Source organism: Gavia stellata, chromosome 24 (genome assembly GCF_030936135.1).
Source record: "Gavia stellata isolate bGavSte3 chromosome 24, bGavSte3.hap2, whole genome shotgun sequence".
In the NCBI taxonomy this organism is placed as follows: domain Eukaryota; kingdom Metazoa; phylum Chordata; class Aves; order Gaviiformes; family Gaviidae; genus Gavia; species Gavia stellata.
The window spans coordinates 9,532,953-9,672,359 of NC_082617.1; the positions used below are offsets into that span (position 1 = coordinate 9,532,953).

Sequence of the window (139,407 nt, forward strand, 5' to 3'; positions counted from 1 at the left end):
TGTATATGTATGTGAATGGAGGGAGATTTATACAACAATCATCAGTAATAAATGCCTATGATAAAGCATATTATCTTCACACTTCATTTGCAAAGTGTTTTGTATGCAGGGACTAGGAGAAGGCTAGCAGAGAAGGCTCTGGGAGGTGACTGGGTCACACCCTTGAGCCCTGGTGTAAATTAGATGGATTCTCTGCCGTGAGGCTGACCAGCAGCCGTTGAGGCACAAACCCCTTACAGCCTCTACCCGGGGGAGCAGTGCAGGATGAGCTTCAGCCGGTGCCTGGGCACTGACCTGGTCAGTGTGCTGCTGGTTCGCACAGGTGAGGATTTGGCTTGTGCCCCACTCGCTGGATGGGTGATGCTCCATGTGCTTTCCCCAAAGAGCTGTAAACCTCACAGGCCATGTCCTGTGTTTTGTCTTCCATCTGTTAATGCTTTTTTTGCTGGCTTCTGTGGCAGCCAAGCCTTGGCCTGGGTGATGAGATGAAATAAAGAGATCTCTAGGTGTTATAAAAGGCAGAACTAGACTTTCCATTTACAAAGCCTTTTTGCAAAGCAGTTAATTAAACTACTGTCCCCGCAAACCAGGTGAGACATGCTAAACCCAATCCACCAGCAAAGCACAAGAGAGGAAGAAACCTCCCCCAGGATTATTCAAGCTAGATCCAGACAAGAGCCCATGTGCCCTGAGACCTCTTCCCCAAACCTGTTTTAACTGCTTGAGCACTTTATTAGGACTCGCTCCATATGCAGAGACAGACAAGAACAAATGCAACTTTATGGCTTGGAAGTTAGGAAGTCTCTAATAAGCATTTAATGTCCAGTTCTGAAGCAGCTGAAAGTGCAGCACAGTACTTCTGACTGTGCAATACATTATTTTATCTGAGCAGCCTCCAAAAGAGGGGAGAATGCAGTGTCTCTGCCTGTCCTTGGCGTGGGAATGCGGCTCTCAGCTCCAGCAGATCAAATAAATCATGTGCATTTCACTTCATAAACAAACATCATCAGCCTGTTAAATGCTGCTGGGAAAAAAAACCAAAGCAATTTGAATCTCCAGCACTTAGAGAAATGTCTTGTCCTTTAGAGTTTTTGCTGGTTTGCGTGTGGAGGAGTGGGGACCCACCCTCTGCAGCCATTTGGGATTGCAAGGATGGTTCGGATGTGTCTGACAGATGCTGAGAGGTCCTGGCAAGGCTCTGCTGACTTGTGTGCTCGGGGACTACCTCCGCTTTCAGGGTCCCTGTGTGATGCCATGGCCTCTGACCTGTCTCCCAAAGTCCTGCCGTCTCTCTCAGCTGCAAGGGAGCCTGGCTGATAGAGGGAAGAAAAGCAGCGTGTGAGCTCCTCTTGCCCCTGAGAGCAAGAGGTAGGTCCTGTCCTGAAGACCTACAGTCCAGATACCCCAGGCAGAAAGTTCCACAGTGCATGGACATTTCAGCAACCTGTAAGTCTCCTGGGGGAGACGGGTAATACCGATCCTGGTCCTACAGCACCCAAAGGGTTCAAGGTCCCGGAATTGGCAGTGACTTTACGGGGAGCAGGTTGCTGGAGTTGAGGACGAGCCTGGGAAAGTCCCACAAAGTGTGTGTGAGTGGAAGGTAACTTTCTCCGTCTGCACTTGGTTTTCAGCTCACATATGCAACCAGATTGCCCGAGTCGCACGCAGCCTTCTCGGAGAGGGACTCTGTGGCCGTGAGCCCCAGGCCAGCGGCTACAGCAACCCTTGCCCCTACATCAGGGTGGCTCTGGCCACCCGTCACAGCCTTGCCCCTAGTCATGCTGGAGGAGATGGAGCCCAGACATGGCCTGTGAACTTCTCCTGTTCTTTCTCACTCAGCCTTTGTATTTATTCTTTCTTTAATCTGTGATAAAATGCAGCCAGGGAGGGAAACAGACGTTTTTTCCTAGCTGTGCAGGAGGGCATGAAACAGTAGGTGAAGCGCAGCAGGTTTTGCTTTTGTCCCATCAGATAATTCTGGATTATGGACAAGATAAGATGGAATCACTTAGAAAAAACAAAAGCTCTGATTTCCAAATCCCCTTACCGGGCCCAGGTGTGCAGTTCTGAATGCAGTCTCAGGTCTCAGCCCCCCCAAAGTAACTCAGTGCCCACCTCCTGCTGATGCCCACACGCACGTAGAATCCTTTGCCCCGAGTGTCTTGAGTACACGTGGAGGCAACAGAGTGGGAGTGTGAGGATGGAGGAAGAAGTCTTTGCCTACCTGACTCTGACCTGTGAATGAGCATAGTGTCTCTCTCTTTGTCAAATTCGGCCGGAATTGAGTGACAGGATGGAACGGTGTTCAAACGAGGACAGGCAGACCCCAGATCATCCCATCACATCAGCCTGCCTTCCTTAGGATCCCAGGCTAAAGGGTATTTGCATTACCCGAGGGCAGAGAGAACAAGAGCCACGCAGAGTTTCACAAGACAGCTCTCCCACACAGTGTAGGACCTTCAAGCGTCCCTGCATCAAGCAGATGCAGAAGCCAATGACCTGCAAAAATTATCTTAACATCCCCCCATCACCCCCCATGATGATTTAAGTCCTTAGCTAGGAAGTGCAAAGCTGAAGTTGCGCACGGCATTAGGCAGCCTGGTAGAGCTTATTAAATTAATAGTGCATTAAAGAATTGAGGGGAGGCGGGTGGGGGGGGAAAGGGAAAGAGAAGGTTTGTAACATCACAGAAATATCCTTGCTACCTTCTGGCATCTTCAAGAGACTGGAAATGTGGGACTGCATCCAGCTGTCTTCTCTGGGGCAAAATTCCTTTGGCTTCTGTGGGAGGTTTTACCCAAATAAGGACTGCAGGATCAGACCTGTTATTGTCACTGCAATTAACATTTAGATCCACATCTAACATGAACTGTTACAGGCTGGTTAGGGAGAAATTTAATTTGCTCTAAACAGCTTGATGGGAGAGGAGCGTGAAATGTCCTAGTTGTGGTAATTTCATGTGTTAGAGTCTACAAAGGTGGATTTTTCAGCTGTGGGTCTAATAACCCTGATATCTGCTGCAGCCATCAACCTAAGCGTGCTTTGGGATCCTGAGGTTTGGGGCCGGGTCCCCACCTGCGCTCAGTGACTCAGTGACGGGGTAAGCCATTTACACCGGCTGGCAGGCTATCTGGTCACCATGGACGTGCTCAAAGCCGTAAAGGACCACGCTCACCTCAGGCTGTTAGGGCACCGGTGACTCAAATGGCATTTGTGCGGTACAGGCAGGCGAGAGCCTGGATCTGCCCCGGTGAGGCACGGGGGAGCATTGCCCCCAGGTGTGTTTCCTCTTATCAGAGACAAGGATGAGCTTTAGTTTGTGTATCAGGAAACTGATTTCTACCTTTTTTTTTCCTGTTGGGGTTTGTACACAGGTATCCACGAGACCTACGTTTTTTGCCCCTGCGACCCACTCTTAGAGGCTTTGGACCTGCTTTTTCTAACAACCCCCAACTTTCTTCCATACCCTTATGTATTTTATTTTTTCCCTTTTCTCCCAGGAGTTAACGTAACTCAGCCGTAAAAACTGACTTGGAGATGAAACTTGGCATTTAAGGTCCCAGCCCGGGAGCAAATGAAGTTACCAGTTATAAACACACACCAAAATCTGTTTGGACATGCTGAAATTACAGGAGCAGAGGATAAAAAGGATCCAAGATGTTTTATTTTGCTTTAACTTCTGCAGCTCTGTGTGAGTGTCAGTTTGCAGCCGCTTGCCTGACGCAAGATGGGTCCTCTTGGTGTTTTTCTTCTTCTTGTTATAATTAAAGCCGATGAATTGCAATGCGTCTCTCGCTGTGCTGGGGAAGGGGCAGGGGGTCCTGAGCTGGTCCGCACCAGGACCCCGGGGGGTTGCCAGCTGCATGCCCCTCGTCTAACCACTGGCATGTGGGTCTGCCCGGAAGGAAAGGCAGGGTCTGTCCCTGGCAGACACGCACAGAAGAGCAGGCAAGAGTTGTAAGAGAAATCGGGTATTAGGGCCTTTCCAGGGCCTCTCCTGTGCGGCTTTAGATACTACAGTGATAGGTATGAGAGAGACCGATAAGTGCAGGCAGGTGATAGACAGGGATATGGCAATGAAAGGTAGATAAGAAGCTTCGTTTTTGTAGGAGGAGGTGCTAGACTGCTAATATTTATGACATGAGATGCTTTGCCAATTAAAGAATAAATCACGGCAAGATAAGAGGCTCAGAAGCGTTCCACGGCCGGATCTGCCACACAGTGAGATGACGGCTAGCGGCGGCAGCGCACCCACGTGCGCGTGCTGTGAACCAGGATGGCGAGGGGTGCCCTGGCTCTCCCTGCTACCCCCTGACTTCCCCCAACCCCACTTTCTGCAGGCGAGCTGGGCTCTGCGTTGGGAGTTCCCTGTGCCAGCAGAACCTCCCCAGCAGTTGTCCCTGCTGTCGTTTCGGGCTTCCTACATGACCCTGTCGCTCCGCACTCCACATGAGAAGCTGCAGCCATGGACTGAGCCTGTTTGTTATGCATGTTATGGCCATCAAGAGTGAGGGTCGATATGATGTTTAATATGCTTCATGCATAGTAGAGTCGCTTTGGTCCATCAAGTCACTAATACCCATTCTTACAAGGCTGAGTATCATTTATTAAACCCAGAGGCGTGCTGGGGAGGGTGGGGGCCAGGGCCCCGGCTGCGCTGGGAGGCAGCCAGGGGTGCTGGTGGGGTGGCACCCGCAGTGCTGGGGAGGTGAGAGTTTGCAGGCGAACCGCCCAGGCACAGAGAGTTGTTTGTCGTGCCTCATTTATGGGAAATGAAATAAATGGCGCCTTGAGCGCCGGCCGCCCTGTGACACCCCCCGGGGACAGGGAAGAGGGCTGAGGGGCCGGCTGGCTGCTCTGGGGCTGGGGTCGGCTGCGATTGCTCAGCATCACTCGAAGAGCCATCCCTCCCCCGCGGCTGCCACCGCAGCGCTCCGCACCCCGTTTCTTTCCCCCCCCCCCCTTTTTTTTTTTCCCCCCTTTCCCCCATGGCTTTAAAAATCCCAGCCCAACACTCATGACTGCTCGTGTCTCCCCCGGCCCCGCGGGGCCGGGCGCGGGGCGGCGCTGCGCGGCGGGGCGGGCGGTCGCTGCGGGGCGGTCGCGGCGCTCGCTCCCCCCTGCGCGGGCCCCGCGCGGAGCCGATCGCGCCCAGCGGAGCCGAGCGGCGGAGTTACATTGTTGGGAGTTTGCAACAACTCCGCGGCCTCGTCTGCGCGCCCGGCGCTGCGCGGGGCCGCCGGTGCGGGGCTGCAGCCTTCCCCGCCTCCTCCTCCTCCTCCTCCTCCTCCTCCGCCCCTTGGGCTTTTTTTTTTTTTTCCCTTCCCCCCTCCCTCTCCCCCTTTCGCTTTGATTTCGCTCTCCTCCCCTCCGCGCGCCCTGCGTGTGTGTGTGTGTGTGTTTTTCGCCGCCGAGCTTCACCAAGCCTCTTGGCATGAGTTAAGCACCAGCTATGGACACCAAACACTTCCTGCCACTGGGTGAGTTTTGTTCCGAAAAAGATTCTCCCTTCCTACGGCCGGGCGGGGGGGGTGGTGGTGGTTAAATAAAATAAAATAAGCGCCCGACGTGCCCCCTCCTCCGCCTCGCCGTCCAGCTGCCCGCACCCGGGGGGCAGCGGGCGGGGGATGCGCTGCGCCCCTTCCCCGGGGAGGGCGGGCGGCTCCGGCGGGGAGAGTTGGTGTCAGCTCCGGGGCAGCGCCGAGGAAAGTGCCGGGCGGGCCTGCCCCGTGGCCCCCGCTCCGGCCGCCTGATTTTAGTTATTATTTTGAGGTTGGTTTTTGCCTTTTTTTTTTTTCTTTTTTTTGTGGTGAGGCGCAGGCGGGGGGCGGCGGGCCGCGGGCGGGGAGCCGGGCCGAGCCGGGCCGAGCCGAGCCGAGCCGAGCCGGGCGAGCAGCCGGCGGCGGCGGGAGGGCAGCGGCGGCGGCGCAAGCGGTATTTTCAAACGGGGCAGCGGGCACCCGGGCTCGGCCGGGAGAGCCCCCTCCCCGCCGGGGGCTGCTTCTGCAGGAGGGCTTGGCAGCTCGCAGCCTTTGCTCCCCCCCCCACCCCGCTCTTCTCTCTCGGTGTCTTTTTTTTTTTTTTTTTGGTATTATTTTTGCTTGCCGTTCTCCCCGCCGGCATCTGGGGCGCGCAGCCGGGCAGGGGGAGGCGGAGCGCCCGCGGGGACCCCCGTGCTGCGCCCGCACCGGCCCCTCCGCTCGCATCGTCGCTCGCTGGCAGCTCCCACAAGCTTGGGACTCTCCTGCCTTTTTTTTGTTTGTTTTGTTTTTCCTCCTCTTCTTCTGTTGAGTTACATTTTCAAACCTCTTTCCAGCTGGAGTTCGCCATCGTTTCGGTGACTGAGTCAAGTCCTGGCTTGTAAGGGCGAATGCCGCCTCGCGTCTCGGTTTCAGGCGAAGTGATATTGCAGAGCTCGGTGTTCAGGGTGGGGGGAAGAAAAGTTTTAGCGAAGTAGCCTGGCGCCAAGGCCAGGCGAGGGGGAAGAGGGACGAATCCTGCCATCTCCGCCACCGCTCAGCGCGGCAGCGCGTGGGCTCCCAGCCTCCGGCCGAGCGAGCCCACGGCCGGCGAGAACATCCACTGCGGCTTCCCTGGGCTTTAAATCAGTGCTCAACCTCTGCTAGCCGGTGGTGGTGTGTTTTATTTCTTTCTTTTTCTTTATTTTTTTGTTTTTCTTTAAGAATTGCAATTGCAGTTGTTCCTTTCTAAGAGCAGAATAAGTACAAACACCATCACAAGGTCCCCAGCTAGTCCTGCCCCCCGGGAGTGTTTCCAGGACTGCCGTGGTCTGGGGGCTTCGGCAGGGAGACCCTGGCCCCCCAGGCTGGCAGGTCGTCAGCCGGCATCTGTTTGCCCCCCAGAATCATGGTTTTACAGTGCCCCTCGTTGATTGGGCTGCGAGGTGGGAAATGCTGCTGGGGTGACTTGCCCAGAGTTGCTGTTTGGGCTAAAAACATCTCACCTGCGGTGTCCCCCCCCGGGAGGGGGTCCTGCTTTCAAAGTCAAACCCACTCCCTGCGGGTGGGTCAGATGCAGGTGTGGGGGATCATCGCGAACACACCCACCCGAGCAGAAAGTGCCTGTCTCTCGCCACACAGAAGTGCTTTAATCTTAGGGGCGGCTGTTGCGAGATTTACGTTTCCTTTGATGCTCTTGCGGAAGAGAGTCCAAACCTCTGTTGATACGGGCAGGATCAGGCCCCTACGTATATACTTGCATTTTCTTTCAGACCCGAACTCTCCTGTTACGCTGTAGATGCTAAATAATACGGTGTGTTATTAGTCATGTTGACTTTGACGGGGGAAGAGAGGGGGAGCGTGTGTCACCTTGCTGCTGGCTCGGGTAAGGATTTTCACACTGGTGCCAATGAAAAACAACTGATTTATCTGCTCATTTATGAACGTATGTGTGCGTATGGCGGGGAGAGGGTGGGTCTTTGCAGCATGCTCTTCAGCGCACCGGCAGCATCCAGAGGGAAAACAAGGCAGCCGGCCCAGGACTGCGGTGCTGGGTGGGGGTTATAACGTCTCATCGCTGGTTGGGAGAACATTCAGCTGCCTGCGGGAGCTGTTTAGGGTGCGTGGTCTGGGTTTGTGTCTGCTGCGGAAGCGACTCCTAAACTTTATCCACTGGCCGTTGGTCACCGATTACTGGAAAAATCAGCTTTGGTTCCTAAACTTTATCCGATTACTGGAAAAATCAGCTTTGGTTGTAAGGGTGGAGGGTTCTGCAGGTTTTGGAGGGGGGGATCTTGGTCCCGCTCTGAGCACGGGAGGCGGGTTGAGCTTGAAAGCGTGTGAGCAGTTTGTAGGAGCGAGGGGAGCCTCGAGGAGCACGAGCAGAGACCTTCCCAGTGCAACCAGTGCAGAGCTGGTGGGGCCACGGGGCCTCAGTGCATTTTGGAGGTGGGATGGTCCAAAACCCGCCGGGTCCTGGCTTTGCAGAGCGCCAGGGTGTTTGCCAGCCCTGGCATGGCTGGGAGCTGGCATTTGCAAGCCGAGGAGGGGGGAAAAAATAGCCAAGCTTGTGGAGTTTGTTTCCCTGCACACCAGTACGAGCCTGAGATGGAGAACTGGAGCAACTGGGGGCCAAAATCAGGCTCCGTTACTGTGTGGCCCCATCAAAATCTCAGCTCAGTTTGGCCTAAAAAGGGTAACCCGGTGGAGGTTCCTGGCCAAGTCCTGCCCGTGGTTAGACTCAGATAACCCGCTGATGTCATGGGTGGAAGCGTGGCCAGCGCCGGGCACTTTTAATAGTAGTATCTCATTTTCCTGCTCGTCTCGGGAGCTGCTGGCAGATGCCAGGCAGAGGCTCCCCGCGAGAACGGCACGTCCCCGGGCATCTCCCGGGCTGGACGCCGTCGCCCTATGGATCTGTCTGCTGTCCCGCTCTCGGGACAACCTGCACCCGGATCGTGGGGTCTGCGGGCAGCGGGGCTGCCTGCCCCGTGTCTGCCGGTGCGCAGCCTTCTGCACGGCGCAGGTCCCACCAGAGCCCTGCGTGAGGCTCATAAACACCTCGGGGTCCTGCAGATGCTGCTTCAGAAGCTGTCTGGGGCGACAGATCTCCCTTTACTAGGTTTTGAATGATCAGGGATGACTTGCTTTTGTTCCTCTGGGGCGGGACTGTGCTGTGCCGAGTCTCCAGGAGGAGGAAAATCGAGAAAAAGGCCGTCACGCAAGTGCTTGTGAGGCTGGGGGATGCGCATCTCCAGCCTGGCAGGGTGCACGTGCCGAGGTCAGGCTTTGCACGGGACCAGGTTGGGGACTGATGTGCAAACCAAGGGACTCGGTTCTTCGGGAGGCTGCTTGTTCCCAAGGCTCTGACCATTGCAATCCTTTTATTACTTAATTTTCTTCTTTGCCTGTTGCCCTAAGAAGGTGGTAGCTCCTGGGGAGCAAAAGGAGGTTGGTGAGCTTGGGGAGCCCTCCTTCGAGGCTCAGCCTCACGGCGGGGGGGAAGAAACAGTTAATGGGTGTCCGAGGCGGGTGCTTCCCTCCCGGGGAGGTCAGTTCACCAGGTTGCAACCTCTGCGAGTCCCTCTTCCCACCCGCGCGGCCGTGCCGGGGACGGCTACAGCTGCTCAGGATGTGGGGTGAGAACTGGCCGTGCACGGCCCCGCCGGAGCGGGAACGCCTCCGAGGAAAACGGGAAAACAAGCCCCCGTGTCCGGCTTGGGGGGGAGCAACCCGGAGCGTGGGGGCTGCTTTGGGTGGAAGAGAGCGTGGGAGTGTGAGCATCCATGAGACCTCTTCATCCCGCGTCCCCTGGCCTTGTCGTCGGGCACGTGGCCAGGATGAGCCTGGATGCTGTGCAGAACCCAGGGCAGATCGGTGGGAGCCCGCGTCTGGGCTGAGACCTCAGCGCGGTCCTCAATTCTGCTTCTTTCAGCTTCAAAAACCTACAGCTGCTGGGAAAATCCATAGGGAGGAAAAATTCTGAAAGATGTAGAAAGTGTCGCGGCTCGGCTGAGCATCCCCGGGAGGAAGGAGGAATCCTCTGCCCCACATCTGGAAGATGCTGGCCGGCTCCGTGGAGTGGCCGGTGCCACCCAAGAGAGGGGCCTCGTAAGAGCACCAGATAAAGCGTAGTCATGTCCTGGTCCCTCTTGCTGAAGCACAGTGCAGGGCTCGACCTCTCCCAGTTGACATATGCAAAACAAGCTGGGAAGGAATTTTTGCCTATTTCAGAATCTGGGCTGTGACTGTTAAATAAATCCTCTGAGGGTCCCCGAGTTTCCTCCACGTCGTCCTGCTGTGTTGGAGAGAGCGTTTGTGTTTCTCGTATTTAGGGCATTTTATTTATTTAAAAGAGAGCGGGGGAGAAAGCCACAGAATTTTAGTTATTCATTGCAAATATTATTATTGGCATTTTGCTCCTGTTGAAAAAAAAAAAAAAAAAATCAAGGGGGAATCAAAACATTTCACTGGAAAATACACCCTGGCTTCGTCCCACCCACGTCTTGAAGGCGAAAATAAATATTTATTAAGAAACGGGTTAAAAACCTTTTTGTTGGAGTATTGTTTTCGGGGAGCAGGGGTGGATTCCCATATGCCGGAGCCCTGCCACCCAGCTGCATTTTTTTATTTTTTTTATTTTTATTTTTTTGCGGGATGATTAAGAAAACAAACAGCGGAGCTGCGGGCGCCGCGGGGCAGGGGCTCGGGCTTTGGGACGTTCTTTGGTGCTGCCTCTTGCACAGGGTGCTTGTTCCTCTGAGGGTCCTGGCGCCTTTTGGGGGGGACTGTGTGTGAGCAGGGTATTCCCCCGAGGCTCTGGGCTGCCCGAAATCCCCGAATCATTCTTGCTATAGATGTCCCGTGCCCCCGCCGCGGGAGGCGGCGAGGCAGCGCGGGGCGTTGGCACATGGCACGGGGCTTGGCCGAGGGCGCTGGTGATGGAGCGGGGATGCCGAGGGGGTCCCTGGGCTCCCCTCCGCCGAGCCGGGCTGCGGCGGTAACCAAAGCCGGGGTCACCTCAAATCACCGCCGGCGAAGCGCTGGGTATTGCCGGGACCTTCCCTGGGAGCTCGGTAACCTAATTGGGCTCTAATTAATCCTGTTCTCTGGCTGCCATCCCCAGCGCGTCTCCCCATCATCACCTCCCCTCGCGGGCGAGGGAACTGGGTCTCTCCTCCCTCCGACCCGTGGCGCGAAGGGGTGCTGGGCAGGATGGGTGCGCTGCTGGTGCAGGATCCGACCCGGCAGTTCCGTAATTGCTTCCGAAAAGGCCCAGGTGGGCTCTGGAAGTCGGTGCGGCTGCAGAGCAATAGGGGAGGCAGGCTGGGTGGTTTTATTTTAATTGATTTTGTCAGGAGTTGCTGTATTTTATTACATTTAAAGACTAGACTCTGGAATAACTTTGAACGTTTGACACGCACACAAAAAGCGGCTTTCTGACATTTTCCTCTTTGCTTGTCTTTTATTTTATTTCTCCCCTCTCCTCCTCCTCAAAGGAAAGCGGGTGCCTGCGGGGAGGGCAGAGGAGGAGGGAGGAGTGGTTCTGTCTCTCCAAAGGCTGCTGGAACATCAAGGCAGCGCGAAGCAGACGAAATAATATTGCAAATAAGGATTTTTAAAAAAAAAAACCCTACAGAAGGATCCCCGCACACGCCAGCCAGCTCAAAGTGCTAGAAGATTTTCAGACAGAAGCAATTTAGCCTGGGAAAATGCTCTATTGTTGAGATGGAAACTGGCTGTGAGAAGTTGCCTTTTCCGACAGCGTTTTGCTTAGGAAAAGCAAAGAAAAGTCAGGGAAACAACCTGAGTTTTTATTTAGAGAGGACGGAGCATTTCAAAATGGAGGGTGTTTTCCGAGATAAACGGGAACAATTCCCTTGCGAGAAAGGGAAGAAAGGGTTCAAATTAAGCCCAAACGCAGCTCCCCTCCTTTGAAATTTTGTTTGACATGGAGTTAAAAAATAATCCTGTTCAAACAGACCACTTGTAAGCGTAAAACAGTTGTTAGTTTGGGGTTGGTTTTTTTTTTTTTTCTTTTATTGTGATCTACAATAAAAGTTTCAAGGTTGCACCTTGGGGCTGTAATTCTGATCGCAGCCCTCTTTGTGCCAGCTCCTGCCTCTGCGCATCAGGAGGGGACGGATCTTGCCTTGAAAACTCACGGTCTGCCCAGCTGAGACGGGCACGGGGTGGGAAACTGAGGCAGGCGGGTGCGTCTGAGCGCCGGCGAAGCTGGGAACGGGGCCCGGAGCCAGGGTGTGGGGCGGTTGTGAAACTTCGGCTGGGACGGCGGCTTCCAGCCCCGCAGAGCAGATCCGTCTGGGATCTGAGCTCCCCAGGGCTCCCGTGGGCTGTTGAGGGTCCCAGCTCCTGGTAGCCAAAAAAAAACCAACCCCCCAAGCTGCTCTTTGGCCTGGGAGCAAAGAAAAGCTGGGAGATGGGGTTTGGGTGTAAGGCAGGTGCTCCCAAACCAGAGGGCAGGGAAGAAACACCCTAAATATTGTTTTATTAAGCATCAGGAGCAGGGCTCGCATCCCTCTCTAGTGGAAGATGGTTCCATGGATTTTTTTTTGGGGGGGGGGCGTTATCTCTTCGTTTCGGTGGGCCCTGGGTGGAGGTTGGTGGTGTATTTGCGTTTGGGTCTTGTCTGAGCCGTAACCCTTCCACCGGATTGCATCGGATGTGAGATCACTGCGGAGCGAAGAGATAAAAGGTGCAATACTGGTATTTGTGACCAATAAAATGGTAATGGGATTCCCATCTGGTCGTTACTTTTCATGGTCTCCTCTTTTGTGGAGTTTTGGCTTTCTTCAGCTTTTACAGACTTTAAAAAAAAAGATAAAATAAGGGGAGGGGGAGCTGAGGGCAGCCCTGGAGCCCCCCGAGGTTTACAGCCCCCTCAAATCCTTTGTGCTGGGGCTGCCAGGAGCGCGTTAGGGAGGGATGCCCCGTCTAGTTTCAGCTGGCTGGGCGCAAAGGCAGAAACATTTGATTATTGTTTTTCTGTTTTTGGCCGACGAGTGAGCGCTGGAAAGTGTGGTTTTTTGTTTTTTGGTGTTTTGTATTTTTTTTTTTTGCTGTGAACTCTGTGGGCTGCTGCGAGACAATTTCGTTGTGGGCTGCGTGTCTCCTACATACCCATTACGGAGTCGAAATGAGGCAATGGCAGTGGTGAAGCAAGAGTGGAAGGAGAAACGCGGGAGAGGGGGTGCGCTTCCAGTCGAGATCCGCCCGGAGATGCGGAGGTGACGAAGCGGGGAGACGGGGTTAGGCTTTGCTGGGTTGGCACGGGATGCGACGGAGGAGGCTTGCCCCGAGCGGGTGAGGTGGTGAGCGATGGCAGAGGCACGAAGGGGCGTAGGGAGGAGCGGGGTCAGGGAGAGGCAGGAGTGGACCTGGGGGCATTGCGTGGAGCTGGGGAAGCTGTTTTGGCTGCCCCCGGGGGGGGAGAGGGATGGGTGAGAGTGGCTTGCCAGCGCTGCTGTGGCTTCCCTGCCCGGCACCCAGGGGAGCAGCAGCCTCTCCCTGAGGACCCATGTGCAGGTGGGGGCTCTTGCAAAAGACGGAAAGAAGAAAGAGACTCTCTTTCCCCAGCGGTCATCTTTCCAGATCATGCTGGGCTCTCCTTCTGCCCCCACCTCCTCTTTTTGCTGCCCCATTTTTGCAAGATGAGTGACTTTATCAGGCCCGGGAAGCTGTGGGCTCTGCCCCGTGCGGAGGAGCTGCGGCCACTAACGCCAGCGAGCAGGGTCCGGCGGCGGCAGATAACGGCGTATCAGCGGCGGGTTGTGCCGGAGATGCTCGCCCATGCCATGACGGGGAGATGCGCGGCCCCGGGTGTCTTCGCATCAGTGTCGGGGCTGCTTCTGGAGACCCCCTTACACCCCACCACTGCCCCGACCCACACCCGTGAGGCTGCTGCAGCCTGGGGGGAGGCTTAGCGGGGGGGCCAGGGATGTGGGGTGAAAGCAGGGGTCCCTACGAGGGCACCCGAACCCTGCGAAGGGACCAGGCAACTTTAGCAAGTTGAAAACCTCTGTCTCGGAGCTCTGCACCTGCATGGCCAGCCCTCCCTTTTGACCTGCACTTGTTCAAGTGTGACTTTCAATTGATCATAAAAATCCAGCGTGATTCACAGCGCTTCTGCCCTCCAGCCTGCCGGGCTCCGTCTCTCCGCATTCACTTAGCGTGAGAGAGCAAATTGCCCTCCAGTTCATCCTCCTCATTCGTAATGGGGAGCCGTTGCTTTCTGGGTCTGCTCCCCCCCATGCACTCCTTGAATTATAATATATTAGAGGTGGTGGCTTAGCATTTTAATATAATTTTCTCTCCTTTTTTTTTTTTATTTATTTATTAAGAAAACCCATTTCAATGCAAGCTCCCAAATGTCAGGGCGGGGAGGGAGGGAGGTGCAGCCTCCCTGCTCCATCCCAGCGCAGACCCCGTGTGCGTGCGTGTGGCTCACAGACAGTGAAATTGCACCCTAGAGTTATAAAGCAATTGTCTAGCTCAGCAGCAGAATGAGCATGAAATGGTGCAGAAAGCAACTAAATAAAATTGGGTAAGGCAGATGCATGAAAATAATGACATCTCTATACCGTAGTCAGGCGCGCTCGCTCTTTCTCGCACAGGCAGATAAACTTTTATAACAGACTTTGCATTTATTTTCCCAGGAAGCTCTTCTGAAACGGAGATGTGTGTTGGCGCGGTGTGAGCCCCCACACCACCTCTCCCGTGTTCCTGGGGCCGTCGTGCCTCGCTGCCCCCCTCCTCCCCTGCCGCTCTCCCCATCCCGCTTGTCCCTTTTTTTCTTTTCAGAGCAGGATTTTTATGCTCAGTCAAACACCAAAACGATAACCTTTGCAACTTCATTTCCCTTCGGCTGTGCCGGCCGTGCCGGGCTGGGGGAGCGCTGCGAGCGGGTGGCTCTCGGGGTGACCTGCCACGTCCCGTGCAAATTGGATGGCGAGACGCTTTCCTGGCTCGCTCTCGCTTTGGGGTTTTCTCTTCTTTTCCTCCCTGGACGGTGGCAGCTGTAAGGACAGGACCATGCGGACTGTGGCGTGGAGCTTTAGGACATGAGATTCCTCCCCAAAGACCTGCCCCAGTGCTTCCCATGGGCTCTGTGCTGCTGTCCCTGCTCCAACTTCTGCCCCGGAGCCTTTGGCCTCAGCAGAGGTACGTTTCCCCGTCTGCTCCTGGGAAGCCGATAACGTTTCCCGGCGCGGTCTGATGTTTCGCTCCTCTTGCGCCGGGATCCCCGCGAGGCTGGGAACAAGCCGCTAATCTTCCCACCCGAGAGGCCCTTTAGGTGACGTTAAGGCTGTGTCCCCGCCATCCTTGTGCCCGCTTGCCTCCGAAGGCATCACCGGGCACCGCTGCACGTGCATGCGGTGCTGGGGATGCCCTTTCTGGATGGGCTGGCTTATCCCGGGGATGGGGAGCGGGTGGCAGCAGTCGGGCTCCCCCAGCCTCCCCAGTCCGCCTCTCCCCTGTTCGGAGGGCTCAGGACTGAGCTGGTCGTGGATCCTTTCCCTCTCTGCAATGAAAATTAAGTCCATCCTTTGCGCTGCTGGGCTTGCTGCACCGGAGCTTGGGGCTCACCGCCCAGCGCCTTGGCAGCAAAACCTCCATCTCTGATTTTCCTTTGCTGGGACGTGTCCCTGGGGTCCCAGATTAGCCGCTCCAGTGCTTTGCCCGCTGCCTCCCCATCACACGCAGACCAGCGCGGATCCCACAGGTGGCTGGGAGCTGTGTGTTGGCTGCGCAGCCCCGAAGCACAGCACCGAGCCCGGCAGCGCGGGACATGTGCGCGTTCCCCTTCTCGCTGCCTGCAAAAACCTGGCTCCTCTGGAGAGAGGCAGAGGAGGCGGCTTCCTTGCAGGGATTGCTCCGACTCTGGGCAGACGGATGCCGAGGCCCAGAGTTTTTGCTGGTGTGGAGCCACAGCACCGGAGCGGAGAGCAGGGAAGTGCACGCATGCAAAAATCAGTGTGAAGGCATAAATCAGGCCGAGAGTGAAAGGTTAAAGAAATCCAGAGGAAGCGGAGTGATGCGCGTGATAGAAAGGGGTTTCCTGTACCTACGCAGGCCACCCAGGCTCCCTTCCTGTCAGGATAAACCTGCTAAAGCCAAAACTTTCTGCACCCCTAAGCAAATTGTGGTCTGTTGGATGGGCACGTTGTGAGCAAGCCGTGCCAGCCGCGGCGTTAATACTTAGTACTTTACCGTATGCTCTCCCCAAGCCTCTGCGGTGGCGTTTATAGGATGCTCGGGGGGGAACACCGCAGCCGTTGGACCCCGTGGTGCGGAGCGGGAGCGGAGCTGCGGGAGGGCAGGGTGCGATGACCTGGGCTGGAAGCTGTGCTGCTGCGGTGCAGCCCTAAATCCCCGTCCTCTCCACCGCCATCCTCGCTGGGCTGGTTTTCTGCAGGTGAGCTGTGCCGCCTGCGTCAGGGATCAGGGACCGGACATCAGAGGTGGCTCCCGGAGGAGTTAAGACTCCTGGGACAATTACCTGCAGGCCCCCTTTTAAGCACTTAGGAAGGCTTAGCTCTGATCCCTGCCGGAGATAGCCTGGCCCCAGGCCAGCTGATACCTATTGTTTGCAAATGTCGTAGACTTTATCTGAACAGCGGTTCAGAGCTGGGGCTTGCTGGGAGCGGGCATCCCGGATGGGCTGGGGGGGCTCTGCTGCCCCACTGGTGGGGGCTGATGCTGTGCAGGGTCTCGATGCTGAGATACATGGCAAGGCAGCACCCCAAATTACACCCTGCCAGGAGGTTTCTTTGCGGCTTATAGGGTTGGGAGACACAGATTTAGTTCGTTCGGGTTTTTGCCTGTGTTTTGAGTTGTATTTTGGTAGCAGTGCTTCCATGTCCCGCAGCTCCGGGGCTTTGCCTTGGAGCTCCGGTACAGCTCTGCCTCGGGGTTTCGCCCTCCTCTGGGAGGAAAAAGCCAGCAGTTCCCTTACGGCAAGTCGCTCCCTCTTCGTGCCTCACCTGTGGGGCAGGTTTAGGCTGTGGAAATCGGAGGCCATCGGTCACCACGGGGTTTGTTTAGCTTAGGCGCTCGGTTTTCTCATCTTTGTTGTTTTTCCGCCTGCGCTGCTATCGCCGAGGGGTGTTCGGCACCGCTCCCCGCGGGCACCCAGGCGCTCTGGTCGGCCGGGTCTTATGCCGTGGGAGCCGAGGCTGGGCAGGCACGGAAAACCACGTCTGGCTTCTCCAGCAAGGTTTCCCGGCCTCTAGGTGTGTGCAGGAAATGTTGCAGGGCAGGGATTTCTTGCAGCAAAGCCTGGGTGGCAGATTACAGTCCGGTGCCCATCTAAAGCCCCCACCTACACAAATGGGGAGGCTCTACCTCTCCCTGCACCTTTCCAAAACCCCGCGGTAGCGCAGGGGATGTGGGGCTGATCCAGGCATCTTCCCAGGTCTCTTTCTTGGGGCAGTGGCGTTTGCCCCTGGACACTGCCCTGGCTGCCATAAGGCGCAGCCCACCCTGGGGCCGCAGCCTGGTGTAGCTCAGCAGCACCCCGGGAACGGCAGCCGGTGTTGGGGCAGCCCAAAAGCTCTTCTCGGGGATTCAGGATACGGCCTGGGCAGCAGTGGCATGGAGGGCAAAGCTCATCCCTGAGAGCAGAGGGATGCTCCCAGTCCTGCCTGAAATGTGGGGACCCCAAAATGGTCCTTTGGAGGGGGGAGAGCACGTGTCGGGGTGGAAAAGTGCCTGCGCTGGGTCAGGGTGCGGGTTGGGGTCCTCGCCACCCGTGCTGGGTGGGAAGGGGGCGAGCGTGGGGCTGGCGGTGCGTGCCGGGCATGGGGAGGTGCCCGTGGGGCGGGAGCAGCCGGTCCTGCCAGTTCTCCCCCGCGCAGGGCTGGGCGCTGGGAAGTCCCCCGAGCCGCCGTTGAGGCCGGGGTGAGGGCTGATCCCGGGTCCCTCTCTGCCACCGGTTCCCTGAGTGGCCTTGTGCAAGTCACCCAGTCTGGGCGTCCCTCGGCTCCCAGCTGGGTGACGGAGTAACGCTCCTCCTTGGCTGGTCCTGATGGCTCGGTTGCAAATCTTTTCCCCGCTGTGCTGGGGAGAGCACCCAAACAGCCTGGCCCTGGCTGGGAGTACAAGCTTGTGTTGCATGGGAAGGGAAGGCGAAGCCAGCGTGCTCCCTAATTGAATGCATCTTTACGAATTAATAAGGTAGAAGTGACTCTACAGAAAAAAACCCAACCCAGTGCATTGGTCTGTTCCTGTAATTGTCGGTGTGGAAATCATGGGCGCATGAGGACTTGCAAGTGAATTATTAAATCCGCAGCCTTAGATCAAAAGCAGAGGAAATGAGCCTCCCAATGCTGTCCGGCCCCCCCGCGCTGAGGATGGGGGTCATGGGCGACCCTTCGGCAGAGGAGCCTTTGCCAGGGTGGTTCGGCTGGCGTGGACCCCACGAGCGCCGGCAGGATCAGCAGCTCGGCATTGATTTCATCGAACGGGTTCAAGATCGTGTCAGCTTAACTAAGGGCTGAGATTGACCCACGGTGATTTGCTGACTTTATTATTAAGACGATGATGTGGCTGGGCTGGGGGAGAGGGAGCTTGTCGTTCCTGTCTCTGCGTGGTGGCATGGCTTGGAGCAGGACTGACACCTTTGCCAAATTTTCACTGTATCTCTTGCTGTGAAGCGGTAAAATCCTGAATGTACCTTGAAGGAGCTTTTAGGAGATGGGCTTTCCATCCCAGCTCTTGGCCCTGTCAGTAGCTGCAGAAGAGGAATGTAATAAGGAGCTATTCATCATTGCAATTATTTTATTAAGAGTACACAGTGTGCTTGGGAGCTGGAGCTTTGGGATGTTTTCAGCATTATAAATACTGGTTGGTTACATCACCCAGCCTTTAAAAAATGGTATGTGTAGTCCTGGTGAAAGAGAATTTGCAGACAACCTTGGAGAGGAGAGCTGCGTGTCTGTTCCCAGCTGGGAGAGCAGTGCGGCTTCTGCCCTTGCATTTCCCTCGGGACCAACGGGGAGAGAAGTCTCTGGGCTCTGCCCCTGCGCAAAATTCCTGGGGGGAATTTGTACATGGATGCCTGTTACGGGCTGGAGATGGGCGAGACGGGCTCCTCGGGGGCAGCCAAATCATTATCCCAGGAGGTGGGTCAGCTCCCACGTGGAGACACGGAGCCCCGTAGCACACCGCTGCTCGCCACTCTGCAGGTGCTCCGTATAACCTCACGCTACTGAAAACCAAAATGCTGCTGCAGGGCCTGTTTTTGGCGCTTTCTGTCCTGCGTGGAGCCCCGTGTGCTTTGCAGGGGCTGCCCACCTCGGCGGCACCCCATCCTGCTGCTGCGCCGGCGGAGCAGCCGGTGGCGGGTCCCGCGGCGAGTTGGCACCTCCGCCTGCGTTATCGCAGCCGCGCTCCGGGGCTAAAGTCCACGATGGGAAAATGCCCAGTGGACTTTTAACTGGAGTCCTCGGGAGAGCCCAGCTTAGAAACCTTTAACTGTTTCGTAGCGATCTCCGCTGGAAAGGGAAGAGAGAACTGGGGAGAGGGTGAGCTGCCTGCCCGGGGTCAGGTCCCTGCGGTGGGGGCTGGCTTGCAGCCGTGCCGGGGAGGTGATGGGGACCGTGCTGGGGTCACTGCATGTGTCCGCCCCTCCACTGGCTTTGCTGTCAAACCCTTGGCTCCCAGCATAGCTGTGCCATGTAGTATGGGCCCCCCAAAATCCAGCTCTGGCCGTGTAGGGGCTGCACCAGGGTCACCGGACTGTCCTCCTTGGGGCACATCTCAGCGTCCGTCCCTGCCCTCCTCCCTTTGCCTCCCTCCCGCTGCGTGGCCTGAAAAGATGAACCCTCTTTGCTGGGGAGGGGGTGGGCATTGCTCTGCAGCATCCATATCAATGGGGAGCTGCATCGGAAGGTTGAAAGGAGACTTGGCTGCTGCTTTTTTTGCTGTCCCATATGCCGGCTTTGCCACCTGTGTGCCCAGGGCGGGGTTTATTCCAGCATCATCATCCTTATTCTTCTTGCCCTTTCCCTTGCTTTTGTTTTGCATATTATTATTTTTCTTTTCCCCCCTGCAAGTTTTGAGGCTTGTTTGCTCTGGGTGGGTCTGCGGGCCCCGAGCGTGTCCCCGTTGCCGGCCCAGGGCTTGAGCGGTGCCTGTGCGGGGGAAGAGCGGGACTTCCCCGTGACTCCAGCAAAACCAAACAGCCACCCTCTCCGCGTCACGGGGGGATCGATCCGTCTGCAGCGGGGACGGGGACAGGGCGTGCTCCCCCAAAGGGCCAGGGCTTTGCAGGGGGGACAGTCGTGCAAGCAGGGACAATGCAGGACTTGTGCCCCTTGAGACCAGCTCAGCGTGGGACGGCATCGCTGGCAGTCCCTGGAGGCACAGCTTTGCCGGGGAGCGGGAAAGCTCCCGGTGTGCCGCGAGCCGTGCCCTCGGTGGAAGTGATTCCCGGGTGAGAAATTCCCACTGTGGAAGCCTTTATTACCGGGCAGAGCTAGGTTTGTTTTGTTTATCATCCATTTACTTGGCTTTGGAGGCATGCCCAGATTTCTCCAATTTTGCGTGTGTGGATGTGTGATTTATTAGGATTCGGGGGTTTTTTTTCTGGTTTAATTTCACTTCCTCAAACTGACAGGCCGTTTGAACAAACTTCTTTTGGATGATTTCCTCTATAGTTTTAAAGGGACACCTAAAAATAAAGAGAAAATGTTGCAGCATGGTTGACAATTAAAAAAACACCCGGTCTGCCGCCGTGACAAAGCTCAGCCCTGATTTCGGTAATGGAGAGAGCTCAGAGGGTGAAAAAACAACATGATTTCACTTCTGGGTACTTAGAGCTTTTGACAGCACTTCAGGGATCACTGGCTTTACTTGTTTCGCTGTAGAGCCGATCGTGCCGCGATCCCGCGCACACTTAGGCGTGTTCTTAGCTTTCTGCATGCGAGCGGTCCATTAAAATAGCTGTGCGTGTCTAAAGCTTTGCCAGCTCTGAGCTTTGGTTTCCTCTCTTTGGCTTGATCTGTTCCGCAGAAGTCAGGAAGAGGGGAAAAAAAAAAAATCCATTTAAGAAACACTGGAAAATGTAATTGCAACCTCCAGAGAATGGGGAGCAGGTAGGCAAGGGCAGAGCACCTGTAGCTGCCTTGAGCTGGGTTTGCTGCTTTTATTCTGCCGGGGTTTTTACAAGCTGGGATTTCGCAACGGCGACGTGGCTTTCGAAATAACTAAGACAGGGTTTTGCCTGGGCGTTCTCCGGGGCTCGGCGCCGGGCGCGTTGCTGGCGATGCAGCCCGCGGCGCCGGGAGGTGGTGGGGAGCCCCGGCGGTGTCGGGGCGATGCTCGGGTGCTGCCTGGGTGCAGGCAGGGACTTAGGGAGCTGCTCTGTCCATCGCGCTCCTGGTGCCTGTCAGCGGAGAGATTGAGATGAAGGAAAACTTCTTTCCTGCTGTCCAAGCTATAAAAGCATGAGAGAGAGAGAGAGAAAGATTTCCCCCAGGGATCAGCAGTGATAAAAAGCCTCTCTTTTGAAAAGCAATGAGAGAAAAGAAGTGTGTCTAATCCTCCCGGAGAAGAAAGGGAGAACATCCCTCTTCCGTGAGCCGTGCGGGGGCCGGAGGGACTCCGGTGTGGATGCAGCAACCCGGTGTTCCTGCCTGGCCGGATCCTGTCTGGTGCTGGCTGATGCAGAGGAAGGGCCAGATCCTCTGTGCAGGAGCAGAGATGCTTTTTATTGCATGGGATCTGGGTGGGTGGGCTTGCAGGAGCTCCTGGGAGCCAGCCTGCGGGTCCCTGCAGGGCTGGGGGGCTGGCTGTGCTGCGATGTGGGGTGCAGGCAGCAGCGTGGGGCTCGTGGGGGCTGGGGAGATGCTGCTGGCTCTGTTGCCCTCCCTGCGTTGCTCAATCTTTGCAAAGAGCCTCGCTGGCACCCGGCGTGGGAGAGACACGCACAGATTTTCTTCCCCCTTTTACCCTTGGCCCCGGGGCTGGAGAGAAGGGTGGAAAGGGGAGATGCAGCCCTGAGCAAGGAGGGATGCTCGTCCCCCCTGAGCAAGGAGGGATGCTTGTCCCCGGGGCAAGTATCCGAGTGACTACCACAGCCCTTGATCGCTTTTCCTGGTGGTATGGGGGTGTGCAGCTGGCCTGGCCGGCTGTGTCTGCAGCCGTCTTTCCTCTCCCAGTACAACCATGTCACCATTTCCTTGGTGGCAACCGGCAGTGTCCCCGCACGGCACAAGAACTGCTCCGTCACCCCGTCGGCGATGGGGCGGTGGCAGCTCGGCCGCGGGTCCTGTGCTTGCAAAGTCCGAGCTGAGGCCGCCCGGTTGTCTTTATTGCTGTTGTGGTTGATGATTTATTTGGAGCGGGATCCGCCCTGTCTCGTGACTTGATTAAAAAATAAAGCAAACAGCAGTGCAGCGTGGCTGCTGTGAGCTGGGGGGTCCCTCCCCTGAGCCCCCACGGGGTTCCCAGCCCGTGCCTGAGCCGTGTGGACCGGGGACAGGCTGCTCCGGAGGGATTTAGCAGAAAAACACACTGGGGATGGTAGGGTAAAGGCAAATGGCAGTGTTGCAGTGGAACGACCTGTCCAGCCGGGAGAGCGGCTCGGCTGGGGATGGAGAGGTGGGCGTTGGGGCGGGAGCCCTCCGCACGCCGGGTCGCACGCACCCGAGCGAGGCGAGGGGTGACAGCCCCGCTCCTGGGGACCCACTGCGTCTCCCACCAGTGGGGTTCAGGATCCTTTCATAGACTGTAGAGATTCATCTGCTTGTGAACAATTATCTCCTTGAACTGAATGGTGGTAATCCACAGCCAGTAAAGTCACACAGAATCACAGAATCACTAAGGTTGGAAAAGACCTGTAAGATCATCAAGTCCAACCTAAAAAAAAAAAAAAACCAAAACAAAAAACCACAAAAACAAAAAAACCACCAAAAAACCCTCAAAAAAGTCCTTGTTATGCTGAAATTAATGAGTTTATGTTTAACAAAACAACAACCAAAACCCCAAAATTACGACCCTACGAAGTAAACCCCTTCAGGAAGAAACGGGTGATGGGGTGGTGGTGTGATGGAGCTCTTGCCACAGCCCCGCTGCTGCTTCGGCGGCCGGAGAGGAAAATAAAGCTGACATAGGGCGTATTTGCTAACTGCATAGCCTGGTACGCAGCGGTGCGGTCCGCATCCCAGGGATGCGTGCCAGGCTCCCCTAGCAGCCTTGCCTTGGGATGTGCTCGCTGTGCTTCTGGGTAAGGATTTTGGAGAGATTGTCAGTGTTTTGCTGTCGGAGAAGCGTGCCGAGCTGGTGGGCGAGCACAGAGCATCCTTGTGTGCTGGGAGCCTTTGAGGCATTGGATGGTGCCTGTCATGTCGCGGTGTCACCTACTGCCCGTCCGCTCTTCCTGGTAACAGGGGGAAACCAGGGCTGCGATTTCGAAGGTCATCCTGGGATCTTGCAGCCGACAGCTTCGTGTGCCTGGATTTTATGCCCTGGCCCTTGGGGAGGGCTTTGGCAGAGCCCACCGCCCTCCGCTTGTGTATGAAGGGAGCGCGTGAGTCATGAACCCCTCGCAGAGAAAGGGGAGCAGGAAATTAGCTCATGGCTCTTGTGAAAGAGAGAAGCCGACTTGATACCTATAATTAAAGCGGGTGTCAAGGAATGGAGTGCAAATTCCTCAGTGGGCATCTCACCGGGAGGGAAAGCAGCGCCTGCCGGCTGACCCGAAAGTGCCGGCTCCTCCCCGGTGAGGGGCTGCGGAGGTGCTGGTGCCGAGTCCGCGGGGGCCAGGCGTGAGCCCCCTGCTCCCGTCCCTCCCCACGGTTACAAGCTGATGCGGATGGCACGCCACGTGTCCTCTCGCCGTCCTGTCCCCGTCCTGCTGCTCCAGCCAGCGTGAAGGAACTGGCGGCGGGGAGCTGCGGGAATGTGCTCGGTGCCCAGCGGGGACGGTGGATCTGCCCCGGGCAAAAAAGCTCCTGGGGAGCACGTGGGGCTTGTCGGGGAGGCGAGGGGTCCCTGGGCGCAGAGCTGGGGAGAGGCAACGGTAGAGAGTGAGGGGAGGAGGGATTTGGGGTGCTTGCTTTGGGAATTGCAGGTGAGCGAGGGCAGAAGCAGGTTGTGGAGGCAGTGCCCGTGATGGTGGGGTGGGGTGGGATGGCCTCGGGGGGAGACCTGGGTCCTCACTGGGGTTGGAGGAGGCACTTGGGGACCCATCCTGCTGGGGTGCCTGCAGTGCTGTCTCTGTGTCACCTCGATGGCCTTGTTCCCCTGAAGTGCTTGTGTTGCCCCCCGGCACGCCTCTGTGGGGAAGGGAAACTGAGGCACGGGGCTGACGCTGTGTATTTGTTTCGCGTGAGCGCCGAGCGCTTGTGCGGTGGCTCCAGGCTCTTGCACCAGTCCCTTCTTTTCCAGCCGCTCCTACCTGCAATCCCTGGGCTGGTGCCAGGGGCACGCAGCGAGCGGCGGGGTCCCTCCGGCCGTCCCCTGGGGCAGCACCCCAGCTCGGTCCCCGCGGCTGCGAGTGCCTTCCCAGCAAATGTCAAATCTGCTGAGCAGACGGAAAAAAGAGAGAAAGAAAAAAAAAAAACACACCCAACCCAATAACACAAGGAAGAAATGCTGGTGTGTCCTGGGTGGATTAGTCGAGACTCCTTGCTGGATTCCTCCGAAGGGAGGTGCTCGTGCTGGAAGCCGGCCACCAGCCGGGCCTGCCGCATTTTTCCTGGATTCTCTTACCATTTGGGGACTGAACTTTTGTCTGAAAAATATGTATTTTTAACTCGGTTGCGTCTGAAGCTTGTCTCGGCTTCGGGCTGCTCAGCTTTCTCCTGGCCCAGCATGTGCCAAGGTGGATGCGCTGGGAGGGGAGGGCCAGATCCTCCATCCCGGCCCGGCCTGGGAGGAGGAAGCGAGAGAAGGAAGGGTTCATTCTGATGCAAAAAAAATAATTTGAGAGGTTGCCTCCTGCTTGTCCCCATTGCCTGAGATACACAGCAGGAGCATGGAGCAAAGGCACTGGTATGTCCAAGGACAAAAGCAGGAGCGATGGAGACATCAGCGAGAAAATCTGGTATTAAGATAGTTAGGGGAAAAAAAGAAAAGGGGATAAATATCTCAGAAAGGCTTGTAGCCCCCAACACACAGGACTGACGGACCCAGATACGCGATTGCCTTGGAAACAGCCATTGAAGTGTGCGATATTTCTGTCTCCAGGTGCTTGTTTGCCTCCCAGCCGCGGAGCTGTCGCGGGGCACCGGCACCTCTGGCCGCGGCGTGCTGCCTGGGCTGGCTGCCCGCCGGCGCGGTGCTCGGCTCCCGAAGAGCCCGAGCTGCTCCTGCACCGAAGCCTGGCTCAGCCTGGTAGAGCGATAGCGTGGCCGCTGAGGACTGCGCTGAGCTCACAGCTCCGCAGGGCAGGGATGAGGCCGGCGAGGTGCAGCGGGTCCTTTGTTTATTGTAGGGTTGCCAGACACGGTGCAGCTCTGCGGGGCTGCTAGCTCGCTTCCCCTGCTCGGAGACAGAGCTCGCCCAAGCCAGCAGGACAATCCGGGCTATGTTTTCATAATTAAAACAAATAAAACAAACCCATACGCGGCCTTATTTACAATACGCGCTCGGGAAGAGTCAAGCTGAATATTGTTTCCTCGCCGAGTTTTTCCCTTTGTCGCTCACACACGAGTTTGTTGTTGTTGGCTGCTCCGGAGGCCGCGGTCTCGCGTGCCGGGCTGCTGCCGGCCCGCAGCGGGCTGCCCGGGGAGCCGGCGTAGGGTGGCCGGCGCTGGGCTCTGCCTGCTGTGCTAGCGCGGGTTTTGCTTCGTGGCATGTGGGGGTTTGTGCCTGGAAAGCCGGCTGAGAAGGGCGGCTGTGCAGGCTGGCGACCGGGGTGCTTTTGCGAAGCGAAGAGATGCCGCTGCTCGGGGGACTTGCCGCTGGCACGGCAGGGATCTGTTTGGGGTGAAATAAAACGCTGGGGTTTCCTGCGGAGGGCTTAGCAGGGCATGGCGGGTGACTTCCCAGCAGAGACCAGCATCGCTCGCTGGTCGTTGCCTGCAGCATCATCCATCCCCGAGGGGCTGCACCGCGGTCCAGCAGCATCACTGCTGCATGGCGTCCGAGACCTTGAAGTGCCGCCGCGTCTGGCGGCACGGGCAGGGGTTGTGGTTTCTGGGGGGGAGTAGCTCTGGCTCCCACCCAGTGCTTTGAGCAAGCATCGCCCTGAGGATGGAGAGGGGAGATCTGGCCCTGGGCCGCGGCGCTGGCCGCAGGCATGCGGCTGCAGCGGGTGCTGCGGCAACCAGGCAGAGTTGGCGTGGTCTCCGGTGGTGCTGGCTGCTCCCCTGGCGAAGGACATCACCGGGGAGGGGAGATGGCCGCGGGTGTCTGCAGCCGGGGAGAGGGCATGGATGTCTGCGCTCACCGTGTTGGCAGGTTTTCACCCCGCCGCTTTCTCGCGGGCAGCAGCCCGGCTGGGGACGCTGCGGGGAGGGATACGTGCTGGGCGCGGGACGTCACGGGGCGCAGGGGGAAGGTGCGCTCCTCCCCTCGCGCCGAGCTGCAGGCAGACACGTTCGTATGGGAAGCATATGGCAGGTAATCCAGTGCCAGATGGGTATTTGCTTCCATTTCCCAGGCCCCCGGTGAGCCTGTGCAGCTCCCGCACACGCAGCCGGGCAGCGCTCAGCAGTGTGGCCGGACCCCCATGGGGGACAGCCCCGAAGCCTCCCCTGGGAGCACGGTGTGGGGAGGGCTGGGCGGGGTGCCGGTGGCATGGCTCGCCGGCCTTGTGTAGCCGTGCAGAAATGCCCTGCGGAGCGCAGGCAGCGCCGCTCAGGCACCAGTGCAGCGAGCTGTGTATGGGCTCTGCGCGCATAGAGCCAGCTGAGTATGCCCGCCCCTGCGTAGTGGAGCATGGCTTAAAGCTGGGCTTAGGAAGTCAAAATCTAGCTAATGAGTTAATGGCAATTAATTAACTCCGGGGCACTTTACAAATATTAACTAACTCTTTTGCTGTGAGCAAGGTCCGTACGATTACCCCACCTTATAGACTGAGGCACTGAGGTGTGGAGGAGCCGTGCACCCACAGTCGAGGTGCGTTAGCGTCAGGGCTGTGACTAAAGCTGGGGGCTAATTCTGCTCCTGTTGACGTGGTGAGCAGTCACACGGGGTTTCGGGCATGGCAGGGTCAGATCCCAACGTAGGCTCCTCTCCGCTTTTCTGGGGAAGCAGACTGCACCCCGTGGACTTTGGAGGCTGAGCATCTCTCTGCCTGCTCAATCTGCGCCTGCATTTCGCGGGGAGGCAGCGGTAGCTGTGGTGCTCTGGGTAACCACCGCCCACGCCGGCAGTCTTGTGCCTGTTGGCTCTTTATTGTGGTCCCCAGAAGCGGCAGCATCTGAGCAGCGCCTGCGGTACGCGCAGCACGGCGGAGGTTTTGCAGGGGGAGAGGGGCCCTGCGAGGGCTCGGGCTCCTCGCTGGGGGCGAGTAGGTGGGTGGCAGGGTTTGTGCAGGTACAGATATTTTTAGATCCCTCTGGAGAGAATGGTTTGGCCCTCACGTGCTTACTGTTTGTTTACTTACTTATTTTGGTGGCCTGAGAAGTTTGTAGAAATGCTGGAAATGGCAACTTATTTTGTTGGCTGTTTGGGAAGGGATTAAATCTCAGAGACCCATTGTGTGAGCGGGGCTAATTTTAGGCCTCCGATCTTAAAATAGAAGAAAGGAAAGAAAAAAAAAATAATAGGTGTTTTCCCCTAGGCCAAGGGAAAACAGTTTTCCGGCGTCGGCTGACCACCTGCGAGGTGGCCCCAAGGAAGAGACGCGGCTGTCGCCGGCCAAAGTCAACACGGGAGGTGGCCAAGGCTGCTCCTGGCCGGCGGCGGCCGCCACGGGAAAGGGCACGGCGGAGAGCGGCGTGGGGACGAGGCGAGGATTAACGCCCTGGGCTGACGGCACCCGGCGGTGCTGCGGGGACGGGGCGGGGAGGTTGCGGTGCTTGGCCATGCTGGGGACCCGCGGCTGTGCTGAGCGAGCGGCTGGTTGCAACAACCCACCCGCATGGTCAGGGCTGGTCCAGCTCCCGCTGGGGAACGGTTCCCGGCCGGGCCGGGTGGGTGTCGTGTCCACAGACCCCCCATGGCTGTGACACCCTGTGCAGGAGGTGACCCATGCTCCATCTCGGCATCCTTCCCCCATGACGTTAAAAAGGCAGTGGAGAAGTGTCCCCGTGATGGGCCGGCTCCGCGGAGGCTGGATCCTGTTTGGTGGCGGGGCTAGTCGTCCTGCGAGCAAATATTCTGGCTATATTAAAATGCTTGGGATTTTCTAGCGAATTGAAGCTCTCTGAGCAGTGCCAAGAACAATTCAGCAGCCTCCAAAAACAGCTTTCCCCGAGGATTATTTGTTCCTCTTGCCAGAAGGATTGATGAGAACTGGTAGATTCAGGTGACTCAGCCCAGCGTGACCTGACGGTCTCATCCCGGGCGGGCTGGCCGCTCGCTCCCGCTGCTGAGCGGGGACTGTGCCGTGCCGTGGGGTCCCCGCTCTCCGTGCAGCCCCGGGAAGAAGCTCAGCGGAGGCTGACAGCTTGCAGGGCATCTCGAAAACATCCCGTCAGCTTGTCAGCGCTTTGTAATCTCCTTTCTCCCTTCTCCCCAGGAAACCTCTTGCAAAGGTGTTGACAAAGTCAGAGGATGCTGCGGCCGAGCTGGTGTGTGAGGTCACGACCAGCCGCGGCGCAGGAGCAGCGCGCGGTCGGCTCGGTCCCCCCCCGAGCGCCCACCAAACCCTCCTGCGGCTGCCAGAGCCTCTCCTCGCCTGCGGGAGCCTGGCTGGCTCGGAGGGTGGACACCTGCTCCCGGGGACGGAGCAGGAATAATTCTGGCCGTTACCTTAATAACAACACCGGCAAACACCGCGAGCTGCCTTTTACGCCGCCAAGAAGTAGCAAAAATGCGAGGCATGTTTTTAGGCAGAGCTTCAGTCTCTGGGTGTTTCTGGAGGAAAAAAAAAATACACACCAGGCTGTTTTCTTTTGGTTAAAACCTCTTTTGTGATTTTCCCCCCCCCCTTTTTGGATAGCTCTCTAACTTTCAACAGCTCACGCAGTAGGTGGATGTTTGTGCTTGGAGATGTTTTTCCATATGCTTCCCATAGCTCTGCTCGCAGGTTTTGGACATGGGATGGAAAAGAGAGGTAGGCTGCTTTAATATCATATGATGATATGGAATTAGCTCCACTTTATATAAATTGAAGACACCCAAGCACTCTTAGGCCTGGGTAGAGCTCGCTGGGGGTTTCTGTCCTCCTTCCCCTCTGCCACGGAGCCAGGCGGGAGCAGGAGCCTGCGTCTCTCCGTGCATGCGCGGCCGCTTTCTCCTGTAATCCTTTGCCTGCAGAGGGTGAATTCCAACCCGCGGTGGGAATTTAGGTCAAAGGTGCTTTTAGTTCAGAGGAATATGATCAAATTAGGGCCTTTTGTGTTTCTTCTGTGTTGTGTTTTTTTTTTTTTTAAAGGGACTTGCGTAGGCAGGGCTGCGAGAAGAGCTTGGCAGAGAGATGGTCAGATCCTGACCGTCCTTACATCAGGGCAGCGCTGCCTTTGCCCGCAGCAGGGCTGGGATTTCAGTTGGAAAGGTCAGAATTGGTCCAGAATTGGTCTTTAGCTGGGGATGTATTTCTGGCCCTGCCTGGAAGGGAGAGGCGTGGGCACGGCTGGCAGAGCCCCCCGAGCCCGCAGCGTCCTCTGCCCGTCTGCCCCGGGGGGGTTGGCTCCGGGACTTCCCTGGCCTGGGAGTTGGAGGGATTAAAATCTTATCCCTTGGGAAAAGAGACGGCAATTGTGAACCAGGAGGTTTCCACCGATGTCCCTGCGGTCCTGGGAAAGGGGGGAGTTTGTTCCCGCTCCTGCTTTGCCCCAGGTCCTTTGGGAGGACCTGGTGGGGAGCTCCCCCGCCTGCTGTCACCCGCACTCCGGGTGGGATCCCATGGGAGCGTCCTCTGGTCCCGCTCGTGCTGTGGCTGTCCTTTGGGTCGGGGTGGGCTTGGCGAGGCGCCGGGCTCTGCAGAGGGTGCTGAGCCCTTTGCAGGACGGATGCGCCAGCCCAAAGGTGTGTGCTCCCAGAGCAGGAGGCAGCGGCTGGGAAGCGGAGGGAGGGATGGATGTGTGATTTGAAAACGAGCTGCTGTGCCCTGCTCCGCGCCTCTCCCAGCGGGGCCTGTTTCCTGACACCCCCCTTGCTTTTACGCTGACCCGATGAACCAGCCTTTACCGTAATTCCCAGCCAGTGTGGGCTTCTGGTCCCCTCTGCAGCCGCTCCATCGCCGCACTCGAGGCAGCATCGCGCTGGCCGCGCTCTCGGCCGGCAGAAGCAGCCGCGAGCGGAGAGGAGGCGCAGGGAAATCCGGCCTTCTGCTAGTGGCAGGCTTGAGGAGCGGGGAGGAGGACAGTAATTAGGTCTGTGGTTAAGTGCCTCATCCACAGGGACCTCTTCGCTGGGAGGAGATCACTGTACTTGTGCCAAAAATCAGCTATCAGGATGCTGGGGAGTTAATGCGCTCCGGTCCGTCTCTGTGGGATGGGAGCGTCCCCGCAGCCGTGGTCCTTCCCGCAGCGTAGGGGGGATGCGGGGAATGCTTGGGGTGCGCCAGAGCGCCCGGTGCTGCAGTGGCTCTGCTTGAAAGCATCGGAGCTGAGCTGACCGAGTGGAGAGGAAAACATCTCTCTGCTGCTCAGACCTCCGGGCTGGCTAATAATAACCTTCCCCTGGGCTGCCGGGAGCGTTCATTCATGAGTGTCTGCAAAGTGCCTTCAGGTCGCAGAGGCGGGCGCCGCACGCGTGGGCTCGCTCCCCGGCAGCCCGGCCATCACCCGCTCGGGGAGCCCGGCCCGTGGGGATGGCACCCGCTGAGTCGCGGGGGGCCGAGCCCCGTGGGGCTGCAGCGGCCGTGGGGCTGAGCCTGTCCGCTGCAGGGGCTGCGCTGGATCCCGTTGGCATCCTGCCCCGACCACGCGCAGAGCTCGCTTGTGGGCGAGAGTGGGGGAAGAACGGGCAGGTGCTTGGCGGGTTCTCACTGTAAATAGCCTAAAAAAGCAGCTTTTATGGAGAAATACATCAGTTGTCATCTGCTATCTTAGCCAAGCTACTGCAGCCTCTTAAAAACTGTTTGTTTTCATCCCTGACATTAGTGCAAGGTCTAAAATAAGAGCTGCAATTTCCAGACACTTTTGCTATTAGTGATAGGCAGGAGTTAACCATTCAAGCTTAAATTAATTGTGCTGTGGTGTGGTGGTTTTTTTTTTTTATTGATGCATAATGTATGATGAGAAAAAGTGAAAAAATAATTAAAGTCTGAAGAGCACTGCATGGATTCATTCATTATGAAATCTGGGTCAGCAGCCGGAGAAGGAAAACAAGGAGGGGGGGCTGCTGGAGTGGAAAAACAGGACTTCAGAAGCGCTGCAGGCATCGGAGGAATTCGCGAAAGGCCCTTTTCAGGCAGCCTGGGAAATCCGAAGTTGCATCGGGGCTGCCCCCCGAGGAGGAGCGTGCCTCGTGGGGACGTGGTGGGGCGAGCGGGGCTCCGCACCTCGCTTGCGAGGGGATTCCCTCTCCCGTCTCCGCTCACGGCTTCTCATTCAGATGTGGGGTGGGGGCAGGCACTGCCGTGCTGAGCCAGCAGATCTGCGCAGAGGAGACAGAGGGGAGAGCCCGGAGAGGCGGAAAGGGCTGTGTTGGGTGTTTGCAAAGCCGGGGCTCAACGGCAGCGTGTTTCCAAAAGCATCCCCCGTGCCGCCAGCATCCCCCGTGCCGCCAGCATCCCCGTGCCGCAAACTGGTGCACCTGGGAGCTTTCTGCTCCTGGTGCATTGAGTGCCTGGCGGAGGGCTCAGCGCAGGGCTCGCGCGCGGGCAGCCGGGCTTTGTGGACAGGCAGAAAGGAGACCACGGCCATGCCCGGCTCGGTGCCCGCTGTGCTCACTGGACCGTGCCAAGGGACAGGCAGCTTGCGGCCACCCTGCCTGCGCTAACAAGCCGTGCACGCACCCAGAAAACCCCGTTTTTATGTAGCAGCGTGCAAGTCTCCAAGCAGTAGAGTTTGGAGAGCTGCAGTGATGGGTTTGCAAACAGTGGCAGGGATCAGAGCTTGGATGCCGTGGAGGTGGCAGGGAGGCACGGGCTCCGCTCGCCCTTCTGTGTGGCCACGGGCAAGTCACTCGGTTTTTCGGTCCTTGTCTAGGACACAGCTAATTGAATTGCAAAGAGTGCGGTTGAAACTTGGAGTCTTCCCCGTTGGCAGGAAGCGCAGAGGTTTCAAACCCTGCTTTTGCCCTGATTTAGGACAAAAATATAGCGCTTTTGGAATTTAATCGCAAAATGGAAATTCCGCTCCTTCCTCTTGCTCCGTCCACAGGAAATACAGTCCAAATTGATCGGACTTTGCAAACAGTCAGCATTCATCCTTGGGAAATACTTTCATCATAGGAGCATTCATCCTTGAGAAATAATTTTCTGACCCAGTCGGATTAAGTGCTCTTCAGAGCAAGGGCTCTCCATCCCAGTCCCGAGCAGAATGGAGACGTGATCCCAGTGGGAGCTCTTGGGCTTTCCCTTCAACCAAATATTAATTCTAGCAGTGACAGGAGAACCTTCCTCTTGTTTTACCCCACTAAATAGCCACATAAGCGTAGAGGCGTGCACCACAAGCCCAGATCCGGGCACACACGCAGCTACTCCCGGGGAAGCCCTCTGGTCTCACTCGTTCGCGGGCACACGCACATTTTTATCTTTCTCCAAAGACACATTTCCTGCTCTCTCGCAGATCTACTTGTATCATGTGGAGACCATAAATAAATTGATGTTGAATTTAGATGCGTGTGTTGCAGCAGCGAAGATGATATAATCTTGCGCGCAGCAGACATGGCAGAATGGGATGGGTTTAAGGATGGATATAAATGTGTGTTGGTTGCCCGGCTGCTGCGGTGCATACGGATCTGCCTTTCCCTCCCAATGAACTTCCCGGGGCAGATCCAGCTTCGTGCGAGGGTTGTGGCGGTTGCACGGGTGGGAAGAGCTGTCCCGGTGGAGAAGAGCAGCAGGTTGGAGCTGGGGGAGTTCCCTCCAAGGGTCCGGATCAGTGGGGCTGCCTGCGGCATGCGTTGGTGTGTCCAGGGATGCACCGTGCCGGGCGCTGCCGCCGTTTGCCTTTGCAGTCCTCCTTCCCCGGGTAGCGGCATCCCTGGCTGTCGCGGTTTCGCTTGAGGTATCTGGTTTCTCTCCCGCTCCCCTCCTGCAAAGGCTGGCCTGATTTATTTCCAGGCTATGCAAAAGGGATGCTTTGGGGTGGGGAGTGCTGGGAAGAAACGGTTAAACCGGAGACGCCGGGATGTTTTCCCACACGGTGAATGGTGGGGGAACACAGAACGCGTATTGAATCGGAGGGAAGTAATAACGCTTCTAATTTTCCTGTGTGATTTAATAAAAATGTAAATTGACTTCGGGTGGATGACTCACTATGGAGGGTGGTGTTGATCAAGATTAATTGGTGGCTGCGCGAAACCAGTTGGGCTTTGTTCCGTCTCCTCAAAGGCAACTGGAATGGCTCCGTGGTGATGGCGAGGCGGTGGCCCAGCCCCGGGGCTGCCAGATATACCTGCTGGGCCCCCCAGCCTGTTTGGCCCCAGCGTTTTGGGGCAGGGCACAGGGGGATGTGGGGCAGGCAATGCCTTGTGGCTTTATCCAGTGCCGGTGAGTGTCTTCCATTGGGACCCCAAGCCCCAGGAGTGGGTCCCGATGGGGATGCAGGTCTCTGCCCAGGACTTGCTGCTGCGGGAGCTTGGGGCAGGATTTGGCCCCGTAGCAGGAGGGTCTTCCATCCGCCCGCTCCTGCCGGGGCGAGCGAAAGCGTGCCGGGATGCTGCACTCTGACCTGGGTTCAGCTCTGGACACTAATGGATTACAAATAACAATAATAAATTACAGGAGATGGGATAATCTACCTACTGTAATGTTGCATTACCATGACTGTTAGTTATATATTAATGTATAATTGTATTACATTAGCTTCATATGCATAAACCTCATGCTTCAGGGCTTCAACCAGCCTTTAACTCTCTGTGGTTCACAAAGAAACTTCAGCAAGGGCTGGTTATCCCACGCACCGCTGCAGGCATCTACGGTACCCTCTGCTGAGGCATCTCCTGTGTTTTTGCAGCCCGGTGCTGCTGACGAGTCAAAAGCATCGCTGCCGCCCAGCCCTCCCGGGGCGGGTACCTACATCCCCATCTCCCCGAAACACGGATGGAGAGATGCGGTCCTGTGGGCAGGAGCGAAGGGTGCTGGGTGTGAGGGATCTGTACGTTTTGCAATGGCAGGTCAGGGGGAAGGGGAAAATAGAGCCCACTGCAGCCCCCTTTCATCCCTGGCCCCATTTAGCTTCGGCGTCACACCTGAGCGGCGCAGGGAGGGCTGTGGCGTGCGGTGCCGTGATTGCTCCCCAGCAGATACTCGGCGTGACCAAGACCCAGTTCTGTCGAAAGTAATGAAGTGCGAGCCCTTCCCTTCAGTTATTTTTAATGCGCTGAACCCTGCGACGGTTCTGCTCAGGCTCTGGTAAATCTGAACGAGCTGCCTTTTGTTTGCAGAGCCCCCCCGCTCCGTTGCTTGTTGCGGGGTAAATTACTTGTTAGGCTGTGAGGCTGGACAGACTCTGCTGCGTTTGTTTTTGGGCTCTCCCTGGTCTGATTAGCATGGGTGCAGATGCTTTCCCCTGTACTGTGAATGGGATCGAGGGTCTGGGGATGCGGATCGGTGCCTGCGCTGGGGCTGATGCATGGGGCAGCCAGGGACAAGGGACTTCACCCCACTGGGATGGGTTTGCAGCTGAGGATGATGGTCTGGTGGCTCGTCCCTGCCTTGCCAGGGGACAACCTGGCTTTTAACAGCTCCAGCCCCACTTGCTCTGCTTTTCCTGGGGACATTCACATGCTCTTCACTGGCCCCATCCTTTGCCGAGCGATGCCTGCGGGCTGCCAGCCTGTGGGATGGGCAGGGTGGCATCGGGAAGGATGGGAGATGGGAATTTCTGCCCTGCTCCCCTTCCCATCCCGGCACGGCCCTCCCTGCCATCCTGCCTTCAATTTTTGATCCCTTTCTCCCCTCTTCTCCTGAAAGCGCAAGAAGCAGAGGCAGGAAACGCAGCCTGCTGCCAGATGGCTAGAAATGTAGCATCTGTAATACTTTATCAGAAGAAATTACAGCCGAATCGCTCTCCCTGATTAAACAGCCTGTCCAGATCCTCTACGAGCCAGCTGGACAGTCTCACCCTCTCACGACAGGAGGGGAAGCGACGGGAGCTGGGGACACGGGGCGGAAGGTGGCAGAGGGATGCTTGGATGGGGAAGGGGTTGGCCCGAACCCTCCTGCAGCGGGGTGTGCATCCCTTGGGCATGCTGCCACCTCCCTGGGTACGTCCTGCGTGGTGGCAGCTCGTGCTCTTTGCTTTCCCATGGGTATCCATGGGGTATGGAGGTGAGCATCCCTCCCTGGGAGAGCAAGGGAGAAGGAGGAGCGGAGGAGTTGACGTTTCCCCTCTCTTGTTGGTTTTCTGAATCTTTTCCCCTTTAAAACACTAACAGAGTGATGCCAAGCTACCCCGCGGGCTGATGACATTTTGCTTTTGGAAGTTGTTGTTGGGAAAAGGCAGTATGTGAGGGACACAGCCGACGCCGGCGGCTGGGCGTAGCATCGCCCCCGGCTGCCCAGCTCACCTTGACCCATGGTGATGCTGTAAAAGCGCCTGCAAAAAGGAGACAAGCAGCGATGTTTGGCAAGGAGGGAGTCTGAGGCAGGGTGCTGGGCTGTCTCTAAGATCTGAAAGGTCATCTGAAAAGCTAGCGAGAGGCAGATCCAGAATTTAAGCCTCTGAGCAACCTGTCCTCTGGCTCACCCTGCCCTCGTGCTTGTACTGAGCGCAGTGGCCAAAGCACGGTGCTACCGGTTTCAACGGTCTTGGCGTCCGGACGACTTTTCTATGAGTTCACTCTGTCTGGCTGGTGAAACGGAGGTGTGGACTAACGCCACTAATTTCCACTAATGCCGGTGGAAAAATCTCTTGCTGGCATGAGTGGGGACCGGCTCCCCAGGCTGCTGCGTGCCGGAGGCGAGCGGCCGTGCGGGGCGGGGGAGAGGGGGACACGCTGCCTTGCAGAGGAATTTGCATCCAGGCGTACAAAGCCGTTTTCTTCCCTGATGTGCTGTCCCGATACTTGAAGCGGTGACCAGATTTTTTCCTAAATGGAAAACAGGAGGAATCTGCGCTCTTAAATGCGTGGAATTAGCTGTAGGAGGTTTGTGTATGAAACACCTTAAATAGCGGGAGAGAGGTGTTGAGTGTCTGTGTGTGACAGGGAGATCCGGCGTCTGAATGTGGCCTGAGATGGGATGCTTTTGGCGGGTGCCGGAGGCATGCCGCATCCCTGTGCCACGTCCCCGTGCCTCCCCATCAAGCCTGTAGGGACCCAGCTGGCGCCGGCACCCGCTGCAGGCACGGACATGCTCAGCCCTGGTCATCGCTCTCCCCTTGGTAGGGAAGAAATGCCTGGCCCAAGAAGGCACCAAAAACCCACGTTTTTCACTCAAATCCAGTGTTTAGCCAAAAGGATGCAGGTGGAGCAGCGATTTGAGCGGGGCTTGGGGTCTCCCGGGGCTCGGTGCAGCTCGTGGGTCTCTGGAAGGGTTGCAGCCACGGGGTCTTGCACGGAGGAGGATGGTGAAGCAGCTTCCCTGGGTGGTGAAGCCTTCCTCCCGCAGCAACCTCGCGGGGGACTGGGCCGGAGGAGGGGAACCGTACACCTGGAGAAACATTATCTCTTTCCTTGCCCGTAAATATTTCACGAGCAGATTAAAAATTTAAGCCAAAATGAGCCCTGCCATCAGAAGAAACCGGCTCAGTTTCAAGTTCTGTTTAAGTATTTTTCTTTATAATGTAGCTGTGTCAATTAGAAAATGACATTGCTATTTAAAATGCTGTTCCGTAGCCCTCTTTAATTAAAGCAGCGATATAATACCAATCTGCTCTCATTAATGAATTTTTAACAATCAAAATGAGAGCTGAATGACGCACAGTTGGATTTTCAGCACGGGTGTTTTCTCCCGGTGCCTCCAACAGTGGGGTTAAAGGAGCAGCGGCTGGTGTGGGAGGAAGGCTGCTCTTCCTCCGGCGGCCTCAGCACCGGGCTGAGCGGCTGGAGAAGCATCTCAGATGCCACGTGGTGGGAATCGAGGGCCTTCAGCCCTCCACCGGCATCAGAGAGCCATCCTAGAGGGAAAAGGTCCTTCCGAGGCTGATGGGTATGGGTGGCTTTGTGTGACTTGCGTGGGAGTGCTGTGAAAAAGCAAAGACGCACGCCAAAGTCTTGCAGGAGCCTGAGCTTGATCACAGTTAACTCCTCATCCCTCCCCGCCGGGCAGTCCCGAGCAGTAATGCCGCTGAAACGAGGGATGCGAACGTGGTTGTGAGCCCAGCGGCCACCTCGAGGGTTGCATCCTGCCTGGTGCAGCGTGTCCTTGCTGCTTGGACTCGCTTGGCATCCTTGGAGCATCCCCTGGCATTATCGGAGCATCCCCTGGCATCCTTGGAGCATCCCCTGGCCCAGTTTCCCCCGGAGATCCTGCAACGCCGCCGTTCTGCTGCGGCAGCAAAGCGTGCGATGCAGTGCCAGGGTGCACGGCTTTCCGACCCAAAATAAATACCTAACGGCAGCCTTCTTTCCTGGGAAGCGTTTCTTTTTTCGTTTTGACAAGGCAGGGCAGATGAAAAGAGGCTCTCGCACCGTGGCTCGTGCTAATTGTCTCCCATTGTTTGAGCAGGAAGCCTTTTTTCCATGGCGCTTATTATCTGTGATTGCTGGAGGAGCTCTCTCCCCTCTGGTTCTTCCTTCAAGGAGGCAAAACAAAAACAGGAATTTCTTTGAATAATAAAAAAATTAGCCAGGCGTGAAAAGCTTAAGTGCAATCATTTCCGTGGCCTGTTTTGATTTGAGTTGATATGATTTGTTTGCTCTCTTATCCTTCCTCCCCCCTTTCCTCTTCGCCATCCACTCTTTGCTCTGTCCTTTCCCTGACGAACAGGTTCGGTATTTTAGGAGAAGCGCGTGCATCATGCGGCAGCATCCCTGGTGCGCCTGTTGTTGGAGCAGGCTGGAGAGCAGCGTCTATCCCGTGCTCCAGCCCTGCAGCCGAGCGGATTCAGCCCTGGCTGGGCTGGGGTGCAGGCGCAATGGGGCTTGCTGCAAGTCCCTTCCTTCTCCCGGTGTCCCCGGGCTCGCTGGGGGTCCGGTGATGCTCCTGGGGACCTCACAGCCTTGGACCCAGAGAAGCCACACGTGTGGCAAAGTTTGCTTTATGATAGTGCTAAAAGTTTTGCTTTAAAATAGTTTTGCGTCGAGCTGAAGCCACCAGCCCGGAGGGGCCAGGGCTCCCCCCACCTCCCTCGCCTGCGAGAGAGTCGGGCGAGTGGGTTGAGGTTTCCTGCCTGGGTTTTTGTTGCCATAGGGAAGAAAATCGAAGCCTGGAAACCATCTTGTGGGTGAAGGGAGGAAGTGTTAATGTCTAGGAAAACAGAGAGAAAATAGCAGCGGCAGCAGCGCGCCGTCGTCCAAGCCCCAGCGCGAGTCGGTGCAAATCCTCCCAGCAGATGGGAAAGGGCGACGGGGTCGTGTTCGCCCTTCCTGGCATACGTGTGCCCCGGCACTGCTGGCACGCCGGGCTGCCGGCCAGCCTGGGCAGCGGCCACGGCCCCGGGGAGCGGGGCAGCCGTCCCGAGAGCTCCGGCTCCATTCCCTTCTTGCAGGGCCGTGAGGGAGAAGAATGTATTCACAGCGGGGGAAAAAAAGCCAAAAAAAAAAAAAAAAGGGAATGTATTCTCTGACGATTTCAAGAGGAGGAGAGAGAAGCAAAGGCGGCTTTGAGCTTTTGCCCAGGAATAGCCAGAGATCTGCTTGGAGGCTTACATCCCACTGTCGATAATTTTGGAGCTGAATCATCTGCATTTTTGCTGCTCCTGAGACAGCATCAGGAATAAGTGTCCCCAGGGTGTCAAAGGCACATTTTTGGGTGTTGACAGGGGACCTGATAAAGAAAAGCATCCCAAATGACATCTGATGCTGACATCGTTGAAGTCTGGACTCTTGTTGCTCAACTCCAATTCAGACACTTCTTAGGGATGTGCGTGGCCGTGGTTGTTTTTGCAGACAGACGGAGAGATGGGTTCGATGAGCGTGTTCCTCCTCGCTCACCTGTGTGCAACCACGCTGTGATCTCCGTGCCCGGACGGGGCGTGCAGCGGCACTGGCAGGCTCTGGTGCGGGGACGTGTCCCTGAGCCGTGCAGAGCTGTGGGGTGGGGTCCCCCCTTTTTGTAGGGTCACCCGCTGCTCCGGCTCCCCTGGCAGGCGTAGCTGAGCTCATGCTGCTGGGCACCGCGGGGGAACCGGCTTCTCCTGGGGCCGCGTGTGCCTCGAGCCCAGGGGTTGATGTGGCATCGCCCGACGTCACTCTGAATGGCAGGACGTTTGGGTTCCACACTCCACCTTGCACCTCCTGGCACCAGGTCCCGTGGGATGCAGCAGCGGTGGGGGTGGGATGCGGGCGGAGGAGTGGTTGGAGCCAGTCCTGCGCACCCTCTGCACCGTGGGATGATTAAAGCCCATGTGCAAATTGCCGAGGAAGGGGAGGTGGAGCAGTGGGGTGGTGCAGTCTGGGGGGGCTCTGCTTCAGCGTGTGAGCGGGGGTGGCCCCGACGATGCTGGAGCTGCCGGGGGCCCGACCTGGGTTCAGCGCAGCGCAGGGAGCAGGTGGAGCCTGTGGCCGGCTGCATCGCCGTCCCCTCTGGCCACCGTCAGCCCTGCTCAGGTGTTCGGTCAGTTTGACCCCGAGCCAGCGCAGTGGGGTCAGGCGGCGGTCGCCCCAACCCTGGCCTCGCAGGGCCGGTACCCCCGCGGCCCCCCGCTGCCACCGCCGCGGCGAGGGGCAGGTGTGCCCAGACGGGGCTTTCCCCGCGGCGGCCATTTCGAAGCAGCCATCAGAGCCGGTTAACATAAGCTTGTGCACAAGCCAGCCCGGTACTCGGGGTGCCGGGGTGCAACCTGCCCAGCGGCACCCATCGCTGCCCGGCTGAGCACCTGCCTGGAGCCGGGGTAGCGCGGGGCCGGCTTAACCCGTCCTTCACCGCGCGGCGATGCTGGGCGCCGCGGCTGCTGCCTGCGTGCTTTGGGGACGACGAAGCCCTGCGAGCGCTTCGTGACTCATTGCTTGCATAAAAGACGAAGCAGGAGGAGAGGGGGGATAGCTGTGCTGCTCCTCGGGGAGCTGAGCTGGGTCAAGGCTGGCCGGCGCTGCAAAAAGCAGAGCCCTGGCTGCTTCCCAAGAGGCACGGGGGAACAGATTTCTCCGAGGAGAGAAATGCCTTTTGTCACCCAGCCCTATATCAGACGTTTGCTATAGGGCCTCCTCTGTCGCATCTGTGCTTCCGAAGCGGCTCCGCAGTCTGTTACCACTCCTGACCTGCAGCGAGGGGCTGCGTGCGGCTGCGGGGCCGGGAGCCTCTGAGCGTGTGCTGCTCCGGGATGTGGGGAAGGGAGTGAAAATTAAATCGGGGGACCCGTGAGAGTGCAAATTGCTTCTTAAGGGGACCCTGGAGGAAAGATCCCAGGGCTCTCCTGCATTGCAAGGGCTCTGCAGCGCACAACCCATCGGCAGGGAAGCAGGACTGGTGTCCCCAAGGTGCCACCGCTGCCACCAACCCTCCTGGGTGGGCAGAAAGCTCGCTGCTTTGTCACCTGTTTGTAAACCAGGCTGCCCGGTCATTTCCCGTGTCACAGGACGTGCCAGCTTGTCGCTGGGATTGTCAGTGGGTTTGCACTGGGGTGTGGGAATGTCCTAGTGCCAGGGATTTTGGGTGGCTGTGGCATTGCTGTAGGGACCAAGGCAGCACTCCCCGACCGAGCCGGCACAACACCTGCCCCATTTGCGTGCCCCACACAAATCTGTTTTCTGCTTCTCTCCCCTGTGACAGGAAGACAACTTTCCTATCTGGAAAGTCCCTTTCTTCCCTCTCACGCCTATTTACTGTCACTGCAGCTCTTGCCCTGCAAGTGGCAGTGGCACTTGGGGATCTAGGAAGGACCTTGCTTGGCTGGAGGAGCACGGAGGAGCCATGCCCCACCGCAGCCGGGCTCTCCTGCTGCTCTCCATCCTCCTCCCCTGCCTCTGAGCCGGGCGGTCAGGCTGTCCCTCGGTGCAGCCACCCCGGCGCTCGGGCTGCCATCGTCCTGCATCGACGCTCCTGCTCCCCCTCCATCCTCTTGCACCTGCTCTCTCCCAGCCAACAAGTATAATTAACGTACTAATTAGGGTGTCTGTGCCACGTCCTTGGGAAGGCGGCTTGGCTCCTCGGTGCTAATGGAGCCGCTGTCACAACAAACGCTGCGGCACACGTGCTGTCCACGCACCGAGCCCCGACGGCCACTGCAGGGCTTCAGCCGGGCAGGAGCGGTGTCCCCGGCACGATCGGTGTCCCCGGCACTCTCCCACCCACCCCATAGCATGGGAGTAGCTCCCGGCAGCATCCTCAGTCCCTGTCCCCTGCATCCCCAGGGGGATGGAGCAGGGCCAGCGCTGCCTTGCTGCATAGTTCCGAATGCAACCCACCCTCCTGCCTTCACCCCTTGTCCGTGGGTAGAGCTGAGTTAAGGCCTGGATTTTAATGTATTTTATATTGTTTAATATACTTTAATAGTAAATTTTCTGCTAAGTGTTGCTTTGGAAGGTCAGACATGGTTTGTGAAGTCTGGTTGAATTCAGTGAATAGTTTGATCTCCCAAAAGGGGACTGCAGTATTTTTAATGCTTCTTCCTTTTCTGATCAACCTTCCCCTTCAAAATACCATTTTCCTTATAAAAATAGACTCGTGCTGGCCAAACAGCCCCCAGATGAGAGACGGCGCTTGCTTTGAGCTCGGAAGAAGCATTGCAGCTGGACAACAAAAACATTTTTCCTGCTTCTTTGAGCTATTGAAAAACCTGGCGGTTTGGGGCTTTGCTTTAACCCCATCGTTTCCGTGCGCTCGCCTTTCCCAGCCCCTCTTTGCCGCCGACGGAAAGCCAGGATGCGAGGACCCACCTCCGGGCAGGCTTGCCGATGCCATACGTGACGCTGTTTGCCTGCACAGTGCTTTCTGTGTCTGAGCAGCATGTTCCTGTGTTGTCACGAAACAGAAGACAGGATAATTAAATTGCCCTTTTCCCAACAAAATGTTACCGTCTCCGCGCCGCGGCGGGCCTGGCTGTGGCCCGTTGCCAGTCGCACATGCCTCGCTGCTGATGGAAGGTGTGAAAAGCGCCGGGGAGGAGACCGGACTGGTGATTAGGGGGGTTTATATGGATATTTGTCGTCCTTCGGAAGGAGAGGCACGGCGGTTTGTGGGAGCCGGAGGCAGGGGATGCCGTGGAGGGGTCCATAATTCCCATCCTTTAAGCTGCTCGGGAGCAGGGGCTGCTCAAGGGCTCCGAGCGTGGATAATCGAGATATTCTTGTTGTTAAGCCTCTCAAGTGTTGCAGGTCCTAAAAAGGGCTCTGGCTGTCGAGTCCGTCCACCGCCGGTTGGAGGGGGCTGGGGCTGTCAGGGCATTATCGGGGCTGTCGTGACATTATCGGGGCTGGGGGCAGTGGGGCTGGCTGAACCGCGGCTTCCCCCGGCAGCAAGAAGAGGTTCAGGAGAAGATGCCCATGGGTATGTGGGATGGATGGGTGCAGCTTTGGCGGCTGCTGGCAGGGAAATGCTCCCAGCGCTGGGGATCCAGCCCAGCACGGGGACTGCGCAGCCCCTCGGGAGCAGCGGGGCCCGTCGCCTCGTCCCGTTGCTGCCTGGCTCTCCTGCCAGCCCAGGTCCCATTCTGGGATGGCGTGATGCTCCCTCCTTGGTGCAGGATAGGGCTAATTAATGAAGTGGCTGTAAGAAGCTCATGGCAACCTCATGTAAAGGCAGAATGTATTTACGCTGTTTGTCACCCTTCCTCGTCTGCTTTCTTCTTTCCTCCTCCTCCTGCCTCTGCCACCCCAGGTCCTCAGATCCATCAGTGTTATTGCTTTGCCTTCAGCTATAACCCTGCTAGTTGACTTCCAAGAGCTGGCTCTCCCTGGCCGTTGTCACCCCTTCCCTCCCCTCCCCTGAAATATTAACGCCACAAATCACAAACGACAGCCGCTCGGCTGGAGCCCCCGTCGCTCACGCGCCGGCCGGGAGGAGGTGTCGGAGGAGGGATGGGACACGCTGTGGGTTTGTGCTTCTCTTCAGGGGCTGTGTTTTGCTCCCAGGTCAGAGGGGAGAGGGTGAACCCCCATTTGAAAATGGGGAAGTGGAAGGGCAGAGCATCAAGGCTGGGGCTTATGGTGCCCAGCCTGCCCGGGATGCGGGCTCCGTCCCTCCTTGTGCCCCACCGCTGTGATATTTCCCCAGCTGTGTGGTTTTCCTCTCCCCCATCCAGCCAGGTCCTGCTTGGCCACAGCCTCTCCCTCTCTGCAAACCCCGCGGCTGCCACGCGAGCCTCGAGTCACGGAGCCGGGCTGGGAAGGAGTCGTGTGCCCCTGGGAACGTGCGTGCACCCCGACTTTCGCCGTGTGGGGACAGCAGTGGGGAACCGAGGCGGTGAATTTGCATTACTCCTTTTGCGTTCGGTAGATGCCGGGGCCGCCCATGTGAGGACGAGTTAGGAACAGCAGATGTAAAGGAGATTACGGGCGGCTTTTTTGCACGCGTGTGTGCGTGCACGCAGCCAGGCGGGCAGGGTTGTGGACGGCAAGGCATGCACGAACGCTGCACCCTCTCTTTGCAGAGTGCGAACAGAAACAAGCGGGAAAGCAGAGGAGAGATGCAGGCATGGCACTGGCCTGTCCGCAGCTGGGCAGGGGCAGCACCCAGGGGCACGGCTCTTCTCGCTGGGCTCTGCCGCGCCGGCTCATGCTGCGAAGAGGGGCGGCTGCAGCTGCCCAGGGGTGGGTTTTGCAGCGGGGGGAAAGGGCCATGCTGTAACATGGGTCGGTCTCCCGCAATCAGTGTTTAGCCCTGGTAGGGTCCCTCCATGCCTCAGTTTCCCCCAGCAGTGAAACAGGAACGGGATGGCTGCGGCTGGCTGGAAGGGTTGCTGCCCATGCTGGCTGCCCCCCCATGCACCAAATCATCCCGAATCACACCTTGCTGCGGCAAACCGCTTTTCTCTCCCGTTCCCCTGACGATGCGTTTACAAGGTTTATTTGTGCGTGGAGAGAGCTCTGCTCAAGCTGACCCCCAGGACAGACTTTGGGAAGGGATGCCCCAGCGTGGGCAGGGCTGGCGGAGCGGGCACGTGACGGTCACTGCTGCCCGCAGGGATACTGTCTCCGCTGCCAGAGACGACCTTCCTTCTCCGCTGACCTTCATGCCCATCAGCATCAGCTTTGCTGCTGTTCGACGTCTCGGGATGCTGGCGGTGGCAGCGGCTGGGGTGCGAGGCTGGGCTGGCGTTCCCGCGGGAGGCTGCTGGGGCGCGGGGGGCTTGGCTGGCGTGAGCGGTTTTATGGGCAGAGCTGGAGGGAGGTGGGGTGGGTGCGCTCGGCTGTATAATCCAAGGACTTTGGCTCGCTAACAGAGGTTAAAAGGGGAGCGGTGTGATCTGTTGGGAAAATCATTACTGGTAACCTCTGCCGGTGGCACTGCTCATTAGCCTCCCCCTCGCCCCACCACCCCTGCCCACCCACCCGCTTCCCCGGGAGAAAATCACCCGGGGGGGGAGAAGGGGAGGATGCAACGAGAGGGAGCAATCACCTGCCAGAGCCTACCGAGGAGCAGCCGTTCCCCGCGGCCTGTCCCATAAGGAAATGCAGACGTAACTGGTGTGGAAAATAGGTTGGGTTGGGTGTCCCCGGAGCAGCTGGGGAGGTCTCAGTGGTGGGTGCTGCTCACCCCGGGGAAGGGTGCTGCTGCACCTCGTGGTGATGGGGAGCAGGGTCCGTGCGCGGGGCAGGTTGTAGGTGTCGGTGGAGACGTGGGGTGGGAAGGGCAGGGGAGGCCGGCAGGAGCTGGTCCCTCTTCCCAGACTGCTTCCCCGGGAGCCTCTGGCTCGGCTCCAGCTCTCCGCCGGCTCGGCTCCAGCTCTCCAAAGGGCTCCCAGGAGATGTTTTGGTGTAACCGACTGCGGTGAAAGCCGCAGCCCTCGCATGGTCACCAAGGGGACGTTTGGGGAGACAATGGATTTACCTTCTTCAGCCTATTCCATCTTGACTTTCTGCCACGACGAGGGACGGGCTGGGCATTGCCTGGGGGAGCACTGCAGAAGCGCCCGTCCTTTCGGAGGGTGCAGGAGGCCCCTCAGCCATCACCCAGGCCTCACCCGGAGGGGTTTTGGACCATTGGGAAGGATCCCGAAGCATCCCTTGAGCTGAAGCGTGCCTCAGCCTCTTCGTGGTCCCTTGAGCCATCCCATTTCGCAGATGCCCAAGGAATATTAGCAATGCCGTAAGGAAATGGATGGCAAAACAGCAACACCGAGGTCTCCCCAGTGCTGCACCCAAGGTGTGCGGCATGTTCGCGCCTTCCTGCACGCTGCCTGAAGTGACACCCACTTTTTTTGGAAGCATTTAATACCAAGCTGCTGGACCGATGGATGCCTGAACTCCCCATCAGCTGGATTACAAATGGGAATAGCTGTCAGCCTGTTTGGGATACCCCAATTTCTGCAGGCTGCCAACGTGGAGGCATTTGCAGGGTTCTCGGTGGAACTTGTCAGCGCTTCGCCGCTGCCCCGCGTCGCCTGTGCCTGCACCAGCCCCGTTTCTGCCCCGTGTGCCAGCCGAGCTGAACCCCTGGGTGACGCTCCAAGAAAACCCTTCCGATTCCCTGCGGTTGTTCTTCTCTTGGGCCTGCTCCAAAACCCGTCGACGGCCCTGGAAGCCATTCTCAGATGGCTCCGTCTGAGAAAAGAAAAGTGTTGAAATACCACAGGAAACGCTGTTTTTCCGAGATATCTGCCTGAGCCAGAAATGGGAAAAAAAACCTGATTTTGGATGAAAGGCCAGTTTTCTCGTCCTGGGCTTCAGCTCTCTGAAGTTCGTTTCACCTCGGAACCGGCCAGAGTTTGGGCACCAAATGGGTGCAAGTGGCCCGGAGGGAGCGGCTCGGCATGGCCCCGGCTGTCACAGTGGCACAAAGAGGCACATTTTGGCTCCTGGGGACCCGGTGCGCCCTGGAGCGCCCCGGGGTGTTGTGTGCGGTGGCTGTCCTGGTGAAGACGGCAGCCAGCTCGGGGTGCACTGGGGGCCCCCACACTTGTTCGCTGAAGCCAGGCCAGGGCTTCGTTCTGCAAAACCGACTGTGATTCTGGGTTATTTTGCACGAGAGCGCTGATATCCTGGGGTATGTCTGACTTGGAGGCAAATTTCCTGACTTTGGCCTCGTCTCCGAGTTCAGGTCCTTTTTTTTGCTCACAGCAAACATCCGTTTTAACCCGCTGCAAGTCCATTATCGCCAGCTTAACTGGACTCCCGTCAGGACCGGCTGTGCAAATACGCAGGGAGCGGAGGAAGCGGCTCTGTGCTGCAGATCCCCGCCGGGAGCAGCCCTGCGCGGGTGCTTCGTGCTCCTGCCCGGCGGCTTCCCAAGTTTGCTGTGGCCGGGGCGGCTCGGTGTGTTGGGGAGCGTTACCCTCCTTGCACAGGGCACCCCAAATAGCTCCGCATTTTATTCTACCGAAGACGAATGTATGTCATGTTATGCAATGTGCATGGGTATAATACAGATATTTATATCCATTGCGTAATAGATGCAAAACGATAGACTTTACGGTGCCAGGGGAGTCGCTGGGTGGTCTGCACCCGGCTGACAGGGTGGTGGAGGACCATAAAGCCACTTGCTGGCGTGGCCCGGTGGGCTGCTGCTGGTGACCTGCCCAGTGCTGGTCCCGGCCGTGCGGTGAGGTTTGGGATGGCCGCTGCCGGGGCTGGGGCAGCCGGAGCAGTCGGGCGGGATGGGCTCACTCGAGGGGCCATGCGCGTTATCCCAGGTTGTCCCATGGATATGGGATGTCTGTCTGGAGGTTGGGGGTTTGCTGAAGCTGCGTACCCCATCGCCCTCTGCTCCCCACCCGCCCTCTCCGGGTTCCCCCTCTGGGTGACGGTGCATGGGCATTTCTGTGGCAATCCCCCGGTTGCTCCCGCCCTCCCTTGTTGAAGCAGCACCCTTTCCAAAACCTGTGCTACAGTAGCACCTGCAGCTCCTCGCTGAGCAGCCCAGGGGCTGAGAGGGAGGCGTGCAAGGGGTGCCCCCATAGTACCCTACACAGGGTGGTTCCTATAGCACCCTGGCACCGGCGTGCCTCCTATAAAGCACCCTAGCCAGGGAGCTGCAGAGGGATGGGAGCAGATGGGTGCCCATCTATGCCTGGTGTGGGGCAGGGACTTATCCCTGCTGCTTTTGGCCTTGCCTCCGCTATTACTAGGCATCTTCAGCGCTGCTCGGGGAGGAAGAGGTGGCAAAGCGAGAGAGGCGGCGCAGGCAGGGACCAGCGGCAGCGACCGCCCTGCCCACCACCCCGCTCGCCCGCCTGGTGCTGTGCAGAGTACCTGGCGAGGGGGCCCACGCCTGCCCCTTCGAGAAGGAGGCAAAAATAATAATCTCCAAGCCAAGAAACTCAGAGCTGCTGGGAGCGTATTTATCACGGTGAAGAAAAAGGCTCTGTTCCCTGCCTCTCCGCAGCGGCTGTTTATCACACACACAAGGGTATGGAGAAAATGTTCCATTTGTTGGGTACAGCCGTCAACCCACACAGCGTATAAATTAAGGGCTTTTACATGCAGAGTTCCCGAAATAAAACACACACACGCACAAAAGAGAGAGGAGTTTTGTATCGGCCCCGCTGCCTCTCCCTGGCTGTCCCTGCGTCCCGGCCCCGGCCGGCGCTGGCTCCCGTTCAGGAATTCCACATTATCTCCGACCGTTTCCAGCTTCCTCAGCAGGGAACAGCTCTGCTTCTGTCTTCCTGCAGCCACATCTGGAAAGTGTTAGGCCAGGGTGTCAGCCGTCAGAGCCGGGCGGCTGGCATGCGCTCCCCCCGGCGCGCTCGCTCCCGCCGCCCTGCCTGCTCGCCACCCTGCCTGCCGCTGCGCTCGGGCTTCGAGCTGCCTTCCCCGGAAGGCTGCAGGGCTGAGTTTTGTCTGCCTTCCCTTTTCGGGGGGTTTTGAGGGAGCTGCCGTGGGGATGGCAAGGGAAAGATGGCTCCAGGGACCCCCAAGGGTTGATCTCTGCAGGCAGGAGCTGCCTCTGGCAGGGATGCTCTGCTGCGGTCCTCAGCTCTGCTGCCTGCTGGGAGGCAGTGGGGAGAGATGCGATGTAAATCCTCCTCTTCGTGTGCTTTGCAGGGACTCCCTGCCAGCTCAGGGGAGTTTTCGGCTCCTGGCCCTGTTTCTGAGCTGGCAAAACCTGCATCCCTAGGCTGCGACGCGGTAGGGATGTGGTGCTCCGTCTGCTAAATGCTGGGGGTTAAAGAGGGGAGCTCCAGGGGCTGAAACCTGTGTGATTCCCCGGAGCTGCTGGGAGGTGTTCAGAGAGGTGCTCGCTGCACTGAGAGCCGTGACTGTGGGTTTGTCTCACTGGGATTTCTTCATACGTAAGGGGGTACCTGGGGCAAAAAGGCATTGGGCTGTCAGCATCTCGGTCCCTCAGGGGAAGTCCCTTCTGCATGTGGGGGGCACGTGGAGATGCTCAGCCAGACGATTGCAGCAGAGGAGATGAAAAAAGAGCTCCCTGGAGCACCCCAATGTTTTTGGGTTCCCTCCTTGGTGCAGCGTGTTCCTTGCGTTGCCCTCGTCCCTCGCTGCGGGGTGGGATGGTGGCACTGCGCAGAGGGAAAGGGCTTTGCAGAAAGCAAGTGGTTCGGGGACTGGTGTGCCCTTCCGAGCAAAGGACATGGAGAAAGCTGGTGTCTTGTTTTTAAAACGAGGGTAATGACAGTGACCTGGAAGCAGGCTTGCGTGCCTTAATGATCGGCGTGTGCAGTATGCACGAGGGTCTTTAGCAGGGAGGGGTGGTGGAAGTGATTAAATGTGCCCTAAGTTATCATCAACGGGAATCAGAGAGGGTTCCCTGCAGTTGACTTTTGGCTTTTTTCTTTTTTTTTTTTTTTCTCTTGCTTTATAACTGGCAGGCCTACCATTATGGGATTTTAACATTAAAGAAAAAAAAAAAAGAAAAAGAAAACAGGCCTTGGTTTTATAGACCCTACAGATGCATCCGGTACCAAACCGATCCCAGATGCAGCTCCACTGTCAATAGTGTTACACGAGGGATCAATCCCCTTCATTGTTTTATGTGGCCTCTACAGCATCATCAGCTAATTAAAGCTAATGGGTCCCAGAGCAGCACTGACTGCATCTGATCCTATCAGCCCGCGCAGCCGTTTTAGCTTGACGGGCCACTCTGGAGCCAGATCCTGCACTCTAGACCCTGGCGAAAGCCCGTATTGACTTGGGGGATCAGGCTACAGATCAATGGGAGCTGCTGTTAAACAAACATTGCCGGATTAATGTCAGCTCCGCAGGGGGAGGAGGTCGATGGCTGCTAATTCGAAAGGGGTGGGAGGGAGGAAGGGGACGCGGTGACAGCGGTGACAAGGGATGGAGGGGGAGAGGCCGGGCTGTTAAAACACTCCCTGTGTCTGCGGCAGCATCTGAGCGTTTCCCAGTCTCGGATTTATCCTCACCCTGGTCGGGAGGCTGTGCTGGAGAGGAGCCCGGCAGCGTCCCCAAGGGCATTTCAGGTGCCTAAATCCCTTTGCTTTGTGCCTCAAGGGAGGCAAAGTGGCCTTGGGCTGTCCCCAGAGGGGACAGGGACCCCCACGCCCCTTCTGCATGCTGACCTTGGCGTGAGCATCTCCCCAGTCGCATCAGAGCACTAAATCATCGGTTCCTGCTTTCCCGTTTCTTGTGGTTCCCGTTGTCCCCTGGCTGGGGCTCGGGGGTGCCGGGGATGCGGGCTGAGAAGGTTTCCGCTCCCACAGTCGAACCGCCCTGTGCTGCAGCTAGTCTGTTTTGGAGCCTCATCTCTTTTTCCCTCTCTTTTCCCCCCATTTCTGTGTTGCCAGGGAGGGTGAGATGGGATGGGGAGGGCGGCTGGCAAACCCATCGCTTGGTCCCGTACCACTACAGAGCAGGCAGGATGAGGAAACTCTTTTCAAGAGTATTTTTGAAATTTATCCCAGCATTACTCTGGGGTGAACTATCACACCAGGTGGCTTTTACTTCTGTTTGGTTGCAGAATCGGGCGGCGCATTGCTCGGCAGGCGGATGGCCCCTTCCCCATCCCCTCCGCAGAGCAGGTTGAGCTGCCGCCTGCCTGCGCGGACACGGGGCTGGCTGGCTGTGTGCTCCCAGCGACGGGGGGTGCACGGCCCCCAAGAAATTGGGCAGAAAAACCTGCTTCAGAAGCAGCAAGGGGACCCTGGAGTCCCAGCCCTCCTGCTGAATGAGGGTCCTGGTACCTACTTGGCAACTTAACGGGCAAATACAGCCCCGTTGGTTTAACCAGGGACTTTGGGCTCTGCCCAGAGGCTCGATGAAAATCAAATGCCCTAAAATTAACTTGTCTTCTCCTGTCCCGGTGAAGTAGAATCCGCCTGGGAGAATCCTCAGGGGTTTGCAACCCCGTGGTGTCTCTCTGGCTCCCTTGGCAGCCCCGACCCCAGCCAGCGGCACCGGGAGGCAATGTCTAGCCTGGTGAAGGGGAGAACCAGGGGAGAGGGGCAGGCTGCCGGCACATCCCTGCCCCATAAAGCGAGTTGATAATGAAATCCTGTAGCTTTTACATGAATTCCAGGGCATTTTCCTTGGGCTGGAGCCATCTCCGGTGTGCAGTCACAGCCCCTCACCTCTCCCTTTGGCTCTTTGCAGCTTAATACTTTCTTGCTTTGGTGTCGGGTGAACGTGGTGCTCCAGGGAGCAAAGAGCTGCAGTGCCTCGTTGCAGGGGTGCAGCTCCCCTCTGTGCAGCTCTCTCCTGGTCTCCGGGGCCTCATCCAGCACCAGCATCACCCTGCAGCCCTGCTCCAGGCTGCTTTCCCATCGCGCAGAGCCTGCGCATGCCTGGCTGGCTCTGCACCGCCCCGGCTGCTGCTGGCCCCGGCTCGTCGGCAGGAAATACCGGCTAGCCGTGCCAACCTGTGCGTCTGCTCCGGCGAGGCTCTTTTCTCCTGCAGCAGCATGGGACGAGGCCATCGGATTCCTCCTTGCCAGGGCTGCAAGCCGGCCTCTCACAGGTCACTTCTTGGGGAACCAGCACCATTTGCAGCTATTTCTGGCTTCTGTTTCCCAATTCGTACAAATTTGGAGCTGTGTTGGGGCGCAGAGCTCACCTCCGTATTTAAATGCTCTTGCAGGTCCTGGGACTTCAGGAAGGTGTTGGCTGTGCCTCCCCTTGTGCCTCTTCCTGACCCATCTTCCTCCATGTCTTCATGGGGTGCACATGAGCGCAGCAGTGGTGCCCTGGCCCGGGTCTCCTGGATGAGCTGCTCTTAGAGATGGACCCCCCCGTCTTTGCACGAGGGGCTGTGTCCCCTGGGTGTCCCCCTCATCTCCTGTGCAGCTCTGGAGTCTGCGACCTGGGGTTGCATTTCCAAAGCCAAAAAGTCCAATGTGCTGGTGGCTTGTAGATATTTCTTTAAGCCCCTGAGCTGGTGGGCGATGCTGCAGTACTGGCAGTCTTTCCCTCTAAGGAGCTTTGCCCAGGGGATGCAGAGGACACCAAGAATCTCTGGATTTGGCACAAAGGAGATGATGTTGCCTCTCAAGCTGTCCAAGACTTTACAGAGAGAAAAACCCCGAGGAAAGCTCCCTCCCACCACGGCTTTTTCATCCATCACCCCTGCATCCATTTGCTCTGAGATGTCTCTTAACCAGGCTGTTCCTGCTGAGGTTAGTGGGAAGATTTGAGAAGTTCTTTGAACGCCAGGCTCAAAGGAGGCGGCGGGAACGCTCCCGGAGCTGTTACCAGCTGACATCTGGGCGCTCAGCAGAGCTCTGGTGTCAGCGCAGCTGAAAGCAGAGTGGGAAGCCCCAGACACCTGCTATTTGGTTAATAAATATTTATTCGGAGGTGACAAATACTCTTCTGGATAAAGCCGAGTTAGCAGAAGGAGGATTGCGAGGGAGTGACAGGGTGTGCTTTTTTTGAGGGTTTACTGTGGGGATGTTGAAACGAGCAGCTGATGAAGAGAAGGATGTCGAAATCTGCATTCATTTCCCGACGCCGTGACGTCAGGGGATGCAGGCAAACACCCCCCTTGGCGAGCGACATCCCTCTTGGCGAGCGAGTGCCCGGCCCGAGGCACCCTGTCCCAGCGGTAATCCGGCTGGGGGCTGGGGTTTGGCCCCCTCTCACCGGTAAGATGCGACAGGAGGGGTTCGGAGCCAGGGAGGATGCAGCAGCTCTGTGATTGGGGTCTGGTCTGGATGGTAAAAAGGCTAAAGTTTAATTTTTCTCTTAAAAAGGAGAAATGAAGGGAGGCGAGCCCGGCTGGGGCGGGAGGTGTGCTGATGGGTGCTGTCACCTCGCCGTGTCTCGGGGCTCCGGTGGATAATTTCATGGTGCTTAGAGCGGGGACAGGGCGGATGCCCCAGGCACTAACCCTGTCCACCCCCAGCAAAGCTGGCCTGATCCTCCTGGGAAAATGGGAAAAGCTGCTTTGGCTTCTCCCCTGGTCTCTCTGTGAGTGATTTGGGGAGGGGAAACTTTCTGTACTGGGACTTCGGGGACTTTCTGGGACTTCCTCTATGTAAGACTGACATCCAGCGGGGTTTGTCTGGGCACTGGGGCTGCTGTGTGCCGTAGGCAGAGGGGACGAGCCGATCTTCTGGGGGTCTGCTAAACGCTCCCAGCTCCACGGCAGGCTCGGCTCACCCTTGGTCAGCCCCAGTGCTCAGCTCTTCCACCGCTCTCTCCTTCCCCTTAGCAAGCTGACATCTAACCGTGATACCCATCGCTGTGATTAAAGCCCACTAGAGACAAGGCACGACAGGGACTGCTGCCAGGCTGCGGGAAGCGCTGCGTTTACCCCGGGCTGGGCTGGGGGCTGGCAGCCACTGTCCCTGTCCCAAAGCTGCTGCTGTTTCTGCTGCTGCTGGGCACTGCGTTCCAAACGTGCCCGCGGTACCTCCAGCTGCAGAGAGCGAGAGGACGAGCCGGGCAGCTCTGTGCTGGTGACTCAGTATCTTCTGGCTTCGGAGGAAGCGGCTGCTGGAGATGCTGATGTGCGTGGGCAGCAGGGCAGTGCTCAGCTCTGCCCTGCCAGGCCACATCCTGCAGCGGCTCAGCGCAACACCACGCTGGAGCAGGAGCCCGGGATACGGCAGGGTGTGGGAGTCAAACCCACTCAGTTCCTGGCAAGGCACGTACTCCCAGCAGCCGGTCTGCAGCACACTGGGACACTGGGGCTGCTCCTGAGCAGCTCTAGCTTGGGCTGGACACAAGCAGCAAGAGATTTTGGTCTCAGTTTTGCTTATCCAGGGAGGTTTTTTGCGGAGACCTTCCCTGGGGCTGGCAGCCCTCGCTTAGCGGGTAACTGGTCTGCAGGCACCAGCCTTTTTGAGCTGAAGGCTTGATGTGAGCCCTCCCAGATGCTCCTGGCTCTGTGGGTCCTTGCACCCAGTGCTGCCATGGAGAGAGGCACCGCCGCTGTCCCCACTGCTGCTTGCTTATCTTCGCTGCGGCTGTACGTGGAAATGGGTTCAGCGAAATCAAACCTCAGGAAACGCCCGGCCCCAGCGTCGGAGGAGGCTTTAGCCCCCCAGGAGCCGCCGAGCCACATGCGAACAAGCACAGAGGGGCTGTCGAGCTGCTCTGCCGTCCCCTCTCCTCCCGTGGGCACAGGGGGTGGCGGTGGCAGAGGTAGCAGTGGCGGACAGGGAGGGAGCCCATGACCTGGGAGATTAATAATAGAAACGCTGGCATCCGTTTTAGATTAGCGAGAGAAAGCTCAGTACCCATCTCGCCCAGCATGTAACTTTAATGCCGAGATAATGAGCAATGATATTTATTTGTAAAAGATCTGGAGATATCGCTGCCCAGGGAGCAGCCAGGAGCTGTCAGAGCCCGCTCCATCCCCGTGGCGGCTGCTCCAAGCTGTAACCCAAGCGCTGTCCTCCGACCGGCTCACTTTTCACACTCCAGCTCCGTTAACCGAGCAGGGCACGTGGTCCGACTCAGAGCCCTGGCTAAGATTTGCTGAAGCTGTTTGTGATTTGGGCTGTTGCGGCGAGGAGATGTCTGTCTTGCAGGATGGGATAGAAAGATCCCCCGGCACCTGCAGGTCAAGCTGCCAGGATGGGGTTTAAGCCCACCTCTGAGCCTTTCCCGCTGCCGGCCCCTCTCCCAGCCATCCAGGTGTCGTGGCTGGGGTGTCGGGGTGTGCCCGGGGAGGGCTGGCAGGAAGGATGTGGGGTGCGAGGAGGAGGTGGCACGGCATCAGCCGAGCTAGCAAGGGGAGGGTGGTGCGGAGCATCTGCGAACGGGTGCTTTTCTCAGCCGAGCTACTGTGCCGGCTGAGATTTTGGGGCTGTTTCAAGTAGTTTGGGGGCAGATAGCTTTTCCTGGTGGCAGGGCTTGCCTCCTCCCAGCTGGGTCCAGGAGGATGGTTGGGGCAGTGATGGCCCCTGCTGTGGGGAAGCAGTTGGGTCTCGTGGGCATCTCGGCTCCTTCAGACCCCCCAGTTCGGGGACAGGGCTGCTGCTGCTGCTCCCCTTTCCCTGCCTGGGTTGGTCCGAGAGGGCTGAGGGACGCACACGCCGCCATGCCCAGCCTTGTGTTGTGTAACTGGACGGGAGGCAGGCTTAGGCTGTATTTGGCAGGTGGGTGTCCCTTCCTTATTAAGCCATCCCCTGGGTAATTACTGGGTTAAGGCCTGATGAGATAATGCTTCATTACTTTTGTGCTATTGAGGGATTAGGAGCAGTGGGATTTCTCAAAGGCTTTATTTCTGCTAAGGTCCTTGGGCTGCGGGGCACGTTTGCAGGCGGGTAAGAGGACCTGGGCTCTGCCAGCCCTCTGGCACCGTTTGCCTTCCCGCGGGGGTACGTGCCGGAGGCTGGGGTGGTGGGTGCAGGTGCAGCGGCTCCGGGCGAGGGGGAGCCCGGCACGGGGGGCTGCTTGCGCCCAGCCCCGGCCGAGGCTGGCGGGGCTCTGCCGTGAGGGATCTCCTTTTAATGCTGTTGCAGCCCCATTCATCACCGCGCTCCCGCGGCGGGCTGCGCGCCAGCGGGAGGGAGGAGGTGACACTTACAAATAAACAGGGAGGTGGGTGGTGCGCGCCGAGGCGGGGAGCGAAGGGCGTCCCGGGGGGCTTCTCCTGTGATTTATGGCCGAGATGATGCGGAGCTATCAGCGCAGCCTTTGGAAGCTGTTTACTAACAGTGTCGTCTCCTGGCTGTTACGGCGGCATGGGCTGCTCGCAGGGGTTGCAAGAGAAAACATCCCCTGCGCATCGCTCCTGCGACACAACCCGCTCCCAGGTGGCTTGTGCCTTCCCTGGGAGCCCGGCCAGGGACAGCCTCAGGGTGCCGATGGGACTGGCGTTCAGCCCTCTTTGAGAGTCCCAGAGACGCTCTTGTGAAGGAGTTTGGGTCGCTGGAAGCAGGAATAGAGTAAAATGTGCTTAATGAAACAGGCCTGGCCCGGCGGGGGCTCCCCTCCTCCCTGCCACCCCGGCGCAGCCAGCCTTGAGCCGGAGGGATGGAGCTGGCACCGGAGCGGGGAAGCAGGCAGGCTGGATGCGGGCCAGGCTGCGCACTTGATCCAAACACAGCTGGAGCTGATCTGATGAAGTGAGAGGTTAAGAAGAGAGCATCTGTTATCTAAAGGGGACACGCAGTGGGAAACTGTAAGCTCTTTATTCCCCCCCACCCCACCCCCTCTGTTCAGTGCATCATCCCTGACTTTATTTCCTTGATTTATTAAGGAAGCCTGCGCTTCCGGGGCTGTAATTAAGTGCCACTGTGTGAGCTTTTGATAGTGAGTGAATGATATAATGGCTTGCACATTTGCCGTCTGCTCAAGTGCTTTAGGATCTAGATAACACGAGGAGGGATTTCTTCTGCCCACCGGGGAACCGCAGCGGTGCCGGGGCTGAGCCACGGCCGGGTTTAGCCGAGCATGGCGGTGTCCGCTGGAGGAAGCGGGGAAGGATGCGGGAGCCACTTAGCGCTGCAGTGGAAGTACGGTTCAGGAGGGTATCCATAACCCAGGCTACAGTTCAGCTGAGAAGGGAGTTCACATCCTCTTGCAAAAGACCATCACGGCATCTTTATAGGCTGCTGGAGACTAAATCGGGTGTCGACCCTTGCAGATGCCCTCGTTCCCTCCCAGCCTTGCCTGGTGCTGGAGGTGGAGAGGGGACCACAGCCCCTCAGCCGAGGCTCCTGGCTGTACCACGGTGCCACCCCTGCACCGGGGTGTTTTTAGGGTAGAGAGGGCTCGAGCATCCGTAGCCTCGAAGAACAGTCAGCGTCAGCAGCCGGCAGCACCCTGCCTGACGTGCGGGTTTCCCTCCGCTGCCGGAGGAGTTTGCTGGCACTGTGTTGGTGTGGAGCCAGGGGCTGGGGAGCGCTGGCCGGCAGCATCTCCCGCTGCCTCCGCCAGCTGCTGGAAGGGGGCCAGCGCCCGCGGCCACGTGCAGCTGGAGGTGCCACGAGGATTTCGCTGGAGCTGCGTCACGCCGTGCACCCTCCTGCAATTCCTTGCACGCCACCTCCGCCCCTGCGAGAAGGTGCTGCCCTGCATCTCCCTGCACAAGCAAAGGCTCCCAGGCAGGGGTGGCATTTCTAGGCAGACATGCAGAGTGTTGTCGTAATGCCAAGGGAGAGGTCTTCTGCTGGCTCTCCGAACCAGGAGCCTTGGGCAAGTGGTCCAGTTTGCATTCCCGCTGGGCATCTCCATGTGCCACACTCCGGGCTGCCCGGCATCGGGGTCTCTGGCGCTGCTGGCAGCCCTGTCCCTGTGGTGTCCCAGGTCACACTGGGACCTGGCAGTCACTGCTGATGTCTCTGGCTTTACCCCAGAGCTCAATGCTGCCCTTGGTTCCCGGGACGGCTGCTGAGCCTCCCTCTGTGCCCCATTCACCCACGCCTGGTTTTTAGGCAGAAATAATTTTTTTTTTACTATAAGGACCATTTTTGATAGATAAACAGGATTATTTTAGCGGCTTGGCCACCGGCCACAGAAGGAGTGAGCGCAGGGTCCGGAGCAGCGTTTCGACTGTGCGCACATACACTCCTTTGCTGCCGACCGGTGCCGGCTCGACAGCGGCCGATGCTGCAGCTCGCAAGCTCGCTGCCTGTAGCCACAGGGGCGGCGGGAGGAGGAGGAGGAGAAAGGGGTAAAAAACCCCACCCCTACATGTAAACAAACTTAAAAATAAAAAGTGACAGAGATTATTTGCTGCTTAATGAACTAAAATGTCCAACCTCCCACCGAGCGGCAACATTGTTTATAAACTACAGAAAGGGCTTTATTTTAATGGGCAGTAAATCTCATTCATCCCCAGCCCTGGCAGGCAGGAGCGTGTGGGATGAATAGGCTGGCGCTGAACGCAGCCTCCGAGCTCCCGAGCTCCCTCCGGCCAGCTTCTCCGCTGGGTAGTTTTTCCCCCCTTGCCCAGATTTGCTGTTTTCCTCCCTTCCTCCTCTCCTTCCTGCTCCCCTCCGCCGTGCCGATAACGGGGTTATCTGGCCAGGAAGAGAGGAGGAATCTGTCCCTGTGCCTCGGCATGTCATATCCGCTCGGTTTTGTTTATTCACTTGAGAAATGCCCCCCGCTCTGTCTCTGGGTGGCAGCTGGAGAGTGGCCCTAGATAATCACAGCGTTATTATTTTTTTGATTCCTCTTAAATAAAGCCTCCTATAGCCTGCAGGCAGATTTTGTCCGGTTGCCCCCATGCTGCTCCTGTGCTCCCTGCTCTGCAAACAGGGTGTGAGAGTGATGATGGTCAGCGCAGAACCCTGATGCGACAGGCAGATCCCCCTGAGGATCCCTCTCGCAGGGGACACGGTGGCTCCTATGCAGGGACGGTCCCTCCGAGCCTGGCAGAGGCACGGGCAGGACCAGCAGTTGAGCGATTGCAGGTGCAAAATACCTGTCAATGTACTGTCTCGGGCAGAGAATCGTGGAAAATAAATACACAGTCTGAGCACGCGTGGAAATGAGAGCATCCGAGCTGGGGGGTGAGATGCTTGGGAGAGACTTTGCTGCTTTGGGTTGAAAGGGACAATGACAAGTTGTTCTGAGCCAAAAACAGGTTTGGGAGCTGGTCAGACCTCGCGTGACCCATGGCTGTTAGTGGGTGAGTGCGGTGCTGAGATTGAAGCTGGTGGCTCTCGAGCCGCCGGGAAGCGTTGGGAGCTGGTGCCTGCCATGGGAGAGGGACCCTGGTTGGGTCAGGTGGGAATTTTGGATGTGCCTGACTTTCCCCGGGACAAATCAGGTACCTTGAAAACTTCTGACCATAACTCATAGGGCTGCATACTCCTAAGGCAAGAAAGAAAGTAGTGAGGTACCTATTCCTGTTTGAGTTTAATATCCATAATCTGCCATTAATCAAACTGGGACTATAAGATCCTTACTCAGGCCTAATCAGTGCACAATGGATTATCTACAGGAACTAATAAAAGGTAATTATCTATGCTTTGCAAGTTCCAATTACTGTACTTATATGATCAATTAATTCTTGTAACAGTTTCACAGGTGCAGTTGGTGTGACAACATTGCGCTGAGTCCAGGCAGAGGCTCAGCACCTGCCTGGCGGTGCGGCTGCCGGTGGCACGGGGGCCGGCAGGGATGCGGGGGGCAGTGGGTGCCGGCAGCGATGCAGGGGGCAGTGGGTGCTGGCAGGGATGCAGGGAGGTGCAGGGTGCAGGCAGCAGGGCTGCAGCCCTGCCGGCACAGCTGCCCCAGCACATCCCGAGCTCTCCCAGATGCTACACCGGGAAAAACCACCTCCATGCGAGGAGCTGCTGGGCAGCAAGGCGCTAGCGTTCGCAGGCTTTCAGCCATGCACGGTGGTCCTGCCCCCAGCAAAAGCACTTCTGCCCTGTGCCGTTTCCCTCCCCGAAGCAGGAGACGGAGCGCGGGTTCGGCAGCCACTCGGCCCCGTCCATTGCTGCGCGTCCTGGGGGACATTGCCTCTGTCTCAGCATCACCTCGGGGACCCGCGCTGCTCCCTTCCCATGCCCCAGCCCGGCCAGCACAACAAGCAAAGCCCCGTGCAAAGGCAGCTGGCTCCAGTCATCTCCTTCTCCCGCCTGTCCCCACGTCCCTCTTGCTGGCTTGCAGAGTCATCGGAGGGTCTTAAAGGAGGAGGAACTATTCCAGCAATGTCTGTGCAGTTTTAGGGACGGCTTAAAATTACAATAAATTTGAGACACTTTACATGTCCACTTGGGGCCCAGCATTGTTACGGTAATTTGAAGCAGATTGAGTCAGAGCTTATGGCAAATGGCAGATCTAAGGGCTCTAGCAGGAACCCGGGGGTGGAGGAGGAGAGGTGGTGGGGAGCGAAGGAAAACACCATTTCTGCGATGCCGGTCGGAGCTATGGAGCCAGACCCTCCCAGGCTGACCCTGGGCACCTCTGTGCAGTGGTGTAGCCCTGACTCACGACTCAGCCTATGGTTTTTCCTTCTCTTTTTCGGGATTTTTTTAATCTTCTGGAGCTCAGTAATCCACCGTCACCTTCTGGTGTCCCCAAGACTGCACCATGTCAGAGCATGTTTTGGGTGAAGCTGCTCACTTAGACCTGGGGTGGCCTTGCTAGGACACGGGGATGGGTCACCTCTTCCCCACCCACAGGGTGTGGATGGTGAACCAGCCTCTTCTTACAAGGGCAAATCCACAGCCCTTGGGAGCCCAGGCACGTTTGGGGAAAGTATTCGATGCGTTAAGTTCTCTCAAGTTCTTCCTTGGCGCACTGAGGTTGGACAGAGTTTTGGTAACGGGAACCGCCGTCCTTCCCTGTGCCGTGCCTGCGAGGGCTGCGGGGCTGCAGCCCAGCGCTGCGTGCGAGCCGCGGGCTGGTTGGGTTGGTGGAGGGAGCAGAGCCATGCCTCTGGAGAGGCCGGGGCACTCAGTCACCGTCCTTGCTCTTACCTGGCTGCTTCTCGATGCAAAAAGCGGAAAGCAAAGGAAAAAGAGGGGAAATGCCTTTTTCCTGGGAGACCCCGGGGCTTTGAAACGTCTCTGAGTCAGGAACGTCATGCTCCTACACAGACCAGAGACCCAGAAAAGACCACTGAGAATATTTTGTTTTGATTTCAGCCTTTGAAGAGAGTTTCGTGTCACTGCAAAAGAGCGGAAACAAGAATTTGTTTCAATACAAAACTTATTTTTTAAAAAAAAACTGTCAACATGCAATCTTTTGAGAATTTCCATTGTTATTTCCCCCCAAACATGAAATTAATTCATCTGTTTAAGTCCTTTTTCTGGGAACAGCCTCGGTTTCATTGACATTTTTGGTTGACAAGGGAAAAAGCAAACCCACCAAAAAAAAAAAAGGAAAAAACAACCCCCCAAGCCCTTCTACTTAAAAAAAAGACTCCCCTCCCTGCTCTCCCAGTGACCATGATACAACCACTGCTTTGTTCCCAGCATGGTTGATGTTGTTCCCAGCTTGCTCCGAGCTGCTCCGCCAGCCCGGGAGCATCCCGGACGGGGCCAGAGGGGAAGGGGCTGTGTCCTTCTCTCTGCTCTTGCTTGAGCTCTGGCACATGGTGGCATCGGCGGTGCAAGAGGGGTATTTGCTGGCGGAGAGTGTCTCAGCGAGGCTGCTCGGCGTGGTGGCTGCAGCTGCCTGGCTTGGTGCGAGCGCTGCGTTTCGGTGGGTTTGGGCACGCCTGCGGCTTTGCCGAGTTGACGGACAGGGTGGTGGATGCGGGCAGGCGAGGCTTCGCAGTTCCATCACCTGCGGGGGAAACCGAGGCGTGCAGGCAGCTGAAATACCAGACCTGAGGGCACGAAGCGATGCTAAGGACAGGAACCAGCTCAAAGTGCAGCCCAGATGCCCCAGTGCAGCCCCTTCTCTCCCCATCGCTGCATGCCAGCCCCCCGGCAGGACTGTCCCCAGCCCCGTGCTGTCCTTCTGCGCTGATCCCCAGCAGCGAGCGCTTCCCCGTGCCCGACAGCCGCTGCTGGGCTCCTGGCCTCATCCACCACCGCTGCCTTTGGTTTTGTTTTCCAAACCTTGGCCACTATGTCCAGCCCCGCCAGCGCGCCACGGGGAGGAAGCGTTCTTCGTGCTGCCGAGAGATGCTGCCACACGCAGCCCTCGCAGCGCCTGACCACAGCACCCAGCTGCTTCCAGAGCTGCTTTTTTCTTCTTCTTTTCTTTCTTTTGTTACTTTTTCTTCTTTTTTTTTTTTTTCTTTTCCCAAGCAAGCCACCACAGGCTCCTCCAAACATTCACCCGAAGGTTATTCTCCCACTTGTCTGCAACGTGTTTGCAATGCTGAAACTCCCGTTGCCCCATCCCAACCTTCTGCGCCTTTCTTTTCTTGGCTCGGCTTCTGGATTGTAGGGACCAAGTCTGGGCATGCCAATTCCCATTCAATAACGTTTTCATACCTTTGATTCCACCTTTTCCCTGGCAACCCAGGGCCGGATCCCAGAGACTGTGCAGACGTGACTCACTGCCCCGCGGATGTGCTGGCGCGGTGCACGGCTGTGAGGTTTGCCGGATAGCGGTGGGTTTTGGAGCTCGACCCTCTGGCTGCCTCCGGCTGATTTACACCTTTCTGGGACAACTCGTCTTGCATTAAACTCCAAAGTCAGCTTGACAGCAAGGTAGCAAGGTCAGGCAGGTGATGCTGGCCGGGGGACTCAGGCTCCCCACGTGGGTGCTGGGCTCACCCCTGGGTTCCTGGGTGCAGGAGGGCAGGGATGCCATGCCCCAGGCTGGCTGGTGGACCGTGACACCTATGGAGCTATAGGCCCCCCCAATGGTCAGCATTAATTAATCTAATACTTCTGATTGCAGTAATCATAGGTCTTGTTTGATAAAAAACCCAACCAACCCTATTTGATAGGATTTGGAAAGTGTGGTCTCATGGGGTCGATGGAAAGCTGCTGGCTGCAGTGAGCGTAGAATAAGACCGATACAGAGTACGTTCAAAAATGCCACCCTTGGTGATGGAGAATCGCTGCTAAATAGCTACTTGGCAGCGGGAAAAGACCAACAACTGTTTGTCCAGTTTATGAAGCATGCGGTTTGGCAAAGCCTGGCTTACCAAGGGTCGAATGCAGATAGACACATGTTACAGACCGTCTTTGGCGTTTGTTTGCTCGCTTTGTTTTAATTTGAAACTCAAGCCTCTTCCCTGTGGTTAGATCCTCCCAGCTAAGCAAGTTTTAGCATAGAGAAGTTGCTTAAGGAAGAGAAAGGATGCTGGATGCGGCGTAAAGTGAGAGCAACCGCTGTTACCGCAAACGCTTCCCGACCTCTGTTAACAAAACCATCGGCACTCTTTGCTCGCTTCTCTCCGTTCAGCCCCTTTTCCAGTGCAGTTATTTCCTAAGCCAACATTGTAGGTTTTATTACTACTGCTTATTATTTAAATAGCGCCAGAGGTGTACACAGCGCTTTACAAACACAGGGGAGGAAAACGCGCTTACTCAGAGGAGTTTTTATTATAATTTAAATGATTGCAGTAGAAGTAATTAAGGCTCAGAGGGGGCAGGCAGCACTGCAGACCGGTGTCAGAGCTGCAAGGCAAAAGGACCGGCTTTGAGCAAGGTCCTGAAGCGATCTTTCAGCTGCGACTAGGGATGCTGATCTTTAGCAAGGTAGGGGATAGGAGAAGCATCGGCTCTGCCACACCAAGTTAAGCCATTGCTCCCTCAGATACAGCTCTTCCGACAACGGCGAGATCGCAGGCCTTCGAAAAGGAGAGGGGAAACCAGTCAAGGACTTGTGCCACCCGGTAATGCACTGACCCAATTGTGCATAGCTGTGTAAGGGGAGAGAAATTCCTTCCTGACCCTTGTACTCATTGGCCCATGCCCTGAAGCATGAGATTTGATTTTCTTTATCTGGCTTTCCATAATTGCAGATGTCATGTTTGGTACTCCGTGTATCCCACCCCTTGGAAACGGCATCTGCTGCATTTAACTCAATGGACCACCTCCTCTGGGAGTTTAATCCTGACTCTTCTCTGGGAAGTGCCTGGAAGGAGGGGAGGAGACCTGATCCCGTCAACCTCCCCAGCACTTGGGGGTTGTCCCCTGGTAGGTGGTGGTTGCTGGTTGCTCAGCTGGGGAGAGCAAGTGTCCCCCCACATCATGGCACGTTCTCCCCGTTGCCAGGGACAGGCTTTATTCCAACCTGCCTGAAATATTCGGAGTTTAACTTGTATGTAGACATTTGTGAGAGTCACTTAGGAGCTTTGTTGCTCCCTCTGTTTGCTGGACCCCAAGGAGCGGAGTGTGCCAAGGCCAGGACTAAGTCCTGCTGCTGGTTGTTCTTTTGACGAGAAGACACTTGAGGATGCATGAGCAGCTCAAGGCATGGAGAGGACCCCATGGTACATGAGCGGGGGGTGCTCCTCATGCCTCGTTGAAGACGGCCTCTCCATCGAGCATGGCTGGGGCTGCGCGGGCAGCAATTGCAGTCAAGGCTTGGGTGGCCTCTGGTGCCTGCCGCGGGGTGAGGGGCCGGGGGCTTGCTGGGAAACGCAGCCATCAGGTGGTCCGTCTCCTTGGCATTGGTTTCTCTGCGGCTTTGGTGGCCCTGAAGAAGGGCAGAGCATGTTGGCACAGGGTCTGCTGGCCAGGAGGGACGGTTCGGCCGGGGAGGTCCCGGTGACCCCCAGGGTGGTGCACGGGCACACGGCTGGCTTGGTTTGCCGACCCCGCGGGTGTGTGTCGAAGGCTGGGTGCTCACCGGCGCTGGCAGGCAAACCTACCCTCCTGTTAGACCTGCACGCTGACCGGGCAGGCTGCGTGGGGCTGCAGCTCGCCTCCAAACCGGGGCGGGAGGCGGTTTGTTTTGGCGTATGAGTAATGGGTGGAAAGTCCTCTTTTTCCCCCAGCTCTCTACTGCCAGCGGCGAGCATCACTCAGCCCCGTCTCAGCTACCGGACTGTCTGCCTTTCTGCTCCAGCCGTTTCGGGTTGAGAAAGGAACGGGAGGGTGCTGCAAAACCCAGGAAAGCCCCGATCGACCCACAGTGAGCTGCTGCCTGCTCCTCAGCTCAGCCCTGCCTGCTCCCCTGCCGAACACCCGCGGGTTTCTGTCGGTGCCCCACGAGTGGGGAGCGAGTCGGCAGAGCCCGTCCTGAAAGAGTTAAAGGCTCTCGTCCCTTCCAGCCTGGGGAAGTGGAATTAGTCACGGCCTTCAGTAGAAGTGCTGGCCAGGTTATAAAAATGACAAACGAGCACAAATCAATAATGAAGTTAGTGTTTTCTGGGAATGCCAGACACGAACGGAAAAGTACATCAACACGGGTGGTGGGCGCCGCGATGTATAGAATGAGCTGCCCCACACGCGCATCCCTTGCACGGGTGCGTGCAAGGTGGCACTGTCCCTTTCTCCTCTCCATCATGTTTGACTCTTCCCCTGGCACCATCGCTGCTGCAGTGAGCCGGGACGGCTCTGCACGCCGGCACCTCTTTGGGATTTTCAGTGCCTCTTGGAGCAGAGCTTGCACGATGCCGGCTGCCGCTGGATACTCACTCGGCGCGAGGCGCCGAGGAGGCGGCTCCGGGATATCGGAGATCGGGGATTGCAAGTGGTGCCCTGGGGAAGGTGAACGTCTGATTAATCTTCAGGACGCAGGATAGCGTTTCCACAGCACCGAGGTAGCTTTGGAGGCCATGTTTCCTTTTCCGAAGGGACTCGGGCATGTCTGGAAAGGAAACAGCCTTCTAATTAGACGGCTTGAAAATCTTTACCGTCGCTCGTTACAAATACATTAATCAGCTCATATTGAAAGAACCTCACTGCAAAAATGACATTATTATTACTATTATTATTTATTGTTTAGGTATGAATGAGTTTAATCCCTTCCTAGCCTGGGACGTGTTCAGAAAGTGACCCAACATCCCAGTGCTGCTTCTTGGCCCCGGTGTCACTTGGTTTCTGTGCAACCATAAACCTGCCTGGGAAGTCTCGGGGATTTCAGCAGCGCTTTCAAATGGACAGCTTTAAAATGTCTAAGGGAGGGGGAAGAAATGGCCCCGGGTTGTAAACGGGAGGAGCTGGGAGTGAGGAGGCTGAGACCTGGGAGAGGTGCGATGCGGAGGCTGCGCTGGGGGAGCTGGGTGCCGGCGTGCAGAAGCGCGCGACGGCTTAGGAAGAGCAGTGCGTGTTTGCACAACATTTCAGGGTTGGTGGCTTTCCCAGGGTATTAGCGCATTTCTATAATTAATATAAACTTCCTTAATCGGCCTTCCAAATGTCCTGGATTCCGGTTGACCTCTGGGTGCCTGGGCTGGGTGTCCCACTCTCTCCTTTGGGATGCGGTTTCTCTCGGAGGCAATGCCCGGTGCCCAGAGCACCGTCTCCAGCCTGGCCCTGTCCCCGCACCGTCCCCGCTCGCTGCCGGCCACGGATGCTGTGCAGAGCCCGAAGGGCGGGTGTGAAAATGCGGGTATCGATCCGTCGCAGTTCTTTCCCGCCTGTGTTGGTTGGGGTGATGCCAGCAGGTCGTGGGAGCGCAGGGGGACCCGTTCACGCTGCGTCTCACTGGGACCAGGGATGCAGGCAGTTTTTTCACTGCTGTTAGTGTTTGCTTGGCCAGTGTGCCGTCTGTGCATGTACGCAAACTTCAGGTGCCACCCTTGTCTTCAGAAACCTCCTTAGATGTGTCAGACACTCTGTCATGTCAAGTAACCCTCCAGACCCTGAGGAGAGCTTGCTTTCGGAGAGCAAGTGCAAGGGTTTAATGGAGGCTGAGGGTGATGGATGCCTGGGAAGAGCTCATCAGGGAGTATTGCATTCCTTCGAGGAAATCGATAATCTGGGATGCTTATGCTGCTCATTTTCAAGGTGTTGCCTTCATCGCTTCATCACCCACTTTCCGACTGGAAATAATGGTGCTGGTGTGGGGAGGCTTGCTCTTCTTCCTCCCTCCTTGGTTGACCTTACAGTGTAGGTAAGGTCTTACCAAGCTTCAGGCCATCTCTGCACAATGCTGCAGGATGGTGAAGCCAGAGCACAATCCAAAGCGGACCCAAAGCAGAAGCTTCAACTCCAAATGCCCCAAGAACTCGGCAAACTTAAAAAAAACCCAGAACAAACCAACCCCAACCCCCTCACTGCACGCTTGGAAGGAATGAAGCAATACTTGGGCGTGAAGGTTTCCCAGCCCCTCTTTGCCATCGGCCAAGGTCGCTCTTCGCGGTGAAAGGCGTGCGGTGCCCTGTTTGAATGAGATGGAGCTCGGGAGCGCGGTGGGTGCGATCCCCCTGCTCCCACAGGTAGCTGTCAGCAGTCTCCCTGGGGCACGTCTCGGTGTGCTACAGCATGTCTGCGCGGCGGGTGCCGGCAGAGCTGGGCTGCCTCGGTGCAGAGCCGGCTCTTGCCATGACCGCGGCTCCATCGCTGCCGGAGCCGCACCGGTGTGACGGTGCAAGGCGATCTTCCTGCTTTCGGTCCTTGCCAGCGCCGAGAGCTCTGCCCCACATCCCCAAGCATGCGGTGGCACAGATCCAGCCCCCGCACTAATGAGGTGGCTTCAAATAAGAGTTAATCATTTGCCAGCTGAATGCTGCCGGGGTGTATCTGAATTCCTGGCTCCTATAGACACGCTGTTGTGTACTAGATTGTTGTGCTCTCGCCCAAAGCTGCTACACCAAATGTTTTGCAACAAAAACCCCAAACCACATGAAAGTAGTAGAGTTTCATATTTCATTATAACCCCAAATTCAGGTTTGCCAAGAGTTTCAGTAGTTTTATGAACCTTTCCCATGAACCTTCAGCAAAGGCTGTAGCTTAACCTGGTTTTGGTGAAAACCCAGGTGCGGCTCAGTCGCTTTTGAGCAGGTCTTGAGGTTTGTGCAAACGCGAAATTTGAAGGCTTCCGAGAGGAAGAGAGGAACCCAAAAGCACATCAGAGCTGGTGACAGCATTTCCAGGGAGCCCGGTGCACATCTGGGGCCAAGCTGTAATTCCTTGGGGACCCGGGACCCAGGCACTCGCGTTCCCGGGCCGGCACGCCTGGCGCCGGGTGATGCTCTCGGTGATGCTTTGAACCCACTTGGCAGCATCGCCACCAAACCAGCCCTTACGGTTGGGTAAGCGCTGGTGCTCTGAGCCTTGCGGCTCCCGGGACCGACCCGTCGTCCTCGCGGCGGCATCTCCTGGCGTCTGCCACCACGGGGGCTGCTTTGCTTTGGAGCGGCGGTGGGTCAGCCTAGACTTTGTTCTCGATGTTGCTTTAGGAATAACTCCGCAAAAGTCAGCGGTGTGCAAGAAAGCTCCCGAGCCAAAAAAAAAAAAGGCGGGTGCCATGCGGGGTGGGGATGGGGCTCCTTCCGAACCACGCCTGGCGCACACCGAGTCCTGCCTCTGGATTATGTGTATTATTATATCCACACGCGGATTGCTTTTTCGGCAGCGCCGTCTTTCCTTTCTCCAGCAATTTCCTGAAATAACGTTAGGGAAATGTGAAAATCTTGAACTTTTGAACCTCCCCAGAGGACGGCGTGCAGGGGGGTGGTGGCAGGAGGAGGGGACGCCCGCCTTCTGCCTGCCGTTTATTTTGGCTACAGGGCCCGGTGATGGGGAGGAGGGGGCTCGCCGGTCCCCCGGCCGGCCGAGGAGCCGGATCAGCGCTACCCCTTATTAATTAATGGCTTTCTCGTTGGTGGGTCACGGAGGCGAGGAAGCCAGAGGAAGTTTTCTTTTGCTCGCAGATGCCGGGGAGAAGGGGAGTGCCTGGGCTGGGTGGCGAGGGCAGGGGGTGACACGCGGGGGTGATGGATGGGGCCTCGGGTTTTTGGCTGGGCTCTGGACACGGGCAGCTCGTGCTTGTGAGGAATAGAGAGGGGAAGGGGGATACGCTGCGCCTGGAAAGTACTTTTCCCTCTGATGAACTTCAGAGGCGTATAAATCACTGCCAAGCTGCAGCTGCGAAGCATGTGACGCTGGCAAATTAATGGTCCTTCGGAAAACGCCGGCCATCGCGCTCCCCTCCTCGCCTCTTAAAGGCGCAGCCGGCAGCCGGGCCAGCCCCAGGCGTGGGAATCGGGGGGCCCGGGCCGGGCTGGGGAAGCCTCGTGTGCCCGCCGGCCCCCAGGTAAGCTGGGGCTGGGGGCTGGGTGTGCCTATGGGGGGGGGCAGGCGCGAGGGGTCCTGCAGCAGTCTTTGTGGTGCAAAGCTCTCCGTGGCACAAAGCTCTCCGTGGTGCAACACAATCAGTGGTGCAAAGCTTTCCCCAGCGCAAAGCTCTCCGCAGTACAAAGCTCTCCGTGGTGCGATGCTCTCCATGGTGTGATGCTCTCCATGGTGGGTTCCTGCTCTGCTGCCCACAATTCCTGTACAAACAGGACCAAGATGCTCCTGGAGATGTTATTTTTTTCAAGGTGCCTTGGGTGCGGGGTGGGTGCCTGGTGGGAGCTCCTGGTCTGTGTGTAGTGGTGCGTCTGCTGTGCTCTCACCCACCTGGGCTCTCCTGCACGAGCAGTGACCAGGGGAGGATGGAGATACTTGGGGGGGGTCCAGGGTACGCCAAAACCTTATGATGACGGGGGTGTTGCATTTGCAGTAGAGGTGAACGTCGTGCCAGGGGCTGGCCGCCCGCCCGGTGCAGCGAGGCATCAAGCAGAGGACTGTGGGGTGTCTTTCTCACGATGGCATCGAGAGGCCACCACATGCCAGGGCTGGGTGTCCATGCTTGCGAGGCGCAGCCATCCCATGCAAACCTCGCAGGCAGACTGCTGCAGGGCAGTCGGAGGCTCTCTGGCTCACCCAGGGCCACCTGGGCCACCATCCAAGTCCCAGCCCGCTGCCTGCCCATCACACACACCATCTTGCTCCTCTTCCTCGCTCTCACTCTTAAAAGCCGCGTCGGAAGAGGAGGGGAATCCAGCACTGCAACTTCTGCCCAGCGCTGCTGGTATGCAGGAGGGGGAGGGAGCCGAGCCACCAGCAGAACAGTTAAAAATTACTAAATACTTCCCTAATATAATTAGGTTTCCATGCAAGCAATTGCCTTAATTGCCAGAGGGATGTGGGGCAGTGGGGAGGGGAGCCAGCCTGGGCTCTCCCTCTGTTGCCGCTCCAGCTGGGGTTTCGCAACCCAGCCCATCGATGCTCCGCTCGGGCTGGACCGAGGACCTCTCCGGGGAGATGTCCCCAGTGAAGCCTGAGTAAGGATTTGGCCCAGGCTGAGCAAGAAGTAAATAAAAGTGTTTTGCAAGCACGGCGGGGCTGGAGGCGAATGCTTGCGGGGGGCTCGGCAGGACCGATGTCGGCCCCTCGGATGGATTTGCCAGGAGATGAGCTCGGAGGCTGCCCGGATACGCTGCAGTTTAAATCGCTGTTTATTTTCTAACTGCTGTTGGAGCAGGGAAAGTTAGTCAGGGAGGCAGGAAAAAAAAAAACACAACAGAACCCACTCTGTGATTTACGTGGTAAAGGAGATAAGTGGGGATTTAAAGAGCAGGGAATATATAATTGAGACGAACGTGTAATATGAGCACGGATCCAAACAGAGAGATCGTAATCAGAAGCGTTAGGAGAAGCTGAGGTTTATTAATGAAACGTCTCATCTATTTGTCAGCTGAAGAGGAACAGCCTTTCCCCAGCAGCCGGAGGTGGAGGGGGCGGACGCGGGGATTGCACTCGGCGTTCCCGCTGCTGTTGCAGGGATCGAGGCTGCCATCTTCCTGCCCAGGTGGATGGTGCTCGGGCCCAAAAGCAAAGGCAGGGTTAGAGGAAAAAAGGAAGTACGTGGTTTTTAGGAAGCTGGACGTTGTCATTTTCCTTGCTGTAATCTGCCGTAGAAGTCAGGAGCTGGCAGAACTCTGCAGCGGGGCTGTTAACCGCCCGAGGAAGGGCTCATTGGAGCCTTCCTCCAAGCCCCACTCCTCCTCTCCGCTCTTCTGCCCAGCTCTCTGCCCTCGGGTGCAGTTGCTTCTGCTCCGGGAAGGCACGGTGGATACTCAGTGGCTGGGAGTAAATACACCTGCGGCCTCGGGAGCAGCCTCAGCTGCTGGGTTCAACTGTGCATCTGGCCATGGGTCTGTGCGGGGCTTTTCCACAGCTCCGACCTGCTCGGGGCGGGCAAAGCGCTCCCATCCAGCTCATTTCTGGCACCCGCTATGTCTTCCTCGCCGCTCTCCCCGAGACCAGTGCTTGGCTGCCCTGCAGTTGTCCTCCGTGCTCCTCGTCTGACTACAGCCAGGTCGTGATGCCCAGGCACGCTGGGAACCGCTGCTGCCCTGGGAACCGCTGCTGACCCTGTGCCGGCAGTCGCGTTTGCTCCCAGAGCCGCGGTGGGAGCTTGGGCAAACTCTACCTTCGTAGGCTGGTGCGGACGCATCTAAGCCAGCTGTGGAGGAGATGTCGGCAGCTGTGTGGAGAGCATGGAGCGCACAGCGCACCGCGTTAGCCTCGCGGGTTTTTCAGATGCTGCGTGGCTGGGAATTGAGCTGTTTGGCTTTTGCTTTGTGGTTTGGTGGGTCTGCTAGCCGGGTGATGTGTGGCACGTGGCTATTCTCAGGGTGACACGGTGAGAGGTGCACACCAGAGTGTGGTGGACCGTTCCCCCTGTTTCATCCTCCACTTGCTCACTTTTGGCTCTGCCCCAGATGTTGGGCCATCTTCATCCATTGGGGTTCCTCAGGCATGAAGACGATGCTGGCGGTGTCTGAGGGGTTAACCTGGGGCCGTATGCAGCTCCGTCAGGGAAAGGCTCTGGCTGTACATGAAGCAAACATTTTTTTAAGGGTCCTTCCCCTTCCCAGGCCCTGGCAGTTATCTGCGGGCTGACAAAATGCCTGGAACGCGGAGATCCGCTGGACATTGACCCGGCTGCGCCAAGCTCAATTAGCTGAGGCTATCTGATTGGACTTGGCGCAGCCTAATTAGCTTTGGACTCGAACCAGAAACTCAAACCCAAAGGCAGCTTCAGGCAGAACATCGTTCGCTGCAGCTTGCGGCAGCAGGGGGAAAGGGCTTTCCCAAGCCTCTTCTCCGTCCCGGGAAAGGGGAGCGACCCACCGACCCTGCCTGCCCATCCCTCCGGCCCCACGGCTGGTTCTGGGGGGGCTTAAACCTTCCCTCCTGCCCAGCGTGTGTTACCGAACCCGGGGGAATCACGTAACACTGGAGGCGGCTTCTTTCTCTTGAAAAACGGTGCGTGCTGTCTAGTTTCCAGAGGAGATTTGCTTTCGTTGAAGGTGACCTGGCTCTGGCAGCTGCCTTCCCTATCTTGTCAGGCACTTCCCTGGGTAGGCAACCAGTTCTCAGGCTCCTTCTCCTGGACCTCCAGCTGCGATGCACAAAGTGGGTGGTTTGTCCCTGAGGCAACCGACTCGGTCTGGAGCGTGCTCCAGTCATCGGTGGAGATGTGGAGAAGGAGCTGAGATGGGAAGGGGTGGCTCTTTCGGGACCCCAGGATCCTTTGCCCATCTGGGTTTCCAGCTCTGTGTGCTCTGTGGGCATTAAAGCACAAAAGTGCGGGTGGGAAGGGACCTCCAGCGGTCTGTTGACCAACCTGCCGCCAAGCACGGGCTGGGAGGTGGGCATTTCTCCAAGGAGACCTGGAAAATGGGGTTCCCATGGGCTGCCCTTGCACCGCTCATCCCATGCGGATGCTTGTGAGATGTCTCCTGACCAGATGACACCTTGTGCCCAAGCCAGGCTTGCTGGGTCTCAACTGAGAGATCGGAAGACCCGCGTGGCTTTGCAGTCACCTGCTGTTGTCCAGTATCCTCTAAGGAAAATGACCATGATTGGTTTTCCCGAAAACTGGTTTTGCCTTTTGCTGGTTGCCTTTTGCTGGTCATGGTGTAGCCGGTGGCAGCGCAGCTTCGGGGTGTTGGGATGCCAGCTGCATGCAGGCAGCGAGCACCAGCGCCAGCCACGTTGGATCAATTAAAGCCCATTATGCCAAGTGAATGACTGTAATTATCTCAAATCTGGATTAATGCGCGCGCACAGCACTGTAATATAATCCGTCTGGCCGGTGGTTTGTAGGCCGTTGTTCCTGGAAGCCAGACGCAGAAGGGGATCTGCAGTACAGGGCCGTATCCTCCCCCTCTCACCTCCTGCTGCTGTCTCAGACCCTGAGGATGGAGCTTGTCCCGTGGGACAGGTCCTGCACACGTAGTGTAGGACCTTTTAAAGCGATAGGGACCGGTGGCTGCTCTTAATGCTGACCGCAGACGGGAGCAGAAGAGCAACTGGGAAGTGCAGAGGTGCCATCACTCCTGCCAGCGCCTCCGGTCAATCCCCATAATTAGCAAAACCAGGGTAGATGGAGCGCTTCCCCCGCTGTCCCAGGGCTCTGCACCTCTAGGACCCATCGGTGAGGGGGGAGCACATGTTTTAGCCCGTAGAGCTCAAAGCTGGTGGCAGGGAGAGCCGCTGGGCTGCTCCCGCTCCTGGACTTAGGATTTGGCTCATCCCAGATCTCCTGGAGGGAGAACCTAGATTCTACGGTTCTATGAATACGGAGAGGTGCTGGGTCCCCCCCCCAGCTGCGGGCAGGGCAGGGCAGCTGCCTGTCTGAAGGGTTAATGCTGTGGGAAGCAGCGGGGACATTTATTACTGAACCCCCTGGGCTGTGAGCCCCACGGCGGGCTGGAACCCATGCACGGGCATGTTGTGCAAGGAACGGAGCTTCCCCTCTGACAGCGTGGGTCAGCAGCTGCGTTTCAGAGCCGGGAGCTCCCGTTTACCAGAGCTCTCAGCCCCGCTTCATTGCACTCTTTTGGCTGCTTCTTTCCCTGCCTGCTTTGGAGAGGAGTGTTGTAGGGCTCAAGGTAGCAGCTTCCCCAGGAGAGGAGCCTGCTCAGCTCCAGGTCTGAGACCCGTCTCCTCTCCATGTCCATCCTCCCCACCCAGAGCCCAGTGTGGGGGCAGGACCCGGGTGCTGGGGGGGAGCGGGTGGGAGGAGCTGGGGCGGTGGGGCAGCGCGTGGTCCGGGTTCGCCGGCGCGCCCGGCACGTGCCATGTGTGTGGCTCATTCCCGCGAGGTCCTGGGGGAGCTTCGGCGTGAGACGAAACTTCTCTTTCTGCTAGAACGAGCCTAATGCTTTTGAGCTCCCCTTGCGTTGCACTGGATCCTGCTTGGTTTTTCATAGCTCAGAGCGTAGCACCCCCTCAAGGGCAATTAGATCACTTCCAATTTGCCCGTAAGCCCATAAAACTGCAATTGAATGTAATTAAAAGGCCATAATGAGCTTCAGCAACCTGCGGGACCACTGCGCTTTTGCTCTCACCGTGCTCCTTTCGGAGAAGGGGATGGAGTCAGGGAGGCTGTGAAGGTCAGCGTTTGCAGGGAGGCTGAGGAGCTCTGAGCAGAACTCCCCAGGAGGGGATGGACAGACGTGGGGACCAGGTGCCACCACCACCATGTGCCCACGCTGGTGATGCCCATCGGGGAAGGCTGAAGGGACCCCCGGGTGCAGCACTCTGTCTTTGCAGAACAGGGGGAGCATCTTCGCCTCCGTTGGCACCTTTTGCTGCTGTTTTGGCTCCACCGATGCTCTTTGGAGGCTGGAAGGGTGCCAGCACGAACCAGTCCCCTCTTGGCATGGCCTGGTTTGCTCCTGGCTGTGTTTGGGGAAGGCTAGTGGCACCGGTGGGGACGGTTGCAGTGATGGGGGCTCAGCCCTTGTGCTTTGGTTGTGAGGTCTGGTCCCCCAAACCTCCCTTTTGGGGGTGCATGGAGACACCCTAGAAGATGGAAAGACACAACCCCAAGCGGGGTTTGTCCAGGGGCTCCTAACACCACCGTCTTTGGGGCACCGAGCTGGGCTGGGGGCAGCTGCCCCCGTCCCACCGGCACGTGCCAGGCAGCGCCTGCACCCCAAAAGCGCGGAGCTTGGAGGGGACAGCGAGCCCCCGCTTCGGGCTGCTTCTGACTGCAATGGCACGAGCTCAAAAGAGCCGCGGCGTTGAGTCCTTCAGCAGACGTCTCCCCGGCCCCGCTGCCAGCCCAGGAGCCCTGGCAGCAGCATTACACTGCACCTATTATTGCCTGTTCCTGCAGCGGGTTCCCAGCCAGTAAATTAGGGGCACTCGCTGAGCCGCTGACAGCAGAACAGAGCGCATTGTAAGAGCAAGGACAGCGCTGGCCCTTGAGGGATGAAATAGGAGCCTGTAATTTCTCAGGACTGTTGTGACATCTTTGCACAAGCGTGTGATTGAGTCACATTTGCTTTATCAGCAGAATCCTTGTTTGCCTGGGTGCACCCTCCCCCTCCACCCACTACTGCCAGGCTGGGGGAGAGCCGAGCTGCGCTGCCCGCTCCCCTCCCCCTGGGCTTGCCTTTGCATTTGCCTTTCCCTTCTCCCCAAGGGGCTCCTCACACTTTCCATATGTCACGCTCTCCCGCTTGCTCACGCTTCCTGCTTTTGCCTTCTCCACCCGCCGCCCCGGCTCCTGCCGAGGGGGGCTCGGAGGCTGCCCCGTGTGCTTGGGAGATGCAAACCGAAGAAACGTGGGTGGGGGGTCCTCCATGGGTGGGGGAGATGGTTGGTGATGGGGGTCCGTGTGGGGCAGGAAGCCGAGGAGTGCTGGAGGAAGAGGCGTTCACAAGCGTTTCCTCCAGTGACACGGCGGCTCGCGGGGAGAGCAGCTTCTGGAAAATTCCTCTTTGAGTCCTTCCCTCTCGGAGATGGGAATAGCCCCCGCAGGCTTCCGGCTCTGCCAGTGGCTCCGGGAGTGGGCTGTGCTTTTACAGGGCTCCTGAGAGGGTGGGATGGGGTTTTTAAGACAAAAAAAGACAAAAGGAGCCCCCATGCCGGAGCTGAGCATGCTTGGTCCGCCCCAGTGCGGGGTCTGTGCCTCTCCTGCACACACATGTCCGCAGTGGGGCTGCTCTCCCCGCTCCATGCCAGCTCCGAAGCATCGGGCAGAAGCATCCCATTTTTTGGTGTGTGTCCTGCGATGGGGGTCACCAGACCTCTGGGCATCCAGGCTCTAGCAGGTGATGGGGTGGGTTAGGGGTGAGCATCTCCGAAAGGGGACCCCGTGGTGCTGTAAGCCAGGCTGCCAAAAAATGGGAACGTTGCTGAGCCCATGGTCACCCCTGCAGGTGGCCTGGGGAGGGACCCCCAAACGCCCCCCAGCACTTGCCAGCCTGAGCCCAGGGCTGTGACCACGCGGTCGTCCTTCCCCTTGGCGCTGGGAAGGTCTAATGTTATCTGCAAAGTTGCGTCCGGAGGACAGAGGAGAAAATAAAATAGGATAGAGAGGGAGAACGGATGTTGGAGCTGCGGGGACAGCAGTGTCCCAGCTCTGCCCCATGGGGCAGGGACGCTGCCCGCTCCGAGGAGCATTGCCGCGAGGTTTGGGGTGGGTACCACTTTGGAGAGCCTGCATCCGCGCTGTCCCATGGCCAGGCAGTGGGATGCTTTTGCACTTCTTCTTCCCCTTCATCTTCTGGGAGGAGAGCAGAGGTTTCCCTGAGCTGCAGTGGTGGGGGCTCAGGCTGGGGGAAGGAGAGGCTGGCGTGCAGAATGCCGTGGAGAAGCTGCTCGTGGGCACTGTAATCTCATGCCACGGCCCATCAACCGCGTAAGGTGAAACGCTGGCAGGAGGCAGCAGCTAATGCCCGGCGATCGCCTGCAAGGGGCCGGCCCGGCAGCACGCAGAGGGGTGCTGCTGGATTTCCTCCAGCCGAGGAGACCCCCTGGAAGGGGACCCTGACACTGGGCTCGAAGCCCTGAAACGTGCCTCAGCTCCTCGCTGGGTTTGGCGGCGGTCCTGCCGAGCGGTCCTGCCGGTGGGTTTCGGCTGGCTCGGGCGGGAGGGGGGAGCTGGGGGTGAGAAGCTGTGTGTGGCTTTGAGGTTTTAGTTTGGTCAAAGTGAAACCTGGCAGGAGGAGGAACCCGGCAGGAGCAGAAAGGAGCTGAAACTGAGTTTCTCGCGTCCCCGATGGGCTCAAGCTGCCGCGGCGTCGCCTGGCCCTTCTCGGGGGAAAGTGCCGAGCGTGGCTGAAGGAACTCTCCCAGACCTCGGAACAGGTTCCCAAAGAGAAACTGTGATTTTTAAACACCCGCAAAAAGACACATTCCTGTGTGCTGTCCCCTGTGCAGACTTTGGGGGGGTCTGAGGGGAATGTTCTCGGGTTTGTTTTTGTACTCAAGCCCAGAAATGTAAAAAGAAAAAACAATTCAAGTTACTTCTTGGTGATATCGCAGCTACTCAGGACCAACGCGCTTGATTGCACTGCGGTCCGGTGCTCCTTTTGCCTATAGCTGTGGCAGCAATACTCAGAAGGGATGTATGGATAACACACAGCTGCATCTTCTGACGGCTCAGGGTGTCCGTTCCCAGGGATGCCTTTGCCATGTGCCTGTCACCTGGGCGGTTTAAGGGGATCGATTGCCTCTCCTCGCTGGGCGAAGTGCTATAAACGCAGTTTAACATGCTTGGGCCACAGGGTGATGCTTATTTCTTGGACTCATGGGTGGTTTTTTGGGATGACAGCCACCTGCACCGTGCAGGTCGTCTCCCTGAGTTTGCCCAGGTCCGGCACTGTCGGGGCCGCGGCAGCAGCCAGCGTTGGAAGGGGAAGAGGCAGTTCTTGCTCCATCCTCGCTTCAGTTCTCAGCTGTGCTGGTATAAATTGAGAGCAAACTTACTCAAGATTGTAGGCCAGGGGCTATTTAAATTCACCCGCTGTGAACACACTCTCTGTTCACTCCAGTTTTTGATCAGGGACAAAAGTGAGGACCTGACCTCTTGTGGTCACTGTATTCCCATGGCAATTTTCGCATGAAAACTACGGTCAAACCCTCGTGTCCTGCCCAGATTTGCTGCCTGCCCGTTGCTCTCAGCATCCCACTCCCTAGGTGGGTGCAGGCTGTTCGCTACCGGTGCTTTGCTTTGCTGTGCTGGCTGAACTGGGGAGGGTGAAAGGAGGGGAGGTGAAAAACTCCGTCATTTGAGGTTCCTCGGATGGAAAGCACACGAGGAGAGTCTGTACTACTTTTGAGGAATGAGAGCAAATGGACAGTGATTTTCACTACCAAGTTTATTTAGGGAAACTCACCACCCGCAGAGGCACCGAAAGAAGGAACAGTGCTCTCAGCACTCGGTGCGCTGCATTTACATGCAGATTCACCTGCATTTGGGTGTCCAAGTTTTGAACCTGGTCAACACCGAAGTGCCACTTGAGAGCAGAGGAGGAGGACGATTCCAAAAGCCTGATCTCGGCTGCTGGTCCCGATCCCCTCCAAACGTGGCTCCACAGTGCTGCAAAGCCCTAACGCGGAGGGCTGACTTAAGGAAGGGAGTGGCAACCCAAATTTAGAATTTCCTGCTGTTTAATACCCAGAATTGATCTGCTCTCTGATTAAGGAGGAAGAGATGCTGAGAAAAAAAAAAGCAAAAAAAAAAAAAAGCGGAAGCGGGGGTTGCGGGCGGCTTTCCAAATCTCGGCTGGCGTCAGGGCTGGGTGCGTGGGGTGCTTGTACCGTGACGGCTCCCCGGAGCCGTGGGGTGCCTGCAGACCCCTCTGATCCCACTCGGACGGGCTGTGGGGTTGTGTCTTGCATCACAACCCTCCTTGGCTGCAGAAAAGCATGGCTCTGGGAGTCTGTTTGTGCCTTGAGATACAGGTTTTTTTTAACTTCCCCTCTCTCAGCAGCAGACTGTCGAGCCACTGAGCTGCTGAGTAAACTCCCTGGATATGCGAGAAAAGGTTTTGCAGCAGAGCTAGGTCACTGTAGTTTTACTGGCAAAGCCTCTTAAGCATAAATGAAGATTATACTGGCGAAAGCTTACGCTGGTACAGTTTATTCTGGTACAAATGAGCTATCCTGGGAAAAAAACACCCCTGTGCTGTTGTAATTGTTTCTGCTCTGGGACGTTTTGTGGTCTAGAAATGTTAAAATCACAGCCCTTCTTGTTATTGCCGTGTCAGCAAAAGCTGTTATTAGCTGTCGGGCTGCTGCAGACATACCCCAGCCAAGCAGCAACACTTGAAGAGTCCCGTGCGCTGGATGCTAAAATGCAACAGGAAAGTATTTTGAGGGCTGGCGGTGTGGTCGGATGCTTTCAGCAACTGCAGCTCCCAGGGGGTCTAACCTGCCCGTCGGGGCCGCATCCAGACATGGATGTTTGCTGGTCCAAACTGGAGGTTTCTGCTGTTGGCCCCAAGAATGCCAAGGGGATGGAAGATAGCAGTGAAGCTGCCCAGGGACATTTGGTACTTGTCCGCGCTGGTCTGAGTGTCTAATGCAGCCGGATGAGAATGGGGACAAATGTTTTATGAAGATGTTTTTTTTCCCTTATTGAAAATTAATAATAGTACAAATGTGCTGTCTGTCACGGAGCCAGGAGGGGGGAAAAAAAAAATACGGAGAAGGTTGATTTAGCAGTCGAGATGCTAGCCTGGGTCTTGCAATACCCAGGATCTATTCCCAGCTTTGGCTCCAGTTCCCTGCCCGACCTTGGCGAAGGTCACGGAAGCCTGTGCCCTACTTGTGCCGTCTGTGTCTGCTAGCGGGCCTCCTGCCTCGCCGGGGGCATTGCTCTCCCCGTGCCTCAGTTTCCCCACCTGTGAAGCGGGGATGATGGCATCCAGAAGAGATCTTGCAAAGACAGGTATCTGCTGAGGGAAAGGGCAGCGATGAGCACCATGCCAGAAAAACAAGACTCGGGCTCCTTATCTTGAGGCCAGATCAAAACCCGCCGGCTCCAGCCTCCGTGCGATGGTTTCAGCTGAAGCGTGTTCCTCTGCCGCAGAGGAGAGCTGAAGGCACGCACATGGCTCCGTGCAGCCGCATAACTCGATCGCTTGAGATGGATCATGTGGCCCTGCCCTAAATGTCTTACTCTTTGGGAAAAATTCCCATCCAAACTTTGTGGCTCGCGGGTTTGTAGTTTAGAGAAAGAAAAAGAGCTTCAGTGCAAATCCTTTAGCTGCTGAAGAGCTCTCGTTTCCGATCTCCCAACTGCCATGGGGCATCTTATAAGATATATAGAGGTTGTTGTGTTTAAACAAAGGACACACAGAGAAAATAGCTGCAATTTATGGGTGCGGCAAGAGGGGAAATGCTTTGAGTACTATTTTTTTTTTTTTAATTTAGAAACAGGCACAGCGTTTATTTTGGTCAAGAGATAGTCACGCACAACAGCTTTAAATGGCAAAACTACGCAAGAAAAATGAATAGTCTCACACTGCTTGAACTGCAAATGCGTTTGGGAAAATACCTCCCCCATTTGCTGCAGTCCAAGCGGTATCCAGCAGTTTGGGGGTTTATTTGTTTCTGTTAAGGCTGTTTCCTCAATCTAGGCTCTTTTCCTTTTTACATTTATTTTTCTCTAGCGCTCTTTCAGCATTCAAGGTCCTATAGGATGCTTGTGATGAGTGAGGAGGGCGGAATTCTCATGTCCAGCTCGGGATCCCCGTCTCTCGACCTCGAGTCATTCTTTTCCCCAAAGGTATCTTCCCGCTGGAAGCGTTGCCCTCGAGCCGGGGGCTGGCAGCGTCTGCGCTGAGTTGCCTCAGGGGGACTCTTGATTTTGCTAAGGGAAACAAAAAAACCAAACCCTTTTCCATATTTGCCGATCGGTTGGAGGTGAATGTTTGCTGCCGCTCTTACAGCCGGGTTTTGGGCTGCGGAGGAGGAAGCATTTGGATGAGGAGTGGAAAATTCCCGGTGTCCAAGGGCTTGCTTTGAACTGGACTTTGAGGCACGATGCTCTGAAGGAGTTCAGGTCTGGTTCAGATTTCAGAGCGCTTGGCCAAGGGTTTTGGGTGAAAACACACCCAAACTTGCGTCCGTGCCTGCACACACTTCTCCCCGACCGGCCTGTTCAATGCAAGGTTACTCCTCCTCTCGCCTCCTTTCCTTTTTGTTGTTGTTGCCTGAATTATTTTCTCCAGACCAGCCCTACCACACACGCCCAGTTCCGCGCTGGGTGCTGGGGATCGCGTCTGCTGGGAAAGCAAAGTGTGTAAACAGGATGGGTGAGGGGAGCCGGCTCGGAGGCGCGGGACACCCGGGGACTGCAAGCTCCCGTGGTACCCAGGGGATGGGTATTTTGGGAGAGGCGCCGGCCCCGCACGTGCTTTCCTTTCTGATGTGCTGAAGTAGGCACGGGCCAGTCGCCAGTAACCTGCCTGTGACCTCGCCTGCCTGAAATATTCAGGATCTTTTAAAAGGAAGGACTGTGCTTCGCTGCCTTCCCTTTGCCGGCAGGTCAAGTGCCTGTTTCCCCTGGCCAGGAGATCCAGCGCATCCTTGGATGGTGTCCATCCATCACCTTGGCTAGCGGGTGTTCCTGGGGGTCCTTCGGAGAGGGCTGGCTGGGACCCCGTACCCAGACACACGGCTGCTGCAGAATGAGCTCTTGCCTTTCACCCCGGACCCAGGATGGTGGCAGGGGCACAGCCCGCATCCTGGCTCCCTGGAGCACATCTCAGCGCCCAGCCCCGCACCTCCTCCCAGCCGTTTAAAGACACCAAAAACCAGAGATCCGGGAAGCACGGTCCCGCTGTGCTAAAACCCCAGGAGCAGACCCTGAAGCCTCGCGGAATTTCCCGGGGTTCCTGTTGTGCTGCCCGCACGTCACTCAGACACGGGTGACGTGGTGGCCTGCGGTTGTTTTATATCAACATCCTGCGAGAGCCGATGCGAGGCCAGCCCCCCAGGGACAGGGATGCTCACCTCCGTCACAGCCAGAGGGATGCCTGCCAGGGCCAGCGGTGCCGGTCCACGGGCTCATTTCGGCAGCGATGATGGCACCTGGCTGGAGCACAGGGTCTGGGCATGTGTCCCCTCTGCCTGTCCCAGACGGGATGGGACACCCGTGCAGAGGGAGCTGGCAACATCCCATCCCTGGAGCCTAATCCCCATTTTTGCATCCGAGCCCACTCCCGTCCTCCACCCCCTGCCCCAGGGATCCTGCTTCTGGCTCTTGTCTGGCAGTTTAAGGAATTATCCGTGCAGGGAGCGAGCCTCTCCCGTGGTGTGTGTAATCCTGTTATGCCTACAGCGGGGAAGGCGCATCGGAGGCGTGCTGGGAACAGCTGGGCTGCATGGGGGGGACACGCATCTGGGGGGGCTCTGGGCACCAGGACAGCACCGGTGCCCGTGGCAATGCCTCTGCGTGGGGAAGCCCTTGGGGGTCTCTGTGCTCCACCGGCACCCTTGTGAGGCGGGGATGGGGCTGAATGCATCAAGGCTGGAAAGAAGGTTCCGGGGCAGGAGGTGTGACCATGTGGGGTGCAGCAGCATGATGCTGGGTGCAGTGGTGGGATGCAGGGTGCAGCGATGGGACTGTGGGTGCAGCAGTGAGATGCTGGGTGTAGCAGCACGATGCTGGGTGCAGTGGTGGGATGCTGGGTGCAGTGGTGGGATGCTGGGTGCAGCGATGGGACTGTGGGTGCAGCGGTGGGATGCTGGGTGCAGTGGTGAGATGCTGGGTGCAGTGGTGGGATGCTGGGTGCAGCAGCACGATGCTGGGTGCAGTGGTGGGATGCTGGGTGCAGCAGCACGATGCTGGGTGCAGTGGTGGGATGCTGGGTGCTGCGATGGGATGCCGGGAGCAGCAGTGGGTCTCGGTGCAGCAGTGGGATGCTGGCTGCACTGCTTTTTTGTGAGAGGAGCATCACTGTCTTGCTGGGCCTTCAATTCCCTGTGCCGGGGTCGGTGATCTCCGGTGATTCCTGGCAATCCGGGAGGATTGCTGAGGCTGGGCCTGCTGTGGGTTCAGCAAGCGTGTTTCCCACTGTGTAATGCTTGTATGCTAATTGCTCCAAAATCCCGGGGAGGCAGCTGACCCCACGCAGGTGACTGAAGACAACACGTCGCAGAATTTAGTTAACTTTGCGACCTGTAGCCAAGAGCGGTGGCTCCCAGATTCCCCCTTGAACAGCCCCCGGCCAAGCGGCTGTGCCGGTGCCTCCCCTTGTCTGGACCTGTGTTTGCTGGTGTGATCTTGGGGGGTCCTGGCGGGTGTCGGGGTGAGCGGTGGCGATGCTGCGGGGCCCCTGCCTGCGCTGCCCGTCTGCCCCCACCGCCTTCCAGCAGCTCCTCCTCACAGCCCCCCTGGGGGCCACGAGCCAGCCCCTTCCTCGCGCAGGATTGTTTTGCAAGCAGCGTGACAGGATGAGGAGGAAATGTGCCAGGAATGGCTCCATGTCTTCTCTCAGGAGAATCGGAGTCTATTTTTAACCCCCCCTTCCCGCCCCCCTCTCCTCCCGCTCCCCCGGGACAGCAGAGCTGCTGGGACAGCGGCAGACGCAGCCCGTCCGCTGCTGCTTGCAGAAAGCTGCCCCCGCTACCCTTGCAGCAGGCAGACATGTCCCTCCTTGCCAACGCACGCAGACTTCTCCACCGCACACTCGTGCCCTGGACGGACGCACAAACCACACATGCAGATGCACAAACACGCTCTCGCAGCCAAACCACCCTCCTCACCGCCACAGCGTGCGGGTCCTGCCGGGTCCGCAGCCCCTCCGCGCTCCCCGTGCACGGCTTGGCCCTGCGATGCTGCGATAAATCTGAATTACCCTGCAGCATGGAGGGCATCTGTGCGCTCCCGTGGTGGGGTTGCTGCCTGTGCATCAGCCGGAGCAGCGATGCTGCCTCCGCGGCAGGGTTTATTGCTGGGGTACAGCGGGGTGAGCGAGATGGAGGAGGGCAGTGATGACTGGAAATGCTCTCAGCACTCGTCTTAATGCCTGCATAGGTACTCCAGCAGAAGAAGGTGGTTTTGAAAGACGGGGGATGCGCTGGGAATTTTGGGGGCAGGTTGAAAAGCAGCCCCTCGGCAGGGTGAGGAGCGGGGGGTGGCTGCTCAGGACTTGCTGCAGCGGTGTGTCAGAGCCTGTCCTAGACCGGAGACTCAGCCCCGTTTCTCTCTTTCCTCTCTTACAGATTTCTCCAACCAAGTCAATTCCACGTCCCTGAACTCTCCCACGAGCCGGGGGCCCATGGCCACCCCATCCCTCCACCCGTCCATCGGGCCGGGCATCGGCTCCTCGTTGGGCTCCCCGGGCCAGCTCCACTCGCCCATCAGCACCCTGAGCTCGCCCATCAATGGCATGGGACCTCCGTTCTCCGTCATCAGCTCCCCCATGGGCCCGCACTCGATGTCCGTCCCCTCCACCCCCAGCCTGGGATTCGGCACCAGCAGCCCGCAGGTAAGGGGAAGGTGGCGGGGACGTCACTGCTCCCTGTTTAGCTGGGGAGAAGCCAAATCTGAGGGTTCCCAATTCAGACTGAGCTCTGGTCTCCCCACTGCAAGCCCTGGCTCGCAGGGGGCTGCGCTGGCCAGGCAAGCACAAGGAGATAAACGCCATCGCAGGCAGCGCAGGCAGGCGCCGAAGGGAGGCAAAAAGCAGAAGCCCAAGGGGGAAACTAAGCTGGAGGCATCCTGCTCCTCTGGCCAGAGCGGGGCGGCCGCAGGCGCCTCTGGGGCTGCCCTGGGCGGGCTACGGGAGACCAGCACAGCCGGAGTACGGCCATTCGTCATCTCCCATCGCTTGTCCCCTCTGGTCATGCCCTGTCCCTCCCCAGGCTGGGGGTGAAAGGGGAGCAGTGACTGGGTCACCTGGGGGCTGGTGTAGCCACCCTTGGACTCTCTACACCCCGTGCTTCTTGCCCGAGCAGTCCTGTCCCCTCCCTGGGAACTGGCACGTCCCCTCCGGTGCCAGCCTGCGGTCCCCATGGCATGCGCCGAGGGGTCCCCTGCCCGCTGCCCCTTTCTCCTCGCAGGGGAAGGACCGGCGTCCGCCGGCTGAAGATTATGTAAAAAACCTCCAACTACGGAGAGATAAGCTCTTTTTAAAAATAGCAAGATCGGGGCGCGCGGGCCAGCCCCTGCCACCTGTTGCTGGCTGCTCGCAGGGTATATGTTTAGTAAAAGGGCAGATTAAGGAATTGGCCACCACCTGCCACTCGCTGCGGGTTTATTTATTCCACGCCCTCTCTGGGAGTCAAGCACCTGCCGGCACCTTTATTTTTAAATATTGGCTTGATTTATTTCCAGAGATAACAGGTCTTTCTACCGGGGGCTGGGGAGGGCTGTGCTGCGCTGAGTTCCATCCCTGGGGACCCCCAGGCAGCTTCCCCAGGACCCAGCATCCCCGTGGCGGCTGGATAGGCAGCAGCTTTATTTGCTTTGTGATGGGTTTCTCCCATGCAGGATCTGGCCCTGACCCCCCGCCGATGTACGGGGAGCTGCCTACCCCGCAGCCCGGCGCGGCTGGGTCCGGCCAGGTCCTGCTCCGCGGTGCGGGAGATGAGTGGGGTGGACATGTCGCCTCCCGTCCCATGGCCGAGGGAAGGGGAACTGAAACGGTGCCTGGGAACGGGCAGCCAGAGCAAAATTAGCAGCGAGAGCACCAAAATGGTGGGGAAGGAGTGGGAAGGGGGGATGTGAAGCAACGTGCGGGTGAGCCTCAAGCCGGGGAGGAAACGGGGAAGGAGCGATGCACCCCCAGCGTCAATTATAAGGTGCGGTTTGCTTTAGGGACCGGCGAGCCAGGGGAACCGAAATAAAACACAGCCACAGGGCAGAAAGGGGAATTGAGAGCGTGGTCAGATGGTGCCGGGGAGCGAGTTAGCAGCGCGGCGGCTCCAGCCCTCTTGGCGTGGTGCAAGCGCCCATCCTTTGCTCAGGGACTTGTCTTAAGTGGTTTTACCAGAGGTGACAGTTAGGAGGTCTTCAGCCTAATGGCTCCTGCCATCTGTTCCCTGTCTGGGCGCATTAGGTCCCTGTCCCTGTCCCTGTCCCTGCAGCGGGCAGAGGCGCCTACCTGGGCCCACGGAGGAGCACGGGAGGAGGAGGAGGAGGGTGCGGGCAGGAGGCTGGGCTGACACTCGGAGGGGAGCGCAGCCCCCCGTGCCGCTGCACCGGTCGGCAAAGCGCCGGGGGTAATGAGGCGTGTGGCCCCTGTCGCCGGGCGGGGATGGCACTGATGGAAGGTGGTTTGAATCAGATGGCAGATGCCACTTGCCATCAGGCCATGCCTCGTCGCCTCTGGAAAGCCAGCGGAGCAGAAGGGCACGGGGCGTGCGAGGTGCGGTGGGTCTCACAGGGTGGGTCGCCGCCACCCCAGCTCCAGCTGGCACTGGGGTGGGAAGGAGCCGGCAGGCTCCCGAAAGTCGGGGCGCTTTCCCTCTCCTGTTTGGTCCGGCGGAGACAAGGAGCCACCAGCCCTTGGTGCCAGCACCAGAGGATGCTCAAAGCGCTCCCGGCGCCCTCCCTCCAGCACTGTGCTCTTGCCGGGACCTTGCACGGTTTCCAAACCCAGCCCCAAAATCAGGGCACGAGGCGGGGTGTCCTGCCACGGGATCCCAGCACCCAGGGAGCCCCCGGACCCCCTTGGGGAGGGGATGCTGGCACCGAGCTGGGCTGGGGGTGAGGTGCGTGGGGCAGGATCCAGCTGAAAGCAAGGGTAGTTTGCAGTGGTGAGCAAGGTCCCAGACGGACCGGGAGGCTACACCCAGCAGTTCTGCTTCTTACTGGGATTTAACACATATTTAAACCCTCTTACCTAAAAATTGTGGGAAAACAGGAGAAAAAGCGCATGATTTTCAGTAAGAGCTGAAAGGGAGGGACTTTTCGCAGGGCTGCGACGGTGCGGCTGCCCCAGGCATCGCTGGCAGCAGCTTGGGGCACCCCGGGGGCGAGCAGGGAGAGATCAGACGCGGGATTAGGCTTTTCCAGAGCTGCTCTCTGCCTTTGCACAATGCTCTTTGTAAGGGTGCATGGGAGACTGGAGAAGGGTTGGTTTATTTTTTTTCTGGATGGGAGGAGGAATAAAGCTCTGTTTGACAGAAGGGACAGGATTCAGTCCCCGGTGCAATGAACTGAACAGGGAAGGGAGAGGAGCCGAGGAGTCCCAGCGTCGCTGGGGAAGCAGAGCACCGGTTCCTCCCTCATCCCCGCTTGCTTGCTGAGCCAGAGTTGTCCTGCCCCGGAGCAGAAGTGCCCTGCCAAGGCGAGGGGCCGCTGCCTCACCTTCTGCCTCCTCCCTGCCTTCACGTGCCGCCGGTTTCGCTCAGCAGCTGCCAGTGCGGAGGGGAAGGCACGGGGCAGGCGCCTGGGCGGTGTGGGAACCTCGGGGTGCGTGTGGTGCCTCTGCTGAGGTTTCGGGCCGGCGCTGCGAGAGGAACTGATGACTTCCCCCACCCCAGGCTGGGGCTGACTCAGCTCCGACCGGGGCGTCCTGCTGATGCACGGGGCTGTGGAGGGTGGCGGGACCCCCCACCCTCCTGGGCTGGTGCAGGGGCAGGGTGCAGGGCTCTCCCCGTCTTGCTCTGCCCATCGTCCCCCCCAGATGCTCTCGGGGGGCTGCTTGGGGTGGACTCTGTGGGCTGCTGGGGCTGAGGGAAGTGGTGGCGAAAGGCTTATCTTCAGCAGGCAGCCGATGGCCTGTGCCCTCGCTCCCGTGCAGCGCGACACGAGCCACGGCCACCAGCTGCACCTGGGAAGTGGCTCCATTTCCCAGAAAGTGCACTGGGAGGAATCGCTGGAGCTGGTGACCCCAGAGCCGTGGGGGGATGTGCCGCAGCCGTGCCGGCAGCCCCTGCTCACAGGGTAGCACAGGGAGCGGCTGTCTGCCTGGGGAGCCACAGACCCCAAAGAGAGCTGCTCCTGCCTGGGGACCTGCTCGTCCCTCCCCTCTCTGCTGTATCGCAGCATAACCGAACATCAGCTAAAGCCCAGGAGCGTATCCCTCGGTGGCACCGGGTCCCAGCTGCCTTTGGTTCATCAGCTGGCACAGGCAGGGCGAGAGAGGGAGGCAGATCCATCATATTTCTCCAGGGTGGGTTTACCTTGCTCTGTTTTGCGGTTATTAGTCATCTGCCTGTCAAATATTCCCCACCAGCCTGGAGACTTTAAAGCCAGAGGAATGGCTGCGCTGCTCTAATTGACAGATCACAAGCCCTGGGACTTCCCTGAATTAATTTGCGACAAGTGCGATTGCTGAGTATCTCTATTAGGGTGGAGAAACACAACAAACTGAAGCACAAATCCTGCGTATCCAACTTGGATTTAGAAGTTGGCAGGGATGGAGGCTCTGCGACAGTCCCTGGCACGCTGGTCTCCAGGAGGACAGCCGCAGCGGTCCTGGCCAGTGCTGCATCCCGAGCTGACCGAGCCCAGCTCCCCCGTCCCCCCCCGGACCTCCTTCAACCTGCTTTGGGCTGGGCAGGGTTGCTGTGAGCTTGTTTCCATTATCAAGATGGATCGGTCCTCAATCTCCATGCCTCAGTTTCTCTCTACATGGGGGAATAACAGCCCTGCCTTGTTGTACGAGGTGATGTGGAAATCAACTCAGGAATCCTTCACTCAATACCAGTGCCACAGGGCCATGCCAGGACCCAGCTTCCACCCAGTTCTCCACCTTCTTCACCAACTGTTGGGGACCGAGCTGACCGGGGAGGGAAGGAGAGAGGCATGTGGACAGGCTGCTGGAAGGCTGGAAGTTGCAGAGAAGCATCCCACCCCAGCCAGCTCTGGAAAGCCAGGCCCTATTGCATCTGGGATCTATTTATTTGCTGTGAAGCTTTCCTTTGGAGAGATAATGCTAAAAGGATGTGTATAAATTGCAGAGCTAAAGCGCGAGTGTCCTGGCCTTCATCATCTGTGCAAGCACTCGCTCCCAGCCAGCAGCTCTCCCACGAACCACCACTGCAAATCATCTTCCCTGCTCCGCGTCCCAAAGTGGCGTGAAGCCGGGGCGGCTTGCGAGCGCCTGGCCGTGGGTGCTGTGCCGTGGCTGTGCTGTGGGCAGGGGTCTGGCAACGCAGGAGGAACTCGCCTTCCCCTTAAATCGTGCAGGAGCATCCTTTGTGGGGCGGGTGGTGTCAGCCCTGTGTGGCTCCTGGTGATGCACGGGGGACTGGCCGTGTCCCCGCTCCTTCTGCCCCTGTGCCGGCAGCGAGACCTGGTGGCATCCTGCCGCCAGCTCAGAGCCCCATCGGCTTTTATGCCAGGGCAGCAGATGAGCTCTTGTGCCATTGGTTTCAAGTGCCCAAATCCTCCTCTTGGTTCAGCTTTGTGGGTGGGTGTTTGTGCCCGTTGGAAGCTTGTCCCCTGCTTGGCCCTCCTGCCCCGTGTCTGAGTGCATGGGCAAGCCCTGCTGCGGAGCTGGCTCAGCCCCGCACACCCCAGCTTCCCGCTGAGTGCTGTGCTTCTGTCTCGACAGCTCAACTCGCCCATGAACCCCGTCAGCAGCTCAGAGGACATTAAGCCACCCCTGGGGCTCAATGGAGTCCTCAAAGTGCCAGCACATCCCTCAGGAACGATGGCCTCCTTCACCAAGCACATATGTGCCATCTGCGGGGACAGATCTTCAGGTAAGGCTGGTGCCTGCCCCGGGAGGGGCTCGCAGGGGCGTGTGGGTGCCCCAGCAGAGCGTGGCGAGGGTTCGCATGGCTCCCTGGCTCCCTGCAGCACAGCGAGCGCAGGCGGGGACTCTCCGTCGGAAGAGGAGCCACCCGTTCCCTCAGAGGAGGGGATGGAAAGTCCCTTATTGACCAGCCTCCCCGAGCCCGTCTGGTCTGGGGCAGGCTCTGAGCCGAGCCACGAGACCCCCGGTTTCTGCTTAGCAGTGATGGTATATCCTCAGCCCTGAGCAGCACAGCCTGTCTGAAGACAAGGCATTAGTGAGTGTCCCTCTCACTACCCGTCCTTTGATCCGTAGTGGTCTTGTCACATAGCGCTAGATAAAAACATGTGCTTCACATGGTGTCTCTCCACTCCTGGGAGATAAAAATGTGCTAATTCCCTTTATTCTCCTGCTGCTTTAAAAGCTTTCTGCTCCCTAAGTGCTCTGGGCGCCTAGTTTGTGAGGTCCTTAGGGACACCTCCTGCACCTCTCGGGCTCCCGGGGCTGGAAGAGGAGGGTGGGTGCATGGTGCGGAGCAGGCTGGGTCGTGTGTCTGGTGTGGGGAGTCCGGATGGGTCGTGGGGGGTACAGGGGGACACCCCCTGTTTCACTGCTGTGCTGCCTCTCCCCTGATGTATGGCTAAGAAATGGCGAGGGCTTTTCCTGGATGTAAGGCAGGTTGTAGCCCATGGAGAGCATCCTGATTTTATGGTAGTCAAGCCAAGGCGAAGCCACTGCTCTTTAGCTCTGGCTCACAGCTCCGAGAAACCTCTGCTTCCCCCACACACGCCTGGGAGAGGCCCTGGGAAGAGCTGATGGTCTTTGTGGGGAGGGAGAGCAAAGCGGGGAGCTGGGGGCACCCAGGAAACTCATGAGTCCTTTTAACCCGAGTCACATCCCCGCGCAGGTAAACATTACGGGGTTTACAGCTGCGAGGGCTGCAAAGGCTTCTTCAAGCGCACGGTGCGGAAAGACCTCACCTACACCTGCCGCGACAACAAGGACTGCTTGATCGACAAGCGCCAGCGCAACCGCTGCCAGTACTGCCGCTATCAGAAGTGTCTTGCGATGGGGATGAAGCGAGAAGGTAAGGCAGAGAGAGCCTGGCCCGAGCACCCATGGGTGCTGCAGGTACCTTTCCTTCATTAGGAGGCTCCAGCAGGCTCCTGCCTGTCGGCAGCGTGGCAGCACCACGTGCACCAGAGCCGGCACGAGCCTCGCCAAGGGCTGCCTGCGATGGGGCACAACGGTGCGTGGCTCTCACGTATGATTTGCTTTTGTGCCACAGTCAGGGCCCCTTACATCTCCAAAACAGCGGTGAGTCCCAGAGCGGTACCCGGATGATGGATGGTTGTACTTTAGTAAATGAGCCAGCGCCCAGGGGCACCGAGCACAGCACCGGGGAGCGGGGGGGGGCAATGAAAGCAAACAGTGCTTGCGAGGTCGTTTGCTGCCCTGGAACTTGCACTCCCGGTTTTGCTCTGGCTGCCACATGTTGGGAGCAGCGCTGGCAAATACACCGAGCTCTTCCCTTTCCCTGCAGAGCGCCGTCAAACAGAGGTGCAAAAGCTGTCGGAGCTGAGTGCATTTCGGTGCAAAAGCTGTCGGGGCTGAGTGCATTTCGGTGCAAAAGCTGTCGGGGCTGAGTGCATTTCGGGTGACAAATGCTGCCACCTGGCCTGACCCTTCTTTCTCTGTGCAACACTGGGATGTCGCATCCTGGAGAACCGGTGCTGATTAGGGGACATTGGCAAGATAAAGATCACATTTAATCCGCTGGTTACTAATCACCGTGCTGCCGGGGAGGTGAGAGGCTCCTCCGCGTGTCCCAGCTGCGTGCTGTTTGTAGCGCACACCTCGCTCAGGACGGGAAACTCAGTGAATTACCATCCTTCTCGTCAGAGTCCACTGCTCGGGCACCAGCGCCGAGCGCTGGCTGCTCTAACTCAGTAGCATTCCCTAACAGTAGCAATAATGGATTTTTTTTCTCATTGGGAGGAAAAAAGAAATTCAGTCTCATAAAAGATATCTCTCCCCTTACTGGAATTTATATTTAGGTTCTAAAACTCCCTGGCAGTGCCTCTTCTAAATGCTCTTTTTAAATGCTGACTGCGTCTGTTTTAAACTGCTGGCAGAACTGGCTTTTACCAGACACGATGTGAAAATGACCCCGCGGTGCTGCTCACTTCTCTGCTGCCTTCTCGCCTTACATCTTCAGAGCCACGCTTGCCTCCCTGACCGGCCGATAAACCCATCCCTCGGCCGAGTCGCTCCGGTTGCGGGAGTAGCACTCCAGCCCGGGTCTCTTTGAAGAGCACTTAGTCTTGTCTGGAGCATTGATTAAATGGGGCAGCGCCAGAGCCGCATCAAGTGTTGAGCAGACCCTGTCACGCTGGGGTTACCTAAGGACCCACGACACACAAGAGTCTTCCAATGTCAAAGCCATTTTTGCTTGAGGTGTGGGGGGATTGCAGCGGGCTGGGAGGCAGGGGCACCCGGGGACCTCCCCAGCTCTGCAGAGCTTAACCCCTCGGTGCTCGGAAACGAAGCTTTCTGGCCCAAGCAAGGACGGGTTGCACAGGAGGCAGTGTGGCTGTAGGCAGAAACTGAGTCGGAGAGAGCATGTGGTTGGAGGGAGCTCATGGTCTCCCAGCTCCTCATCCTCTGCTCTTTCCTCGCTCCTGTCTTTCTTGTCCTGTTTGCATCATTTCCAGCTTGGTGGGAAAGAGAAAACCTCTAGTCTTAAAGGGAGAGATTGAGACATTCAGAAAATGCCTCTAAAGATGAGCAGTGCAGTGCTTTGTGGGCAGGGGGCTGGCATTGCCCTGGCTGCTTTGCAGGTGGGCAGAGCCACGGAGTGTGCTGGATCCCATGGGAGATGTCTGGCAGGAGGAGGAAACGGGGGGAGGAAAGTCTAATCTCCAGCCCCAGGAGACTCAGGTGACTAAAAAGAAGCCAAGAATTCTCCTGTGTGTTCAGCAGCAGCACTTGCTTCTCAGGGGAGGAATGCAGGTGTGGAGCATCCCATTACCCTGGCATTGCCTCCGGAGCCTTGCACCGGCATCTGGAGACCCACTTTCCTTTCAGACCCCTAGAACACCTCAGCCAACGTCTGTAGCGAAGGGAACATCAGCAGTAATGCTTTAACGCTGTAGCCTGCACTGACATCCTGTGATCGGGTACCTGCTTCATGCCTACCGTTAACGGTGATTGCGTGGGCAGCACCACTAAAATTATAGGTCCATTAATTAATTTCTAAATGGTGGTGGAATTCCCCAGGGAGCGCGTACAGTATGAGGACTCTATTAATTCATCTTGATTAACATTATCACAATGAATACCAAATGAATTCATAATGATCAGCCAATTATTTAAAAGTGTGACAGATGGGATCTTCGTAACTCTAGAATTGCACTCAGGCGGTGCTGGCTGATCTTCTGATGCTGGCGTTGCATGAGGAGAGCGTCAGAGAAGGGCAGAAAGCTGGTGCATCGGCAGTCAGTAGATGTTTGGGGTAAAATCCCCATGTAGGGAAAGCTGGAATAACTCCCCCGGTCCCCAAATAACGCTCTCTCTTGTTACAAACCTAAAAATTCACAGTGTCTCACGGCAGGTTTGGAGATGTCCTAATGTTTTCCTAGACCTGAAAGTGAGAAGTTGGATCTCGCTAAGCTTTGGCTTTGAGCAGCTCTTCAGTTTCATGTGTGATATCCCCCTGATTTGTCCGTAAAACATCTCCTTCCCATGGCATCCGTCCCAGCTCACTGCTGCTGCCCGTCCACTTTGCCAGGCAGGAGCCTTGTCCTTGTCCGTACACCAGTCCCGCTGCCTCCCTGTGGAATTATTGCTGGAGGTGACTCAGAAGTTAAATCTTTATTCGCATTTTAAGGAACGTTCCAGCACTGAAGAAACTCTCAGGGTGCAGTGTGGTGGTCATGCAAGGGTTCCATCCCACAAAAGTTCCCTAGGCAACCTTAGGTGTTGGCAACACCGGGGGAACTTGGTGTGCTGACCCTAAGAGAAACTGCACGGAGCATGGAGCGGAGCGGAGACACTGTGGCCTGGCTCTGCGATAAGAGGGGAACTGGAAGGTGCTATGGAACAATGAGATGGAGACTCACCCTGATAATTAGGATACGTACCTGGTCAAAGACAATGCTACTGTACAAAGATACAATACCCTATTCAGTGTGTGTAATGGTGTGTAGTGGAGTACCTGGGAATGGACCCACAGTCTGTCACTTTTGTGACAAAATACTGTCCTTGGGTGAACTTTGCTCATTATCATCTCATTATATTACCAAAACACACCTCCATCCCAAAAGCTACCCGCCTCCAAGGTATGACCACCCCCCACTGAGCTTGCGCTCTGCATTTTTCTTGGTCTATACCTTTAAAAGCAAAGCGAGAAACTTTTACACCAATTACAACAAAGAAATAGATGACTAGAGTCACTCAAGCTCCACCTGTAAAGTAAAAAATAGTATAAAAAGGCTTAAGAGAGGAGGGTGTTAGGGAAGGTACTATCGCAGACCTGCTCTGACATCTGGGATCAGTTGACGGACTGAGCTTCTCTTCCCCCTCATAGGGATGCCTTTGGGTAAGATTCGAACACTTGGCTATACTAAGTGTTTCCCCGGGAGATTTAGAAACCTCTGTAGAGTTGTTTTCTGATTTAACGCGTTTGTAGCCAGGCTATATTACTCATATGCTTGGTATGTGCACGTGCTTTGTGGGCAGTAGTTCTCTCACCGGCAGTCCAAAGAACTTGTGCATCAGTTGCTTTAATAAACTACACTATTCATTAATCTAGCCATGAGAGTTCTCATTGAACGTGACCAAATTCCTTAGGAGTGGCCGTGCTAGTTCATACAACGCGACTAGACTGAAAGTGTGTGGTGTTACGAGTGCATCCGTAACCGTGAGAGTTCAATACATATATTGAACGCGACCAGACTTGTAACACAGAGAATTGGGCATCACTCAGAACCTAAGCCCAGCCGCCCCCAGCCCCTCTGATATCTGAGGATAAGCTGGAATGCAAGGGGGTTTATTTTCTGCCAAATTGCTTTGCCCTTTAACGTGACACTCCACACCACCTCTGTTTTGGGGAACAGTTTTAGGCTAAATCCTGCATTGCTAATTCCTTTTGCCTGAATACTCACTTACAACATAGCTGGCTTTTTATCCTCTAGTGTAAACTGTTGCATCTTTTAAGTAACAGAGCCAGGGTAATGGGTCTCATTTCCCTAAAAAATATCTTGCTCTGGAGACCTAATTTATAGCTACATAAAGGCATAGCAGATTCCTGCTGGGGAAGTATCTCTCCTGTAGCCCAAAGGTATTTGTATGTCATGGAAGTACAGTAAAACTCTCTAAGCTAAGTACTGTAGTTCTGGCGAGAGAAGAAGGTGTCCTGCGTGGTGGTGAGCAGTGCTGCGACCTGCAGAGTGATGCTGGGAAGGAGAGGGGTGAGGGCCACGCTCGTACCCAAAAACCTGTGCCGGAAGGGTAAAAGGAAAAGGCTCTCTTGCATAGCTAAGAAGTTGGCTTAAAGGACTAAAGGCACCAGCTGATGGATCTCTGGAAGGGTTTGATCCCGACACCTGGGGAGTCTCCAGGTGAACGGGTAGACCTGGAGGGATGGACCTTGACCACGTGCTCCGGGAAGGAGCCTGGCCAGGGCAGATGAGGCCAGGTACCCACGGAGGCGAGAGGCAGGGGGTGGCCGCGGGCTACTGCTGGAAGGACGGGGGCTTGTTTCACGACTACGAGGCTTTGCTTTTGCAGTCAGGTCTTGGGGATCTTGGCTTAAAGGGGTGAAAGCCTGCAGAAGTGAAAGATTCCTTCTAGTGCGTGCATCTCTTCTTGCTGCTCCCTGTTAAAAACATTTAATATAGATCCTGATGCCGTGTCCACGGTGAATGAGCCTCGTGGACTTTGAGGTATCACAGCTATAATAAATAAGCAACCGGGAGCATTTTTCCCCTATGAATTACTGCCAGCTGTGTGAGGCTTTGGTTTTTGTACTCTGTCTCCCACTAAATACCGGATAGTCAACAAAATCAAGATTACCATCAGGGATCTTGACTAATGCAGGGATTATTATTGTGGGGGTGGCTGTTTGCATCCAGAAGTATAACTCTCTGCTTGATCTGTTACTCATTAGGGTCTAAGGTGTCTGTGTATCAGCAGCCTTATATTTTAAAGGGAAAAAGTAGAAACTGCCTTTGAGTTAGAGAGGCAGAGGTCTTGTGAAGAGGTGGGAGTAAACACTGAGGGTCTTGGGATAAAGGCGTCTTGCATGCGATGCCATTAGCTGGGGTTAACTTCAGAGGTGAAGGGGGTCATCGGAGACTACAGACTCCACGGCCTCGCGTTGCAGCGCGTTGCTATCTCGTGTGACGAGGTCCCGGCCCCACCATTGCTGGCAACACCGCTGGATCGCACAGCGAGCAGGAAATACCAGCGAGGAGCCCTTTCTCATGCTCCCGCCGGCCGCCCTTGGACGGCTCACAGGGAGCAGACGTTGGGAACCGGCACAGCCCAGCCCCGCTCCGTCTCCCGCCTCTGCTTCCCCCAGCACTGCCTCCGGACGTGAGCGGCTCCTTGCATGATCCGGACAGTCTCCGTTGGACCTGCTGGGCTGGCCAGTTTGTTAACAGGGCTACCACTTGCCGAGCTGAAGCCTGCAGCCCAAGCGCGCTGCGGAGCACTAACGGTGGCGTTTGATGCCGACCAGGTGAAACGGATGTTGATGCATCTCTGCCAGGAGGCTCGTAGCCCATCTGGAGACCAGAAGGCTGTCCTCCCCCAGCGACTGCGGCTCAGGCTGCATAACTGACCCCCAAGATCGTTCCTAAATCCAGGCGCAGATACCGTAATGGTGGTGGCCTGCGTACGGCGTAGCTGCAGCTTGCCTCCGTCAGCTGCTGTGACATGGTCCAGAGTCGTGCTCTGAGGATCCAGGACATCTTCTGTCTGGTTGCATGCCTGATCTCTGACTCCAAGACTTCATTAAACTTCACAGCCTGAGATAATTCTTCCTCTTCCACTGCGTTTGTGGGTTGGTTTTTCCCCTCTCGTTTGCACTGCTGTCGAGCTGAGGGATTTAACCTGGGGGGGTTTGACTTGCAGTGTTGCAGGGAGCGACTCTAGCCTGCAGCTCGGAGACCTCCGCATGTCTCCAGGGAGCTGCTCAGACAAATCACAGTCCAGAGGGACTGAAGTTTCCCTCTGTTTTAACCTGGAGTGACTTGGAGCTCAGCAGCTGCACTAACACAGCAGTCGTTGAGTTGTGTTTGATCCCCCTGCCATGGCTGTGCAGCCCCCCTGCACTCCCCGGAGCCATCCCGGCTCCTGGAGCATCTCTCGGGACCAACAGGAGCAAGAGGAGTCTGGGGAGAAAGAGCAGGAGTTCAGGTCTCCAACTTGCTCTCCAAGAGAACGTAAAAGCAGGCAAGTGGCCATACCCCAGTGAAGGGGCAGAGTTCAAGAGCACAGTTATTTTTAGTAGTAATTTTGGAATGGAAAATGTCTTTCTGCTTAATGAGCTTGTTTCTTATATCCTTTTAAAGTGCTGCTCTTTAAACCAGCTGCTGAAATGATGCTGGGTTTGTTTTTTGTTTTTAAGGATACTCTTAGGTTGAGGAAAAGGGTTTGGTTTATGATTTTTCTCTCATTGCTTTAGCAATGTTGCTCTTTGCTTACACTTCTCAGTGTCGGGCTTTTGAGAGTGAAGTGAACTAGCAATTTCTGCTTTTGTTTTCCAGAGCTGTTCCCCATGTGGATTGACTGCATGCAAAGGATTCAATCCACTTTTTAACACTCCATTTCACTGAAGTTGCTTTTTTTTAACATCACGGCAGTATTTTGCCTATCTTAAAAAAATGCAGTATTCAGCTGAAAATGTTGGGGAAAAAACCACCATTTGTTTCTTGTATCTCAGCTTTTGAGGTTGGTTGCAGTAGTAGAAAGCTGCATCTTTGAAAAAAAAGGAGGCACACGAAAGCAAAGCAGAAGAAACACTGTCTGAATTAGTTTTCTCAGCTACCGTGGCATTTTCGATGTAAACAGGTACCTCAGGCATAAGCGCTTCAAGATACCAATGATGCACCGCTAAGATGTAGCTTCATAAAAAGGTAGCAAAGCCTAATAAATTCCGCCGATAGTGAAACGGAAATCCCCAATAACCCTCCACCCAGCACTTCATCAATAAAGCAGCCACCCACTTGTAAGCTCAGAGGAGACTGAGCAGGTTTGGGTCTTGGAGGCCACCAGAGCCCCTGGGCTCTCCAAGAGGAGGGTGGTGTGCCCTGGCGATGCAGGGGCATGTCCCCAAAATGCGTCCAGGTTAGAGCGGTCTGGAAAGCATCATCATCCCTGTTCGCTTTGTGGATCCCTGCGTCTGCCAGGGAGGGGCAAGGAGCAAAAGGCAAAAGGTGGGAGAGGATCAGAGCGTGCTAAGAAGAACGGGAGAGCCAAAGCCAAAAAGTGCATCTTCTCTTCGCCCACAGCTTTCGCACTGCAAAGGCAAGGTGTCCAGTGTTGATGTACGCACCGGCAGAGGATGGATCTGGCATTCTTGCACATCAGCCCTTGGACCCGGGCAGCTGAGGCTCATCTGCAACCCACGGGACGAGACATTTTGGTTCTTAAAGAGAGAGAGGTCACCAAGACGTGGTCTTGACACATGGGGCTCCGTATCTTGCTGTACTGTGGCCTGGGGAAGTGCAGATGGGCTGGAGAAGCTCGAGATGAAAAGTGACAGCAACTGGCCTTAGGCAAGTACAGGCCAAATCAAGCAGAATAACACGAGAGCCTCTTCATCAGGTGCCATGAAAAACACAGGCTTCTGTCCTTGCCTCGGCTGAGACATAGCTGGAGGAGGTGGGGCTGCGTCTCAGAGCTCTTTGACTACAACATGTTTTTTTCTCCTCAAGTGGATTGCAAGATTTAAATGCTTCCCTAATGTTAAGAAAATCAGACTAGAAAACCTCTCAACCGTTCCTTGAAGAAAAATAAAAGCATTGGCACAGCCATCAACACAGAGGAGAGCGCGGGGAAGCTCGGCTCTGAAAACACGGCGTGGCAGACAGGGCTGGTGTAACAACAGCTTGGGACTGCTTTGCCTCGCAGGAGAATGTTTTCTGGGCTGCAGCAAGCAATATGCTTGGCTCGCCTCCTGCATTTAAGAAGAACAGACCCACACCATTGATCAAATGCTGTGCCATCCTCATGACCAGAAAAATCAGCATCGTTGGGAACAGCGCGGTCCTAAGAGTGGATCTCGTCTAACACCTGCAGCCTGAGCGGTGAGGTGGAAGGACAAGGGCATGGGCTCCTCTCGATGGCTTCGCCGCGTCCATCCCGGACAAGCCCCATAGTTTGTTCAGAGCCCATCTGCTGAGGCAGTAATTGAGTGCAATGGGAGACGGGAGGTTCGCGCTGGGCTTGCCCTTGCCAGCCCTTCCCTCCTCCTGGTGAACAGCAGCTTAGCCCACAGCACCGGCGATGTGTTCTCCAGCCTTTCACCTCATTATCACCATCTTATTGCAGTAAGAGCAAGAGAGCCCAACTGAGGTTTGGAAAGGTCCTTGTAGGTCGTGCTGTCAAGTGCTGTGTTATCACAGGCATTCTGTAGTTTAATCCTGTTCCCAAGGTCCTCTTGAACAGAAGCTGGATGTCTCCTGACCCACCGAGCTAAGCAGAAAGGCACAGTGTGGAGGGGGGCATCGATGATGAGCAAGAGAAGGGAGCCAGGAGCAGAACCAGCTCCCCTAAATTGCCATGCCGTGTCCTTGCCTATCCTGCAAAGTATCACGTGTGAGACAGGAGGGAGAAGCATCCTGTGGTCTCTCCAGAGTTGAAAATATTTATTTGTTCTTAAACATATATTGATTGTGCCACAAGGGAGAATTGGGGTTGGAGGAGCCAGTTGCAGAACCCCTCTGGTTTTTTGTCTTTAGCCTGTGAGTTTACAACTTACATGCAAGAAAGAGAAAAATCCAGCAGAAACAAGAACCAAATAATATAATAATCTTTGTTTCTAAATTTTACTGTGTTACAGGGATGGAGCACCATCCATCCCGACCCACAAGACTTCTGGGAAACCAAGAAGAACAAGGTATTCCCATTTCAATATTACCAGACAAGCTGCCATGCAGCTACCACATTTGTATTTTTCTTTTTAAAAAGATAAATAAAAAACAAAGCCACAAAGAAACCCAGGTCCCAAACCAAATCCTTTTTAAAAATGTATTTTTGTCATTTCCACCATGGTTTATTTGACTAATCCCCAGCGGGAGTGGGGAGTGGACTCCAGAGATAAGGTCTTAGGTCTTTATGGTGAGGGTTCTCCCCACTACGGAAGATTTTCCTTCACACAAACATCCCATATTGCATGATTTAAAAAAAAAAAGCTGGTTTGCTTGAATCCTTGCTCCTTCTTTCCTCCCCCCTACCCCACCTGCTATTTTTTCCTACATCTCATGAAACACAGTCCCCATTCTTTTCTGAAATGGGGATGTGTCCCTCAGCATCTCTACGAAGAAGGAGCACTGACTGATTGCAGTAAATTGCAGACATCTACCACTGGCCTTATGCCAGCGGAGATCAGAGACGTGGAGGACTCTGTTCAGAAGCTGGATGACTGGCGGCTCTTAGACACTTTTGCCTGCTCTTTGCACCTTGGATGTCCTCTCAGTTCTGCTGAGCTTCTGAAGCAGAGGCTGCAAGAATGGCCGCATCCACGGGGATGTCCATTTCTTGGAACCCATAGATGACAAGAGTCTTGAATGCCGTCTGCAAATCCCTGCGCCTTTCAGGACAATGTGTTGGGCTTGCCACCCCTGGAGCTGTGTGACGCTTCAGGGTGAATCTGAAACTAGGGAAGTGGAGACACTAGATGTGAAATGAATTCAACCTCTGGGTCCTGAAGAGGACCTGGAAGAACGAGGTGGCAGTAAGATGACCGTTGGAGGGGAGTTCATGTGTGCACTGCCAACTGTACCCCAAGGCCAGGCACAGAGCTGTTGCAGGAGCAAACCTGTTGCTCACATGAAGAACGAAGCTGTTCCCACTTCGTTCCTCGAGCTGCCCGTAGGGAGAGAAAATAGCATCTACAACTGAGTCAACATCTAGAGGAGTCGCTGCCTTACAGGCATCCCCGAGAGCTACATCCAACAACTAGGGTTGGGCAGGTGTCCTGTGTCGTTTCTAAGTGAGGAACAGGTCGGGTCCATAAACAGGGGGTAACGCGAGTCCTCTGAGCGAGCGGCAACTGGACTTCGCGTAGCACAGTCACCTCGTCCTGCAGATGCTCACCTTGGTGAAGACCTGTGCATGAAGCTGCCTCTGAGTGGGAAGGGAGGATAACGGTGTCTCTGAGCTCAGCGTTGGGAAACAGGCGCTGCTTTCCAGCAGCCCCGAGAGCCAGGGATATGGGATGGATGAAGGTCAACCAAGCTGCAGGGGGGATCACAGAGTGACACCAGGCTCATCCTGGCTTTGGAGAGGGCTGTCTGGTCTTGGAAGCACGGGGGTAGCAGAGCAGGTAATGCTTTCCCTGGCAAGGGCTTGGTTTATCTTTGGAGCTGACATACTCGGTGCGAATACGCCATCTGCTCTGGCTGGTGTGTCATTGCTGCCGGCAGCCAGCTGGGCAGGGGCGAGTGTCAGGGGTTTTGCGTGGGGCTAAGCAGGCTGGGCTGAGTCAGCGTTCCACTGACCAGCCCCACAGCGAGCAGCAGCACCAACTTTCTGGTGTAGCAGCTCAAAGCACAGATCAATAGAAATAACTACTTATATGTATAATCCCTTTCCGTCTCTCTCTTCCATCTGTTGCTTATATCAGCTAGATTCAGCCTAATCACTAGCAAATGCTGTCGTGATGACCTGTAGGATTCACTCTTCTATAACCCTTCAGGTGTATCTGATTCTTCACCCCCAAGAATGTGACTGTTGGTTTTGATGGGGTTGAGATTTGCAGATTTAAGGCTTTAAGTAGCCACTGTCTCGCCAGACCTCTGCAGCTCTTTCCCCCAAATCCCAGTGTCCAGCGAAGTCACTGGCAGCTGAGCAAGAGGATGTGTTTTTTGGATTAACACCCCTTCCTGGTGGAGTGGCCCCGACAGTGGAGGTTGTTGATCTCAGAGCGAGGCATGACGCTTCGTACCTTTATCCTTGAGACCTGCTGCGACTGTGCATCAGGTCTTTGGCATTTAAGTCATTTTATAAGATCCCATTTGTTGAGGGTTTGCCTTTCTCTTAGGCTTTTCTGTCATTTAGTAGGTGTTTTATCTCTTCTAATGTGCCCAAAGGAGTTTTGGTGCATCTGTGCTGTTGAGGAAGGGTTGGCATTAAGCAAAAATTTCTAGCCTTTTGATGATTGAGAAAACAGGAGTATGGGTGGGGGGAGAAATGTAAGCAGGATTTTATGTTGGCCGGAAAAAGTGAAGAGAAGAATCCATGCCAGACGAGAGCCAGATGGACAAAAGCCGCGACACACATCTGAGCTCTGACAGCAGCAGCTTACCTGGCTCTGGCAGACCAAGCAGAAAACATTGCGTGGGCCTCGGGAGCCTCTGCAGCCCATAAACTTAAGAGCAGTTTGCAAAAAATAACCTCTTGCTTTTTGCATAACAGCTTTCACATGGAAGGAGTCTGAACACTCTTGACGTGCAGCAAACGGCGACGCTGCACCGGCGGCTGCTGCAGGAGGGGAGGGCGAGCAGTGGCCTTCGCGTGCTGGGGTGGAGCTGGGTTAATGGGATCAACGTCATATAGGACTCTTTTAGCAAGTGTCTTAATTTCCTGTTTTTTAAGAAATAAGTTTTATATTCTAGGCTTTATTTTTGCACTTGGCATAGCGCTGGACCCACTGATTGCCTAAAAAGCCTTATTGTGTTACAGACAGCTCTGGTTTCGCTACAACAATACCTGTGCCCCTGCTGCTTTCTCTTAACATCACATAACCAGCTTCAAATTCAGCAGAGAGGTAAAACGGTAGGATAATTGTCAATAAGTAGCAAGCCTTTTACATTACTGAATGCCTCATTCAGTCCTTAACAAAGAGCTGGGTAAGTCTGGGGAGTCGTCTCTCATGACCAGTGATGGAAACTCCTGTTGCTTGGGCTGTTCTCAGCTAGGCTGGGCTAAAACGAACTGTGGGAAACAGCGGTGTGTGGAAGAGCGTGTGATTTAGGGTATGTAACCTGATGATTGAGAATGAGATAGTTACTGGTGTACCTGTCTGCATAAAGCTACTTTCCAGGTTTAGGGAAAGCCTGTGTGCTGGTTTCAAAGGGAAATCATTAATAATAATGTTATTAGCATCTAACAAGTGTTTTTCATCTATGTACTGCTCAGACATTAACTCATCAGCATGTGACATGCTTCTGGCTAGATTACTCCTACCACACAGGCTTTGGGACAGGTCTCTCCTGTCTGTTTAGAAATTGCCCAGAGACAAAGGCGGGATGGTGCTTTGCATCGGGCGCCTGCCAGCAGGTCCCTGCTCCCAGCTCCTGTCCCACGGTAGCACCGTCCTGCCACGGAGCCTCGTGGCAGCCATTAGCATCACTGCTGGACCAGGGAGCTAGGTGCATGACATGACCTCCACGGAGATTCAGCACTAACAGGCTCAGAAGATGATTCAAGTCTGGACTTAGGCTTTAAACTGACGTATTTCTCTTTCCTTTGGAATTCCCTTGTGCTATCACCTCACCCATCCATTTCCTTCTCCCGCAGTGACTCGCCGTGTAGCTTCCTTTGCTTTTCATCATGTGTCTTTAACCTTTCTGCTTCCAGGACTTCTCCCTCTGCAGAAAGGGGAGTTTCCCGGCAGAGGCTCCCTCGCCATGCTCCCAGGGGAGCGCACCCGGAGCAGCTCTCCCAGGCCAGGGCTGCTCTGTGGCTTCCCCAAACCTCACACCCCCTTGGACTGTCCAAGACCCACTGACCACACTGGTGGAAAGGTCGGGTTGGAGAACAAGACATCAGATGTCTGTGTGATCCTACAGCTCTGAGGATGCTTTAGGTTTTCACGGCTAAGTAACGCGTGGAGCTTCAGGGTCCCAGCTCAGCCCGTGACACCGTGGCCGGGAGCCCTGGAGTGACACTGTCCCTTCTCTGTCCACTTCCAGCCGTCCAGGAGGAGAGGCAGCGGGGGAAGGACCGCAACGAGAATGAGGTGGAGTCAACAAGTAGCGCTAACGAGGACATGCCCGTGGAAAAGATCTTGGAAGCTGAACTTGCGGTGGAGCCAAAGACAGAGACGTACATTGAAGCGAATATGGGCTTGACGCCGAGCTCGGTAAGGCACCTCTCCCCTTGGCCCCAACCCCATCCCGGGCACACGGGACATGAGGGATGGCCTGTGGGGCCTCAGCATTGATGTAGTGCAAATACAGCAGCCAGCCTAGGTCAGAGAGGGGTTATCTTAAGGGAAAAGAAATACAGCTCAGGAATGCAACTTCTTAGCTCTGCTGTAGATGCCGTGTGTGAGCTTGGATGAAAGCATGAGGAAAGCAAACCCTGCGCAGCCACCAGCATTGGTATTTGTCTGTCTCACTGCCGTAGGGAAGGAACAGATACTGTAAGGCATAATTAGGAGGGCTTACAGAGAAGATTTTATTTTAGTTAACAGCCCTTAGTGCTAAAAGGCAGGAAGACACTCCACGCTCTGAAGAGCTCAAAGTCCAATCAAGCCAATAAACAGACCTGTGTGGCTGAAGTGCAAAAAGATAAGAGCTGTAAAATTAGGGTGTGAATTTTCAGATGCAGAATTGTACAGCTGCTTGGCTCTAAGAAGAGAAAACCTGGAGAAGTTTGCTGAGAAGTTTGCTTTCAAGTTCCTTTCCCATTTAGAAGCTTGCATTGTAAGTAGGCTTGCTTGAAGCGTCTGGGCTGTAACAGGGCTTTGTTTAAACAAGAGATAGCTGACAGGGAAATAGGAAAAGAGTGAGAATCCGTGATGACGGAAACCGTTTTGGTCCCTTTCCTAAGAGATTCCCTTATCAGCAGGTTATAGCCTTGCTTAGAGAAAGCCTCCCTGCAAAAGCAGCTACCGCCAAATGTGAGAGCCAGCCTATTCTCTGAAATTCTGTTTCTGGGATAGACCCTATGCAAAGCCCTCGTAAGGAGCCCTATTGCAGAGAAAGTACTTGCTGCCCAGTCTAGGCAGCATTTAGGATGCAGTCCCCATTCCTCAATGGCCCCTGTTCCCGTGAAAGCGGTGGGAAAAGAGGAATGCCTTTAAAAGGTAGGACTGCAGTTGAGGCAACTAATATTGCAGAGGGTCAGGAGTGCGGCTAATTACCCCCACCCCTGGGTACACCGAGGAAGCCCTGGGAGCCTGAGGGACTGGGAAGTCTCAAAGCAAAGAGATGGAGGGGGAGAGGGAAAAAATAAATGGCTGTGCGCCATTGTGCACGTGCTTTTGGGGCCGGGGTCAGCTGCACGCGTTTAATCTCCCACTTGCCTTACGGCGATGCCTTCTGGCAGGCACACACCATCCCACGGCATGCTCTGTTAGCCGGGGGGGGCACCGACACTGCACGGTGTCATCAGGGCGGCGGAGGGGGGTATAAATCACCCCAATACCCTGCTAGCTATTGCCAGCCTTGCTGCTGGGGAGGGGAGAGGCTGGAGTGGGGAGCATCTCCTGGCTGCCTAGCAGTCCTTCGGGGGGACACGGAGGTACAGCTGGGGCTCTGCGAGCGTGTGGGCTGGCTAACCCGGGAGAGCAGGAACATAAGCTGAAATTATCCCTCTGCATTCTCTGTTGCTCTGTGCTAGGTGTCTATGAGGTTGAGATGATGAAATGCAGCTATTTCTGGGAAGTGGAAGGACTCTGCAGTATTTATTTTCTGCTACAATAATACTTTATCTCTTTCTTCCTATGAGGCTGGAGGATTGAGCAGGGAATACCTTATCTGGCAGGGCTTGACAAGAGATCTGAGAGTCAAGCTGGTCCTTGTAGGAGTCCTCTGTGGGATGCTTTTTTGGGCCTTCACCTACAAGGACACTTTATGGCTGCCTTGCTAAGTGAGGCTTTTCAGTGCGTAAGGCTTCCTGCTAAGGACCAAGACAATTCCTAAGGGAAACCCTCCAGAAGCAGATACAGGGCCGTGGTGCTTCCCGGAATTTGAGCCCAGTTGCACCTGCAGGCAGCGATGCCCTCCAGCCGGAGGGTGCCATCACCGTGATGGGACTTCTTTGCAAGGGGTTTTTTTGGAGGAGGCAACTTAGCCATGGTTAGAGTGGGGCTCGGAGAGGCTCTGACGGCTATCAGGATTAAAAATACTTCAGGGGAGTTGTAGCCAGCGTTGTGCTGACTTGAAAACAAACCCCAGAGAGCGAGCTGAAATAAATGGCTTCGTCTGGCACTGCGTCTCCTCAGCCTCTTGTAGCAAATTGAAAGCTGGTTCCTGCATAATTCAACACGCATTACTGTGAACAAGGATGTGTGTTGCATCTAAATAGAAGCAGGAGGCTTGTTGAAATGCCCTATTATTGTCAAGCGGCTTCTGTCGATGAGGTGACATTTGTAGCAGGTTTAGCAGATGTATGAGATCAGCAGCTCGCAGTGACGAGGCCACCGGATGAGGTGAGGGAAGACGGAGGAGCTGCCCTCCTCCCAGCCCTCCTCAGAGAGCCCATGTGATGGAAAGGCAAATTCGATCCCTAATAGACATGGGGTAAAACACAAGCTGTTTCCTATTAGCCTGGTATGTTGGATCCTTTTATTTGCATCCCTGCACCTTAGTCCATCTGCATTGGACGCTGCCAGTGAGCTGGAGAGCTCCAGCGCTTGCAAGGATGTTGCCACCGGGCTGGGACGGAGGTAGTAGGGTGCTGTAGGAGTTAACACCCTCCTCTCCCAGATGCTCTCATGCCTGTGACTGTCACCTTGTGCCACGGTCCCCTGGCTGCTCTGAGAGCAGAGATCCCAACTCTGGTTGAGGGAGGTCCCTCTGCTTTGCCAGGCTGGCACTGGCACTGGTTTCTTCCACCAAGGACAGTGTGGGACCCAACTGTGGGGCTTCAGCACAGTCCTGAGAGCTGGTAAAGGGGAGGGCAGGGGGGGCTGCAGCCCATGAGCTGTTCCAGCAGCCCTGGTATCTAAACACATTGCTGACAAAGCGTGCTGCTCTGAGGTTGACCAGGGAGGGGACCTCTGTCCTGGCACCCTGATTGACACCAGAGAGGATGGGGTATGTTCATGGTTTGAAGCCCATGATGGGGAAGGGGGAGTACAGTGGGGTGCGATCCTTGTGGGTGGCATGGACAGGACAGGGAAGGATGCTGAGCCAGGCAGAAAGCAGCTAAGACAGAGGGATCTGCCCCTGCGAATCTGCTCTCCTTCTGCCTTGGGTGGTAGGAGAGTGCCAAGAGTAGTGTTTTGATGACCGTCACTAAAACACTCACTTGAAGTAATTGCACCGGTGAGATCCTGATAACAGCTCTTTAGCTGCTGCAGATAGCTGCTAATTGCGATGGTTGTCTGGCTTCTGACCGTGGCAAAGGGGATAAACCCTTTGGGAGGTTCCCACAAGCTGTATATCATAGAATCATAGAATCGTTTAGGTTGGAAAAGACCTCTAAGATCAAGTCCAATGGCTGCAGGATTCCTCCATGCTGTGTGTCCCAGGAAGCCCCCAGACCCCGTGTGACCCCTGTCCCTGGAGAGCTGGGGACTGGCCTCACGCCCTCGACAGGTACCTGTCCCCGGGCAGTACGATGGGGTGTGAGGATGGGTTTGCCTCTGCCCCGTGTCCCCAGCAGCCGCGAAACTGGGCTCCTGCAGTGTAAGCACCACCTCGGATGGGCTCCCGGCCGCTGAAAGGCAAAGCCTGTAACTGAGAGGTGTTATCCCCATTAGTTCTTAATTGGCCTTTGAGCAGCTGGTTTCAAGTCACCATTTTCTGGAAGATGTCTCCAAGCTCCAGTTTTCCAGAAGGATCAGGTGCCCGTGTGTCCTTTCATTCTGTCACACTCCGGCACTGTGCCCTTGCTATTTACTGCAGGAGGGGATTTGCTTACCGTGCACGGGGAGGGTTTCTAGCACCGCTTCGCAGATCCCCTCCTGGAGACAGGCAGGGCCCTTTTGGCCTGCAGGGATGATACTTTTAGCTGCCTCTCAAGCTACGGTGATTAAGTTCTGCCAGGAAGCACCGTGGTGGTTCCAGGAACTGCCATCTGAGTTGTAATTAAAGTCTGGGCCCCTCGCTGAGGCTTTGTACGAAGCACCGAAGGCTGCGTACAGCTTGTGCTGCCTGCAGAGCAGCGGTGATACAGCCTGGGCTGGGAGACCCGGAGCCCGGCTTGCTGCATCGGGGCGAGTCCTGGAGACGGTGATAACCTGCCCAGAAGCAACCCCTGATAAAAGCTTTGGCAAAACCATCTAACTTTCCTAAAATACCTCTTTCATGGGGCTGTGCAGGCACTTGTGGCTTCATGGGTCAGGTTCTGCTGGAGCGTGGGGTCTCCTGTAAGTCGTGTCCCGCTCCGGAGCATGCAGGGCTCCATCCCCATCGTGCCCCGCGGGAGCCGGGACGCCCGGGTTCTCCATCTGGCTCCTCCGGCTTGCTGACCAGACTCAAATGACTTGAAGTTGGTGATGCTCCTATAGCCTGGGCCACAGGTGTCTCTTCTCAGCCTTCCTGCAAATGCCTCTGAATGCTGACATTCCCCATGTTTCCAGTGAAACGCTTAACCCTGCAAAGCCCCTCCTCACACCCAGTTTACGGTTTTCCTGTTGTCCAGGAGAAATCCCATCTTTTCTCCCTCTTCCAAGGAAGAGCCCAGTCCCTGCTCACGTCTCCTTCCCCAGGGAGGCGCCCCAGCTCCCGCAGAGCAAGGCTCCCCTGCCCTTGCACCCCTCGGGGAGCTGCTGGAGGTGGGCAGAGCAAGGAGGGGAAGATCCCCGTGACAATGCTCCCCGCTCCTCAGCTGCGCTGCTGAACGCGAGCCCATTCCCATCCATCTCTGCACGCAACAGGTGAAAATACTTCGAAGGCGGGTGCCCCTGAGCTTGCCAGTTGCTGGTTATTTTAAGCCTGGAGAATGGGAGGCATTGGCCACTGAGGCACAGAGTTTGTGTTTGCTGCCAGGGGACAGCGGAGGGGACGGGGCAGGGGTGTGGGGCACGGCTCCGGGGGGCAGGAGTGAGACTCGGCAGCGTGGTCCTCATCTGCCCAGCCTGGGAGAGGGGTTTGCCGTAGAGCAGCCAGCTCGTGGTGAGGAATGGCCTTGTCCTGCTGAAACTGAGACTCTTGCTAGAGGGAGAGGTTACGCTGGCGTTCGTGTCTCCTCTGCCTCGGCTGCACTGAACTCACACCCCTTCCCCCTGTGATCCAGAGGTGAAGTAAACACTCCTCCTCCAATTTGGAAACTGCTCTTTTAAGGACATGGAAGAAAAATAATTGTACAATCAAAGCTGCTAGGTATAAGCAGGGATTACAGTGGGATATGTGGAGGGGCTTATACATCCCTGTCCAGAGAGGTAAACCCTATATACACCCTTGTACTAGCGAGGTCTGTCTTCGCTGGCGTTCGACAGCCTCTTCCAGTTCCTAATCACAAGCCCACTTGAGCTGTTAGCAGTTCCTTTAAACAGGGATTTGGTGTGTTTAGGCTGACTGTCCTCCTTGAGAGCAGATGGTTTTTGTTACTGGATAATATTTCAAAGGAAAGGGGTTTTTTTTTTCTGTTTTCTGTAATGCCCCCTCTGGTGCTGGTTTATCGAGCTGGGAGATGCTGGCACGGGGAACGTGAGCGCTGCGCGGGTGCAGGAGCCTGCCCTTCCCTAGGCTGGAGCTCGTTGGGTTCATCAGTCAGGGTGATGGATATTGGGTCTCAGCACTCCTGGTTCCTGTTCTGGAGCTTGCTAAGAACTACTTAAAACCACGTGGTGGAGAAACCAAGTCACCTCCTTTCCCTGTGACTGATAACGTCCACTTCTGGGGTGCTCCTGACTTTGGGGTCCTTCCCTGCAGCAGGGAGGCAGCAAGACCCTTTAGCTGCTCCTCCAGCCTCTCCTCTTCCCCTTGCTCTGCCTTCTAAGAGCCTTTCAATCTCCTTTTCTTGGCAGCCCAATGACCCAGTGACGAACATATGCCAGGCAGCAGACAAACAGCTCTTCACCCTGGTGGAGTGGGCCAAGAGGATCCCCCACTTCTCCGAGTTGCCCCTGGACGACCAGGTCATCTTGCTCAGAGCAGGTGAGTGGGAACCGTTCCTGCGCGGGCTCCGACACGGGGCCCTAGGAGTGCTGCATCTCAACAGTGACAGGTATTACGCTTAGATTTAGGTCCCGGCAACTTGAAAGCTGTTAACTGATTCTGAGTAATAGCCTCTGATAATTCAATTGCTAAATGGGATTTAAAAAGCCCCAAGGGACGTGTTGCTGAATGTGATCCAAAATGTTGAGCCAGCTGCCAATCAGCTGAAAAATGGCCCGGCTTCATCTCTGATGAGCGAGACGCTCAGAGATGTGCGCTGGGTGATTTAAACCAAGGGAGCTACGCGCTGCCTTCCTCCCAAGCTGAGACTTGAAAGACCAAGTGGGCTTGGGACTCCATGAAATTTCATCAAAGTAAAATGTTTGATCATAATTAAAACCAGAAAGGGGAGAAAAATATATCGACCTCCTTCTCCCACCCACCAAGATGGAAATAAAATTCTCTGGGCGTGTTTTAAATTTCCTTGTGTGGCAGGGGGTCTGCAGGAACGGAGGCTTTGGGAGGTGAAAAGCAGTTAGCTGTAAAAAGGATCTTCTCCCATCAAGTAAATTCCAGCCCCTACTGCTGGCAGGTTATACACAAAGACCGGGGAGGGCAAGGCATCAAGAGCAGAGCTCGACGAGGGTGCATTTTAGGCATGAAGCTCTTCGCATAGCTCCAGTCATCAGATAAGTGATTAAAAAGGCTTTGGCTTGACGCAGCGGAGAGTTTTGCTCCCTTAAACAAAGAGGAAGGCAAGTTGTCAGTGGGACAGATGAAGTGGCTTCCAGCAAATGACAAACTCCATGTGAAGGGTGAGAATGGAAGAGGAAATGAGGAGACCTTGACAGCTGGCGGTGGCACCCAGCTCTTTGCTTGGCAATGAGAGACATCGACCTTGGCTACTCGAAGTAGTCAAGGGAATTCAGAAGGGAATGATGGAGGAGTGGTGCAGAGCAGAGGTGCAGCTTCAGAGCAGGGCGAGCTGGTGAGCTGCCTGGAGTGAACCAGTCTGGCAGCCAAACCCAAGTAAGCTGGGGACTCTGAAGTCCCTGGTAGTTTTAAAAGTTCCTCTTGTTTCCCCAAAATGCACTTTTGTAGGTAATTCAAGAGGGAAAACCCTGCAGGGCGTGTGCTCTCTGCACTCTTCTGGCCTCAGGTTAATGGCCTCTGTAGATGAGACACTGCTGATCCACCTTGATGGCAGCATTCTTGGCTTCTTACTAGAGAATGTGTATGCCCCAAAATAAATGCCCATGAAATTGGGCAGAAAAGTGCTTTAAGAACCAAGTGCAAAGTATTCACTTCAACACAAAATGTAGGAACTGCCAGAACTCCTCCAGTCCAAGGTCTGTCCAGGACGCCTCAGGAGAAGGTATAAGGGCTCCAGAGTAGGAAGATGATGGGATTGGTGTTTCCCCCTTCCCGCCACACAAACGCTAGCTGTCATTCTGTTTAATAAGGCTGACAATAGCCCAAATGCATGAATCTTAATACTTTCTACAATTTTTTATTGACTATTGACCAGTGTAACTGCGTACCTTGGCCCTGCATACAAATACCCAGTCCCTCCTGCAATCTGTCTGAAATCCTTGACCTCAACGGTTTCTGGGTGATTAAGTCACACCGTTTACTGGTGTAGGTTTTCCACTCTTCTTATATTACAGAAAGGAGATTTTTATGGTCACATTTCATCTAGTGGCTACAGCAGTAGTCTGGGAATGGAGAATTCGGGGGTTTTATTCCTGCTGCAGACTTGGCCAAGTCTCATGCCCTCCCTGGGCAGCTCCGGCTAGCCCTTTGGTGAAGGTGCTTCTCTGGCTTTTCTGTGGGTGTGAGTACTGCCAGAGCTGGCTCACGGCCCTCTCAGGGAAATAGAGAAAGTGTATTTTTGAAGAGGGTCTCTGGAGCCTCTTGGGAGAGTGGATGAGCAGGGGAGGCATCTCTATAGAAATCTTTGAGGGCTTTCTGCAAATATCGCAGGGAAGAACTGGATTCAGACAAAAAGCTGCCTTTTTCTTTTGTGAAATGGAAACAAAACGCAGAACAACAGTTCAAGGTTTTCCTTTCTCTTTAGAAGAAGGCTAATGGAAGCTGAACTGGAGACTTTCTGACCTGATGTTCTCTCCTTTGTGCTGGTGCTTGTTATGACCAACTCCGAGCTGACATCCTGGAGGGGCCACTCCACGGGGCGGGAGGAGAGGGGCTGCAGACCCCATCACATCCCAGGTTTCATGGTGGCTCTAACCCCATGGCCATGAGGTGGGCTGAGCACCTGGAGCGGCTCCGATGGGCTCCCTGCTCCAAGCGTCTCTGTCGGGGCCTCAGATAACCTCCCCCAAGTCTTTTAACCAGTGGTTCTATCTATTATTGAGTGGGGAGAGCGGCCTGCTGAGAACAGCTGCCCATGAAATATTTAAGTATTAAAATTTAGCTAAGAGCGTCAGTCAGGTTCAGTCATGCATCCTTGGAGGCAAAATTAAGTGGAGCACGCATCTTTGGAGGAGCGGTGCTGGGTGGGCCGGCAGTAGCTTTCCTCTCATCCTGAATCATTTAAAGCTCTTCCCTCTCTGAGCTTTTTGGAGAAGAAGGAAACCCAACTTTTTAAGCCTGTTTTCCCTGGATTTTCTTGTTTCCAAGCTTGCTGTGGCTGAGACGGGAATAACCTGATGTTTTCCCTGAATCGAGGCCAGCCTGGCAAAGGATGCTGAGCACTACATCTCTGCAGTTGCAGTTCATTTTACAGGGCCGGTGGGGGAACTTGGTAGTGAGATGGATTAACATGATGGTCCCTGCATTGCCAGATGCCTTCCCTACCTCAGAGGAGCCAAAGCATCCCCGGAGGCTGCAGCCACCTTGTTTGATGAGAAAGGACTTGCAAGAGTCAAAGAAATCTGCTCTGCTTCTCCAGAGCTTGGGCTGAAATGCAGAACTCTTTGGGTAGACTTGTTTGATCTCTAACACAAGATTTGCCCCCTCTGGTTATACCTGATTTTTCCTGCTCGCCTCTTTACCTTGTCAGCTCTTTGGGGATGCTCTGGTGAAAGCACTGGGTAGGAATGGGTTCCCTATTTCAGCCAAAACATCCCAGCTCTCAATGGGAATAATTCAGCTGAAGGATGCTGATTAATCCAGCGCTCCTTAGCTGGAATAAGCCCAGCACAGATGTTGGCAGCACCCCGCAGCCTCACCACTTTCACATTTTCTTACCAAGCCGGAGGCTGGATTCGGCACCGCTGGGGCTGTGCGGAGCCGCAGCCGATGGGTGTTGGGTGATGGCCGAGAGTCAGGGCAGAGTTGTGACAGCGGATGCTGTGGAGGGACGTTGTGAACAGCTCTGGTTTCTGTTGGTTGGAGCTGCATGGAGGGGCTACGTGGGGAGTTGCTGTGGGTCTGTGTGTGACAGCTGGTGGGAGGCACCCACAGCACCTTTCTGTGGGTCTGGCTCTGGGAGGTCCTCTTCAAGCCACGGAGCACGGTTCCTGCAGGCTCCTGGTGCAGTCCCACGTCTTCTCCTCCGTCCTCCTTGGGTTTCACAGTGTTGCAATCCCTCTGCAAGTGCCAGGCCTCGCCCAGTAAATAGCCAAATAAATGTTCCCGTGATCGGGGTGGAAACATCCTGTGGCCACTTAGGAAAGAGTGAACTTTATTCCCTGTCAACATTTCTAATGGCACAACCCATCTCTGCAACAGTAGGTAAATACAGCACACGTGGACCTTGTATTTATTCCAGTCAGCGAGAAAAAACATATTTCTGTGGCAGGAGAGGAGGTGAAGGATGTTGTTGCATTGCTTTTCCAGCCTGGGGGGAAAAAAAATGGAATATCCTGACATTTTTGGACCCTGCCAAGCAGCCCTGTGTTCTGGACACCAGAACATTTTCAGGCTGGGTAAATCACCCACGTGATGAGCCTGAGACTCCCCAGGGTTGCAGAAGACCCATCTTCTGTTATTGAAGATGCCTCTCCTGATTCAAAGTCACCAAAATTTCCACCCTTCAAAACTTTACAGCATTTCTTCTTGTTATGGGTTTGTTTCAGGCATTCTTGAACTCAGCTGGTGGCAGATTTAGGAATTTGAAGATGTGTTACATAGGAAGGGGAGCTGGAAGGCAGGGAGGGAGGTTGCATCTCCCTTCCCCATTTGTAACTAGCCCAGATTGCTCCCGTGGTGTCCGGGCTCAGAGGATGTGTTTTCCTATCTCCTGAAGTAACTAGTAAGACAAAAGCTGGTGTCCAGGCAGCTATGGAAGGCTGTTAGTGGAGCAGTCATGGATGTGGGACATGCCTGCACAGCAGCAGGCGAGAGGAGAGGCAATCCCTTCCAGTGTTGATATGGCAGAAGCAACAAACCTGCAAGCAAGAGTTTTCATGGTCCCCATTTACACAGCTGAGTAATGGTGAATGAACTTTTGTGCCCCATTATGGCCTGAAAATGAGCCCAATTAGCTGATATAAATCATTGATAGGTCTTTAACTGCTCAGAGGCACGGAATATAAGGTCAGAGGGGGAACGCGGGGTTCCACACCCACTCGTAGGTTCACAGCGAGAGGAGCAAGGCAGAGAGCTGTTTGCTCTGGTGCCTGCAAGGTTTGTGGAGGAAACTGCTTCCCTTATTAGTGTTATATTTTTAGTGCATTTGTTTCTTAATGGTTTTTTCCTTCACTGACATCCAAGAGAGGGTTGGCTCCCCCCTCCTTTCCCATATCCAGCTGTGTTACTCTAGCAAAGGTGGTTCTTGAGCAGTTTCCTCCTCTCTTTATAGCCCCGGGGAGGTGATGTCGCTGATTCCCAAACCCCCTGAGGACCCTGTGGCTCTAACCTGCCGCCTTGATTGTTTTCTCCTCCCCAGGGTGGAATGAGCTCCTAATCGCCTCCTTCTCCCACCGCTCCATAGCCGTGAAAGACGGGATCCTCTTAGCCACCGGGCTCCACGTGCACCGGAACAGCGCGCACAGCGCTGGCGTCGGGGCCATCTTCGACAGGTGGGCAGAGGGAGGGATGGGTGCTGGGGAACGCGTCTCAGGCCACCTTGCCTAGACATCCCCGTCTCTGTCTCCGCACGGGTCTGCCTCCGTTCCCCGCGTTGCAGCCTGCTCGAGGGGTTGGGTGGAGATGCATTGGCACGTGGGCTCGTGGTTGGAGGAGCCTGGGCTGAGGCGTGTCCATCCCACCGCGTGCGTGGAAACGTCGTGGTCCTTGCTGCAGGCAACAACATTAAATCCCTCCTCTTAATCCTGCAGAAACCAACAGCCCACAATAGTCAGGGAGAAGGCTGCCCAGTGCAAATCAAAGCCTCTTTCATGGGGTCCAGATGCTTTCTAATGTTATGAGGAGGCCGCTCCTTTGTTTCTTTTCATCTTTAATTGGACCAAGACGTGATTTTATTTTCACAATAGAAAAGCACCAAAAATACCCGGCAGGTTCCACATGCCTATCCCGAGGGCTCTTTAATCTCGTGCTTTGGGAAAGTGTTTTAAAGCCAGACTTCCAGGGTGTTTGACTCACAGTGTGGCTCCAGACGCTGCTTAAATGGTGGCTGATTTCTCTGCTTGAGACTCATCTTGAGACGACTTAGTTGAAACCAAGTCACCTTTGCTTCTTTGCTTTGCAAGGAAATTGTTCTTCAGACCTGGGTGACATCATTTGTTTCCTGTGAGGTCATAAGTGCAAGATCATGATGTCACTGCAGGATATAACTGGAAAAACTGGGCAATCAGTGGAAAATATTTCAAGACCAGCACCTGCAGTAAGAGCAAAGGGAATAATAAAAATTACCAGCAGAGGAAATTGCTTTTAGATACCTGCTGGGGTTTTTTTATATTATTATTTTTTTATTTTTAGGCAGCTTTCTCAGGTGCCAGAGCCTCTCAGTGAATGTATGAAGCCAGTCTTTATGGTCCCTGTTGTATCTCACAGAAACTATTGATGTTCCTAATGAGCTATTTTTGATACAGGAGGAAAATGAGGGCATATCCTCAGCTGGTATAAGCGAGCACTATCCCATGACTTCATTAACCATGCACCAGAGGACCTCACTCTGGGTCTGACGCCTGAGTGTTTTTTGATTCCTTTTTAACGCTGACACCTGTGATTTCTGTGTCCTTTGCAGAGTACTGACAGAACTCGTGTCAAAAATGCGAGACATGCAGATGGACAAGACAGAGCTAGGCTGCCTGCGAGCCATTGTCCTCTTCAACCCCGGTACATGCTGTTACCTTCTCTCCTGTCCTCTCTTGGCTGATGCTGTGTCCTTTTGGCTCCTTTTCTTGCCTATAAAGCTCCATTGCAAATAACCGAGGGCACCCAACTCCCAAGGACAGGGCAAGAAGGAGGAGAGGCAGGGCTGAAAGTGAAATTAAGTGCTGCACATGCGTCTGCCACCTTACAAGCATGTCCTTTGCAGGTCAGGGGTGGATCTGGATCCGTGCCCAGCGTTGCTCTCCAGGACTCCCTTTCCAAGGGGTGTTTTCCCCTTTGCAGAGGGCAGCCCGGTTTCGTGGTCCAAACTATTCCCCGTGCAGGGCCCAGCCTTGGCCGGGACTCGGCTGCAGTCATCCGAGGAGATGGCAAATGCTACTTTTGGAGCTGATTCCTACTGATGGGCTGAGTTCTCCGCTGAGCTTGAGGGGCTTTGGCTTGATCAACCTTACACGGTCTGCCTATTTTCAGTTTTACAGCGACTGTAAAAAGAAAGTTCTGGTGCTTGAGGGAGTTGTCCCTGAATAGGAGCAAAAATTAATCTAGATATCCTTTAAGGGAAAAGTATGGATTAGAGCAAAGTTACAGCATGGACGTTATTACCCTCTGTTTCCCGATCTCAACATCCAAGGGCTTTTATTAACTGTGTTTCTGGAAGAGCCCTCTACAGACCTGGAGAGGGAGAAAGGCATGAAACGTGCTCATAAAATACACAAGAACTTGATTTTTTGTCCGCAGCTTGCTTAGTTTTTCAGACTCCAGGAGGCTTCCCGCTGCTCGCTTTTCCCCCTTGACCCCAGCTGCCCAAGGGAAGAAGAAGGTTCAGTGCTGGGGTTTGTCTCCGGCATTTCAGAGAGCAAAGCCCTGCTGCAGCAGGAGATAGACTGCCAGCCTGCAGATACCTGTACAGCTCTTTTGGGGGGTTCCCTAGATTTGTGAGCGGATCAGTCCAGAGCAGAAGTAGATGGCAGCTGGGGACAGACCCCTTCCCCTCCCTGCCCTCGCAGGAGCATGCTTTGTGCCCAAGCGTGGCTCTGTCTCTGGCTTTTCCCACCGAACCCAGGGCAGGGCATTTCAGCAGGGTTTATTGCTGTTTCTTGGGTTTGTTTTTCTGCTTGACTTCCACACACACACTTGTAATCACCAGTAATTTATTGTCTGTAATTTGGGATTAGCCGTATATGGTAAAAGAAGGGGAATCTGGAGAGGTTCCCGTGGCGCATGTGCTTGGGGATATCGATTCCTTGACTGTCCCTTTCACCCTACTAAAAACAGATCCTCGCCGCGTCGCGGGGGACCTGCCAGAGCAGGGGCTTTTCGTTTAGCCCTGCCACAGTGCTTCGTGCTGGAGGGAGAAATCCCACAAGCCCGGGACTTGAGGGGGACTTAAACCCTTTTCATGAGGGTCTGTGAGCGCTGGAATAAGCCAGAATGGTTGGGGTTGGGGTATGGGGTGGAGTAAAACAGATCTGTAGTTACAGGGCAAACCTTTCAGGGCTTGAATGCTCCCCGGGAGGTGTTAGGTACTGCCCCAAATTCCTGGGGTTCAGACCCCGTGTCCCCACTGTGCCTCTGGTCTGGTGGTGCCAGGAGGGGTGGAGGGGGCTGAGGGGGTTGCCCAGGGGGTCCTTGTCTGCCTGGAAAGCCTGGAGGTTTTGGGCTATGGTTCCTTCGTTGCCTTTCAGACTCGAAAGGTCTCTCCAACCCAGCTGAAGTGGAGGCGTTACGGGAGAAGGTGTACGCGTCGCTAGAGGCATACTGCAAACACAAATACCCCGACCAGCCCGGGAGGTGAGTTGCTGGCTGAGCCCTGTCCTCCTGCAGACTCGCGCCCCTGCAAAACCCCATGCAATGGGTGCTGCAGACGGTGCAAAGGGTGCTGCAGGCCAGGGCAGGGTCTGAGTGCCATCCTTGGGGGTGCTGCACCGGTGTGTGGGTGCTGGTTCCTTCTGCTTAGGGCTCTCTGTTCCCGCGTCTTCTGGGAGGGAACAGTTCTCTGCAGAGAAAACCACTCATTTCTACCTGCTTCAGCTGTGAACGTCCTTAGAGAAAATCCCCCTGTGAAGTGCAGAGAGGTCTTTATTCCCGTGCCAGTAAATGCAACGCAACCAGGACAAGGTCGGGCAGTAACGGCGGTGCCGAGACCTGAGGAGCCCCGGCTCCTGCGGCCGCAGCAGTGGGATGAGCACATGGGGGAAGGGGTATCATTTCCCTTTTGGCAACCACGGAGAGCAAACCACAGTGAAAATAAGACGCACACGGAGTTAATTTTCGGTGGCAGATGAGCATCATTGCTGGGAAGTGAAAGCCTCAATTGATGCTTTTTTCTCCCCTCCCTGCCTCCCCCCAATCCAGCTGGGAATGGGAGGGGGAATTAGGAATGCTTTCCTGGACCGCTCCGGAGCTGAGTGGGCGCATTTTCCCAGTTACAGCCTGAAGCTGGCAACTGCCAGTTAAGTTACTGACAGTCATTTGAGAAACCAAGCAAAACACTGGAAACTGCTGCTGGTGCGTATCACTGCTGAGGCGTGAATATTGGGAAAAACAGCCCAAGCAACTGGGATTTGCATCTCACCTGCATTCCCGGTCTTGCGTGTCTGGATGGTTAAATAAAAAGAAGGATGCTTTTACAGCAATGAATGCAGCGCGCTGATCACGGCCTCAGAAGTAATACTGGATTTATTTTTTCCCCCTTTTGGGTACCAGTGCAGTGGCAGATGAAAAAAGATGTGTTGTTAAGGGGCTTCTTGGATGTTCATGGTTGGCTTGTGGCAGGGGGAGTTAGGATGAAGGTACCGTTGGGCCTGTTTGACTTTGCGGCGAGGAGGGAAGTGAGGGATGAGCACGGTGCACAGAGCAGGGGTGTTCACCTCTCCTCTCCCAGATGGTTTCTGTGGACCTCAGGCCAACTCTCAAGCCAACTCCTCTTCCAAAAAGCATTATTAAATTGCAGTTCCTAAGCAAATCCAGACTCAGACCCTGGACTTTGGCTGTTCTGGTGTTTCAGAAGAGCTCTGCTCCCCTTGGGGCTCACAACGAGCAGCCAGCTGTACCTGGCACAAGGAGAGCTGCCTTGGGAATTGTGGCCAGCAGCTCTCCTGCATTATTCCCCCAGTGGGATGAACTCTTTGCTTTGCACAGGCACCCAGTGTCCACAGCTGAGTCGTGCTGCCCTCGCACGCTGCTCGCTGCTGCAGGCTGGGGTGGGGCTGCGCGGGGGGCTGGCATGGGGACAGCCCCGCTCTCCATCGACCAAACCACCACGAAGCCGCTGTGCATGACTGAGCAAAGTCGCTGAGCCACCAGTCAAAATCAGTTCCCCAGGGCTCCACCTCAATGATCAGCGATGCGTAAGGGAGCTTTTTAGGTCCGCTGGCTGCACCAGGGGCTCTGGAGTTTGGTCTCTCACTGGCTTTGAATGACCTTGGGCTGGGGACCTTCTTGTGTGATCCTCACACCCTTTTTGGGTGACCTTAAAGATTTTTCGTGGGTGACCTTAAAGGTTTTTGCACGCTTAGGGCTGTCCTGAGAGCCATGACTGGGCATTGCTGACCTTACTGCATCTCTTCTATGGTGCAGGGCAATGGTGGAATAAGCCCAGGTGGCTCAGGAGGGTTAACTCGTGGGCTGGGAGTCCGGAGTTGCACAAGTGCTAACCAAAGCTCTCAGGAGCTCTTTCCATCCTCCTGGTCTCATGGCACAATGTGATCACCATCTGGGGCTGGAAACAACTTCTTCCTGTGGTTGAGCAAACGCCTGGTCAAGCCCGCGGCAGCCGCCCTCCCCTGCTCCACACTGCGGCGAGCGCTTGGCTTCCCCACCACTTCAGATGCCCTTTGGTGCATGACTTCAGCCTAGTCCCCGGCCATCGAGAGCTTGCGAGCACCATGTAAACACCAAAAGGGAACTTCTCTGCAGCAGCGAGACGGAGGGAGGCATTCTTAGGAAAAACCCAGCCGCGCTGTCCCCGCGCCAGCCCCTGCTCCTCTGCAGGGAGGGCACGGGGTGTACGTGACACCGAGCAGCCGCAGGGAATCGGGGCTATTTTCTCCCCTCCCGGCTGCAGCCCTGGCATGTTGTGCTGTGGGCTGGTTATCTCACAGTTAAACATATCCGAGGGCTGGAGCCATCATCTGGTTTGGTTTAAAGTGAAACTTCCTGAATGGGATGGTAGGACTGATTTGTTTTTCCTGGCTCTGCTCCCACCATTCTCGCCAGCTCAGCAAAAAAAAAAAAATAGGGAGAGAAGTGTGCATGCATGTATAATATCTGTATGTTTGTGTATGTCTGTCTCTATCTGTGTGTTTTCTAGAGAGACCCCTTCTCCCTGGGCTGGTTCCGGCCTTTGCTTATGTTCAAGCCCTGATTGTGCAGCAGTTAAAACAAATAAATGCGTTCCCGACCATTAAAGGGCCTTTTCCCCATTTTGAGAGCGGGGAGGCAACATCCCGCAGCGCCTGGGGTTGCTGCCTGCACCCCTGGGGCATGGGCAGGCAGGGTTGGGGCACCCACAGATGGCATGTGGGGTGCTCCAGAGCACCCTTGGAGGAGCTGGCAGCTTTCTCCCACCTCTGCAGCCTCCTGCCACCCTTGGAGCCCACCGTACAGCAGCCTTTCCCCAGCATGGCCGGCTGGCTCTCCAGCTCGTCTCCTTCGCCCCGGCCAGCTCCTGCAGCGCTGTCGGCTCTCCCCAGCCCCCCTGGCTCTCCCCTGCCCGGCTGCGCACCCCTCCTGCCTGTCAGCTCTTGCCAGCATCGCCAGCTCGACCTGACAAGCGTCTCCCCCAGGCAGGGCAGGCTGGGGAGAAAGGGCTTTTGTTCGTCTGGGGCTCGTCGGAGCCCTGCGCTGGGCAGGGAGAAGGGGAGCACCCCATGTCCCAGCTGATTTGCAGCGCTGTTTCCAGCTTTTGCGTCAAAGCCCTTGTCTCCTTCCATTGGCTTCACCCCCGAGGTGCCTCCAGCCCGGCTGTCAGCCGGGTTTCTGCCGCACCAGCAGCCCCCAGGGCTCGGCAGCAAGCAGCCCGAGCAATGGTGTCTGGTGCCTGCAGGAAAGGGGCATCGCCGAGCGAAGTGCCAGCTAACCCCACTCAGCATCTCCTCCGTCCTCTCCTCAGCTGCTTGCCCTTTCCCCTGACCAAAGATCGAGCTGCTGAAGCTGCTTGCATCACTGCCTGCGACAAGGCTGGCCCTGTGGTTTCTCCTCCCTGTGGTTGCGGTGTAGGGACCCCACGAGCATCTTGGGGTGCTCACTGAATGGTAATGCACATGTGTAACACAGATGCATGAAGCCAGCGGTGCACCCCAGTCCGGGGATGGCCTTTGATTTCTTGTTTTACGCTTCCAGCTCACCTGTCAGCACGTTTGTTGTGAATATCCACCGTGGCTGCCTGGTATTCAAGGCTGGGGACATGATTAATGATTTCTCTGCACAGTTCTGGGTGCAGCCCCATGACTTTGGTAGCAAAAGAGGTTGTGTCTGACTCCCAGCTCTTCTGAGCAAGCTTTGGGGTCGTGCAGAAGCGGGGCTGCCGGTGGGATGTCTGACCATGTCGTGTCTCCTGCCCCCAGGTTCGCAAAGCTCTTGCTCCGTCTCCCAGCCCTCCGGTCCATCGGCCTGAAATGCCTGGAGCACCTCTTCTTCTTCAAGCTAATAGGCGACACACCGATCGACACCTTCTTGATGGAAATGCTGGAAGCGCCCCATCAAATGACTTAGAGAACTGCTGCTGGGTCAGTCCCTTGCCGGGCTGGGGTCTCGCAGGGCCCCTTCCTCTGCTTTCCTCCGCCGCCGCCCCAGCCCGTCCCTCCCTCCTCTCCCCAGCGCTGGAGGCACCGTCTGATCCGGGGCGATCCCCCGCCGTCCTCGCCTCCTCGTCGCCTTCACCCTTGTCCGTTTGCTGTCACTGCTGCATCTCAAGACCTGCTCGCTGGTTCCCTGCGCTAGATGTAGAGAAGTGGGAGCGGAGAGAGCTTGCCACCCGCCGCCTCGGCTCGTACCCCTGCCCCGGCCCCCGCCGTGCCATGAGTTTCGGGGTTAGCCATCGGCCGGGCTTGGCATCACCCCGTGTGCCTGCCGCGGCCGGCGGTGCTTCCCCCGGGGCAGGAGCGGGGATGGGGACGGCCCCAGCCCTTGGGTCAGTGGGGTTTGGACAAGCCGAGGGGAGTGGTTGAACTCGCCGGATTGCAGCTGGCTATTTTCAGAGGATGGAGTTTTTGAAAAAGAGAAGAAGAAAAAAAAAAATTCTATTTTTGGTTTCTAACTATTATTAGTAGTCTCGGTAGTTACTTCGTGGAGGGAGAGGCGGGCTGGAGAGGCGGCCCGGCCTGTGCCCTGCGAATGAGTCACCCATGGCTGCACAGAGCCTTCTCCTTTCGATTAAAAGCAGAGGATTTGGGATTGAGCTGAATCCCCCCCCAGATAACGAGGTGACTGGTGGCACAGGGAGTCAGGGCACCCACTCACCCTCTGTACAGAGGGTCCCGCGGGCAGCAGCACCTGAAAAATCCCCTTTTGCCGTCCCAGAGGGCAGCCGGGCATCACTGCTCTTCCCTAAGATGCCTCTGCGCTCGGTGTGGAGCTGCCCACGCGGACACGAGCGGCTGGAGCACTTGCTTTAAGGCTGCCAGGGACTCAGCATCATCCTTCCCCAGCTTATGGGGTCTTGCCGGGACCCCTGCCCTCAGCACTGTGCCCAGCATCCTGGCACGGCCCCACTCGAGAGGCTCGGTCCAGCCTGTCCTGCCAGACCCACGCTTTATTTCGAGGCGTGTTGCGTGGGAGCAGCAGGAGCTGGCATGTCAGCAATGGCTCCTTCTTGGTTTTTTGGTCTTGACCTGGGTTCAGTGAGGTTGGAGGGGCATTTCCAGCTGATGGAGTGGGCTCGACGGAACGCCCGCTCCGTGCCCGCTTTGCGGGTACGCAGCAGCCCCGGGTACCGGCAGGCGTTTCCCCTGGGCCAGCAGCGCCCGAGCCCTCGCCTCGCACAAGCCCTCACTTCGCACAAGCCCTCGCCTCGCACGGGCGTTTCGGCTCGCCCAGGAGCTCCTGTTGATTCAGCAGCTGCCGAGCAAAACACTGCAAGGCAACAATTAGCGGGAGTGCTTGGCCAGGCTGGTAATTGTGGCTGTTAATTAGTGGTGAAGCAAGAACAGGGCTCCCCCTGCCCTGCATCTCCCCCGTCGGGCAGGGACGCGGGGGCTGAGAGGTCCCGGCTGGGTGGGGGATGCGGCAGCAGCCCCTGCCCGCGCGGGCAGCGTGCCCATGCCCGGCCTGTTTGGGATGCCAAGAGCACCAAAACCACCTTGGTTTTTTCACCGTCCTTTCCTTGAGTCTTGGTGTAACAGCAGGGAGATGGACAGGTTTTTAGGGATTAGGGACACGGTCCCAGGAGCGTGCCCACACCCCCCAGGACAGGATCCCCCAGCCAGGGAGTGTGTCCCCTTCACCTCCCCATGTCACCCTCGTCAGGTGTCTCCAGAACCCCACCGAAAACGTGAGTTGGAGAAAAAAAAAAAGCAGAGCAAGTGGTGGGGGATGTTGGGGAGGGTTTTTTCTGCCCTTGGCAGGATGGACTGTCCCAAACACGCTGTGGGGCGGGTGCTCAGAGCCAAGAATGTGGTGCCTGCAGTTGGCCTTGGGCCAAGGGCTTCCCTGCCGCTTTCGTGTTTTCCATGCTTTAAAATGACAAAGCGTTAGGTCCCCAAGGTATTTCTTCTCTTTTCTTTCTCCCCATGGGTTGTAGCTGGCTCTTCAAACATCTCCTTTGTGCCCGGAGTGGGACGGAGCAGTGCCCACCAGCTCCCACCTTTGTTTCTGAGGGGACGCTGTTGTCACCCGCCTGTTGTCATCCCGCCCGGCAGCTCGAGTCCCAGCTCCATCCCCTGCAGTTAACCAGGCCATCTCATTGCTAAATAAATACTCAGGATTTCAGGTCATAACTTTCCCTTAGGCTGGCCTGAAGTGGCAAATCCACAGAGGCAGGGAAAGTGTTTTGGCTGTGTTTCTCCAGCAGCCTGCATGCCGCCGAAAATATTATTAAACAGCTTCACCCTGCAAGAATTTGCCAAGAAAACTAGGCAAGAGAAATGAAATACGTAAAGGGTGCCAGTAAACACGAGCAGGCTGTTCCTTGCCAGCGTAAGGCTGGCGCAGCCCCGTGGGGGGCTTGCAGGGAGGTGTTAGCTCCCAGCCAGCCCCCCGGAGCTCAGCCCGGAGCCAAACCAGCCCCCAGCAGCCCCTGGCCCGGCTCTTGCCGGCAGAAGGGAGCCTGGAGCTCACTTGCCGGAGAGGATGAGGGTGCTTTGTGAAAGAGTCGGTGGACGTTGCACTAGAATAAACCCGCTGTCCTTGTCCGTTGGGTGGAATCACTTTTTTCCTGATGGATGTCTTGGAAGGGGCTGTTTGGCGCTGGGTGCTGAGCTGTGGTGGCTTGTGAGGCTGTGCGCCGGGCGGCTGCAGCCCTGGGCACCACCAGCCTGCAGAACAGGCGCTCCTGTCCCATGCCATGCCATCGTATCCCATGCCATCCTATCCCATGCCATGCCATCGTATCCCATGCCATCCTATCCCATCCCATCCCATCCCATGCCATCCTATCCCATCCCATGCTGTCCCATCCCATGCCATCCCATCCCACCCCATCCCATCCCAGTTAGCGTTTGACCTGACAAACATAAAATGCCACGAGCAAGGAGGTGTCCTCAGCAAGGAGCGTGGTGCAAAGGGGAAGGCTCTGCGGGCCGGGGGCTCTCAGTCAGGACGCATGTCACCGTGCCTCAGTTTCCCTGCTGGAGCAGCGCACGGCCTCGATTAGTTCCCCCGGCTGAGGAGGGTTTTGGGGAAAGGCTGAGCGTTGTGCTGGGCAGGTGTCGAGGGAGCCCCCGCATTGCTGTAACTCAGCCTGACTGTTGCTTTCAGTAGAGCACTTGTCATTTCCCCAGCAGCCGCACCGGGCATTTCGGGTTGCCAGTGGGTGCTGGACACGTGTGATCAACCCCCAGAGCCCGGACCCCAGCCCACTCTGCCACCTCCCCCTCCAGCAGCACCAGCCCAGCCCTCCCCGTCAGAAGGAAAAGCTTTTGTGCATCTGGTAACATCTGCCACAGCAGCCTTAAAGCAACGTGCTTTTGCATGAGTTTGAGTCTTTCATTTGTATTCTTTTTCACTTTTGGCTTTTTTTTTTTTTTTTGTCCTCATCATAATAATTATAAATATTCTACATGCTTGTTTGAAGAGGTGATACATGGGTAAAAGAAAAAAAAGGCACATTATTCACTAGAGAGGTAGGACTTTCATTTAACCAGATCTTCGTACTCTTGCAAAAATCTGGTTTGATTAGGGTGATCTATTTTTTAATTATTTTTTTTTTAAATCCCTTTTTGTTGGTGGGACAATCTTTAATTTTCTAAAGATAGCACAAACATCAGCTTTTCAGCCACCCGCCTGCCACCCTGGATGTTCCTCGCTGCCTTCTTGCATCCGCGCCTTTCGACCAAGCCCTAACCCAAACCGAGCCGAATCCAGCGCGCCCGCGGGCCACCCCGTGAGGATGCTGCAGCTTCTTGAGCATCCATCAGCATCGAAGGGGCCGAGCCCCGCTGCCGGGTGGGACCCGAGGAGTGGAGTTACGGGCAAAGGACCTTCATCTCCCCAGCACCCATGGGTGTAGGAAGCCCACACCGACCCTGTCGAGCTCGCCAGCAGCTTCTCTGCACTTTGGACCTGGTGTCCCCCCCCGTCCTCAGCCGCCCACCCTGCCCGCAGCTCCCTGGGGAGGAGCGGGGCAGCATCGCTGGCTGGGCTCAGCTCCTGGGCATAAAAAGGGGTTGAAGATGGCGGGACCGTGGCTCAAGAGCTGATGCTGTCCCCATCAGTGACGAGCGTGCATGATCCGGTTTAAGTTGATACATATGTGCGTGTGTATACATGTATGTACTGTAGATATATACACTGTATAAATATCCTCACTCACATATACATATATTATAACAGTAGCAATTACAGACTTTTTGTGGCTTTTTTTTTTGTTTGTTTTAAGTAAATTCTTTTTTCCTGGTTTTTTTCTTGCTTTTTTTTTTTTTTTTTGCTTCATGTAAGCGAGTACATTGTATCTGAAGCCCTTTCCGAATTGGCAGATGCCAAATCTGGATCTTTATTCCTCGAGACAAAGGAACTGCATCTATTTTAAGATGCCTTTTTGTTTTGGTTTTTTTGTTGTTTGTTTTTTTGTTTTTCTTGTGAGCAGCAGGTGGTTTTGAGTAAAAATAGCTTTAGCAATTCCCAATACTTAGTGATGGATGCCTTGGCTATGGGATGCATAGCTGAAAAATAAAATACATTAAAATTTAGAATGACAAAAAAAAAAAGAGAAAAGATAAGGAAAAATATCTAAAGCATCAATAAAGTTAAAATCTATTTTTGTACAAATGTAATTTTATCCCTTACGTATTCTTGGATATTTTCTTTCTGGATTGTTTTGTTTCTTCTACAGAGATTGTTATAAACTCTCTCTATTTTTTCTCTTTCTCTCTCTCTCTCTCTTTCTCTCTGTAAGTGTTCAGCCACAGGGACAGGGATCTGGAGAAGAGGGAGAGACTTTTGACCGTGTTTTAAAGGCTTTATATGAAATCTCTTTTGAAATAATTTTTTTGAATGAACTTTTTATTTTTTCCCCACTTCCAAAATCTTTTTCGGGGGGGGGGGGGCGGTGGGGTGGAGGGAGGGGGCAGGCTGGTCTGGGGGTGTCTTTTGTCACGTATATCCGGCGTTCCCGCAGGTCTGTTTTACTGTGAAATCACTACCGTATATTATTATTCACTTTAAAAAAAAAAAAAAAAGAAAAAAAAAAGAATTGCTGCTGGAAACGCCAGTATTTTGATGAACAATTGTATTAGAATTGTGAAAAAAAAAAAGAAAAAAAAAAGAAAAAGAAAAAAGGAGAAAAAAAAAAGAAAATATATGAGCATTTTAAAATATAACCCAGTGCAAGTCCTCTTTTGTTCTTCACTGGTGTGTCTTGAGTTATTCCTTCAGGAGCGCCTATGGGGGTGCTGTCCCCATCGCCCCGGAGGGTGCCCGTCCGCAGGGGACCATCCCTCCTGCTCACTGCCGGGCCAAGTCAGAGTAAATCCAGCCGGGTTGTAAGGAACGACGGCAGAACCGTGGGGGGAACCCCGTGACTCAGGGAAGGAGATTTTTTCCTTCTCCTCAGGAATTTCCCTTGAATGAATTTCAGATCCCTTTGACATCTCCTACTAGGGACACCATCGCTCCCCCACCCCGTGCGTCCCCCTCCTCCTTGCCTTGCAGCAAACACGGGACAAGTGGCCGTTGTGGCCGCTGGGACGCTGAGCTGGGATGCTGAGCTGGGATGCTGAGCTGGGATGCTGACCGGACCCCCGGAGGGACACGCCGCTGGGTGCCTGCGGCGGGTGACCTTTCCCTGCATGGGTGGCCATGGGGTGACCGGGGCCAACCCCGGGCGCATTGCAAGGCTGTGGGCAAGGACTGTCACCGTGCCATTGCGGCACCGGGCAAAGCCCTCCCAGCTCTGCCTGGGGGCTCAGCTTCGGGGCGAGCATCAGACCCAGGGGCGCGTCCTGAGAGCACGGGGCCAGGGAGGCTGGGCAGCACCCCAGCCTGGTGACGGGGGCTATGGATGAGCTCTCGCATGGGGACAGCGGGCTGTTTTCCAGCCTCCATCCCTCCTGGAGTCACATCAGTGCCTGCGGAGCGGGAGCCCCGGCGCAGCGTGTGCGGGAACAGGAGCCGTTAGCGCTGGCCTTAGCTTAACCTGGATTTGTTGCCAGGTACAAACAAGATTGAACTTGCTCTTGGGTTTACAGCGGAGATAAATCCTCCCCCGATGGCTGCAGAGCCGGTCAAATAGAGAAAGAAAATAAGAGTTTCAATTTGGTTAGTGACGATCCGTGTGTTTCTAACTTGGCCGCAATATTTTTTCATTTGGGAAGCCCTGGGAGGTGGTTTGTGGAGGGCAGGGGAAGGGGCGCGGGGGATTATCCGCCTCGGTAGCAACCTGCTGCTCCCCAGCGCGGGGCCGCTGCCCACTCGCACCCCCCTGCCCCGCTTTGGGAGACCCCAGGGAGCACCCGGCCGGCCGCACTCACACACCTGATGGCTCCTGTTGCAGAGGGTGGTTATGTGTCTTGTTAACCTCCAGGCAGCAGTTTGTGTTTAGAGAGTAAATATTTACCTACCTTCCTGAGGGGTTTTTTCCCCGCATCTCCCGGGGTGGAGTGAGCCGGGATCCGTGGGACAGTGCTTGCTGGGATGCTCACCCTCGTGCCGTGGGCTGGCTGGGTTACTGCTGCCCGCTGGCTCAAAAACCTCGCTCTGCTTTGAAAATCGGGTTTGCTTCTGTGTTTGAAGATGCTGATAACAGAAAGAAAAGCAAAGCCAAGCTGGCCACTGATTTTTTTTTTTTTTTTTTCTTGTGGGTGATAGCTGCTGTGTTTGCTGCTGCCCCCCGGGAAGGTGGGGGGCATTCCCAGGCCCCCAAACCTGGCTCTGGGGAAGGGCCCTGTTCCCCCTCCTCTGCTGCTGGGGAGGGAGGAGGAGGTTTGCACCTTGGCCAACTTGCTGCTGTTTCTCCAGCTTCTGCCGGGATCAAAGTGCCTGTTTTGACTCCCCTCCTGATTCCTTGATAACAGAAGATGGTTATAGTGCAATTAAACATTTCACACATGCAAGGACTTGGGGCTTTTGTTGTGTCTTGGGGCTGGGTGTGCGCAGGATTCGCCCTTGCCCTGTGAGCAGCATGAAGACATGGAGCTCAGGGATGGCACACACAAAGAGGTCCGGAGCTCTCTGGTTTATCAGGAGCCTCCTAATACCAGATTTCCTTGAGCCCTGAGCTCTTGGAGGCGTGGGATCGGGAGGGGACTTCAGCTTCCCCTGCAAAACACCATCCTGGTCCTCTGGGTGCATGAGGGGGATGCAGAGAGGAAGATGCTGTGTTGGGGGGGTGGGGGTGGCGCAGAGCATGCTCGGGGTGCTCGCTCTTGGAAATGCATCTTGCTTGGTGGCACCAGGCTGGCCACTTAATTTCTGTGCATCCCCAGTGCTGACAGAGATGGAGTGAGGTGTCAGCAGACTGTTTTGAAATCCTTAAGAGAAGGGCTGTGATCCCCGTCCTCTCCGTGCTTTAGTTTTGCAGCGAGGAGGGGCTCTACAAATAAATACAGACAGATGAGCTCTTTCACTGGTAATTTGTCACTTCATAATTGCCAAAGAAAAGCAGGTTAGTTTTCTCCTCCTGACCTCTCTCAAGTAGCCTTTTCACCCCAGCTGGCCCCGGGGCCGGGGTCGGGGTCCCGCCGTGCCCCCATGGGGCAGCCTTCCCCCCGCCCCGGGGCTGCAAAGGGCACCTTGGCCTTCTGCATCACGTTTTCCAAGTGGCACTTCCACGGGTCTCCCCATGGCAGCATCAAGTCTTACAGCCACCCACCCCCAGGCATGCCCCAGGGTGCCTCCGCCACCTCGCCCATGTGTGGGTGAAAATGGGACCAGACAGGAGCACTGGGAGATCAGCGCACGGCCAGCTTGGAGGACCAGGGTTTCGGGGTCAGTCCCTGGTACAGACAAAATTTGGGGCTCCAAGCACCTGAGAACGCAGCTGATCACCCTTCCCTGCTCCAGCGCTCCCCTCTCCATCCTCAGCTCCCCAGGGCAGTGTGGGAGCTGCGCTCCAGGTGTTTCACACAGAATCACAGAATCACTACGGTTGGAAAAGACCTGTAAGATCATCAAGTCCAACCACCAACCCAACCCCACCATGCCCACTAAACCATGTCCTGCAGCGCCACTTCCACACGTTCCTTGAACACCTCCAGTGATGGTGACTCCACCACCTCCCTGGGCAGTCTCTTCCAGTGCTTCACCGCTCTCTCAGTAAAGACATTTTTCCTAATATCCAGTCTAAACCTCCCCTGGTGCAACTTGAGGCCATTTCCTCTAGTCCTGTCGCTAGTCCCTTGGGAGAAGAGACCAGCACCCACCTCACCACAACCCCCTTTCAGGCAGTTGTAGAGAGTGATGAGGTCTCCCCTCAGCCTCCTCTTCTCCAGACTGAACACCCCCAGCTCCCTCAGCCGCTCCTCATAAGACTTGTGCTCCAGACCCCTCACCAGCTCCGTCGCCCTTCTCTGGACACGCTCCAGCACCTCAATGTCCTTCTTGGAGTGAGGGGCCCAACACTGAACACAGCATTCGAGGTGTGGCCTCACCTCAAATTTTCCCTTGGAGGGACTTTGGGCTGGAGACCCCGGAGCGGTTCGTCTGCCGGGAGGGAGCGTGGACGGCCCTGCGCAGGGCAGGAGGCCGAATTTAGAGAAGGCTGCGGGCCAGCGGCTCCCAGGAGCGGGGCTAATCCCCCCCGGGGGGGCAGTGCCTCGGGCAGCCCCTGGGGTCCGGCCTGGCCCGTCCGAGCAAAGAGCAAAGTGCTGCTGCCACCTCCCGACCGCAGCGAGCCCTGCCCGTGCGGGAGCAGCGGAGCGGCTGCCCGGGATGCCCTCTCCCCCCGCCCGGGATGCCCTCTCCCCCGCCCGGGATGCCCTCTCCCCCTCCCGGGATGCCCTCTCCCCCCGCCCGGGATGCCCTCTCCCCCGCCCGGGATGCCCTCTCCCCCGCCCGGGATGCCCACTCCCCCCGCCCGGGATGCCCTCTCCCCCGCCCGGGATGCCCTCTCCCCCGCCCGGGATGCCCTCTCCCCCGCCCGGGATGTCCACTCCCCCGCCCGGGATGCCCTCTCCCCCTCCCGGGATGCCCTCTCCCCCCGCCCGGGATGTCCACTCCCCCCGCCCGGGATGCCCTCTCCCCCTCCCGGGATGCCCTCTCCCGCCGCCCGGGATGCCCTCTCCCCCCGCCCGGGATGCCCTCTCCCCCTGCCCGGGATGCCCTCTCCCCCCGCCCGGGATGCCCTCTCCCCCCGCCCGGGATGCCCTCTCCCCCCGCCCGGGATGCCCGCTCCCCCCGCCCGGTCTCCCGCTCCCCCACCCGGGATCCCCGCTTCCCTGCCCGGCCTTCAGCTCCCCCTGCCCCGGGCAGCCCCAGGGCTGGAGCGGATCAACCCACGGAAAAATCCTGGTCTTTTGGTTTGTCACTCGCTTTTGACAGCGTCCTGGAAGGCTGTGAAGCTTTGCCTCCCTTTCACACTTCCTGGTGCCATTTGTGGACCTCAGGCCTTTCTGAGCCCGTCTGCTGAGCAGCTTTCCACCCCTGAAACATGCTTTGCGGTCAGTCGCCTCCATTTCCTTCTCTCCTCCTTGCCCTGACTGAAATTTCTGATCTGACTCTGAAATTTCTTTCTGCAATGAGTTGCGTGGATCAACAGCCCACAACCTAAAACACTCCATCTATCTTAACAATTTTAACTCATTTTTCTTGACAGAATACAAGTGACTGCTTTTTCCTTGCAGGATGACAAAGGGTTAACAAAAAGCTTAAAGTAAAGCATTGCCTAAAATGAGTATCTTTCATTTCCAAAGAGCCTGAGATCCCAAGGCACAGGCGAGAAATACTAGCCACAAAAATTTTGCATCTCTCTCCCTTACAACACTGGCAGTGAAACCTTGTTTGGCTTTATATGCAAGATTTTCCATACTGTGCTCCAACGCAACTCAATTCCACTAAGCCCACATCTTGTTTTTCTACTGACAAAGTGAGGTATGATTCTTGGCTCAGTGATTTTCTGCTGTGGAAGACTAAATGAAAAGATGCTTTTAAAGCTCATTCACTCAACACTCAACCCAAAACCCAGGGGGAGAGTCAAATGGAAATTGGCTAAAGTTATCAGACGGGCTTTCTGCTGTATTTCTCTTATGGTGGGTATTAGGCTGAAGAAAATTAAATGAAGACACAAGTGTTTGCTAGGATACTGTTAAAGGTAGAACAGCCCGATGAGTAAAACAGCCAAGTCACTTAATTTATAAAAAGCTTGTCTTTGAGTCATTGTGATTCCTGAGGACGCAGCTCTTGGTGTTCATTTTGTCTGAACCTTTTAATTTATACCATAAAAGCACCCTACCTAATAATAAGTGCAGCCACATCCGTCGCCGTGGCAGGGGCCACCTTGTATGAGCTCTCCGCGGAGCTGGAGCGAGCCGGGGAGGGAGAGGAGAGGAGGGAGGGGGAATCGCCTGGCTCAAGGTTGGCCAGTGGCAAGGAGCAGAGCGGGGAGGGTGCTCCCACCCAGCCCCGTCCGCCCGCCGCAGCCTCCCACCACCCTCCTGCTTTGCTGCTTGTGAAATTTGCAGGCTGGAGCTCATTCCTGGGGCTCCCTGCCCCTTTCTGCCTGCTCAAGGGGTTGCTTTCCACTTGTCCTGGTTGTGGTGGGAAAGGAGCAGGCGTGTGGCACTGCCACCACCATAGGAGGGTGGGGGGGACCTAAGGAGCCTGTGCCACCAGGAGGGGCTGGAGGAGCCGGAGGGCTTCATCTCGATGGTAGGGAAGGTGGTCTCCAATGTCCTGGTAGAGCCTGGGGCGGGGGGGGGTATGGCATAAGCTGCAGACAGAGGAAAACTTTGCCTCTGCAACATCCCATCAGCCCAGCGTGAGGGAAAAGCCCTTCCTCACCCTTGGACTGGCAATCAAATGGACTCTGACCACGATGTGCCACAGGACAAGCAGAGAGAGGGATGGCATGGTCCCCCTGGGTCCCTTGCCCCCCAGCAGTCACTAGCCGGGGGCCACCATCCCTGCCCCATCCCTGCCAGCGAGCAAAGAGGCTGAGCGGGGCCAGGTTGGGAGGGCTGCTCCTGTGTGTCCATGGCCATCAACATCTGCCTCCCCTCCCAGCTCGCTGCCTGAGCAGACACATCAGGACGTGGGTTCCTGGGCAATCCGAAGACATTACCTAATCCTCTGAAACCGGATCCTCCCGTCAGACTCCGGTTGGATGAGAAAAGCTTGCTCTGGCCTGTCTGTTCCTGCTCCAAAAATGTTTCCCTCCTTATGGCAAAGAACGTGCTATGCACAATTTCCTGCTATCTGGAGGGTGGAGGTGGGTCCCCAAAGACCCTGTGGATTAACCCCTGCCTGGAAGGATCTGGTCTTCGTGTGCTGATAAACCCTGTTTCTTTTTAGGGGAGCACTCTCTCTGCCATCTTTCTCTGCTGGAAATTCCCACCTCCTCTGCTCCAAGCTCTCCGCCTTGCCCCTTGGAAGACGCTCGTTGACAGGAGGTTCCTTCAAGCACATCAAAAGTGCTCACCAGGAGTTTCAAGCTCTGCATTACAAAGCCAGTACGGCTCAATTCAGCTGGTTTTTAGCTCTGACCCTACCCAGCACTGTGTCCCCAAGCACAAACCAGACTCTTCTGGTAGCAGCAGAGGGAGTGGGGTGGGTCTCAGGGGCTGATTTCTGGTAGTAAGCAAGGGATAAGCCACATAAAACATTCCCCACATGTAGAGCCATTTGCACCATCCAGCTAGCTGTGGATTCACTGGTGTCTAATATGAGATGCTCTCACACAAGGAAAATTTGTAGTGGTGTAAGTGAGGGGATGAAATGGGCCAACTGTTCAGTGCTTCCTTTGGTGTATGCCCCTCCTGTGTCCCTTGGTCCCTGCAGGGACTGTGGCAGGAGAGGGGAGGGAAGAGAGCGGGAGGTGTCCAGGGCTGGGTGGGATTTAGGAAGGCGCCCTGGATGGCTTGGTAGGGTGCACGCAGCCCATTTCAGCATCCTTGCTGTGTGCTGGGGGCTCTCTGAGCACCTCAGCCTGCTGACAAGCGGGAGGAAGGCCGGCAGGAGAGACAATTTGTGGCTAGCTATTTGCTGTTGTCACTCCAACCATTTTACCTTAAGAGGCAATAAAGATGAAAGCCAATAATAAGCAGCCAGCCATCATTTCGGGAGGAAAGGCTATAATTTACTCTGCCAGGGCTGCAGGGAGTCCATCTGAGGCTGGTGTTATTGACAGAAAGGCTATATGGTTTGTTTCTTACTGTACTTATGTACGCTCAGAGCAGTTGAGGGTGACATTTTTAAAATCTAAAAATATACAGCCGCTAGCAAACTTCCAGCAGCATGGAAGAGAGGAGAAGGATTTATGCCCAGAACATTTTAAACTTTAAGAAAAGTATGTTTGTAGAAAAGGTTTTAAAGGGCTCACAGGAGGGGAGCAGTCCCTGGGCTGCTGCTGGCTCGGGGTGTCTCTGGGGCTGTTGGGTTTTGACCACTGGTGCTTTGCTGAGGGACCTTGTCCAGGGTGAGACTGTCATATCTTCATGGGCATGTACATCAGGAACAACACTGTTGAAGTCAGGGAAGTTACAGACAGATCAAACAAAGGAACCAGGTGCTTTTGTGCAGCCCCGGGTTGTAACCACCAAAGCAGGCTGTGCCTCTGCGGAGAGTCCTGGGTGGGGTTTCTGTGCTGCTGAGGAGGATCATCCTCCAGGCAGATGCCATCGCTGTGTGTGAGCAGAGCACACAGCTAATCCTGCTCCGCGGCTCTCGCCTGCTGCAGCTCTGTAGCGTTTGCTGGACCAGGTCAGTGTGCGGCCGAGGGCGAACCCAGCGCCGGTGGGAGCAGACATGTCCCCTTTGATCTGGTCCAGAGGACAGGGCTACCGTACAGTCTCCGTGTCATCCCAGTAAACACAGTAGAAATGAGGATTTTAACCTCAAAGGAAGATGATTTGGATCCTCGTTTTCTTCTGCTTAAAATAAGCAGTAACCTTGCTGTTGGCAGCGCTTTCCCCAGGAGTGTGAGGGCTTGATCCTACGGATCTGGGGAACTCAAAGATTACGACCTGTCGTAGTCTTTTTCACAAGGAGCTTCGAATCCTTCCTTCCCTTCAAGACATTGTCTTGTGGGGGAGGGAGGAGGTGGTTTCAGGAAACACAACAAATGACTAATCTCTCTCCTGCCTCTGCCAAGGGAGAGCAACCAGCCTCACGAGCATCCCTGCTGCTTGCGAGAGCTCTGGGATGTCAGCAGGGTTATGATTTATGGCAATCAATCCATCAACCTTATTTATAGCAGCAGCTCTATGTGAGATTTCACACATGACGATTGGCTTGTTCTATGGCCTCGCTCCTGCCAAAATTGTCTCTGGGCCTCTCGACCTTCTCGGGGGGCTTTGCCATGCCTCTACCATGCCCATGGGTGGAGGACCCATTCCTATCCACATTCGCCTCTTTTTCTCTCCTTACTGCCTGTATCTTTAGAGCACTGCCTCTCAGCCGGAGTTTTTTCAGGCCAGTGGAAAGAGGACAAGGACTGCTGAGATGGGAGGGGAGTCGGTTGCTTCTGCCCTGCAGCACTGGGCAGAAACAGAGGGCTCTCCTTCCTAGCAAGAGTGTGAGCTGTACGTTTCTTTATTAAAAATGTGATCTTCACCTCTGTGAAATGTACATCTTGACTATTCAAAATACTTTCTCGCTTGCCAACTGTTGTTGTTTGGGCTCTTTTCCATCCTGCTGGTATTTTGCTTGTTTGTCCTGGTGCTCCTGGATGTCTTCGTGTCCGCTGGTTTCCAGGACCCCGGGATCTCCCAGCCATCTGGGAAACTCTGTTTTCCTCTGGAAAGCAATGGGGGCTTCTAATCTGCTTTGCAATAGAAGGCTTGAAAACTATGACTCAGATACAGTCCTGAAGGATCGGAAAACATATGGCAAATAAAAGGAATGAGCATATAGGAATGAGCCTGTAAAACCCCTGATCCTGTGACAGCAGAAGGGAGCGGGGGTCTTCAAGTCACCAGGGGATCGCAATTATGTTTTCTCTTTGATTAGCTGGGAATGAGCACCCTGGAAGCCCTTTTTCCTGTTGTAATACATGGTGACAGTGAGAGAAAGTGTTGCAGCCTCTTTTTAAACCTGAACCTGCTCCCAGCGGTTCTGTCAGCCCCATTTCTGTGCCGTGATGAATGGCACCCTGGGACGTGATGCCTGTAACAGCCGAATCACTTACCTTGAAAATGCAAACCTTATGGAAAGCAAATCAATAATTTCTGGAGCCTGGGTTTTGCTGACACACGGCCCGAGCCCGCAGGAAATAAACCCTTTGTTAATCTTTCTCGAGAGGCACGCAGTCTCCTATAAAAAGCTTCTGAAGTAAGTAACTAATTACAGCCTGCACGGGGCTCCAGTCTGTCACCCCCGACAGCTCTGTGGGAGAAGGGGCTGCGGCGCTGCTGGCCGGGATGATGGACGAGTGTGCACGAGCTCTTGACTTCGCTCTGGAAGAGGAAGAATTAATGGGCAAATAAATTACAAATCAATTATTAAACCTTAGCAGCGTGCAGGGCCCTGTTCAGACTGGGTATCAAATATACATTTCTAATTAACTCAACAACTCTTGTCTAATGTGCTCTGGATGCTACCTACTGCTAGAAATATGAATTTTTGTCACGCGCTCTAAATAGATCTTTTTATTTCTCTCTTGCCTACCGAGACAGTTCAGGCCGCAGGTCTGTAAGGAGCACTTCTTATGCATAGACAGTACCGAGAGACCCCCAACTTCATGCTGAGACTCAGGACGGCCCCGGGCAAGCTGCGTGAGCTGCAGCACAGTGGAGAATGAATCCGAGTCGTACTAAGTGCTCAATATGCCACGGGGTCTTGTTCGCTCTCCCTGAGCCCCAAATCCCTCATTAAGAGGGAAGCCATGGTACTTTCCTTCCTTCCCTGCTTGCTGGGACTGTCTGTCGGCACTTGGAGGTATTGCCATGAGAATAACGCTGCCTGATATCTGCCTGCAGTGCCTAGACAGATCCCCGGCCAGAAGTCCTTCCTGGAGCACTATGAAAATAAAAGGGCTTGCCAGATGGATGGCTGTACTTACATGCCCACCTCTGCTATCCTGGGATGGATTGTGTCCTCCGGTTACCGGCGTGCTTCCAGATTCAGCACCACTGAACCTATGTGACAGGGGTGAGAAGCCCCTCAGGGAACTGGCTGCCACTGGGGTGGGGATGGAGGGTGATTTTACAGGGTTCAGGTTGAAATGAACGGCCAGAGTCGCTGTAGTGCCAGGCCCCTTGAAGGAGCTAAACCTTTGAGGTATTCATTCTCCATACCACGGCAATATTTCTGCTGCTCACTGATCAATTATAATTCTTAGACAAGCTCCCATATGGTGCCTTTATAAATCACTCTCTCCAGTTATCAACCCTGTCTTATTTGCCTGACATGAGCTATAAGGAGGATGGTTTTTAGGCTAATGTTGACTCAAGCGCACAGAATGTGATTTATTTATAGAGTTTTATAAAAGTGTTTTAGAAGTCAAAATCCGGGTCCTAAGGAGCTAAACAAAAGGCTGAAGACTAATTCTGCAGCCTCAGCCTGAGCACCTCCGTAATAAGCCCTGGTTCAGAGAGCTGGCCCATAAATACATGTCCTTTGTGACAGCGCAGGGAGGTCTGTGGGGCTCAGGGGCAGACCTGCTACGTCTGTCCGACTGGAGCAGCTCTCCATCGCAGCGCTTGGCCCGCAGGGCAGAGAGACCCTGGGGACAGGCAGGACACTTGGGCAGTGACCTGAGGGTTGAGGACTTGACAGAGGAGCTGGGCAGAGAGACAAAGGGTCTGAGGAGAAAACAGAGCAAAGAGAGGAGCCCTTCTCCTCCCCACCTGAGTAGAAAGCAGCGCAAGGTCTTTGGAGCACTGATCCTGAGCACAGAGGAGAAAACCAGGGTCTGGCAAAGCCATGTGCCCTTGTCACAGGCAAGACAGAGCAAAGGACAGCCCGGCATGGATCTGCATGCTGGGCTTTATCTATCAGTGAGACCTTGGCTCCCTCACACTGCCTCACTTGCTCCCCAGAGTGCTGCACTCACCCAGCTCGGCCGGGCGGCCCAGCTCCCTCAGCATCCCCCGCATCTGCCTCCAAGCATCTCCCTGATCTCCAGGATCTTACCAATCCCAGGATGTTTCCTCCAGCCATGAGGCAATCCCTTTCTTTCCAGGCCCCCTACTTCTCCCCAAAACCACTTCTTCGCTTTGGGAATCCTTCTTTCTGGCCCTGTCTTCTTTCCAGAAATGCAAGTCCCCATTTTTCCTGATCTAAATAGCCTATGTGCAGGAGCACAATCTGTGATCGGCCTCCTAATCAGTGGTTCTGCCTCTTGCCTCTTTATTAGTTGCAGGATTCAGGATATTCCACTTTCTTTTATCAAAATTTACAATCAGCCTGCACTGGTTGCAGATTATGTGTGGCAGGCTTTTGGTTGCGAGCTCAAAACTCCAATTTTTGCCATTCCCCTCCCCATAGATATACATCCAGTTATCTCCCACCTGTAAGATTTCACAATTTAAGCTGTGGTTTTTTCCTACAACAGCTCTGACCTACACTAATGCTCTCTACTCTGCTGAGAGATCAAACGTTTTGGTGACTGGTGCCCTTCTCCCACAGAGCTTTGGTTCTACCACCTGTAACGCCAGGAGTGTGTGTGTGTGTGTGGGGGGCTATTTCCACTGCTGGCAGTGCTGCATAAACAGCATTTTTCTTTTTCCCATGGGAAAAATTCAACCTGAAAGGAAAATCCAGTGCATCAGCTTGGTGTCATAAGGGAAGGGAACCTCCCTGGACCTGTTGTGTTTACATGATTTGCATGATCTGAAGAAGATAAGAATATGGAAACCAGTGTTAGGAACCAGAATAAGAAGCCAGTGCTATGGACAGGTTTCTTGGGAAATCTCGGGAAGCTGTCCTTGACCAGCTTTGTTTCCTAGCGTGAACAAGTTAGAGCTTGCACTCCTTGCAAAGCAGTTTTGGGGACAACCGGAGGAAGCCTGTGGCTTGCTAACATGAAGGCAAGTTTATGCACGGAAGCAAAGCTTTTAAACTTGGGACCTTAGGTTCCCACTGGGTTATCAAGATCAAAGAAGACTAAAGAACTGCCTTAACTCTTGCGCTCTGCTCCGGCGTTGCGTGGCGTGAACCAGCTGCCATGAAAACTTCAGCCTGCAAACCGGTGGGGCTCGGGGTTACCGGGGAGACCTCAGCGTGCCCCCGGGGGTGAGCCCCCGGGCTGTCCGCTCTGTTGCCGGGGCCGGGGTCCGGCCCGGGTCCGTCCCGCGGGGCGGGCTCCGCCGGTGCCGACGCTGCTCCCCGGCACGCCCACCAGGTGGCGCCCTAGCACCGCGCATCCACTGCCGCCGCTCCCTCCCATTGGCTGCGCCGGCGCGTCGCCATGGCAACGAGCTGGCAACTGGTCCTGCGCTCCCCTTCTCCATCCCTCCACCCCCCCATCGCTTGGGTCTCCCACCAACTCTCTCTCCCCGTCTCTGCTCTCCCCGGTCTCTGCCCCGCGGGATCAGCAGCGGCGGGGAGGCACCCACGCGTGTCTGCGTGAAAGCGCGCCCCCAGCAGAAGGACAGCGAGGGGGATCCGGGGTGAAACTGCTGCCAAACCCGAGTCACAGTGTAGTACCGGGAGGGTTGTGCAAGGCTGAACGCTTTGCTAATGCTGCCTCTGTGACTCTGCCTCTCCCAGACCTGAATACCAGAGATGTTCTCTCTTTCTTTCCTTCTCTCTCTGCCCCTTTTTCTTTCATTTTTCACTGCCTGAACTCCCGAGCTGCTGTGCTGGTGGATGTTGCACGCTGTGTGTACTGGAATGCCATTTCGAGGGTCAGTCATGCTGAATTCTCCGGGGCAGAACACAGTGGCTCTGTTGAATGTGGACAGTGATGCAGACAGGCAGGCCTTGGTGAGGAGCTGGGCAGTGGCCTGCGATAGTAACATCTGGTTGGCCTAGGCTGAGAAGCAAAAGTGCAGACTATCTAGAAACTCAAGACAATCTTTTAGAGGCCAAATTTCCTTTTCTTACTCCGGCTCCTCCAGCCAGGTCTCATTCTTGCCCTGGGTGGAGTTAGATTTCTATTCCGCTGGGAATGGTAAACTGTGTGCTGAGGGTAGAGAAGGCCCTTCAAACTCTGCCTGTGGGATGAAGCACAAGCCCTCCCAGGCCTTGGCTCTGTACAAATGAGATGTGTTCCCATGCAGATTACATTTAACCCTTTTTGTGCCTGCCCTGGGGTGAATCTTATGCAACCAAATAGCCCTTCAGCCTGCTACCTGTTCTGAGCAGGGAGACGGGATGCACTGCACGCACTGTTGTTTCTAAAACAACTCAGCAATAGACCCAGGGGGCTGCAGCTATGGTTCCTCTCTCCTCTCCAGCAAGGGCAGAACATCTGGAATGGGTTTGGATGAGCTGTATTTGCACTCCTGATAGGAGGCTGGCAACCACCCCCTCACAATAAGGAGTTGGACGCTCTGAAGGCACTGGATATGACTTAATTTTTGAGGTTTTTTAAGTTGATTCAGAGATAAGTTTGACCCAGACTCCCAAAAATTCTTGGCTGGCTGCATCCCTTCCCATCCGCTCATGCTACTAGTTCGGAGGGCTCTCTAGTCCCTAGGAAGTGCTTGGTTAATTTTTGGTAAACTGTACCTGCCTCATTCCCTAACAACTGTGCTGGGGCCACTGGTCAAGTGGTATCATTGTGGTGGTCTCCTGGGGCTGCAGTGCCCTGTGTGCTGTGGGGGAATGATGCTGAGACCGCTACTGCATCCTTTGCTCTGTCAGCTTGAAGGGAAGGTCATTCCTGCAGCACGGGGCCACCCTCGCTTTCTTACAGCCGCTACAAAACTGCAGGAAAGCACTGCAAATGGAATTTCTCTGCTGGCTGGGGAGGGAGGGAGGGAAGACTGGTCTGGCTACCGCAGCCAGTGCTCCCTGCTCTCCCCTCCTCAGCTCTGAGCTCACCCCTCACCACCTCCTCCTGTGGGCACTGTGGCTTCTCCTCCCATTGCAGGGCAGGGAAAGGCATAAGATGGGGTTAGCACAGCCTGTTCCACTGATGGGGTTTATCCCTGATCCCCTGGGACCACAGCTTTTCTGGTCCCAGTGCAGCAGGGGTTGTGGAGGGAGAAAGAGGCACTTTCAGCAGGGTGTGACTCCTTCTTCC

The 139,407-nt window shown here is 56.0% G+C and overlaps 1 protein-coding gene across 1 annotated transcript; it reads left to right on the top strand.

Annotated features, from left to right (window-relative positions):
- Positions 1-5,445: 5,445 nt before the first annotated feature.
- On the top strand, positions 5,446-120,244 carry RXRA (retinoid X receptor alpha). Its single transcript, XM_059828745.1, has 10 exons — positions 5,446-5,480; positions 82,577-82,842; positions 87,862-88,012; positions 88,952-89,131; positions 102,189-102,358; positions 108,140-108,269; positions 113,122-113,254; positions 114,382-114,473; positions 116,156-116,261; positions 120,038-120,244. Exons 1-10 carry the CDS (start codon positions 5,453-5,455, stop codon positions 120,183-120,185), a joined length of 1,404 nt encoding a protein of 467 aa, XP_059684728.1. The 5' UTR covers positions 5,446-5,452; the 3' UTR covers positions 120,186-120,244.
- Positions 120,245-139,407: the final 19,163 nt, after the last annotated feature.

Bases quoted from the DNA above. Each gene is read 5' to 3' on its own strand.
- RXRA (XM_059828745.1), top strand. From the start codon at position 5,453: ATGGACACCAAACACTTCCTGCCACTGG. The intron at 5,481-82,576 runs GTGAGTTTTGTT...CCTCTCTTACAG, and splicing joins CAAACACTTCCTGCCACTGG to ATTTCTCCAACCAAGTCAAT. The intron at 113,255-114,381 runs GTGGGCAGAGGG...TGTCCTTTGCAG, and splicing joins GTCGGGGCCATCTTCGACAG to AGTACTGACAGAACTCGTGT.